The sequence below is a fragment of the Apodemus sylvaticus genome, chromosome 2 (genome assembly GCF_947179515.1).
Source record: "Apodemus sylvaticus chromosome 2, mApoSyl1.1, whole genome shotgun sequence".
Classification (NCBI taxonomy): Eukaryota; Metazoa; Chordata; class Mammalia; order Rodentia; family Muridae; genus Apodemus; species Apodemus sylvaticus.
In genome coordinates, this window is record NC_067473.1 from 154,085,353 (window position 1) to 154,229,531 (window position 144,179).

General features: G+C 44.0%; 3 protein-coding genes, 2 long non-coding RNA genes and 1 pseudogene across 11 annotated transcripts; 3 read left to right on the forward strand and 3 right to left on the reverse strand.

The window, feature by feature from the left end:
* Positions 1 to 13,652: 13,652 nt before the first annotated feature.
* M6pr (mannose-6-phosphate receptor, cation dependent) lies at positions 13,653 to 21,691 on the forward strand. Its single transcript, XM_052174778.1, has 7 exons — positions 13,653 to 13,957; positions 17,027 to 17,206; positions 17,856 to 18,022; positions 19,639 to 19,748; positions 19,885 to 20,015; positions 20,806 to 20,932; positions 21,058 to 21,691. The coding sequence occupies exons 2-7, from the start codon at positions 17,028 to 17,030 to the stop codon at positions 21,178 to 21,180; spliced, it is 837 nt and encodes a 278-aa protein (XP_052030738.1). The 5' UTR covers positions 13,653 to 13,957; position 17,027; the 3' UTR covers positions 21,181 to 21,691.
* Positions 21,692 to 22,511: 820 nt separating this feature from the next.
* Phc1 (polyhomeotic homolog 1) lies at positions 22,512 to 44,897 on the reverse strand. Of its 7 annotated transcripts, none has more exons than XM_052174775.1 (15): positions 44,609 to 44,897; positions 41,889 to 42,046; positions 40,576 to 40,686; positions 39,634 to 39,714; positions 38,841 to 38,990; positions 38,101 to 38,256; positions 30,248 to 30,740; positions 27,774 to 28,558; positions 27,065 to 27,212; positions 26,617 to 26,828; positions 25,682 to 25,796; positions 24,949 to 25,075; positions 24,650 to 24,800; positions 24,044 to 24,275; positions 22,512 to 23,402 (listed from the first exon to the last, which is right to left on the reverse strand). In XM_052174775.1, the coding sequence occupies exons 2-15, from the start codon at positions 42,000 to 42,002 to the stop codon at positions 23,248 to 23,250; spliced, it is 3,030 nt and encodes a 1,009-aa protein (XP_052030735.1). In that variant the 5' UTR covers positions 42,003 to 42,046; positions 44,609 to 44,897; the 3' UTR covers positions 22,512 to 23,247. The 7 variants fall into 7 exon arrangements, with proteins under 7 accessions (XP_052030735.1, XP_052030733.1, XP_052030731.1 ...); XM_052174773.1 differs by lacking the exon at positions 44,609 to 44,897 and adding an exon at positions 44,513 to 44,586 and having other exon boundaries at positions 38,101 to 38,232; XM_052174771.1 differs by lacking the exon at positions 44,609 to 44,897 and adding an exon at positions 44,513 to 44,586.
* A 56,046-nt stretch (positions 44,898 to 100,943) lies between these two features.
* Positions 100,944 to 103,811, reverse strand: LOC127677618 (uncharacterized). Its single transcript, XR_007976520.1, has 3 exons — positions 103,659 to 103,811; positions 103,417 to 103,539; positions 100,944 to 102,162 (listed from the first exon to the last, which is right to left on the reverse strand). It is a non-coding gene; the product is annotated as an uncharacterized LOC127677618 (long non-coding RNA).
* A 1,112-nt stretch (positions 103,812 to 104,923) lies between these two features.
* LOC127677619 (uncharacterized) lies at positions 104,924 to 106,420 on the reverse strand. Its single transcript, XR_007976521.1, has 3 exons — positions 106,323 to 106,420; positions 105,295 to 105,388; positions 104,924 to 105,002 (listed from the first exon to the last, which is right to left on the reverse strand). It is a non-coding gene; the product is annotated as an uncharacterized LOC127677619 (long non-coding RNA).
* A 10,000-nt stretch (positions 106,421 to 116,420) lies between these two features.
* On the forward strand, positions 116,421 to 118,462 carry LOC127678087 (speedy protein A-like; annotated as a pseudogene).
* Positions 118,463 to 132,021: 13,559 nt separating this feature from the next.
* LOC127677620 (alpha-ketoglutarate dehydrogenase component 4-like) lies at positions 132,022 to 132,320 on the forward strand. The gene is given in 2 exon segments (XM_052172659.1): positions 132,022 to 132,271; positions 132,274 to 132,320. Coding segments are annotated over 2 exon segments (297 nt in total).
* The last annotated feature ends 11,859 nt before the right edge of the window (positions 132,321 to 144,179 follow it).

Below are 144,179 nucleotides of genomic sequence, written 5' to 3' on the forward strand. Positions count from 1 at the left end.
CCCTCTTCTTGCATGCTCACCATCACTGACCGGGTAAGACTCTATTAGTAAAGACGCCTCACACTTAGTTTGCAAGATGCCAAGATCTTGAACTGAGCGTGCGCCCCCTACTGGCTAGCATTCACAGTGCTGGAAGGCTCGCTGCAGACTGCTGAGGGAAATTGATCATTGGTTTTTATCCAGCACTGGAACCTGCGTATTGATCTAGCAGGCAAGACGTACCAGCAGGTTCATGGAGAGTGACAGGCTTTTCTTGGGGAGTCACCAAACACATACGCATTGGCTCACCCCAGAAACGGAGCCTGTGGAAGACCAAAGTAACTACTGGCACTGAAGTCCAATATGGTGTACCAATGAGGATTTGTTTATTAGGGTTACTAACAGGAATGTGGGAGAGGGGTCCCTTACAGAGACTAGGGGTGATTCAAAGGCAGCCACGTCATCAGAAAGCGTCCCCCAGCATAGGTGATGATCTATCCTAAAATCTACAGCCCTGGAGCTCTCTACCTACTCAATCCAAAACGTCTCTTTCTGACCTTGGTTTGGGTGGTCAGAGTCTCCCTCTTCTTCACCGTTGACATGGGCCCTAAGGAATCTTCCAAGCCTGGGTTATTTAGTACCTGTGACCTTCTGCTCACCTCCTGAGGCCCTCTCTGTCTTCCTGTACCTCCTGGAGGAAGTGTTTCCATTTGAAGGAAAAGTTACAAATCGAAGGAACACACTATACAACAGCACACGAGTAGCAAAACTCTTGAACGGAGTAACAACCGCTCTCTTGACTGTATCTGAGGACTTCCTCCAGGAGGTTACTGATCTCTGGCATGGAAACTCAAAGCTGGGGGCAAGTGGGGGGCGGGGGGGGGGGGGAAGGGGGAGAAGTGGGTTGATATTGTTTTGCTAAATGATCTGAGCTGTTCTCAGAGTCAGTCAGAGAAGCTTCTTGTTGCAAGTGGTGTAGGTCGATGCAGAGAGACTCATAACTACTGCAAATGCCGAGACTGAATAAGTGACTGAATGCCCGGGAACAGGAGGACATCTTTGTCAACCTCTGCCTCACAGAACATTTCAGGAGACAGAGGTGGAAAGAAGAGGAGGAGTGTGGCTGTGTGTGATACACACCTTTAATCCCAGCACTTGGGAGGCAGAGGCAGGCTGTTACCTATGAGTTCCAGGCCAGCCTGATCTACAGAATGAGTTTCAGGACAGCAAAGGCTACACAGAGAAACCCTGTCTCAAAAAAAAAAAAAAAAAAAAAAACCAAAAACAAAAACAAAACCAGCAACAACAAAGAAATCAAAAAGGGGCAGAAGTGATATGAAATGCTGTCTTCTGGACATGACACAGCTGTTGCACATGAACTCACAGCAGCCATGGTCACCCACACAAAATCACGCCCAACTGAGGGCCTAGTGGCTGTTAGTGGCTTGTAGGAAAGAGAGAGTCATTTTTTCTCTCAGGGCAGGGGGCTACTGCTAGGTTGCCAGTGACCCTGCAAATGAATGCATCCCCATCTTCACATGCGTATGCCTAATTAAATTCAGAGGATTATTGGGGAGATTATTTAGATTGAGAGGGAGATATGTCGGGGCTTGTCCAAAAGGAAGATGGAGGGACTTAAAATACATTGTATACATATACAAAAAAATTTCAAAGATTTAAAAGAAAAAGAAAAAGTATCAGTTTTTGAATGGAAGTTCATTGTATCAAAAATTGTTCTGCACAGAGATTGTCAAAATGGGGCATATAGTAATTGCTCATTAAACATTTGCTGGGTGATTAGTTAAAGTTAGTCAGAAATAAGTTAAATAGCCAACATTTAATGGCATTGATTAAACAGTAATCTATAAAGCCAAATAACATGTAACTATTAAAAAGTTTATTTGTGAGCTGGAGAGGTGGCTCATCGACTAAGAGCACTGACTGCTCTTCCAGAGGTCCTGAGTTCAATTCCCAGCAACCCCATAGTGGCTCACAACCATCTGACGCCCTCTTCTGGTGTGTCTGAAGACAGCTAAGGTGTATTCCTACAAATAAAATAAATGACTTTTTAAAAAAGTTTGTGTGCCTGGGGATGTCTCTCAGCAGTAGAAGTATTTGTTTGACGTATGAGAGCCCAGAATATGTACCCCAAAATCAAAGAAAAAATGTATTTGTAGACTTAAATGATATAAGGAAATTTTTTTTAAAGAAATGACTTTATATTTGAAGGAAATATACAAATTTTTGGTCAGTTTTTGTGTAGTTGTTATTTTGTTTGCTCTACTTTTCAATATTAAACTATTTTTGTGAGGATTCTGTCTATGTCCCACCCCACAGTTACCTGGTAACAGCCAGGTAGGCCTGGCCCACTATAAAGGCCTTCTTGGCCCCTCCTCTCCTTCTTATTCTTGTCTTTCTCTCTTGTCTCTTGCCCCCTTGCTACCCCTCTCTCCCCATTCTCTTCCCCCCTCTCCACGTGGTCATGGCCGGCCTCTACTTCTCTTCTCTCTCCCTCTCTCTGCCTTTCTCTGCCTCTACCACCCCCTTAACTCCCCTCCCCATGCCCTGAATAAACTCTATTCTATACTATACCACCATGTGTCTGGTCCCTCAGGGGGAAGGGATACCTCAGCATGGGCCCGCTGGGGCACGCCCCTTCCCTCACACACCCATAGAACATATTCTTACACTGCTTTCTCTTTTTATGATCACAACAGTTTTTTATCACTACAAAATTCAGAGCTGTTTTCCACTTATCCACCCTCCCCTGAGAAGGTAAATATTCAATACCCACCTCATAAATCTGCAGAGCCTCAAATGAATGTATGAATGAACAATATGCGCTAACTCTGAGACGCATGCCTGTCATCTCTGCACTTGGAGAGGAAGGGAGATCTCGAACTCCCAGCCCCCAGAGCTTATCAAAATCCTATCTGAAGACAAGAACGCACAAAACCACTTTAATGTCATAAACGATAACAAATACTGATGCATACAAGTGCACATATGCGTACTAACCTCCATCCGTGTCAGTCCACATCTGGAGTTTGATTGTACTTATCCTGCCACTGCCTAGGTGGTGCTGAGTTTTAGGGAAGCATGGAGACACTGTTCCCCGGGTAGGAAAGCGCAGTCTGAGATGTAGAAAAGCAGGAGCTGGCGGGGGGGGGGGGGGGGGGGGGGGGTGTTCCCAGGCCTGCGATGAGGGTGGAGCCATGGGGTTCTCAGCCTCTTGGACATCCAGGCACAGGCACCTCTGGGAGTCACAGAAAACCCAAGAATGGAGTTGGGGGCCCATGGGCTGGAGAAAGTGTCTAGCCTGGGGCCTGGGGGAAAGGGAAACTCTAACTAGTACTAGCAGTGATTATCCTTAGCTTGGTGGAGGCAGGCTTGATGGCAGCTGTGTCTGGGAGCACAGAGAGGCCTTCTACAGGAGACCTGCAGGCAATGCCTTCTCCACGGCTCCCCACAGTGGATCTTGATGAAAGAGACAGCCCATGGTTCTAAAGTGTTTATTGACTGCTCATGGCGGAAAATAGATGCGTACTGTACCAACCCCACTTCTCAGGGTGGACCTGGGATTAAATACCTTTTGCAGGGAGGGATGTCTGGGAAGGAAGCTTATTGGCTAAGCCTTCTGGGCCTTGAGGTACCTCATTAGCATGGAGAACTCTGCTTTGGGCCTACATGACCATAGGACACGTTTCTTCTACACGAGGAGCATGGCTCATGTTCCAGGCCAGGAATCTGGCAGGGAATGGGGAGTCACCTAAGTCTCAGGCGTGTTCCTGAGTTTCCAGGTCTCAACCTACTCTGGCTTACCAGACTTCTGGCATGGTTTTATGTCCCACATATATCAGGCTTAACTTATGCATCTCTAAAAGCAGATACTTCCTCATAAGGTTGGTGTGAGGATTTAAGAATCCTGTAAGCACTTTTTATAAGTGTGGTGGGGAGGCAGAAGCAGGTGGGGTTCTATGATTTCAAGACCAGCCTGGTCTACATAGTGAGGTCCAGGCCAATCAGGTCTATACAGTAACCACACATCTATATATCTCAATGAATAAACAAACAAACCAACAACCAAACCACATGGCTTTGTTACACCGTTCCTTGGCACATGTCCAAACGGCTCAATACCCGACTCCACAGAGCCTTGCTCAGCCACGTTCATCGCCTCTCTGCTCACAACAGCCAGGAAGCAGAAACGACCTGCACATCCTTCAATGGGAGAATGGGTCACGGCAGGCAGTGTGGTACAGGTACACTAAGGAGTACTATTCAACTGTAGAGGAAAGGGGAACAGAAAGCTGAAGGGAAATGGATACATCTAGAAAGAATTATGTTGAGTGAAGCATAACCCAGACTCAGGAAGACAAACACTGCATTTCTCTTTCATCTGTGGTTCCTAGCTCCAAATCCTCAGGGGTGAGCATCTGCATGGCCAACAGCAGAATCCAGCAAACTCTAACAGGGCCATGTGGCGGGGAGGGGGGCGTGAGACTGGAATAGCAGGATGCAAGTGAGATGATGTGGGAAGCGGACAAATGTGACAGACGTTCCAACTGAGCAGAGGGACAGGAGGACAACACAGGAGGGGAAGAGACAAACAGTTTTTGATAAACCCTCATATAATCTCCTCCTCCTCCTCCTCCTCCTCCTCCTCCTCCTCCTCCTTCTTCTTTGGTTTTTTTTTTTTTTTTTTTTTTTTTTTTTTTTGGATTTGATTTTTTTCAAGACAGGGTTTTTCTGTGTAGCCCTGGCTGTCCTGGAACTCACTCTATAGACTAGGCTGGCCTTGAACTCAGAAATCTGCCTGCCTCTGCCTCCCAGAGTGCTGGGATTACATTCGTGTGCCACCACCACCCGTAATGTAATCTTATTATTTGATATTTACCTAAAATTATATACCATGCACACACATACACATATAACACACACACACATCATATTATATAAATGAAAGTTATGCCACTTGGGCTGCCCATGCTTCCCACAAGAACCACAGACTAATGAAACCCCCAGTGGAAAGCATGCGATGTCTCTCAAATGGTTGGTCAGGGCAGTGCAAGTGACTCTCAAAACAATGCAGACTATGGCTGTAGCCCTTGGTTGCCTCTCAGAGGTAGGTCAAAGGTCAGCTCTTCTTGCTGAAGACACAACACACTTAGGATACAGGGCTCAGACTCTATGAGCTGGTTCTAACCTGAAAGCCTCATCCTGCAGTCTAGCTTCCAAAGTTCCAGAAAATACTATACCAGGTGCCAGCAGAGGGGACAATTAATAGTCCTACCCAGCTGTGATACCTAAATCCATAAAGGTAAATGTTCCTCATTTGTTGGTGGTAACCAACGGCTGTCTGATTGGACTTAAGGCCCACTCAGCAGGAGGGAAATTATACCTGGTACTAGAAATCTAACTTCCGGGCGGCGGCGGCGGTGGCAGCAGCGGCAGCAGTGGCTGCTCCAGCTGAAGGGCCATCAGCAGTGGAACCAAGGCGTCACAGGGACCAGTTAGGCCCTGCGCCCACGACCACTGACCTTCGCTGACCAGCCGGACAGCAAGCAGCTGCAGTTGTGCGGCGCCTTTCCTGCACGGAGGCCACTTCAGAACTCGGCCTCCCACCAGTCAGGAGAGGAGCATCCATCTTGGTTCCATACTCCAGGAATCAGACAGACTGAGATCCAGATCAGTCTGGGCGGCAGCATTACATCTCCAAGTCCTGCAAGTGGCTAGCTGGGCTTCCGGGCGGCCAGCTGGGAGAAGTCAGTGTGCTCCAGTGAATCCAGCGGGCCCCAGCGGGAGCCTTCGGGTGCCTGCTTTGGGATCTGAACAGCCTGGGCAGCAGCACACTGTCTACAAGCAGTGCAGGAGGTAAGCTGTGCAGGAGGTAAGCTGTGCACCAGAGGCCAACTGGGAAGGGGCAGCTTGCACTGGTGAGTCCAGCACTGACAAGATAAACTAACACCAGTGAGATCTAGATGGCAAAAGGCAAACGCAGGAACGTCACTAACAGAAATCAAGGCAATATGGCAACATCTGAACCCAATTCTCCTCTACCAACATGTCCTGGATACCCCATCACACCAGTAAAACAAGATTTGGATTTAAAATCACTGGTCATGATGCTGGTACAGGAACACATGAAGGTCATACATAAAGAAATTCAGGAGACAATGGATCAAAAGTTAGAAGCCCTTGCAAGGGAAACACAAAAATCATTGAAAGAAATCCAGGAGAATACAAAAGCCAACAAGGAGGAAATGCAAAAAACACTTAAAGAAATACAGGAGAACTTTGCTCAACAGGCTGAGGTCATGAAAGACGAAACACAAAAATCTCTTAAAGAAATACAGGAGAACTTTGGTCAACAGGCTGAGCTCATGAAAGAGAAAACACAAAAATCTCTTAAAGAATTACAGGAAAACACAAACATGCAAGTGAAGGAGCTAAGCAAAACCATCCAGGATCTAAAATCAGAAGTAGAAACAACTAAGAAAACTCAAAGGGAGACAACTTTGGAGATAGAAAGCCTTGGGAAGAAATCAGGGGACAGAGATACAAATATCAACAACAGAATACAAGAGATAGAAGAAAGAATCTCAGATGCTGAAGATTCCATAGAAACCATGGACTCAACAGTTAAAGAAAATGCAAAATGCAAAAAGCTTGTAACCCAAAATATCCAGGAAATCCAGGACACAATGAGAAGACCAAACCTAAGGATTATAGGCATAGAGGAGAGTGAAGATTTACAACTTAAAGGGCCAGCAAATATCTTCAATAAAATTATGGAAGAAAACTTCCCTAACCTAAAGAGAAAGATGCCCATGAATATACAAGAAGCCTACAGAACTCCAAACAGACTGGACCAGAACAGAAATACTTCCCGTCACATAATAATCAAAACACCAAATGTTCTAAACAAAGAAAGAATACTAAAGGCAGTAAGAGAAAAAGGCCAAGTAACATATAAAGGAAGACCTATCAGAATCACAGCAGACTTTTCACCTGAGACTATGAAGGCTAGAAGGTCCTGGGCAGATCTCATGCAGACTCTAAGAGAAAACAAATGCCAACCAAAACTACTATATCCAGCAAAACTCTCAATCACCATAGAAGGAGAAACTAAGATATTTCATGACAAAACCAAGTTTACCCAATATCTATCCACAAACCCGGCCCTAAAAAGGATAATAGGAGGACAACACCAATACAAGGAGGGAAACTTCACCCTGGAAAAAGCAAGATAGTAACCTTTCATCAAACCCAAAAGAAGTTAAGCATTCAAATTTAAAAAATAACGTCAAAAATGATAGGAAGTAACAATCACTATTCCTTAATATCTCTTAACATCAATGGACTTAATGCCCCAATAAAAAGACACAGACTAACTGAATGGATACGTAAACAGGACCCTACATTTTGCTGCTTACAGGAAACACACCTCAGGGTCAAAGACAAACACTACCTTAGAGTAAAAGGCTGGAAGACAATTTTACAAGCAAATGGTCTCAGGAAACAAGCTGGAGTAGCCATTTTAATATCAGATAAAATTGATTTTCAACCCAAAGTCATCAAAAGAGACCCTGAGGGACACTTCTTGCTGGTCAAAGGAAAAATACAAAAAGAAGAACTGTCAATCCTGAACATCTATGCCCCAAATGCAAGGGCACCCTCTTTCGTAAAAGAAACTTTATTAAAACTAAAAGCACACATTGCACCTAACACAATAATTGTGGGTGACTTCAACACTGCACTTTCCTCAATGGACCGATCAGGAAAACAGAAACTAAACAGGGACACAATGAAACTAATTGAAGCTTTGGACCAATTAGATTTAACAGATATATATAGAACATTCTATCCTAAAACAAAAGAATATACCTTTTTCTCAGCACCTCATGGTACCTTCTCCAAAATCGACCATATAATTGGTCACAAGACAGACCTCAACAAATATAAGAAGATCGAACTAATCCCATGCCTCCTATCTGATCACTATGGAGTAAAAGTGGTCTTCAATAGCAACAGAAACAACAGAAAGCCCACATACACGTGGAAACTGAACAATACTCTACTCAATGATACCTTGGTCAAGGAAGAAATAGAGAAAGAAATTAAAGACTTTTTAGAACACAATGAAAATGAAAACACAACATACCCAAATCTATGGGACACAATGAAAGCAGTGCTAAGAGGAAAACTCATAGCCCTGAGTGCCTCCAAAAAGAAAATGGAGAGAGCATACATTACCAGCTTAATGACACACCTGAAAGCCCTGGAACAAACAGAAGCTATTTCGCCCAGGAGGAGTAGAAGGCAGGAAATCATCAAACTCAGGGCCGAAATCAATCAAGTAGAAACAAAGAGAACCATACAAAAAATCAACAATACCAGGAGCTGGTTCTTTGAGAAAATCAACAAGATAGATAAACCCTTAGCCAGAATGACCAAAGGGCACAGAGAAAGTATCCAAATTAACAAACTTAGAAATGAAAAGGGAGATATAACAACGGAAACTGAGGAAATCCAAAAAATCATCAGATCCTACTACAAGAGCCTATACTCAACACAACTGGAGAATCTGGAGGAAATGGACAATTTCCTTGACAGATACCAAATACCAAAATTAAATCAGGACCAACTAGACCATCTAAACAGTCCCATAATGCCTAAAGAAATAGAAGGAGTCATAGAAAGTCTTCCAACCAAAAAAAGCACAGGACCAGATGGCTTCAGTGCAGAATTCTACCAGACCTTCAAAGAAGAGTTAACACCAATACTCTTCAAACTATTCCACAAAATAGAAACAGAAGGAACACTACCCAATTCCTTCTACGAAGCCACAATTACGCTGATACCAAAGCCACACAAAGATCCAACAAAGAAAGAGAACTTCAGACCAATTTCCCTTATGAACATCGATGCAAAAATACTCAATAAAATTCTTGCCAACCGAATCCAAGAACACATCAAAACGATCATCCACCATGATCAAGTAGGCTTTATCCCGGGAATGCAGGGTTGGTTCAATATACGGAAATCCATCAATACAATCCACTACATAAACAAACTCAAAGAACAAAACCACATGGTCATTTCATTGGATGCTGAAAAAGCATTTGACAAAATTCAGCATCCCTTCATGCTTAAAGTCTTGGAGAGAACAGGAATTCAAGGCCCATACCTAAACATAGTAAAAGCAATATACAGCAAACCGGTAGCCAGCATCAAACTAAATGGAGAGAAACTTGAAGCAATCCCACTGAAATCAGGGACCAGACAAGGCTGCCCCCTTTCTCCTTATCTTTTCAATATTGTACTTGAGGTACTAGCTCGGGCAATTCGACAACATAAGGAGGTCAAAGGGATACAAATTGAAAAGGAAGAAGTCAAACTATCATTATTTGCAGACGACATGATCGTCTACCTAAGTGACCCAAAGAACTCCACTAGAGAGCTCCTACAGCTGATAAACAACTTCAGCAAAGTGGCAGGTTATAAAGTCAACTCAAGCAAATCAGTGGCCTTCCTATACTCAAAGGATAAGCAGGCTGAGAAAGAAATTAGGGAAATGACCCCCTTCACAATAGCCACAAACAGTATAAAGTATCTTGGGGTGACTCTTACCAAACATGTGAAAGATCTGTATGACAAGAACTTCAAGACTCTGAAGAAGGAAATGGAAGAAGACCTCAAAAAATGGGAAAACCTCCCATGCTCATGGATTGGCAGAATCAATATAGTTAAAATGGCCATTTTGCCTAAAGCACTATACAGATTCAATGCAATACCCATCAAAATCCCAACTCAATTCTTCACAGAGTTAGAAAGAGCAATTATCAAATTCATCTGGAACAACAAAAAACCCAGGATAGCTAAAACTATTCTCAGCAACAAAAGGAAATCTGGGGGAATCAGTATCCCTGACGTCAAGCAATACTACAGAGCAATAGTGTTAAAAACTGCATGGTATTGGTACAGTGACAGGCAGGAGGATCAATGGAACAGGATTGAAGATCCAGAAATGAACCCACACACCTATGGCCACTTGATCCTCGACAAAGAGGCTGAAAACATCCAATGGAAAAAAGATAGCCTTTTCAACAAATGGTGCTGGTTCAACTGGAGGTCAGCATGCAGAAGAATGCGAATTGATCCATCCTTGTCTCCTTGTACTAAGCTCAAATCCAAATGGATCAAGGACCTCCACATAAAGCCAGACACTCTGAAGCTAATAGAAAAAAAACTGGGGAAGACCCTTGAGGACATCGGTACAGGGAGAAAGTTTCTGAACAGAACACCAATAGCGTATGCTCTAAGAGCAAGAATTGACAAATGGGACCTCATAAAATTACAAAGTTTCTGTAAGGCAAAGGACACCATCAAGAGGACAAATCGGCAACCAACAAATTGGGAAAAGATCTTCACCAATCCTACATCAGATAGAGGGCTAATATCCAATATATATAAAGAACTCAAGAAGTTAGACTACAGAAAACCAAACAACCCTATTAAAAAATGGGGTACAGAGTTAAACAAAGAATTCTCACCTGAAGAACTTCGGATGGCGGAGAAGCATCTTAAAAAATGCTCAACTTCATTAGTCATTAGGGAAATGCAAATCAAAACAACCCTAAGATTTCATCTTACACCAGTCAGAATGGCTAAGATTAAAAATTCAGGAGACAGCAGGTGTTGGAGAGGATGTGGAGAAAGAGGAACACTCCTCCACTGCTGGTGGGGTTGCAAATTGGTACAACCACTCTGGAAATCAGTCTGGCGGTTCCTCCGAAAACTGGGCACCTTACTTCCAGAAGATCCTGCTATACCACTCCTGGGCATATACCCAGAAGACTCCCCACCATGTAATAAGGATACATGTTCTACTATGTTCATAGCAGCCCTATTTGTAATTGCCAGATGCTGGAAAGAACCCAGGTATCCCTCAACAGAAGAGTGGATGCAAAAAATGTGGTATATCTACACAATGGAGTACTATTCAGCCATTAGAAACAATGAATTCATGAAATTCTTAGGCAAATGGATGGAGCTAGAGAATATCATACTAAGTGAGGTAACCCAGACTCAAAAGGTGAATCATGGTATGCACTCACTAATAAGTGGATATTAACCTAGAAAACTGGAATACCCAAAACATAATCCACACATCAAATGAGGTACAAGAAGAAAGGAGGAGTGGCCCCTGGTTCTGGAATGACTCAGTGAAACAGTATTCAGCAAAACCAGAACGGGGAAGTGGGAAGGGGTGGGTGGGAGGACAGGGGAAGAGAAGGGGGCTTGCGGGACTTTCGGGGAGTGGGGGGGCTAGAAAAGGGGAAATCATTTGAAATGTAAATAAATTATATCGAATAATAATAATAAAAAAAAAGAAATCTAACTTCCAAGGGCTGGTAGAATTTTTGAAGGAAATTTACTACCAACTTAGCAAGGTCAGCATAATTTTTGTTTGTTTGTTTTTGTTTGTTTTTGTTTTTGTTTTTGTTTTTGTTTTGAGACAGGGTTTCTCTGTGTAGCCCTGGCTGTCCTGGAACTCACTCTGTAGACCAGGCTGGCTTCAAACTCAGAAATCTGCCTACCTCTGCCTCCCAAGTGCTGGGATTAAAGGCATGCACCACCACCACCCAGCTACAGCATAATTCCTAACTGCATTTTAAATCATATCCTTAGACCCACAGATAAGTGGGTCCATACATCAAATAAGCTTTTGTTTACAGCAAATGGAGACCAGTGTAGATGGTCTTTGCGACTTTGTGGGTTCTCCTTTCCTCCACACTTCTCTACCTCTCTTCCACTCCTTCAACCTCCTAATATAGACAGGAGAAAAAAAGGATAGAGGGGAGAGAGGAGAGGAAAGAGATCTCTGAAATCTAATTTCCCTTTTTTCTCGTTTCTTCTTTGAGCACAACTAGTAACAAACTGCAACCAACACCCCCCCCCCGAATATCCAACAATCAACCCTGCCTCTCTTCATATGCCCTCTGAAAAGTTCCCAGAATTCCAAACACCACTGCAGAAACTATCTGCAACTGGTAAAAATCACGCCCCTGCTAGAGCACAAGGCAAATCATAATCAGCTGCTGTGGACAATCTGAAGCAGCCTCAAATCCCATACGTGGGATTAAAATGAAAATACGTTCTTATAATTTTTCTATTTTTTTTTTTAAGAAACCAAAATTCCAAAATTCTCACTACAGACCATCACAGAAAACCATAACAGGCCACAGTGCAGAGATCAGCAAGTAGTTAGGGGGCCCAGCCACAATGGACACCGCTACATCACAGCTCCTGCATCTGTGACCCAGGGCACATAAAAAAGAGGGGGACTAGAAAAACTATAAAAGCTGGAATACCAGGAAGTCTGGTGTGAAACAGTCTATAGTAGAAATTGTCACATAAACCAGATCTAAACGATGGCATATCAATATGCTAACAGAGAAGGGGAGGAGTCTCACAGTTTCACCCCTAAACAAAGAACTATGGAGAATTAATGACTTCTAAAAGAAGAATTAACCTCTCCCCAGTATGAGCCCACTAAGTGGCTATCCCATACAAAGCGATCCTTGAAATCGTATACATACAAACATAAACATAGATTCAGCTGGTTGTAATGTATTTATGCAAATATGTAACAATAACAATTAGAGAAAAAGAGGCTATCAATCTGAGTGGGGGACATGGCAAGAGCTAGGCGAAGGGGTCTTTGGAGGAACTGGAAGAAGGAAAGAATCGGAGGAAAGGGAAGTAATTATATTTTAATTAAAATGTATTAAAACTTTTAAGTTAACTTTTTAAAAAAGTACAGGACACTAGGGTGTTAGCAGTTTCAAACACAGCGCTACCTCCGACACGAATCCCTGTTTAAGCAGAGTGAGGGAGGTGCATGCAAAAGCACACTAGAGTCAAAAGGGCATGACCAGCTAAAGCCAAAAGAAACTTCAGAGGAAGAAATGACTAACCCGGAGAGCGATTCTAGGAAGCATTAATAGTTTCAAACCAAGCTCTAAGAACAACTAAGGGCTTGAGACAGTGGATAATAAATCCAGAGTCTTAAAATGGCCTTACCAAAAAGGCACAAAGGCACCCGGCCCCCGCAAACAGTCGTACAGTCTAGAGGGCCGGCATACACAGAGCAGGCACCTTTGATAAACATAGCATGTTTATCAAGATGCCACAAGAGGTCAAATTCATTGCCGAGGTAACAGTAACAGTAGTTATGTCCTGAGAGAATTAGAAAATTCTGAACAAAGAAAATTAAGACATGCAGGACCTAACTAACATTCCACTGTCTGGGTGGCAGAGTCAACTGAAAACCAGAAGCTATCCAAGCCTACTGATGGCTAAACAGCGCCGCACAGAGGCCACCATAGAAGCAAAGGAGTCCTAGAAACTACAACTCCCAGAGAGCTCCGGGCGAGGGAACTACAAGTCCCAGCAAGCCCAGGGAGCGACACTTTCCGTAGTTCCGCAGATCGCCCTCTCGTACTGTCTTCAATCCGACCTATTGGGACGCCTGGCACATGACCGGAGCGTGAATGGGGAGCGCCTGCCCAGAGTCCTTGGAGGCGGAGCTCGAACTTCATTGGTAGAAAGGAGACCCGAAAAGAAGAAATAGATCTTGACGACCTCAGTCCGGGGGTTGATGGGACCGGGGAAAAGCGAACTAGACTGCTGACCAATCAGCGTTCAGAAGAAAGAACAGAGCGAAGGTTCCGCGGTCACATGCCGCGGAGTCCAGTGGGCGGAGCAGTTGCTCAGCAGGCTCTCGCTGCTTCCTGTTTCCGGCTTCTGGAGCGGGGCGCACCGCGGCGCCTAGGGGAGCGCTGGCTTCGGAGAGGAATCGAGGGACTGGGGTCTGCGCTCCCGCACCCCTGATCTCGGGCCGCGTCTCCCAACCCCAGAGACACATTCGTGGGGGCTTCTGAGCTTTGGTTGCTCTGTTTTCCCGTGACACGTGAGTGTTGGGGGCGTGGAGGAAGCGGGCTGGGGTCCTTGCGCACCTCTGCGCTGAAGGAGATGCAGACCAGGAGTCTTCGCTTGGCCGTGCTTCTAGCCGGAGATCCTGCTAGGAAGCCCTAGCCCTGGAGGCAGAAGGCATGAGAACGGAGAACGTCAGACTTCTAGGAGTGAGGAAGAAGAGTTCCAAGATCAGAGAGGGATTTAAGATGTTTTGAAGGTGGGAAAAAGAAAGTGCCCATGTGTAAAGTGCTACTGGGTGCTTGTAGAGAGAATTTTGACCTGTATCCTGGGAGTAAAGTGGCGTCATGGCGTCGTTTGGGGGTAAGGTATGACTTTGAGCAGATGGAAGGGCGAGAATTTCCAGAATCCTGGAAAAAGTTCGAGGAAGGTCTGTTAGCATGGTGTGGAAAAGAGTAACAGGGAGTATCTTTGTGTTTCTGTGGAGACTTTGAAGGATAGAACTACCTCCTTGAGGCACTTTAAACATCGGGCCTTTCTGCCAGTTGAGACATCTTAAAAGTGTTGGGCTGCCATCAACCAGGAGGAAGAAAATAAAGCCCTCCATTAGAAAATGGAAAATGGCCATGAGTGGGAAAAGGGCATGCAAGGCTGAGGTCAGCAGTTTCCCAACCCCTAACTTAGTCATGGGCCGTCCTGTAAAGAATGCTTCAGCACTGCCAATGGATCTGTCTCTATAGAATAGGAAAATGGAAGGGGAATTTCCAAGAGCATCGAGACAAACGCTTGCACTCAGAGGATCTCTTTGGACCATGTTTTTAAAAAAGGATTACCCCAGCTTCAGTTTCCTACTGCTCTCTCCTTGTGCCAGTGTTTATCAGAAGTTTGACCACAAATGCCTTCATGTCGTTAGTCATCAGGTTGATCCAGCAACTTCACCAATTTAATATTTGTGTAACCTAGGACAAGTAACTCACTAGGCAACCGTAGCATCAGACCTCCTCATCGTTTCCTAGGCTGTGTAACTAGCATAATGCAAGTATCGCATGTAAAAACATACACCACACTGAATCAAGAGAAGCAGCTCAAACTGAAGAGTCAGATCTTAAGCTGGGAAGAGTGTAAAATTATTCTTCTAACATTTTGAACACATAAGCAGCTGACAAGCAATTCCGCCCATCTAATGCCTGCCTACCATGGCTTGTTTTAATTCTCATCCTGTCCCAATTTTGTGAGATTCTTTGCCCTAGTTTGGGAAGAGAAAGCAGCAACAGGTAACAAATGAGGAAATAACTTTGAGGCCAGAGTGCACAGCATCCATTCTGTGAGAGCATCCCTGCAGAATATGGCCTGGGGAGCAAGTGCTTCAGAGCCCAGAGCGATAACATTTCAAATCAAATCCTGAGAGAACTTGAGGAGAATGGCACTGAGCAGGTTAACAGGAGCTCTAGGTGAGTCGACTGGTTGTGCAATAGCTGAGCTCAGGGACAGGGAGAGCTTAAATCTGAGCTCTTTGTTTCACTACAGTTAACTGTGGGAAGAGCTACTTCCCCTTCCTGCTCTGTTTTAAAAAGGAGAAAGGCAACTCTGCTTTGGCTCCCTGCTGGATAGTTGGCTCTGGAGCCGTCTACCTTGCTTACTCCATTAGCTGTGTCTGTTTGTCCTGTGGTTTTTATTTGTGAAATAGAGACAGTTAAGGTTAATGCATAAGGTTTGGGGAGGATTGACTAGTTGAGGTATGTTGGCATTTCAGGTAGTGCCTGACCTAAGGCTGTCACTCTGCTGCATATGGTCCTGTAGTGTCCTGTTTGAGATGTATTAGGAGTGCCTTTGACCTCTTGGCTACGTGTGATTACTGTGTGGAAATGCCTTGTATTAGTGAGTTGGTGTGTGGGGTATGGGTAAGTGTGTCGCCCTCCCTGCATATAGCAAATAGAAACTCAGATGTACCTTTCAGGGAAAACGGGAAATGAACTTAGAGCACAGGGTTAGAGCTTTCACTTGCTTGTTGCGGAGAATGTCTGAAAGAGTTAACTGTCAAAAAAAAAAAAAAATAGTGAAACCATTATAAAATTAACAATGCCAATAGCCTAAAGGGCTACTAATAGGTACTAATAGAAGTCCTGTGCCAGCATCAGTCACTGTGGCCTAACTATGAAGGTAACCAACTCTTCAACATTGAAATCGGATATTGTCATCCATGAATGTTGGGCTGCATTCACAGATGTCTGGGGATATGTGTGTCCCATGGGCCATGGTTTGGATGGGCCTATTAGAATAATACAAACAGAAAGTGAACTCAGAACTTGAGAGTGTGAAAAAGACAGCCAACTCCCTGAAAGTTTAGCTGGCCTTAAGATTTGTGGCTTAGAAGGGAGAAGGTAGATTTTGGAAGACGTCTAATAACTCGTTTTGACCCAGTGAGTTTTCGTCTGTGATTGGGTGGGTTTTCAGAGAAATGGCACATAAGTAATTGAGGAAGAGTTAAGGTCCTATGCCTGCTTCACCCACACTCCACATGCTTCCAGTGTGGAGAGGGATTGTTGGAGGCTCCCTACTGATGTGTTAGGGCCCAGCAAAGTCAATCTTCTCTCTCTACTTTACGTCTTTCATAATAATTTCAAGCTAGGATATATATAAATCACAATTGGGATGTCCCAGGGAAGGACACTGACTTAGGCTTTATTTATAAACTAGTATTTGACTTTGAAAATCGGGATAATACAACATAAATTTTCATCAGGCAATAACAATGCAAAGATGGGTGCACCCTGGCTATTATAATTATTTTCTTCCTCTTAACTCCCTCCCCCAACCCCGTTTGATTTGCTGGGGTTTTGGTTTTTAGAGGTTTTTTGAGACAGGGTATCTCATCAAGTGTCTTTTGCTGGCTTCAAATTCACAGAGGTCCATCTGCTTCTGCCTCCAAGTGTGGAGATTAAAGACATTTGACTCTACACTGAGATCCCACCCCTATCCCCAGTTTGTTTTGAAGCAGAGTCATGCTTTTTACATAATCAAAATGCCATTCCTTTTTGCACAGTTGTGTGACCTGTTTTCTTTCTCTCCTGATCCTGCCTTCACCTCCAACACACTCTTCCAAAAGGATGTTCCCCTTCTCTGGCTGCTGGAGGACTGAACTGTTGCTGTTGCTACTCCTGGCTGTAGCTGTGAGAGAATCCTGGCAGACAGAAGAAAAGACTTGCGACCTGGTAGGAGAGAAGGAGAAGGAGTCAAAGAATGAGGTGGCTCTCCTGGAAAGGTTACGGCCACTGTTTGACAAAAGGTAGAGGAGAACCTGAGAGGGAAGAAACGCTCTCCCAAGGGTCTTTTCTCTTTAATGAGTTTACTTTAGCTTTAATGTGGAAGGGGTGCGTGAATGATAACGGGTTCTAATGTGAACATTAGCAATTATTAATTTTATTTGGCTATAATACGTTCCTCTCTTTATTGACAAGTTCACAGCCATATTACTATGTATATTTTTCTTTTCTTTCACAGAAAAGTATCAGTTTCTAAAGACTGGGTCTAAAATGCCAGCTTGTAGAAATCGGAGCATTACTTGATAGCTTCATATAAGACTTTAGAAACATCACACACATTTAAACATATACATCTCTAAGTATGTCTTCATCTGTGTCAGGGAATCTTCTGATAAACATGAAAATGATCCTTAAACCTAGGACTGTCCCGTGAAATTAGTCTTGCTGTGGGGAAACAGCTAACATCTTTATGTAGCTAGAATGAATATTCTAGAATGTATTGCTATCTCGGATGGTATATTTGAACTTACTATCAACAAGTAGGACAGTTTTGGGGGCCACAAATAACGTGTGATTGTAACAGATGTTATGCTTTGATGGGAGGGGGAGTCTTTTGTCCTGAGCATGGAAACTAGTAATACTGTTCTTTCTCTTCTTTCTTTTCTTGTACAGTTTTGAGAGTACTGTGGGCCAGGGCCCAGACACATACAGCTACATATTCAGAGTATGCCGGGAAGCTGGCAACCACTCCTCTGGGGCAGGCCTAGTCCAGATCAACAAAAGTAATGAGAAGGAGACGGTGGTTGGCAGAATCAACGAGACTCACATCTTCAACGGAAGTAAGATATTGCCTGACTGGCTAATCCCAATAATCCTGTGTGTGTTGGCCTTCTCCAGCTTCTCAAGTATGTCACGTTATATAGAATTGGTCTAGACTAACTCACAGTGCCCAGTTCCAGAGCTGCTCAGGGCACCTCTGTGTTTGAAGACAGTGCAAAGCTTTCATAAAGAGAATATAAGATTGGGGATATACTTGAAGGTAGAGCATTTGCCCACATGTACAAAGTTCTGACTTTGATCCTTAATTCCACCAAAAAGGAAGATAGAAAAAGGGATGGAAAAAGCAAATATGAATGACTGAGAATGAAAGTGAATCTGAATCTACCAGAATACATAGCCTGGAGTCCCTTCTAGTCACCCAAATACGTAATCAGTTCCATACTGGCCACTGCCATGGCTTATCAAATTAACCAATATTGACTTTTAAGATAACTTTTTTTGTGCAAACCAGTAAGTCTATTTAAGGGGAAAATAATCTTCTGCCTCCTTGTGCTAACAGCTGTATTTTTCTAATGTCATGAAAGTATATGCTGGAGGGGGGCACCTGTGGTCTGAGTTCTTCCCATAACAGATAAATTATCCAGTGTAGATATTGACTATGTAAAGAATAAGACAAATTCTTTACCCAGCTCACTCTCCTAGTACGATGGTGTTTCACACACTGTTCTCTTGCTATAAACAGACACCATGGCCAAGGCAACTGTTTAAGAAAGCATTTAATTGGAGGCTTACATTTTCAGAGGTTAGTTCACTGTCACCACAGGGAGGAGCATGGCAGTACACAGGTGCACATGGTGCTAGAGAAGTAGCAGAGAGTTCTACATTCTGATCTAGGTAAAAAGATGGGGAAAGACTCTGGGCCAGGCATGGGTTTTCGAAACCTCAAAGTCCACCCCTAGTGACATACTTCCTCCAAAAGGCCACACCTCCTAGTCTTTATAATCCTTTCAAACAGTTCCACGCCTAGTCAGATATGAGCCTATAGGGGCCATTCTTATTCAGACCACCACAGATGGTTTTAAGACACCAGCTTACTGATTTTAAAATCTTGTTTTCTCATATGCAAAGTTGGAAGAATCCTTACTTGGTTCTCTGTCAATATTTTACAAAGAATGTTAAACATAGTAAATAAATTCTTTGACATCTCCCTGCTGCCTGGCAATCTTGTGGAATCTCCTCTGCTACATTGTGTTAAGAAAATGCACATCAGTGTTAAAAGCTTGGATAGAAACTATCTTTACAGTCTGTTGCCTACCTTTAATATAAAAAAATAAGATGAATCTTACATATCTGCTCTCTTAAAATAAGGGAACAAAAGTTTTCTCAAGAAACAAGTTTTAAGGCCAAGTGTGACCTTAAAATGCCTGTGACCTCAAAACTTGGGAGGCAGAGGTAGGAAGATCACAAGTTGGAGGCCAGCCAGAGCTACATAGCAAAACTCTTGTCTTTTACAAAAGGAAGATTTTAGTTTAGCATTCAGACAGACCAGATTGGTTCTCATTAACTAGAAAGTTCGGTAGCTAGAAAGTTACTCCACTGTCGTGCTGCCCATTGATTGCTGCCTTTGCTTCCCCGGCGCTCCACAGTTCCGTTCATTGTTCTTGTCCATCCTCAGGTAATTGGATCATGCTGATATATAAAGGCGGTGACGAGTATGACAACCACTGTGGCAGAGAGCAGCGTCGTGCAGTGGTGATGATCTCCTGCAATCGACACACACTAGCGGTACGGTGTCCAGGGACATCCTGAAACTAGGAGAGGAGCAGCAGATGTTTGGGGTTTATGTATTTATTGGGGGCAGTCTTATTTGTTGGATGCAAGTTGAAAGACGTATATAATTACTGTTTGGTCCTCTCGTCAGGATAATTTTAACCCAGTGTCTGAGGAGCGAGGCAAAGTCCATGATTGTTTCTACCTCTTTGAGATGGATAGCAGCCTGGCCTGTTCTCCAGAGGTCTCACACCTCAGTGTGGGCTCCATCTTACTTGTCATGTGAGTTCTTTGCTGCGTGTGTCGACGTATACTAAATTAGAGATGACTCGCTGATAGACTGTATATGTTCAAAGAAATTAAGCTGGGGAATAGAGCCTGGTGGCCAAGTGCTTGATCAGTATGCACCAGGTCCTATGCTCAGTCCCTGACTGACAGTAGTAAAAAATAAAATACAATTTGAAGACAGTCTTACTTTATAGCTATAACTAGCCTCAAACTCAGAATCTGTCTTCCTTGAGCTGGTATTAAAGATGTACCTGATCAGATCTGGCTTCTTAAAAATGGTTTAGTCCCAATAAATGATTTGCATTTGGAGATTGGTTTGTTTATGTGGACAGTGTCTCCCTGTGTAACTCTGGCTGGCCTGGCTATGAGACGTGGCTGGCCTCTGTCTCCCAAGTACAGGGACTAAAGGTGTTGGTTAGCTTCTCTCAGGACCGGCCTGGACATTACTCAGTACTGTTATTATATCAATAGAGCTTGTATGAAGAATCCTATTTAACAGTGATCCGTGACTACTTAAATCACAATACCAAGTATCCACCCTTCTTCTGGGTGCTTGACACAGCACTCCTAAGCAGTTTTTCTGGGGAGCTACCAGCCGTTTTAAGAGTACAGCTTAGGAAACAGCCAAAATTGAATATTCAGTCTAGCCTTGGCTTCTCAGTGCTACTTAGAAAACAGCTAATATTGACTATAATGTTTAGCCTTGGCCTTCTCAATGCCATTAGAGGTATGTGGCGCCACTTCAGGGTTTAAATAAGTTTTAAGTGTGTGTCTTCCTGTCTAGATTTGCATCGTTGGTTGCTGTCTATATCATTGGGGGTTTCTTATACCAGCGACTGGTAGTGGGGGCCAAGGGAATGGAGCAGTTTCCTCATCTGGCCTTCTGGCAGGATCTTGGCAACCTAGTAGCTGTAAGTAGCAAAGTTAATCTGGGCTAAGCCTTGGATTTTGGGTGTTCTTACTGTTGTGAGTTTGAAACCATATCATGTTTCACTGTAGATAATCTGATTATCTTTCCTTTGCTTTTTCCCTCCAGGATGGTTGTGACTTTGTGTGCCGCTCCAAACCCCGCAATGTGCCTGCAGCATATCGTGGAGTTGGGGATGACCAGCTGGGGGAAGAGTCGGAAGAAAGGGATGACCATTTGCTACCAATGTGATTGCACTTGTAATGTCTAGCCACCTCTTCAGTCCCCAAACCAAAGCAGACTCAGCCAGACTTGTCAAGCCTTTCTCCCACCTCTCACCTTGCCGTTAATATTCTTGCTTTCCAGCTGGCTTTTGATTTGACCCTAACCTGACTCCCTTTGCTCCTTCCTGTCGTTTTTTCCTCTGCCTGTACAGTGGAAGGCAGGCAGGCAGGCAGACAGACAGACGGCCTGTGGGGCAGACTCCTGCACCCCAGGAAGAGCAAGGACAGTTAAATAGGCAGAAAGCCACGAGCACCCTGGCTGTAAATTTTCCTAAGTTGAGACACTGGATCCTCTAATTAAACAAGCAAGGATTACTTGTACCTTTGGTTGCCTCATGTTATTCCTGTCCCTGCAGTAGTCCCATGAGGATCTGAGTGTCACAGAGTTGTTCTGCAGTGCTTGCCTGGCTGTAACCCAAATACTCCCATTTGCTTTGAGTGTGGAATCAGTCACCCAATTGTCCCTTGCGTGGGATTAGGACAGAGAAAAAAATGTGAAATTCCCGAGATTCTAAGGCGCCATCACATTGTTTATAGGTCTTTGAGTGGCTTGATAGTTTTAATTGGGCCCTGGGCTGTGGTTATAAATCCTTAGGTAACCGAAATGCCTAATCAAGTAGTCCTTTTCTAAAGTAAACAGACCCCTTTTTTGTCACCTTGCAGTAGTCTTGCCAGCCAGCCTCATCTCCCTCTAGTACTTGTAAACCTGGGTTGCACTTTTCTCACAGGTCTGTAGTTTGGTTTTTTTATACTTTCCTAATATTCAAGGAAGGGAATGGAAGCAGAAGTGGACATGGAGGCCCTGCAGGTCTCTGCTATGGGTGGGGACACTGCTGCACCTGTCTCTCCTGCTGGCTCAGGGAAGTGTCTGACCCACTTATATATGGGAAAAGGTTTGTAGTCCTCTCTTCCTGTTTAGGCCATCTGCCCAGAATTGCAGGCTGATCTTTCTATTATAGTGAACTCCTAGGCCACTAAGTCACAACACAGTTCATCTGAACATAGGAGATGTGGAGAAGGCAGGGCCATTTGTTACCTTTAGAGAAAATAAATGATGCCATTCCTACTTCTCAATACCCTTGCAATGGCAGTGGAAATTTTGTTTTCTTTCTATACAGGAAAAATAATGTTATTTTTTAAAAATGCTTCTCATTTGTTGTTTGCATCCTAACCCTTGTGTTTTAAATGAAAAATAATATACCACTTTTGTACAAAAATACAATAATTAAAAAACAAAAAAATCTGGCTTTGTCATTTGTGCTAAGGAGAAAGCAGCGGAATGCAGTAAGACAATGGAGACCAGTTTTCATCCTTTTACTGAGGAAAAAAAATATTTAATATTTTGTATAAGGAATAGTGGCCAAGGTACAATCCTGACCTCGGCCCCACACACTCCTGTTTTGTAAAGCTATAGGACAGAGCAGAGTTGGGATGGAAAAGAAAGGGTTGAAGATGGTAACAGTTGGGGGTCGGGGTGCGGAGAGAATGACAACAGCCACACGTGCCAGCCAAACACTTCGTCCCTGCAGCAAATGAAATAGCAACCAAGTGTGTGCGGTGGCTGTGACCCTGCCATAGATGCAGAAGAATATTCAGTACTAAGGGGAAAACGGTAACAGAAAGCTGAGCTATAGCCACAATGAGACGACCAGGTCCGCTCCTACCGTAAGCTAGGAAAGCTGGCCTCTCCCACTGGGGAGGCCAGCCTACATTTCACCCACTTCCTTGCCTTAACATACAAGAAGACAACTCCTTGGAGAAGTGAGACCCTGGCTGGTCACTCCACTCCAGGATAGGGCTGAGCAGTCCTAGCTTCCGCCTGCTTAAGAACTGGATTAGGGTAGGGTCAATAGTGAGACAGTTTTTAAGTGAAACCCAGAGAAAGTGTCAAAGCTGCCACCATGTAGCACCAGCAACCAATCCTTGCAGTTCTGCCTCCAAACCCCACAGGTCACACAAGAGGAATAGCTCTTCCCAGGTTAGAACCTGAACAGTCAGGGCATCTGCCTTAGTCTTGAGTTGTGCAGAGGGTCACTTAAGTCTCCTTGAGGACATTGATCTTGGCACAGATCTTGAGAGCAGGACCTAATTTGATGTTCATGGCACTCATAAGATGTTCTTCTTTAAGTAATAAAAGGGCCTGTCCATCAATCTCCTGGGAACGAAATTCTTCTGCAATCTCTTGGCAGCCTAAAAAGAAAAGGTAGGATGAGACATCTGGATGAAAACCTGGATGGTAGCATAAGAAGAAAGGAACTAAAACAAGCCCTGTGATGGCTAGTCTAACGTGCTGTCCTCAGCTCAGCAGGAGAAAGGGCTGAGGCAGCTCTGAAAGCCAGTGAATCTGAGCTGCCAGCTACTGCACACGGCACCAAGCAAGGAACAAGTTCATCAAAGAAATCACCCCAAGACTACAGAGATGAAGAAAAACTACACTCACAGTTTCTTTATCACTGACAAAAAGATTAACAGCTTTTCCAACATTTTCTGAGAGGGACAAATACCAAAGAGCATTGTGTTTAATGGGGGCAGTCCTGCCTTGAAAGTCAACAAAGGTCTTTGCTAATGGAATCCTCTGGAAGTCATGTGTGCTCAGTTACATCAAACAGAGACATTATCCAAAAACTCCAAGAGAGAAATATGGTTAATTCAAAGTAAAAACCAAAGACCTACGGACACTGATCAATGATGTCAGGTGGAGTATTAGTAAACCACACTATAGGACTGAGAAACTGCCAGACACAGCCCAGCAGCTTCTAAGTCAGCCTGGTGGGATGACCTAGAGAAAATGTGGACCTGCTCTGCTGAAGGGCCACCACCTCCCCTAGTACCTTGCAGAGAAGCAATAAACTCGTAGACCTCCTCGACGCTCCATTGGCTAGGATTACTGGACAAGAACACAGGATTGATGCCCTGTAACTCTGGTGTGGATGGTGTTGTAATGGTGTTTCCTAGATCACGTTCTCCATGCCCAGCTCTTACTGACAGTGGCCCAGGAGATGTTGGGGAGAGTGCTTCATCATAGCTGGAATTATCTGAGCCCCGGCTGGAGTCCTCTTGACCCTTGAGAGGCGATAGCAAAGCAGTGAAGCCAGTGAAAGCAGCACCATGAGTTCCTTCTCTTTCCAACTAGAGCAGACTAACTCAACAGGTGAACTGAAGCTAAACTTCACTTGCAGATGCACAACTACGCTAACACACCATTCAAGTGTGAACTCGCTGTGTTCCCTGAATTATTTCCCATGTAGTAAAGGACTCATGGATGCACAAACTTGTAGGCAGATGAAAAGAGACAGACAGAGTTTCATACACTATGGACCAATAAAGTCAGTGTCAAACAAGTTCTGAGAGTTCTGTATCCAGGGCTTTTACCTAAGGAAGGGAACTCTGGGGAAGGGGTCATTTTACATGCTAGCTAGCTCTGCAATACAGCTCACCCGATGGCGCTTGCCCTGGATCTTAGCACGAGCAATGTCAGAGGAGCTGCGGCGGGGTCCACGCCTCCTAACACGTGCATAGCTGGCTTCCTGAAACTCTTTCATTTTTTTCCTCTTCAAGCGGAACTGGTGGCTACAGCTCACATTGTACCTACAGATGAGGGACATACAAGACTGCTGTCACAGTGCTGTGGACATGACATACTAACTTGAGGAACAAAATGAAAAGCAAAAGGGGATAAAATATCAGCTATAAGAAGGAACAGCATTGAGTGGGACACGGCTGGTGGTCACAGTACCTCTTTGCACATGTCATGGAGCAGAACCTCTTAGAGCCTCGAAACTGCTCTGCTGGGGCATACTTCCCACAGTACTCACACTTGAGAAGATTTGCCTTCTTCTCTAACTCTGAAAAACAAAGGCATTCTTGACTCACCCATGTTTCTGCTGCCCTTCAGTTATTATTAGGCCCAGAGCTCGGTACTAATTTTTCCCAAGGTTTTCTACAAAGACCTACACAGTCTAACTGTAAATCCCTAACACCAAACACCCTAAAGGCTTGCCTCTTGTGAAATATATGGACTGGTTATACAAGTACAGGCCTATAACCCCAGCACACAGGAAATGGAGGCAGGAAGGAGAATATATTCTTAAATGGTATAAGCCAACCAGATCCTTCACCAGAAGGTTCCCTTATATAAAGTTCCCTTATAGTTCTTTTGTACGGTTCCACATACTCAGCAGAACTCATCTGTGCATAGACAGACCATACCTAAATTCTTCCTTTAAGTAAACAAGGACTGACTGGGTAGGTGTGGGTGTGTGGGGAGTAGTTGTGGTGGCCATTGTTATAATCCCCAGACTTCGGAGAGTCTGAAATTAAACCTCAGTTTGGACTATGTGGTGAGACCCTGTCTCTAAAGAATGCAATCTAGGGATGTTGTTCATTTGTAGAACTTTTGCATAATATGTGCTAGCCCTGGGCTCAATCCCCACATTCATCAAGCATCTCCATGAACATCCGAGACTTACCAACAGAGGGGCTGTCTCCTCCCAAAGGGCCACTTGACTGACTCTCACCCAGTCCTGCTGGCAGGCCAGCCTGCAGTGGCTTCTCAGTTTCTTTCAGGAACTGAGAACATCCCACCTGTCCCAGAGAAAGAGCAGTTAAGGCAGCCTAATCCCTTTCTGCCCTCTATAGCCTTTCCAAGGCCCCTTGTCACACTTGGATGAGCTCTGAATTGATGGCCAAATCTGCCTCTGAGGGAATCTCATTCTTTACTTTCTTAAGACTCATTTTTTGAGAGGGAGGTGTGGATAGGGAGCTGAGGCAAAGCCTAATTATATGAAAGTTGCTTTGTAGACCAGGCTGGCCTTGAATTCAGAGATCTATCTACTCTTCTGCAACCTAAGGGCTCAAATTAACAGTGTGTGTCATGCCTAGCCAGGTGTGCAGGCACACAGTCAGAGTCAGACTCATGTGCTGGAGTTGGTATAATTGGCGACATGGGTGCTGAGACCACAACTCAGGTCCTCTGAAAGAACAATATATTCATTTGACTCTGAGGCATCTCTCCAGCCCCGGAACGTTTCAAGATGGCAAACTGAGTTCCTCCACTTACTCTCTCATATCATGACCTTTCCTCCACAAAGCTGAAATGAATGCAAGAGTCAAGGTCACTGGGTTTTGTTCCTGGCTGCCTTCATTACCAAGCAACCTAATGTAATGTACTCAACCAAACACAACAGCTCAAAAGCCACCTTTCTTCTGTTCTTATATGTTATTTTCACTTTCTGGCCTACAAACTCCCCTGTGTCCCTCACCTTCTAACTAAGTAAACAGCATAATGAACCATTCTCTAATGATGAAATAGTTCTGCACTACCTTCTTTTAGAGCAATGTGAGGAAAAGAAATGAGATCACCTCTCCCTTCCCAGTCCCACTGTCAGGCAGGCCCTGCCCTCACCGGGAAAGGCTCTGCTCCTTCCTGGATAACAAAGCCTTCAATGATGTGTGTGAGAATCTGTGGCTTCACAATGGCCTGTGGGGGTTTGGAGTCACCCATCTGTCTGGACACCAAGGCCAGAGTAGGAGGTGGTACTGATGGGGTAGGGGCCAAGGCTACTAGATCACTGTTTGGAGGATTCGCACTCAAACTGGCCACTGGTTCAGCTTTCTCTGAAAAACAAACATACATTAAGGAGTGTGTAGATGACACAACTGACTTGACCAAGCCCGATCCTCCACAACACGCTCATCTCTGGTCATTCACCATGAAGCACAAGTGCCTGTATCTACTTATTGCCCACCAAGTTCTGGCCCATTTTCTACTAAATCAGATTTATCTTTTGGCTCACTGAAAACACTTCTTTTGTTCTCTGGCACCAGTAACATCTTAGAAGTTGGCTACTCACCTCCAAGACTGTTCTTCTCCTCCATTACCTTTGGGCTCTCCGCTGCTGGTGATGCCTTTGTAGGAAGCACAGAGGCCAATGTGGAGAGGTCATCTCTTTCCTCCTCGGACTCAGCTTTGCGTTTCACAGCCAAGGTCTGGGTTTTACCCTAGAAGGGGAATAAACAAGAAAGCAGCTAAGAATGAGGCGTGAAAGGAAAACTTTAACTCTATAGTCCTGAGAACATTCTCAGTTCCAGATGCCCAAATTTATTTACTTTCTTTGATACACTAAACTTCTTGGTCACCCCAATTTGTGTAACTTCTGCATTAGGACAAGAAAGACATCACTAAGTCCTGGATAGGGACAGAAAGACTCATTGCAGACCAACTAAGAACTGTTGGCTTTACAAGCACAGATCTGGTTAAGTAGCTCTTGATGGAATTAGCATATTATATATAAACACCCTAAGATAGGAACTTAGGAATTTGAAGTTTAAACATTTTGTGTATATGTATGTGTGTATATATATACACACATACACACACACATATATGTAAAGAACACATATAAACATAAATATATATAAACATCTCACTTTTTTAAAGAGAGAACCCATATATGCATTCACATTCCCAAGTCTTCATCTTCCTATTAAGTTCTCTTTCCCTCAGTCCCACTAGGATGTGGAGAAGTAGTAATACCTTCACACTGACCAAGCATCACTCACCGGCAGGTGCACCGACTGCATGTAGAAAGCAGCTGGGACCTGGGCCACAACAGGAGAGGAGGCTGTAGGCCCACCCTTTACCACATGTGCTGTTCCCTGCACAGGAGCAAGGGTCATCCCAGTGGCCAATGCAGGAGGACATTCTTGAAGTGTACCAGGAGGAGCCTGTGATGAAGGTGGCGAGGAGGCCAGATGGGCCTGGCCAGGCTGGACTGCCCCTGGTATTCCACGGGAAGTAGGTACAGCAGCTGCCAGCTGTGCTAATCCCAAAGCCTGTGCCTGGGCTGTACCCGGCTGCCGGGTACCAACAACTTGCACAGGGATATGTGGTGGTGGCTGCTGTGTAGCTGACATCTTAGCAGCTCCTAGTTGAGGAGGTTTGATAGGAGCTACAGGAGGTTTGGACTGAATGGGAATGGGTGGTTTGGGGGTTGGTTCAGGCGGAAGAGACAGGGGTGAAGACTGAAGCATGGGCTGGACCACCAGAGTCTGGGCTTGCTGTTGCGATTGGGAAGGTGGGACCTGCTGAGTAGGAGGGACCTGGGGTGGCTGAGGGGCAGTGAGGGTTGTTGCTTGCTGCTGCTGCTGTTGCTGCTGCTGCTGCTGCTGCTGCTGCTGGGCCAACTGGAGATGTGTAGCTGTGTGAAGCAACTGGGACTGGCGGTGCTGGAACTGCTGCTGGTGGTGGATGGCAATCTGCTGCTGGATCACCACTTGCTTCTGCTGGAGGTGGATCTGCTGCTGTTGCTGAATCAGTGAGTGGGGCTGGATCTGTGTGTATGTGGCTAGGTGTGAAGCAGCCAGAGTGGAAGGAAGAAGAAAAGGAGCAGACCATGACAATCCTTGTAAACGAAAACAAAAGCATCTTTCTAAGATATACCTAAGGTAGGGCTCAGTCCCTGGGAGTCAGACAGTGAGCAGCAGTCTAGCCTACACGGAGCTGTGGAGCTCAGACACCATTTCCTTCATCCCCCCCAGTCAAGCAGTGTGACTACCTCCAGGACCAAGATCTCAAGGCAAAGACGAAGGACCCAGCCTGGAAGCTCGAGTACTCAGGAGTCCTCAGGCAAGTTAAGGTCTGCCTAAGCGACTTAGTGAGCTGTTTCTCAAAATACAAAGTTAAAAAGAAAGTCAGGACTAGGTGTAGCTCTGCAAGAGAAACCCCAGGAGGGAGGGAGAGAGGGAGGGAGGGGGAGAAGAAGAGGGAGAGAGGGAAGGAGGGAGGGAAGGAGGGAGGGAGGGAGGAGGAAGGGAGGGGGAGAAGAAGAGGGAGGAAAGGAGGGAGGGAAGGAGGGAGGGAGGGAGGAAGGGAGGGGGAGAGAGAGAGAGAGAGAGAGAGAAGGAGGGAAAGTAAAGAAGAAAGGATAAAAAGGAAGGAAGGAAGAGATGAATGGAAGGGAGCCCCTTAAATAAGCAATAATCTTCAGTCTTTTCTGTTCTTTATTTTGCTACAGCCACCCTATCCTTCTACTCAGTACTGAAAAAGGTGACTCTCTCCTTCATTATCTCAAGGTTGAATCCATGTTTATTCGTTTTAACATCCTTAGAACTCATCCTGGTGTTTAATACATAAGATATATTTAATATTCACAACAGACTAAAGACCCAGAGTTAAAGGCATCACCATCCTCTATGAATGCCTCCATATAAGTATATTACATTAAGTCACCACCTAAAAGTCTTAAGACCAGACAGAGGCTCTGACCACTGTCTCCTGTGCCGCAAACTAGAGTTGACAGTCTCTGCCCTGCATGTTACCAGACTATCCAAAGAACACACAAACTATGCGCTCTGAACGCACTGTGGGGACAGAAAGCTAAGGTATGTAAGATCTAATATTGGTAATTTTTGTGATGAAATTATTCAATTATATCAATGATTAATTAGCATGATGGAAACAAACAAAAATCCAACATTACGAAGTACAGACATTGGCTATATTTGACCCAGTCTCAAAGCAAATACAAACTAAGGACGTTGTTAGTATCACTGCTAGTTTGTCCTTATTACTGATATAAACAGCCCTGAGTCAGCTACACATTGACCACAGCGCCACCTGCTGGTCTCAGGTTCTTAGGTGTTTAGACTACAGCTCCGTGAACCACCAACAGAAGAGAGAATCAATCTTTACCCAATACCATAAGTAAAACAAGACCAGGAAATTTGCCTTTCAAAGATGTTATCTCTAGCACATTTGTCAATTCCATTGAGTGAAGTGAACAAACTGAAAAGAAAAAGAAACCACACAAAGTACTTTATAAGTAGTTTGCTGCTTGGAGAAACTAAGATCTTCACCCGTTCACTATTCTGTCTCTCTGAGCTAGCAGGCAAGACTGACAAGATTCTCTTCTGCCATTTCATAACCTAGAGTTTTTTGGGTTTTTTTTTTTAAGTGTTTTTGGGGTGTGTGTGTGCTCTAAATATTTCCAGTTACTTCTGAGAAATTAATGACACAATGAGAGGTGACACCTTACCTGAGCTAATAAGCGTCTGGCTGGGGGCAGGTGTGGCTGTCCGAGTCAGGTTCACGCCCACACTCTGCTGGCCACTCCCATCTGCTTCTGCCTTCTTGGCCGCTGCACTTTCTGCCTCTGTTTGGCTTCCCTGGCTCACAGTCACTGTCTGAGCTGCAGGTAAGGGCTGCACCACTCCTGTGCCCTTCCGGGAACAGCTTCCACCAGCCAAGCCTGAAGAAGGCAACTGACCCAAACCCCCAGGCGCCTGGCCACCTCCACCTGGACCCATGGAGCCCGGGAGGCTATTCCCGCTGCCTCCACCAGCTTGACTAAGGTTGAGCGACTGGCCTGAGGCCCCAGAAGAAGCCTGTGCCACAGCTAGGGCCTGGCTAGAAGCCTGGGAGAGGCCAGAAACAGGAGAAGCTCCAGGAGGAATGGCCTTCTGAGTGGAGCCTGGCATTTGGGGTCCTTGAGCTGAGGCCTGTTGGTTCCTCACAGCCAAGTTCTGCACCTGGAAGATATAATACATACATGTGTGCGTGTGCGTGTGCATGTGTATGTATGTGTGTGTACATTCCTGTGACTGACTCATAAGCAGAAAACTTACACTGTAACATTACACAGCCCACCTAACTGAGCCCTGACTTCTACACTAATTATGCCCTTTCAGCCTCTCAAAGAGCTATCTTTGTAAACACACTGTCATATACTATCAAGTCTAACATCAAATTTCAACAAAACTCCTTCAAAATACATCTCTGACTTTCTCTTTCCTCATATTCACTCAGCATCTATTGAATACTACTACACTTCAGGTACAGGCTTGGAGAGTGTAAATGCGAGAGCTAAATGCTCCTGCTACATGGTTTGTTAGAGTAGAAAATCAGCAAGTACAACCTGACAATATACACATGAATATAAATCAACTTTACAGGAGAACATAAAATCAACTCTAACTGGAGACCAAAGTCTTCTAAAACAGATGATGTCTGTCCCGAGGCTCCGAGGGTGCACAGGGAAGGGGAAGACCAAAGGCACACAGAAGGCACAGAACCAAAACATAATGGCATGTTTTAATATAAACGTTTCATTGTGTTGAGTTACAGGGAACAGAAAAATAAGAAACAAGAAAGGTAGCTGGGGCTAGGGAGATAGAAAGGCACTCTGCTAGGTCACTAAGGGCCTAGAGTGCTAAAATAAACAGTCTGAATTATAACTTACAAACAGCAAATTTAATCTGTCTTGTTTATTAACAGTCCCAGAATATAACAGTACTGGTCATGAACACAAAGGGAGAGAAAAATAGCTACTTGGCTGATTCTATTAATCAGAATGCTATCACAATTAATTAATAATAATCAGAACACGATAAAATCTATAGCTGAGCCCATTTCTTAAAAATATTTTGAGGGAGAAATTGTCACCATATCCTAATAATGACTACTGTCACCATACCCTAATGATGACTGTCCACACATTTATACACCCACATACCCACACTAGCACTCACAAGAGACACTGCATATGGTGGATGGACTATGCAGAGTAACAACCCAAACCAATAGCCACAAAAGAGGACTATATTCAACAACAGAATATTACACAAAATTAAAATTATCAATAATGACTAGAAAACAAAAGTATCTTGACAATATGCTGTGAAGAAAGCATTCTCAGGCCAGGAGCAGAGCCACGCTGCTGCTGTCCATGTTACTGAGGCTGAAGGCAAGAGGAAAACAAGACCATTATTTAAGGCTAGTCCAACCAACAGCAAGATCCTGTCTCAAAACACAAATAAAACTGTATTCTCAAAAAGATTACATATAGCTAAATTTCCTATAAACTCAAATACAAATAAAACATATCATTTCAAAATACATAACAATATTTATATTACATACTGCTGTTTATATACTGTTATATATCATGTTATATATTACATGCATGTATGAATATAAACACATGGTATCTGCTTCAAATTAATCCACAGTCAGAGGGCAAGAGCCTATATGGAATGGTCGCCTACTGGTAAATATTGAAACTCAGTGGTAAAAACAGATTAAATGTCGTGTACACATTTGAATTTCCTGTTAAAATTAATTTTCAAAGTAAATTTTAGAAATACGTAAAGAGATAATAAAGCTATATTAAAGGGGATCAAGAGAAGGATGACTGTAGAAATTAACACATATACTCAATACCATGGATAAGGACAGACACAGTGAGAAAAAACGGTTCTTACATTGTTTTTGGTTTGCAGCACTGGGGATTCAACCAGGGCCTCTTTTACATACAAGGCCAGCCCTTCCCACTGAGCTCTACCCCAGCCTGCTTGCTACTTCTAGTCAGAAACAACTGAGTAAGTAAGGCTAGAGCTCAGGGCGAAGGGCACTTACCAAGGGTAGAGCGCCCACATCAGTTCCCAGAGCCTACACCTCCCAGTCATACATGCATGTGCTGCACATAAACTCATGCAGGCACACACATGCATAAAAATAAGTAATTTTTGTTAAAATTCATTTTTTAAGCAGTGATCCCTGAGAGGAACAATAATAAGCCGTAATAAACCGCATCACTAGAACCAATCAAACTCAGTATACTAGAGGTACAGGTTTTTTCAAAACTAAATAACAAAATACCTTTCTCGTTTTGTGTCTACATGAGTGTTCATGTGTATGCAGGTGCTCATGTATATGTGGGTACAGGTACACATGTGTACACATGCATATGTAGATCAAAAGATACCACTGTGCAATTCCTCAGGCACCACCTTTCTGAGACAAGGTTTCTCAGAACTGTCCTGGAACTTACACACCACATGGACTAGGCTAACTGGCCAGGGAGCCAAGGATCCACCTGCTTCTGTCTCAGCGTGGTTGGAACTGCAAGCAAGCACGGTTGGACCAAGCAAGCAGCACCATGACTGGGTGGTGTTTACTTTGTTTCTTAATGTGGGGTTGTGAATATGGAGCTCAGCGCCCCCCTTTCAGAACTTTACCTGAGCTATCCCTGGGTTTTTGTTTGTTTATTTGTGTTAAAGTTACCTTGAGAGAAACATGGAAGAAGACTCTAAGTAGTCCTGACTAAAGTCAGGAAGACCACTTAGAAAACCAGAAGAGTACAGGCAGGTGAGTAGGGACTTGAATCCAGAACAGTGGGAGAGAGAAGGCCAGCTTTGCAAAGGTGCCTGGAACTCTCTTCAGGGAGAACGAGACTGTTGGCCCGCTTCTCTTCTGCAAAGGCCATTCATTCCACGTTTCCACTCTGCCTACACTCAGCACCACCCTCTCTGCTCCCCTCCATCTCTGCAGACAGTGAAGACCCACCCTTCCTGCTTCTCTCACTCATTACCAGTCCTTCTCTCACTCCCCCTTCTTCCCACCAAGGGCAATCCTCGTCCTCTTGCTTTCAAGATTGTCATAACTCCCATTCTTTCAGCTGGGCATGGTGGTGCACGCCTGAAATCGCAGCACTTGGGAGGCAGAGGCAGGCGGATTTCTGAGTTCTAGGCCAGCCTGGTCTACAGAGTGAGTTCAGCCTCTCCTGGCTGTACCCTCTCCCTGCCTGTTCCCGGTCCCCAGCCTCATCCTCCTTTCCCGTGACTAAATTCTTATGCATCTACCATACTAAGTCACATTCTCCACACGTGCGTCAAATCCAATCTTTCTTTTCCTTTTTTTTTTTTTCTTTTTTTGGTTTTTCGAGACAAGGGTTTCTCTGTGTAGAGCTGGCTGTCCTGGCACTCACTCTGTAGACCAGGCTGGCCTCGAACTCAGAAATTCACCTGCCTCTGCCTCCCAAGTGCTGGGATTACAGGCATGCGCCACCACACCCAGCTCTATTTCTTTTTTAATTATAATTTTTTATTTTCTATATTCTATGTTTACATTCCAAATGATTTTCCCTTTCCTGGTTCTCCCCTCCCCAAAAGTTCCCTAAGCCCCCTTCCTTCCACCCATTCTCCTATCAACCCCCTCCTACTTCTCTGTCCTGGTGCTCCCCTACCATGCTGGAACAAGCCTTTTCAGGATCTGGGACCTCTCCTTCCTTCTTGGGAGTCATTTGATATTGAACTGTGTCTTGAGTATTCAGAGTTCCTGAACTAATATCCACTTCTCAGTGACTGTATTCCATGTGTGTTCTTTTGTGATTGGGTTACCTCACTTAGGATATTTTCCAGCTCCATCCATTTGTCTAAGAATTTCATGAATTCATTGTTTTTAATTGCTGAGTAGTATTCCATTGTGTAAATATACCACATTTTCTGTATCCATTCCTCCATTGAAGGACATCTGGGTTCTTTCCAGCTTCTAACTATTATAAATAGGGCTGCTACAAACATAGTGGAGCATGTGTCTTTATTGCATGCCGGGGAATCCTCTGGGTATATGCCCAATATTTCTTCAAGTTCAATCCCTTCCAACTCCTCTAAAGTAGCTCTCCCTCCAAACTAACAAACCCATTCTTGTTTTCCTTTTACACTGAAAAAAATGAGTGGCTCCCTCCCCTACACCCACACCCACACCAGTCTTATAAGATCCTGTTTCCTGTCTTCGTGTTACTACAGTCTAGACTCTTTCTTCTTTGTTGTTCTTTCCTGCTTCCCTAAGTCATCTCACCACCTCCAACCTTTCTAGGGGTTTATCCCAACCCTCTGAGCTCTACTACATGTTCTCGTCAGGCCATATGCTCCCCAGAACAATGTTTAATATTTCCTTAACTTCCGAAGATGTGTCATTCATGCCTACCTTTCACATTTAGCTCTCCTAAACTCAAGGATCACTCCCAAAGCTGCTGTTTCAACATCTCTAATTTGGCATGTCCAAAACTAAATGTCAACCTAACTCCTCTTCTTCAAGGTTCCTCCCATAAAGAGCACCAACTACTCTACAGTGCCATTTCAGGCCTCACACCTGCCACTACTTCAGTTCCTCAATCTCTGAACCAGTTTCCTCTACCTTCAATAATTCTTATTTCTCCCTCCATGGGCTCCCCATCTTCAGTGCTGTGTACCCAAACACATCTCTCCCCTAAATTACTCATTTCCCTAGTAACACATACAACGCAGCTCTCCCTGTTATTTTCATACTAAAGCCCTTTTATAGTGTTATACTTTTATAAAGCTTTTTAATTACCCTTGATATAAGGCCTAAAGTCCTAAACAAAGCCACGAAGCCCTGTGAGGTAAGGTTCTTTCCAATGATCTAGTCCTTCAAGAAAATAAGCCATCTTGTAATTCCTCAAGCAAACCAACTCTTCTTTAAGATCTTCAGAAATCATGTTCTCCAGGCATTCAACATCTCCTCATATCCATACATGGCTAACTTCTATAAAGCCCAGTTTAAATGTCACCTCCCTGGCTTCTAGCCCATCCCACCACTAAGTTCCCTTCTTTATTCTTAGAATACCTTATTCTTGGTAATGAAGCAGTAAGTATACCATGTTAGATAACTGCTTAATAGTACTTTAAAGGTCCATACTCTCCATAATAAATGTAGGTATCATAACTTTCCTAAGCATCCAAAACTACACAGTGATAATAGATAACTAATAACAGTTAACAATCTTAAATATTAAGTCCAGATATGATACAAGTACTTATAATCAATTCAATCAACCCTCACAACACATCATATATTAGGTATACTCTATCTATGAAGAGATCACAGTAGAAAGACTAATTTAGATCACTTGTCCAAGGTGATCTGAACTACACAGTTAAATGCAGAGCTGGGGCCTAACCCAGACACCAGGTGCATATTCTAGCCACTATGCTCATACTGAGTGTCAACGGATGGATGGATGGATGGATGGATGGATGGATGGATGGATGGATGGATGGATGGATGGGTGGATGGATGGATGGGTGGATGGATGGATGGATGGATGGATGGATGGATGGATGGGTGGATGGATGGGTGGGTGGATGGATGGATGGATGGATGGATGGGTGGGTGGATGGGTAGATGGGTAGATGGGTGGATGGATGGATGGATGGATGGATGGATGGGTGGGTGGACAGACGGGTGGGTGGACGGACGGATGGACATTCTAGCCACTATGCTCATACTATCAACTGATGGGTGGATGGATGGATGAATGGATGGATGGACATTCCAGCCACTATGCTCATACTGTCAACCGATGGATGGATGGATGGATGGATGGACGGACGGACGGACATTCTAGCAACTATGCTCATACTGATTGTTGAGTGTCAACTGATTGATTGATGGATGGATGGATGGATGGGCGGACAGACGGACATTCTAAGCCACTCTGTTCATACTGAGTGTCAACTGATGGATGGATGAATGGATGCATGCATGCATGGAGAGATGGACAGACATTCTAGCCACTATGTTCATATTGAATGTCAATTGATGGATGGATGGGTGACTGAATGGAAAAAGAACTGATAGGAAAATACAACCAGCCTCCTCTTTTGTCTTCTACTGTTTGAAGAACTTGCAAAGGTATTTTATAACTAGATGACCTCAAGAGTATTTTAACAGGCACATGTTCCTTGATTCTTTCTGAAGTATTTTTCCTATTCTGTTCATCTGTTATCCAACAGCCAATAATGGTCTGTCTCTGCTATCTATAAAGTTTGCTGGATTGGTGGGGGAGAGAGGATTGTTGTTTTGAGTTTTTTTGTTTGGTTTTTTTTGTTTTTTGTTTTTCTTGATTTTTCAAGACAGGGTTTCTGTGTAGCCCTAGCTCTCCTGAAACTCTCTTTGTAGACCAGACTGGCTTCAAACTCAGAAAAATCTGCCTGCCCCTGCCTCTAGAGTCCTGGGTACCACCACGACAGGCTGACTATAAAATTAACTCCAACCTCCTTTCCTTGACTTTTAGTCTCCTCCCACCATTAGACATCTTCCACCATTAGGTTCACTGTCTCTTTGCTTTGTTTTTGACAAAACTAGAGATCAACCCAATATGCATGACAGGCTCTAGTACAGAGCCACGTCAGAGCCCTGCTGCCCTTACTACGCAGCCTCCCCGGGTCTGGTTCCTGTAAATGAACGGGGCCTCACAGCTGCACACTGTCTTCTTCAGTTCTCCCCTCACTCCAAGTCAATCAGCGGATCTCTTAAGACTCCACTCAAGTATCCCGCAAAGTAACATAGCCAGTTCTGGAAACTTGGGGGTTACTTAGGGTTAGCAGCATTTAGGACAACAGTGCTGCCCCCTTAAGCTCTTTTAAGATAAGGCTCATCTCTCTTTAGTGCTCCAAAACTCTAAACACATATCCAAACATGATATATTACATAGTTTTTGACAGACTAGATGAATGAGAAAGCCATTATAAGGCCCCAGATTACATCTCATACATGTTTAAAATTAAAATATATGTATTTTGGGGGAAAGTCACAAAAAGCAATGGGAAGAAAGACTTTACTGAGGAAACATGAACAGGAATAGAAGACTGAAAGTTGAGAACTATAGTAAGTCAAGAGCAGAAGCCGCCAAACATCCTACCAGCAACTCAGCCAGGCCTACTTCACATCTAACTTACACAGAATTCCCTCCGACATCTCTATCGTCACATGACGTTTCTAGAAGGGAATTAAGAGACTCGATAAAACTAAGCTGCAGAGGACAAGGGATGCCCTGAAAATCAACGTGTACTGTAAGACGTCCAGATCCACAGGGACTATTTCAGGTGATTCTACTTCCTTCTTTAGCTCAAATCAACTCATATATTTTAAGGGAGTTTTTATTTATAGGAGTTGAGGAAAGGGAAGCTGAAACAGATACAAAATAAGAATTGTAAAAATCACTAAAGGGGCTAAGTGTGGGGGGACTGGCCTATGGTCATCCCCTCCATGCTCCCGGGCTTCTCCACAGTAAGTGGTGCCACTGACCTGGTCTGCATCTGCATGAACTCCAGGAGATTGAGCGGGCGGCACCTCCTGCTGGACCGCAGCCACTGCCCCATTAGGCATCAGGATGAGCTGGGAGGCTAGAGGCACATTCCGGCCCAAGGTCCGGTTAACCTGCAATAGGTTGCCCAGCTGTGGCTGGCGAGGAGAGGAGGAAGGAGAGTAAAAAGAAGAAAAGAGAAGACAGAAGAGATGGAAGGAAAGGACCACAAGACAAAAAACAGCAGGTATTAAACAGCTGAGCCTGCGCCTTTCCACACCAACCCAAGAACCTCTCCTTCTCCAAATGTGAGGAATCATCCAGAAGAAAACCTAGAATGTGCAGAAGACTACGAATGATAACAGAGTCACACATCAAAGACATTCAGACAGCGAGAATTTTAGAACACATAGTTCCTCACAGAAATAGACAAGCTGAAAGATACCTACAATTTGTGTACCAAGTCACACGTTTAAAGACTAGATTACACCTAACACTGATCTATCAAATATCAATGCCACATCTTCCAGCAGAGGATCTCAATGCTAGCTAAAAGCATCTTTTCTAACCTACAGACATGGGAAGTAGATCAGCTTGTCTTAAAATGTGGGTGATCAGAATTAAGTAACACAGCTTTCAGACTAAGCCCAGGGACTGAGCACTTGCCTAGTATGCATGAGGCCCTGGGTTCCCTCGATAGCACCAAAACAATAGGACAACGGTGGTTGTGGCTATGACTTACCCGCAGATACATCTGGGCCTGGGACTGGTTGAGAGGTGGGGAAGTGGTATTCCCTAGTAAGACTGACTGGGTCAGGGTGGTAGCACTGGGGGAGCTCACACTCTGGGATCTGCTGATGAGCTGAGCAGCTGATGTGGTCGCCAGATTGATCTGTACAGTACAGAAAGGAACTGGACTGAGGATTGAGGGGAAATCAAAGAAAACACACAGCTGACAACTTGAGAGTAACAATCAAGAACAGGATGTTACTTTCATGAAGTCAAGGGAAATAAATAGTAACTTCCATCCAAAACTTCATCCTAGCTACTTTGGAATATTACCAAAGCATATAAGACAATCAAAAAGAAAGCAAGCCCACAATCACCAGTTTTAACACTTGAGTTGGCAAAGGAAAGAAATGAAAGAGATTTTTTTTCCTATGGAAAAGCGACCTTTCATTTGCTATCTCTTCTCCAGGAGTTTCTCCGTGCTTCTTTACAATTGCCTATTTAAAGACTCCTGCATAATAGGTCATACCTAGTAGTGCAAGTCTGTAACACCAGCACTCAGGAGGCAGAGGCAGGAGGATCACTGTAAGTATGAGGCCAATATAGACCAGCTAGGGAAAGTCTGTCTGAAAACCAAGACTCCTACACAGATTCAAATAGGTTCCCTGGTCATTTCTTCGTTTGTTTGCTTTGTGCCAACCTCTACTGAAGAACGATAAATGCCCACTGCTGACACCATCTTCCTCCTAGACCAGCTGCAAAGACCAGTCCTGGAGAGACACTGCCCTCAGGGAGACAGCACTCACCGAGGCCTGGGTGGTGGCGGTCTGCTGCTGTGCAGTGCTGCTGTTTGGAGAGCTAGCCTGACGGCTGGCAGCGATCGTGGCCTGCTCAAGGGGAAGCATAAGAGAAACCATGAAAAGACTGTGTCTTCCCATCTTCTAATTCATGAACATTAATCCTTGTTCATTAATTCATGAACAAAACAGAAATCTGAGGTATGAACAGAGAGACTATATGTTGGAGTATGAAAAAAAAAACATCACTATTGGCGACATATCACATGACCACATAAGCCTGCCCAGAACATCAGGGCAGACAGGCAACCTGTACTTGGCTACTCCAGCTTCAACCCACATCACAAGTCACTAACAAATCTAATGCAGATTAGTCTAACACAACATCAAATGAGCCATTTTCTACTGCGTACACTTAAAATGTATTAAGTGGGATGATAAAAATTTCATTAACTTATTTAATACATACAAAATAAATAGTATCATTTAGGGGAGGGATGGCAGATGGGCCTGAAACCAGAGTTTACCCATTTAAGGTATACACTTTTACCTCCGAGATCCAACTCTGCCCCCAAATATCATCAGAGCAACGTTAAACTGACATAGATATTATTGGGATTTCTTACCTTCTTTTGTCAACTGATGTCTTCTAAAATCTCAGTATCACCTTAATTTGAACTAGCCACATTTCAAGTACCCAACAGCTACCTATGGCCAGTAGCTAGCATATTAGACAGAACAGGTCTACAACCCAGCCTGTCCACCTCTAAAGTGTCTCCCACAGTTCACACTGCAACCCCATAATCTAAGAACCATCCTTTTTACCAGAGTCCAGGTGGCAAAGGAAGGCTTTGGTGTGGGATATAGTTTGCCCCAAACTGCTCCCCTCCCCTAAACTCGCAGTGCCTCACCCCTCCCTCCTGTCCCGGATGGCTCTGACCTCTCTCTCACCTGCTGAACAGCTGCCAGGCTATGCAGCTGGGCATTACTGAGCTGCTGCTGGAGCATGAACTGGTGAAAATACTGAGCCGCATTAGGTTGCCGCTGCAGTGCTTGCAGAGCCTAGAAGACAGGATACAAGATTCAGAGCCATCACTCCTCTTACTTGAGTTACTGTTGAAAGGGGAGTCAGGAAGGAGAAGAACAACAGGAGACAAAGGATGAACATCACCAGCATCTGATTTGTCCTTACAAATAGAGATATAGATCCTTAAGTATTTCGAGACAAATGACAGAAATAGTCTGAACAATTCTACCAAGAAAAACAGTAGTGACTTCTGAACAATTCTACCAGGCAAAACTCTCAGTAATTGACATTTCCAAATATCTACTGTATAATGCCAATGGCTATTTAAAAAGATGGCAGCAGTGATCACTTTAGTGTCAACTGGATTTTGCTATGTTCTTATTCTTTAATAACTCCAACCATTCCACCAAAGTCTTTTAAGAAAAATGTTTCATTTCCAAACAGGATATTTAAGGTATTTAATTTGCTATTTGTCCAAAAGCAAATGTCTAAAAAGGTCATTGATACTTCTATTACTCAGAATAATTTATAAGGCCCAAAATTGAAAACTTGACAACTGAAGCAGGAAAGAGAGCTCTGTGGGAAAAGCACCTGTAGCACAACCCCAGGGACCTGAGTTCAAGTCTCAGAACAACTTAAAAGGCCAGGTGCATATCTGTAATCCAGCACTCTTTATGAGACGGCAGCTGGGAGTCAGGAGAAGTGACCCGAAGCTCAAGAGCCAACAGCACCTGTATATACTGCACAGCATAAACAAAACTCCTAAGTGTCCTCTGACCTCCACCTGCACAGACTATAGCACGCACACACACACACACACACACACACACGTAAATAGTAAGTAAATATTTTTTAAACAATGAAATGGTTAATTAAAACCTAATTACTACCCTGATGCTTATTTCTTATTTATTCATGTGTGAACTTTATAGTATTTTGTACTGAATCAATGAACTGCATCCTTCAGCTCTTTTCGTAGTTTTACTTCATTCAAGACAGGTTCTCACCGAGTTGCCCCAAACTAGCCATGAACTTGGTACACTGCTAAAAACAAAACGAAATGACCAAATTTCACCCTGAGTTTGCTTGTTCTAACTTTGTAAACGACTAAGGTTCTGAAGTGGAAGAAAGCTCTTTCTTTGTCTACTGGGAAAGAGTCTGAGGATGACGAGCTTCCGGTATCTTTGCCTAACCTAAGTCACTACTCACAGACCTCAGCCACTCAGCTGAGCCTCACCTGCACTGCTTGCCGCTCATACAGGGACATTTGTGCTATCTGGGGCCGAGAGCTGGCCCCTGAGCTGGAACTCCCATTGGTCGAACTAGAGTTCTGCTCACTCTCCGTTTCCATGATAGCGTTCCAGGGTCCCCAAGAATGGCGCTCTGACTCAAGCCCTAGACAGGAATCAGTAAAAGGTTAAAGTTATACCTTGAATGGAAAATGTCATTTCATGTCATTATTATTCAAAAATCACAGTAAGTCCACAAAGTATCTAAGAATCTTCCTCTGAGGTCTTAGGACTCCCATCTTTTCAAGATCGTCACTGTTTCAAAAGAAAAAACCCTTACCTATCCCTTCCAGGCTACCATTAAAGAAAACGGCCAGACTGTAACAAGCCGCCTCACACCCCTACAATTACTAAAGCCACCTTAGGTCCCCCAGCACTTTTCAACAGTTCAAAATGGAACCATTCAAAACCTGCTGTTATTTTTATCTCCATCAATCATTATCAGGCTAACAATGGACAGCATTTCTGGGGAAGCCTCTAGCTGCCTTCTTTCCTTGGCCCAGCACTTCTGCTACTTTTTACAGTGCTGTATGGTAAATACCATAGCCCTCATTTTATACTAGAGGGAACAAGGATCTTCTGTGAATAAAGTCAAACTACTTTTGTCTCTTCCCAGAACAAAAAAAGCAAACACCAACAACAGCAAATCTGTCATCAAAGCAGTGTCACTCGGTGTGAGCATTCCCCGGCATTTCACAGAGGAGAGCTCTGAGGTAGAGCGTGGACAGGTCATGGAAGTGCACAAATGTTGTGGGCAGGAGAGCCTACTGTCCACATATCCAAAGTAGCTGACTGGCTGCGTGCCAAGCTACTAATTAAAGCCTTGGGGCTGTTACTTCTCCTTATATAACATCAGTGTCCCTATTAGCAAATAAGGTAACAAAGTGAACACGTTACACACTCCCAAGTATCTAACAGTAAGCAGCATTCTAACTTAAAAGAAAAAGATTCAACTTTACTAAGGTGTAAGAATTTACTCTCTGGCAGGTATATTAAACCTAGCAAAAATAAATTTTAAAAAGTATATACATATCAAAAAAAGGAAAAGAAACAAGAGAAGCAAACAGAAACAATTCTAAAGCAGCATGAAATGACATCATTTTACTCCTTATTTTTCATTCTTTACTTAAACTTACACTGTATATTCTTTATTTCTGATACACTGGGCTACTAGAAATATCAGGTCATCCAAGCACTATTTGGCTTGGGAATCTAAACATCCGACCATAATTTCAGCTAGGGGCTATCTCTAGTTTCATTAGATTGAATGGATTTATCTCAGGATTGCATCCCAAACAAATAAACAAAGTCAAATTCTTAGCTTTGGCCATTAGAGTTGAGTTTTCTCCCGATTACCTTCCCAGGGCCACTACATCACATAACTGTCCCCAGAGAACTCTACTCATTTTAGGAACAAACAGATGCCACTCCACACACGGATAGAATGGAAGAGGTACAGAGAGGGTATCCTATCAACTTCAGTCTGCCTTTCTCCCCACATCTTTTGCCAAAATTATCAAAGCACTAAACAGATACAGACCCATGAGTCCTCAATATCAGCATGTGAAGGAAAAAAAGCGGGTAAGGATTAGAGGCAGCATGGCACAGTTGTACAGATTACTGGACTTATCTCACTGGGCTCAGAGATGGAAGACCCTGTTACTTGCAATAGAGGATTATATAAAAAATGCTCATCAATTCGATGACTCCTTCATTTCCCCCGGATCGTGAAACAGAGAAGGGCCAATTTAAAGTCTTTCCCCCAGGGAAACTGCCATCAAAAAACCTCGCAGGCACACAAATCTATGTCTTGAAATCCTCATTTTTTTTTTCAATTAATGTTGTGAGTTCCAGATTCAATACAGAAAGTGAAGATAGCACACCGTTTAGGTGGCAAACTCAATTAAAAATTAAAACTGAGAGAAGAGTGAAAGGCCATCCTAAACAGTACCATTGGGTGTGGGTGTGTAAGGATTCAACTAGGGAAGATGCACACCGATGGGCAGGGACTAGAAAGTAATTCTGAGGTGGACATACTACTGGGCCTATTGGGTCAGGTGTTGGAAGAAGTCAATACCCTTGAGTATAAAACTCTGTTGCAGTAAGAATGGAGTGAGAAGCAAGGATTGAGGGATGCCTCAGGGAGACTCCCAGGGGTTCTTGTTCTTCACAGAACCGTGATAAAAATGCAGTTCCAAAGAGAAAGCAAACACACCGGGAGAAGGGGGTGGATACAGTGCTGTGCCCGAAGCGAACGGACTTGGTAAGCGGGGAAATGTACATTCTAATAGTAGGGAGCCAAGCAGGGGGGCACAGAAGTCGAGGAACTGGGAGACTGGAGAGCCCGGCGGAGCGCGAGAAGCAGGGAGATAACCAGACAGCATGCTCGGATGGAAGGACCAAAGTCGGGGAAGGGAGAAATGAATGAGAAGACGAGCGGTCAGAGGCAACGAGGTGACGGACAGACAGCACCGAGCACAGCGAGCGCAAAGCACGGAGACCGGGACGCGCAGCACCGAAGCACCGCAAAGCGCAGCCGAGCGGGAGGCAGGAGCGCGGCTGGGGGAGGTACCTGGGCGTTGCACACGCCGAGGTGGCTGAGGAAACATCCCCGCGCCGCCGAGACCCCGGGATGCGGCCCCTCCCCGGCCCGCGGCCGCCCGGTTACCTTCGCGCCCGGCTCCGCACCGGAGTCCTCGCGGGGGGCGTCCACCTCAGGGGCGGGGGAGGGGGGGGTCGTTCGGCCTCGGCGGCGCACCGCCTCCTCCCCTTCCTGGAGGGGCGGGGGCCCAGGCGCGGTGGGAGGTGCCCGGCGCGGCCGCCGCTCCCCGCCCCTCCCGCCGTCCGGGTGCTGGCCGCGCCGCGGCTCCGCCAGGCCCAGGCCGGGGGCTCGCGCGGGCCTGTCACTTCCTGCCCCGCCGCGAGGGTGGGGGCCAAGGCCGGGGGGCCGCGGGCAGGCGGGGAGGGGGCTGCGGGGAGGTGCTTCCGGGGCAGCCGACCCCTCCCCCGGCCCGCCCCCTCCCCGCGCCCGCCCTCGCGCGGGTCCCTCGCTTCCTGTCGGCGCCCGTTGCCATGGCGACGCTGCTCCCCGGTCTCCTCGCTCTAGGCCCGAGTGTTTCCCCCCCCCTTGGCTCTGGTTCTCTTTCTCCTCCTTTCTTCCCCCCTTCTTTCTCTTCGAATTCCGCTCGCCGTCTGAAAGCACGAAGCTAAGAAAGCGCTGTCCTCTAGAGGGGGACTCACCTCGGAGGAGAGAGGGAGAGGGGAGGGAAGTGACGTGAAAGGGGGGGAAAAAAAGAAGGTATTTTCTGCAGCTTCTGGGAATAGGGGCTCGAAAGAAAGGATCAAAGGGACCAGCAGGCAGAGAGGGAGGAAACGGAGTAAAGACCCTTGAGAAACGATGGTCTGTGAAAGGAAATAGAGCAAAGGAAGGAAAGAGGAGAAAAGAAAAACTTTTGAGATTGAGGGAACGGGCGAAGAGAATGCTGATTGTTTAATGCCTCGTCTCAACTCCAAGAAGGCGGGAAACAACGCCGCACCGAAACTGAACCCGTTAGAAGCAGCTCGCAATTCATTTAAAAAGCAGGACCCAGATGGAACTTGCTTTGAATAATATTTAAGTCTGTGATTTCAGAGTTGATTGTCTGCTTCTGAATCCCTTAAGTCACGCGCACATGTGAAAGAATCAGAACGCCCAAAACAATGGAAAAGGCGGGGTGTAAAGAGATGAACAATGGTGCTGCCTTTGGGAAGGCTGAGCATCTGTGGGGGAGGGCTCGTTTTATTTGCAACACAAATTTAACCGGATTTAGTTATCCTCAGTCACCCGGTGCTCTTGGAACACCTACTGTGTGCGGGCCACTCTTGGAAGCTTGATTTTTTTTTTTTTCTAACCAGTGCACAGATAGCAAAGACAACTCCTCTCTTTAACCTTTTACCTACCGTAGGGTGTTACCTGGTGATAATAGCTAGGGCTTGTGCTTTATCCGTAGTCTTTTGCTAACCTCAGCCATAATTGTTTTCTCGAGCCCGGTCTTCATTGAAAACCCATGTGTAATTAATTTGTATTTAAAGAAAAAAAATGACACATTCTCATTATAAATTAGATGCATTTGTGTTTGTTTCAACTCCCTCTCTTAATTGGTATAGCGAGATCTCCGCAAAGATCTTTAGGAGGCTTCTAGGAACCTGTTAAACAAGTATGCAAACCCAAAGGGCAGCCAAAGGACTGGAGAGGCAGTAACATGGGTGTGGAGAGGTGAGAGGGTTTGCTGCCAGGCCAAGGATGATAGGTGTTGGCTGGGGATGAATGGAAACTCTGGCAAGGAGATCTCGTGGTTAAAAACCAGGTAGAGCACTACCCACTTAATTCAAACCTAAAACTCTGGCAGGTAAAGAAGGTTAAAGCTTTCTTGTGGCTTATAAATGGCTTATTGAGCCTCAACAGTATTTAATATCAAAGAACAATCTAAAGATGATTTTCAGATTTATATACCCTGCCAGGATAAGAAACAGAGTTCCTATAGGAAAACTATCAGCACCAATGAGTCTGGATGTTATCAGTAATGCAAAAGAAAGAATCCAGATGCCAGAGGTTATGTCCTTATTTCCCCAATAACCTATAGGGTTTGTTTAGATTACCCTTTCCCACTGTGCTCCCGCTCCCTTAGCAATGAAGAATTGCTACTGTTTCATAGAGCTACATTCTACCTCAAGATTTTTGGGTTTTGCTTTTGTTTTGTTCTTTCAACCCAGTATTGGTGGTTTCTTTATCTACTGAATGATAGTAGGGGATTGAAAAGTGGCATAATATTTTCAGCTTCTGATCTGGCATTAGCCTAGGAACAACCCATTGTGGCACAAGCTGTGTTGATCCTGGGCCAAAAGTTCACTTTTCATGTAAGGATCTCCAAAGCTCGTAGGTTTTCTGGGTCATAGGTCTAAGTAATTTCCACCAAAATAAATTTAACTTAGTTTAAAAAAAAAAAAGTACCAGCCGGGCAGTGGTGGCTCAGGCCTTTGATCCCAGCACCTGGGAGGCAGAAGTAGGCGGGGCAGGGGGGGATTTCTGAGTTCAAGGCCAGCCTGGTCTACAGAGTGAGTTCCAGGACAGCCAGGGCTACACAGAGAAACCCTGTCTCGGGGGATAAAAAAAAAGTACCAACAACAAATTAAATTTACAGGGATACCTCCATCCACAAGAAAACTTGAGAACAGTTCACCTCCACCTAAAGAAAGTGAAACAATTTTTTCCCTGATGGATCTTAAGCTCTCTCTCTCTCTCTCTCTCTCTCTCTCTCTCTCTCTCTCTCTCTCTCTCTTCCATCCTCCCTTCCCCCTCCCTCCCTGCCTCCCCCTCTTTGTCAAACTCTCTCATTTTCATTTAATGATTCTTCTGGAAATAGTCTTTTCTCTTTCAAAACAAACGACTCTATTGAGGGGTGGCTAGGTAACTTTGCTCTACGTGACACTGAAGGTCATTAGCCTCAGCAGGTGTGAAGGAAATGCATTCGACCTGTTTTGCAGAGAGTTGAGCCCTCCTGCAACTCTTAGCTCCCTCTAGAAGGACTGGGATTTGGAAGGGGACTTGGCTGCAACCAAAGCAAACAGAAGGTAAGGGAAAGGAATCTGGGCCATCCACTGACCCCCCGCTTCCGCCCCCCAGCAACGCTCTTCAAGCTGATCTGTGAAGAGATAACTCCTACGTGATAGGCGACAGTTATGGAAGTGAAAATGAGCACATGTGTATGCAAATATGGGAAGAATGTGATAGGAAAACAAGACAGTGACTGCGGGTCTTCTAAGCTACACCTCATCACCTGCATTCCACATCCCACCCCATCTTGTGGCAGCTGCACTTAAGGTCTAGCTGGAAGAGAAGATGGACATTAAGAGCATTTGGAGACTCAGCCCTTTAGAGCCAAGTGCTGTCCAAGTCCCTTGGTTTGCATTTCAGGGCTAGAGCTAACCCAATAGATATGTGTCATTCTCCGGTTTATCTAAACCGTTCTTTGTGGTTTATTTAGCTTATACCACTAAATTAGTCATATTTTAGTGACGCTTATGCATCAATGAGTTTAATTAATGAGCTTATTATTTATATGACAAGAGCATTCTTTGGGCAGTACATTTACTTTGATAAGGTTTCAAGTGTGCTCTTCTGGTCAGTATTTTAGAAGTTAGAATACAGATTCATGATGATATCCAACACCAGGATCTGGGAACATGTCTAAGGGGGGAAAACAATATACCCTGAGCCTCTGCTGCAGCTTCAGAGACCTCCTGGAGTTCAGCCCTCCAGACAACTGTTTTGGGTCAATTATAATGTTTACAGATGAAGAACTTAAAGCTCAGGGAAGTTAAATTGTTTCAGAGTTTGTTCCTGCAGACTTAAGCTTTGGAGTAAGAATTTTAAATTAAGTCTGTGTGCTGGGACAGCTCAGAACCACCTCCAGCCACGGCGTGAAAGAGAGATGTGAAATTTCCACTCAGGGGCTCAGCTCTGAATGTTTGTAGAGAAGCTTGGTATTTGCCATTTAAAAGTGCCTGCAGCAGACGATCCACTCTGACTCAGTATCTCCAGTTATCGATACAAAAAGACATTGTGCGGGTAAGACCCAGGGGAATGCCTTAGCAAACAAGAAAGAGAAATAACGTATACCCAGTTTCCCTAAATGTTGTTTCTGGTACATGTTGTTTCTTGTAAGCTGGGATAAGAATAATGGACCCAGGCTGGAGAGACGGCTCAGAGTTCAAGTCCTAGCTGCCATAGTGGCTCACAACCATCTATAATGGGGCCTGATACCGTCTTCTGTGTGTGTGTGTGTGTGTGTGTGTGAAGACAGCAGAGTGTACTCCTATAAATAAAAATAAATAAATCTTTAAGAGAGAGAGAGAGAGAAGAATGGAGCCTAATTTTTTCCAGTCTGTGAGTATACTCCGAGGCACAGCAAAGGGGAAGTAATGCAGTTTATCAGCTTCCCTTTAAACAACAGGAGATTCCGGAGCGTTACCAGAGCTGCTCCGGGGTGATAGGGAGATAAGTGAGAGTGGAGATAGGAAGCAGAGGATGAGTGGTTGGCATGGCCTGAGGTACTCAACGGGTTCTTGCTGACTTTAAAACAGCAGGCAGCAATGAATGAAGCAATGTGGGAAGCCTCTAGAAGAACCGCTCTCGACCTGTAGGTCTCGACTCCACAGGGGTCACACGTCACATATTCTGCGTGTCAAATATTTATATTATGATTTATAACAGTAAGATTACAGTTATGAAGTAAGAGTAAATAATTTTATGGTTTGGGGGGTCACCACAATATGAGGAACTGTATTAAAGGGTCCTAGCGTTAGGAAGGTTGAGAACCACTCTTCTAAAAACTTGAAAAACAATTAACTAAATGAATCTTCCTCTGAGCTGTGACAAAAGGAAATGGAGCCTTTTTTTTTCCCCGAGACAGGGTTTCTCTGTGTAGCTCTGGCTGTCCCAGAACTCACTCTGTAGACCAGGCTGGCCTCGAACTCAGAAATATGCCTGCCTCTGCCTCCCAAGTGCTGGGATTAAAGCCGTGCACCACCACCACCACCTGGCCCGAACACAGCCTTTCTAACACACACATGACTTTCACCCAATGAAATGCATGTCAAATCTCTAACCTACCAAGCTGTAAAGTAATACATGTGTCAATTTAAGGCAGGAAATCTGTAACAGAAGTTTTCAGTAGCTATAATACAGCAGTAACCCATGTTCAAAACTGTATAATAGAAGAGTGTATTCCACACATAATACACAAGCTTTCAGTTGTGCCACGTTCTGAGTAGCATGACGCAGTCTTGCACCACGGGCCCCCTTGTTTCTTCCCACCCTGGCTGTGTATCACCCCTCAAGGTACCACCACATATTGCCACCAGTCAGTCACCTAGCCCAACTTGCTTAGCAAATTGACTCCAGGTCATGGTTTTATCAAGTTTTCCAGGGTCCCCTTTCATGAGTTATTAGTCTCTATAATGATAATGATAATAATAATAATTATTATTATTATTATAAATATAATAATAATAATTAAACCCTCTCAAAAGGAAACTGAATGGCCATTTTAATAGAGCTTAAAAGAAAAACAAGACAAGCAAGCTATAAATCTCTGTGGCTGCTGAGTGGAAGAAGAGGGAGAAGAGGAGTAACCCAGGCTTTCGAATCCAGATTAAAAAGGTCGGCATGTTCAGTGGAGGTCAGTAAGCAGCTGCTCACTGGAGGGGGAGAGTGGGGAGGGCCAGAGACCAGGCAAGAAGCCTAGAATGGGGGGGGGGGGGGGAGACAGGAAAGGTACTTAGGCTTTTAGAAAAGGAGCGAGGGGAAAAAAAGGCTTCTCAAATTTAGAACTCAAGAACTTGGCAGGCAGAGAGGCAGGTGGATCCCTGTGAGTTCCAAGACTGTCAGGGCTACACAGAGAAACTCTGTCTCAGAACTACACACAAATATAAAGACTGCCAGGCTTAGCAGTGGAGATCCATCCAAAAAGTGCTGCTTTGGTTGGGGCTAAATATCTCTTTAAGAGGATAATTCTTCTTTCTGGGCTTCAGATGCATCTTCATGTGAGTCAGCTTTCCTGGGGGTTAAACTTTTGGTCAGGTGATTGACAGGTCCTGCTGGATTAACATTTTTGTTGTTCTAATTAAGTAACCCTGGCCTAGAACTCAGTTCCTGCTTCTGCCTCCAGAGTGCTGGGATTAAAAATGTGAACAACCGTGCTGGGATGCACGTGTCCAGCAAGCTGAATTAACTCGTAAGGGAAGAGAAAATAGTATGTGTTTTAATTTTTTAATCTTTGGAGCAGATTTGGGGACAGTTGTGATGCTCTTTCTACTGTTACTAGAGAAGTGGAAGGAGGGGCGCAAAGCTGGGCCTGAGGGAGGTCGTATCCCCATGACCTTCAAGGTATTAATCCCTAGCTACATACCCGGCATTCCTCCCGCAAGAGCTGGGACCCTAAAATCATCTCAGAGATAGGCCGATATAATAGGGGAATAAATATAACTAATTTCACCTTGAAAATCCAGAGCTCCAATCTCAAAGCTGTCACAAAGGGATAGTCGCGTCTGAGGGCGAGCCAGCCTCACCATGGCTTCCAGGCAGCTCTGTTGTCTGAGAGTGATAAGAAGCCAGAACTCCTTCTGGTATTCTTATCTCCGGCCAGGACAGGCCAGAGGGCATTTCCAGCTTCTGGACAAGGATAAAAACCGGACCTGCCTAAGCAGTATCACTGTCCTCAACTCTGGTTACAGTACCTGTCTTCAAGAAAGCCTTACATAGCAACCTAACACAACACAAAGCCGAGGTCTTACGTCAGTCCATCTCATTTATTGTCTCATGTCATCCGAAACAGGTAGTAAAGTAAGACTTGTCAGACTACATTTGTATGACCTTTCTTGAAGTATGTGATTATGATTGGCCTGTTTTATAATGATTAATCTCTTACTGGATCAGTAAGTGGCACTATCATGTTAGGTATGTAATGGGAAAAAAAAAACCAGTGTATATAGGGTTCTGAATTATCTGTGGTTTGTTTCAAGCAAGTATGAGATGTCAGAGAACATGGCCCCTACGGATTAGAGAGCAAGACTTTATTTTTTAAGGCAACAGGGCTAGTAGATGTGAAATAGCGTAAGTCTGTGCTAATAAGTGAGCACACAGGGATCCTCTTCTGGGCAGCTTTCAGCACTGAGAAAAATGATTCTAAGGTATTATTTTCAAAAAGGTAGACTCTTGAGTCATGAAAATTTACAGTGAAGGTCAAAGACTCTCTATTGATGCAGGAAGCAGTATTGAAGTCAGCCCACGTGCATTTGAGAAGCTTCTGTGTTTCCAGAGAATTTAGTAAGAATGACAGAGGCAGGTGGCCTGTCTGAATGCAATCCGTTAGTGACCCACATGAATCACAACCTTCAGGATTATCTTTTCACACTAGATGGGAATTTGAAACACCTGTCTCAACAACAACAAAAGAAACACTTGTACCCATAAATTAATCTATACCCCGCTCTAAGTTATAAAGGAACTGAGTCAATAGGAAGTAAGTCAGAGCTGAAGCCCAGACAGAGCCAATGGAGAGTGACTCCTGCCTTCTAGTTCCAACTTTCAGGTAATTGTTTTAGCAAGTAAAAATCCAGGTAACTGTTGGAGTTGCTGGAATGAGAGAGAATAAGTAGGTGCAACCGCAGCAATGCTGTCTCCTGGCTAAGCTCAGGGGTGTTTCCAGCCGACTTGCACACAAGGCAGAAACCCTGGGACTCTAATCCCCTAGATGTGGACGTCATCCAGTCCATCCTTTTATTCAACATCAGCAAGACTATGTTGCAGATTTCGTAAGAGACAGCCGCGTCTGTGTGGATGTCCATCAAGGCAGATGAGACACAGAGCTTCCTCCCCTCCTGGAGTTTGTATTACAGTGAAGTAGGAGTGGCAGGAAGTGCCTACTGCCTGTCAGATGATGAACAATACAACGCTCAGGCCTACTGCCTTTTAGATGATGACCAGTGCAACATTCAGGTGTACTGCCTGTCAGATGAAGACCAACGCAACAAGAGAAAACGTTAAGGGCCGTTGTTGAGAGAATTGAAGGCTAAGTCTTAGTGTTTAAGAGGAGTGACCAAGGAAGAAGAAGACCTTACAGAGAAAGCAGCATCTGAGAAAAGACATGACAAGAAGCAAGACACACTGACTGTTGAGCAGTTGAGAGTATTTGCTTTTCCAGAGGACCCCAGTTTGATTCCCAGCATCCATATGATGACTCAAAACCATCTGTACCTCCAGTTCCAGGGGATCCAGGGCCGCCTTCTGACTTCTTTTGTTTGTTTGTTTGGTTGGTTTTTGGGTTTGTTTTTTTTTTGTTTTTGTTTTTTTTTTTGAGACAGGGTTTCTCTGTTTAGCCCTGGCTGTCCTGGAACTCACTCTGTAGACCAGGCTGGCCTCGAACTCAGAAATCCGCCTGCCTCTGCCTCCCAGAGTGGCCTTCTGACTTCTGAGGGTACCAGGTATACACATGGTGCACAGGCATATATGCAGATAAAACACTCATACACATAAAAATACATATCTAAAAATCACTTTTTAAAGAAAAAACCATGGCAAGGCTGGGAGGGAGGCCTGTGTATCTGCCCCAGGCAGAGGGACATATTCAGTTGGGCTAAAAGAACAAAAATCAATGTGACCATACCATACCAAGTGCTCCAGGAAGGCCTGGAAAGGAGGTCAGAGCCAGAGGAAAATAAAGATGAGACCAAGGATCATGAGCTAACTCCATGTTTCAAGAAGGGCTTGAGCCTAGACACTCACAGGACAAAGGAAGAGCGCAAGGGGTGATACTGAGAGAAGCACAGAGATGTCCCAGAGGTGACCCGACCTAAGGGACAGGATGAGCTCTGAAATGACCAAGTGTCCTTGCTGTAGGTCATCCCCCACAACCCCTCACCCCATTTCTCCATTAACCTCATGTCTAAAATGGGATGATGTTTTAGGATATTAACAAGTGACCTCAGACTGGTAGCTCTTCGAATAAAGTGCACCCTGGAGATGCAATTCATATGCTGGAGACATGGCTCAGTGGTTAAGGGCACTAGGCGTTATTCCAGAGGACCCAAGTTCAATTCCCAGCACCCACTATTCATTGACCCCTGATAAGTGCAACAGGTGTCCCTTAAAGTCCTAGGGAGTGTACAGTCTGTACCCTAATGAACAGTTCTGGTAGCCCTGCTCAGAAAAATGTACTGACCCTAGTATACACAGGTAGTGTGGTTTATTTGTTGTTTGAAACAGGGTCTGAGCTAGTCTTGAACTTTATAGCCTATGCTAACTTTGATCTCCTGATCCTCCTGCCTCCCTATCACAGGCAAGCATCAACATGCCCAGCTCCCCCACGTGCGTGCGTGTGTGTGTGTGTGTGTGTGTGTGTGTGTGTGTTGTGTCTATGTACATTCATGTGTATGCACATGTGTGCATGGGGAGACCAGAGGTTGACTCTGAGTGACTTCCTTTATCTCTGTCCATCTTATTTTTTTGAGGCAGAGTCTCTCTCTCAGCCTGGCACACTAATTAGTTAGACCAGCTGGCCAGCAAGATCCAGGAATCCTCCTGTCATCTACTCCCTCGTCCCCATACAAATGTTGACTTCTGCAGTCATTTATATTAAATAACTCAGCTAGCAGATTTTCTTTTTTTTTTTTTTAATCCATTTAACTTTCTTTTATGTCCTGAGAGCTCATTGTTTCAGTACCTTCTTTAGCTTTGGAGTTTGCTAATGAGCCTGCACTGAGTGTCTTCTAAGATGCCTGTCAATAAATTCTTAAAAGAAGCCAAATCCAGAGAGGAAACATGTAAAAAGGCCCTCGAAAGTCACTGGCTCTCCCCCTTTAGCTCAATCATATTAGTGACTTTTTGGGTGATGAATGCCTAAGGTTGTTTGAGTAAAAATTGATCATTGCCTGCCATGTAAATTATTAGTTAAGATCATAAAGCCAACCTGATTTCAACCCATTGGGAAATGAGCGTAGCCCGTGTGTCACATAACACCATGACACCAAAACTATAAAATGATCACTTGGAAACAAGCTAGAGGTTCTAGGAAAGAAGACTGAAATTTATCAAAATCTTCAGTTTAGGTTTAACCTAGCCCGCTGAGGAGTAAAATAATTTTCAGGAGAAAATAATCAATATATGTCTTTAGCATACATAGTTTTCAATGTAGTAGGCTGGTGGGGAAAGTAGAGAACATTGCCCCTATCTTGCAAAAGCTTGCACTATAGTAAGGTAGTTGCTACCATAAACCATAGCAGTCAAATCAGCGTGAACATTATGGTCCTGAATATAGTAAAACCGTGATACAGTATCACTGGGTGGTAAATGGAAGCAAAAAGAAGTTTGCACTGGGCTGGTTGATTCTATTAGTGCTGTTCCTCTTCTCAAGCTTTCTCAGAAAGCACTGCTTTCTCCTTTTCAAAAATGAAGGCCCCGAGTCACATTAGAACAAAGAACACAGTTCTTCTGAGCACATTCTAAATCTCTTGTGCCTTTGCTATATTGAGGAGGGCTTCAAAGTTTGTCACAAATGTCCCTTCTGGGCACATGGTGGGATTATACTTCCCTACCTCCCTGAACTCCAATCCATCCATGTGTGAGTAAGCACAAGGCACGCCTCTTCCGGCAGAAGCATCAAGAGCCAGTGCATGGCACTCGCTTGCTGTCTCCCGACACAGCACATGTCATGTGAAGTATGATGTATTCCCGTGAGGGTGCCTGTCCAGTCCACCTTCCACTCTCAGACAGGAACAAGACAAGTCACAGCCTCCATCCAAACTCAATAAAACTGTAGAAGAGTAAAATGTTTGTATACAAGCTCTAAGGGTTATTATGGCTTGGATTTTAAATGTCCCACAAGACTTGCATGTTGAATCAAAGCTTAGTATTCAGCCTGGCCATTATGAGAAGCATACCTTCCCGGAACCTTTGGGAACTGGGACTTACTAGAGGACAGCAGTGTCTCTGAGTGTGGGTCCTGACCGCAGGTCCTGGTAGGTAACACCAGGATCTGGGCTTTTCCTCTCTGTTTCCTGGGCCAAGACAAGGTGAACATTTTTGCTCCAAGGCAGGTTGCTCCCTACCACACCCTCATTGCCACAGACCAGAAAACAACAGAGATCAAGCATGAATCCAAATAAATCTTCCGTCCTCCAAAGCTGAGCTTATCAGCTATGGTTGTCATGACAACGGAAACCCAACATGCTAAGGCTTGAGATTATTTACTCTGGTTTTTGCTTGTTTGTTTTATTAGTTTTTTGGGTGGGATCTCCCTATGGAATCTAGGTTGGCCTTTGATGACGTAAAGCTCAGAGTGGCCATGAACTGGCAGTCCTCTCATCTCAGCTCCATGAGTTCTGGGATTACTTGCATGACAACTAAACCCTATTTATTTTAACAATTTAATCCAAACAACCTTGACTAGTTGGGACCTGACTAGCTGACACTTGTGTTGGCTTAGTTGTTTTGTTGTTGTTTATTCATTTATCAACTTGACATAAGCTAGAATCATTTGAGAGAAAGGTTCCTTAGTAGAGAAAATAAATAAATAAATGCCTCTGGGGCTGGAGAGATGGCTCAGTGGTTAAGAGCACTAACTGCTCTTCCAGAGAATCTGAGTTCAATTCCCAGCAACCACATGGTGGTTCTCAAGCATCTATAAAGGGATCCGATGCCCTCTTGTCACTGACAAGAGTGACAGTGTACTCACATACATAAAATAAATAAATAAATGAATGAATGAATAAATAAATAAATCTAAAAAAATGCCTCTGTAAGATTGAGCTGTGAGCAAGCCAATGAGGTTTCTTTTTTTTGTTTGTTTTTTTTTTCTTTTCTCTTATGTTTTTAACTTAATCACTTTGTAACCCGCTCACTGCTCCCTCCTAGTCACTTCCTCCCACAATCCTTCCCCCTCCCTCTTATCCTCTGAGTGGGTGGGGGCCCCGTAGATATCCCCCAACCCTAGTGCATCAAGTTTCTGTGAAGCTAGGTGCATTCTCTCCCACTGAGGCCTGACAAGTCAGCCCAACAGGAAGAACATATCCCACAGACAGGAAACAGCTTTTGGGACAGCCCCAGCTCCAGCTGTTCGGACACCACATAAAGACCAAGCTTCATATCTGCAACCTATGTGCAAGGAGGCCTAAGTCCAGCCTTTACATGTTCTTTGGTTGGTGGTTCAGACTCTGAGAGCCCCAAGGGTCCAGGTTAGTTGACTGTTGGTCTTCCTGTAGAGTTCCTATCCTGGGCACCACCACCACCACCACCACCGCCCCTTCAATTTTTCCACCTATTTTTCCACAAGAGTCCCCAACCCATGCACTGTTTGGCTGTGGGTGTCTGCATCTGTCTGAGTCATCTGCTATATGGAGCTTCTCAGAGTACAGCTTTCATAGACTCCTGTCTACAAACACAACAGAATATCATTAATAGTGTCAAGGATTGGTGCTTGCCCATGGGATGGATCTCAAGTTGGGCTGGTTATTGGTTGACTATTGCTTCAGTCTCTGCTCCATCCCCTGTCCCTGCATTTCCTGTAGACAGGATGCATTTTGGGTCAAAGGCTTGTGGGTATGTTGGTGTCCCTATTGCTCCACTGAGGTTCCTGCCTGGCTATAGGAGATGGCTTCTTCGGGTTCTGTATCCCCAATGTTGTAAGTCACAGGTAAGGTCACCCCCACTGATTCTTGGGGGGAAGTTTCTTGATTAAAGATTGATGTGGGCCCAGACCATTGCAGCTGGTGCTACCCCTAGGCAATGTTAGGTCTCAGGCTAAGACCAGACATACGTATCTTATAGTCCCAGGGTCTATAAGACAATAAACTGAGCATGGCAGGAGGAGCAACCCAGTAAGCAGCACTCCTCCATAGAGTCTGCTTCAGCTCCTGTCTTGAGTTCTTGATAGACTGTGATGGGGATAATGTTTGGTGAAGCAAACCCTTCCCTGCCTAAATTTTTTTTTAATTTTTTTTTTTTAATCACAGCAATGGGAACTCTAACAAAGACATTTAGAGCACAGAATCGTTCTTTAAAATGTCTCAGTGTAGACCTTCCAGAGTTCTTAGGCCTTAAGTGCCTGCAATAAAAGTCAGAAGTAAGTGTTAGCTAAGGATCAGTTAGTGAGCAACTAGAAAGCTTCCTGGAGACTAAAAGTCTGGGGAGGATGTCTTATGCCTGTAAGGTAGCTATTGTACTTTATGGTCTTACAACTCTAGAGAAAGGAAAGAAGCATGCGTTTAGGCTCATGTGGCTACAAGGAAGAAAGGGCCTTAGTGAAAGCTAGCTTGGATTTTTTTTTTTTAATTTACTTATTATATGTAAGTACGCTGAGGCTGTCTTCAGACACCAGAAGAAGGCATCAGATCTCTTTAAGGATGGTTGTTAGCCACCCTGTGGTTACTGGCATTTGAACTTATGACCTTCGGAAGAGCAGTCAGTGCTCTTACCCGGTGCTCTTACCCGCTGAGCCATCTCTCCAGCCCCCGGCTTTGATTTTTTTCAAGATAAGATCTCATGGCCTCACATTCATGATCCCTCTGCCTCTATCTCTCTAGCACTAGTATTACAAAGTTGTATGGCACCATGCTGTCTGGCAGATGAGTTTTAATGGGAACAAAAGCAGATTAAGGTCATAAGTAGAGAGAATACCTTGTGTATTGTGTGGATGCATCACCTGTTAATTAAAAAGCCTATGACCTGTGACTTAGGCAGGAAATAGAAGGTGGGACATGCTAGAGGAGAAAGGATTCTGAAAGAGAGCCAGGTGCAGGAAGCTTTGCCCTGGATGATATGAGGAGACTGACAAATGGTACCTGAGTACAGCTAACCAGGATGGGGCAGAATATAGCTTAAAACAAATGGGTCATAATAAGTTAGGATCTAGTCAGAGGGGAACCTAGAAACATGGCCAAGGTATCTGTAAATATATTTTGAGTCTGAGTCTGATTTCTGGAAGCATGGGGCTGGGAGGAGGAACCTGGCCTAACTTCTACAATCATGTATTTGGAGACTTACAGGCAATTTGGTAGAGTAGGACTTGAAGAATAAAGTCTAATTAGACTGCGGCTTTGTGGTAAGATCAAATCAAAGCGCAATCGTTGGACGTTCGGAATGGGTTTGCATATTACTCAACAGATCCTTTCACTGAGATACTTAGACAAAATGGCTCAAGGTAGAGCTCTGTCAAGCAGCTTAACCAGCCTGGCAGGCCCGTAGTTAAAGTGAGAAAGAGCTAAGAGATGAAAGAAATATACAGGCAACTATTGGCACACAGACCTAAGGAGAATAAAATAGTCTAGAGTCTAACTATATTTTGAAACTGAGGGCCTAGATTAAGAATTTTAAGGCTGGGCTGGAGACATGGCTCAGTGGTTAAGAGCACTGACTGTTCTTCCAAGGTTATGAGTTCAATTCCCAGCCACTACATGGTGTCTCACAACCATCTGTAACTGGATCTGATGCCCTCTTCTAGTGTGTCTGAAGACAGTGACAGTGTACTCATATATACATAAAATAAATAAATCTTTTAAAAATTATTTTAAAAAGAATTGTAAGGCTAAAATAATGGCTGTTGCATTTTTAACCTTCCATACTATAAAAACTGTTCAGTAACCAAGTAGCCAGTCAGCATGACACCCTAAAATATGCCACTCTGGCACAAGGGTTATTTTGAGCTGAAGGCAGTTGAGGCAAAACAAGCCAAGGACCACCTCTCCTTCCTTCCCCACTCCAAGAAAACAGGGCTTCAGTTCCTGAGAAGGCTTTCCTTTTTCTATAGCAGAATAACCCTATCACCAGAGGGCATGGCAGATGAGTCTACATAAGACTCCCAAATTACCAAGGTGCTACAAGAAAGAGCTATGAAAGAAAGAAAGAAAGAAAGAAAGAAAGAAAGAAAGAAAGAAAGAAAGAAAGAAAGAAAGAAAGAAAGAAAGAAAGAAAGAAAGAAAGAAAGAAAAGAAAAAGGAAGGAAGAAAAGAAGGAAGAAGGAAGGAAGGAAGGAGGAAGGAAGGAAGAAAAGAAGAAAGCATAAAATACATCTAGTCATAGAAGCTGCAGCTTTGGATCTGCAGAACCAGCCCTTTCACTTGCTCCAGCTGTTGATAAATGAGGTAGATTTGGGGTTGGGCCCACTCAAAGCCCCGGAGATCTGTGCCTGGGTGGAGGCTGAGTTGGTCAACCTGCCAGCTTTCCTGCACCTGCACCTGCACCTGCCCCACCATGGAGCATGCTCCAGGACTACGAGGATGCTCATCCAGTGCTGCAGCCACCAAGGGGTGGGACAGCACTCCTCCTCTAACAGGCCCAGGGATGGCTCCCCGGCTCCTATGCCCTCAGGGCTAACTCTACTGCATTTCTGAGGTGAGGTACAGGGCCAGGTTTCCTGGATGCTGCAACTGGCTAGGGACAGAATCAGATCTGCTCTCACTACTTCAGGGTGAGCACTTCTGACTACCTTGGGTGACAAGGATGAGGAGGGCTTCTATCCATGTCTACCTCATGGCACCGGAGTGGCAAGACCAGCTCTCCCAAGGTTACGTCCTTGAGGCTGGCTCACCTGCGTCTTTGCCATCCGGGCCAGCTCTGCCGTGCTGCCCAGGTGAAGTGCAGGGCTCATTCTCTTCTGAATGCTGAGAGCTATAGCAAGTGAGGATTAGAGCCAGCTCTCCAGCTCTCCTGAGCCCAAAACCAGCTCTCCAGACTGCCGCAGGTGGTCTCGGGGAGGGGAGGGAGGGAGGGAGGGGTTTTTATGGATGTGAGATACATAGGGATGGGCCACCTGGCCTATCTATGGATATAAGGAGTGGTTTTGCTACTGTTCTCTTTACATTGCCAAGTCAATGCTCAGGCACTCTTCTTTGGTAAAAGTAAACTTGCCACACCAGCATTAGAACCCTGGTCATAAGTAATCTGCTCACTACTCACATTTGTGGCAAAGGCTAGTAAGTCTCTGGGCATTTTTAAGATCACAATAAGAAGGGAAAGAGGAAACCAAATATATTGTCAGCTGTTTGTATGCTATCTTTCTATTTTAAGGTGAAGTTTTTTTGGTTTGTAACCCATTTCTCTTAAGGGAAGTGTCTTAGCTAGGGGTTTATTGCTATGAAGAGACACCATGTCCAAGGCATTTTTTTTTTAATTAGATATATTCTTTATTTACATTTCAAATGTCCCATTTCTTGCGCCCCCCCCCCCCCCAAGGCAGTTCTTATAAAGTAAAATCTTTGATTGGGCCTGGCTTACAGTTTCCCAAGCTTGGTAGTCTATTATCATCACGGTAGGAAGCATGGCAGTGTGCAGGCGGACATGGTGCTGGAGAGGAAGGCAACTGAGGCAGCAGAAGGGGACTGTGTCTCACACTGGGCATAGCCTGAGCAGAGGAGACCTCAAAGCCCAACCCACAGCAATACACTTCCTCTAATAAGACCACACCTACTCCAACAAGGCAACAACAAATGTTAGTCCTCATAGGCCAAGATCCAAACATATACACATCCAAATCACCACATTCCACTCCCTGCCCCCCCTAGGCCTGTAGTCATAGCATAATGCAGAATGCTTTTAGTCCAACTTCAAAAGTCCTCATGTCTATCATAGTCTCAACAGTGTTTAAAAGTCAAAAGTTCAAAGTCTCTTCTAGGATTTATGCAATCTCTTAACTGTAATCTCCTATAAAATAAAATGATGATGAAGAAGAAGATGATGATAATAATACAGATCCCATACTTCCAACATGTAATGACATAGGGTATACATGACCATCCCAAAATGAAGGGAAGGGAGCATGGTAAGGAAATACTAGACCAAAGTAAGAGCAAAACCAGCTGGGCAAATTCCAAACTCTGATGTCACAAAATGCCCTGCAGATCTCCAACTCCTTTCATCTTTGTTGACTGCAACACACTTCTTTCCCTTGAGCTGGTTTCACTCCCTGTTAGCAGCTTTCCTCAGCTTTCCTCAAGGCTCTGGCATCTCTAATCTCTTGGGATCTCCAAGGCAATCCAGTCTTTATCTTCACAGTTTCACACAATGGCCCCTCTGGGCCTCCATACTGGGACAACCCTGCCACATATTTGGACTCAGCTGCTTTCCTTAAGTCCCAGAGGGAGAGTCTATAACCCCTGTCTTTATTCTGTCCTTGACTCTAAAGACAGAGCCACATGACTTAAGCTGCCAAATTTTGCTGCTTGCAGGGGCTGGAACATGGCCCCCTCATTTAATTACATGTTAACCAGCTTTCCATTTTCAGTGGTTTCCTTCACTGGCTAAGCTTGGCTGTTCTGGAACTTGCTCTGTAGACCAGGCTGACCTTTAACTCAGAGATCTGCAAGCCTCTGCCTTCTGAGTGCTGGGATTAAAGGTGTGCACCACCACACCTGGACCTAAGCTTTTCTTTAATTCCTTGATCTTGCACCAAGGTCACTACTCCCTTGATTCCATTTTTTTTTTGTTTTTTTTTTGTTTTTTGTTTTTTGGATGTGTCTTTTTTTCCGAGACAGGGTTTCTCTATATAGCCCTGGCTGTCCTGGAACTCACTCGGTAGACCAGGCTGGCCTTGAACTCAGAAATCCGCCTGCCTCTGCCTCCCAGAGTGCTGGGATTAAAGGTGTGCACCACGACACCTGGACCTAAGCTTTTCTTTAATTCCTTGATCTTGCATCAAGGTCACTACTCCCTTGATTCCATTTATTTATTTATTTATTTATTTATTTATTTATTTGGTTTTTTGGATGTGTCTTTTTTTCCGAGACAGGGTTTCTCTGTATAGCCCTGGCTGTCCTGGAACTCACTCGGTAGACCAGGCTGGCCTTGAACTCAGAAATCCGCCTGCCTCTGCCTCCCAGAGTGCTGGGATTACAGGCATGCGCCACCACCGCCCGGCTTCCATTTAATATTTTTAATCTATCTATCTCATAGAACACAGGATTTAGCTCTAATCCACTTGGTACCCCATTAATCCTTGAACCATACATTTTATATATTTTCTTTCTCAGTGTGCTCCTTTTTATCAAAACACTCTTCATATAAGAGTGAACCACAGGACAGAGTCTATATTAAGTTGTTTTGAGGTTTCTTTGCCAATGTAATTAATCTGAATCTCTTCGTCTTAACCTCGGGCAAATTCTTTGGACAAGGGCAAAAAGCAGCCAAATTCATCACTGAAACATTATAAAAATGATCTCTAGGTAACATATTAAAATTCTCCTCTGAAGTCTCTTGAGTCAAGCCACTATTTCACCCTCAGCACCACTGTCTTCCATACTTCTACTAGAATGGCACATTAAGCCCCACTTAAAACATTCCACTGCTTTCCTAATCCAGAATTCTAAAATCCACATTCCTCTAAACAAAAGCACGGTCAGGCCTATCACAGTAATACCCCAATTCCTAGTACCAACTTCTGTCTTAGTTAGGGTTTTAATGCTATGAATACAGAACATGACCACAGCAACTATTATAAAGGAAAACATTTAACTGGGGCTGGTTTAGTCCATTATCATCATGGTGGGAAGCATGGCAGTGTAGAGGCAGACATGGTTCAAAAGAAGGAGCCGTGAGTTCTAAATCTTGATCCACAGGCAGCAGGAGGAAATTGTGTGCTACACTGAGCATAGGAGACCTCAAAGCCCACCACAACAGTGAAACACTTCCTCCAATAGGGACACACCCACTCTAACAAGGCCACACCTAATAGTGCCAAGAATCCAAACTCATGAATCTATGGGGGCATACCTTTTCAAACTACCACAGAAAGTAATCTTAACATAAGAACTGAGAGAAAACATGAAAATGACCTTGGGGTGGTTAGGGAGGCAAATTGAGACAGGCTTTCATCGCGCAGTCCAACCTGGCCTCAAATTCATGACTTTTTCTGACTCAGACTTCCAAGGAATGAACTAGGAATGAACTCAGGGTCTCACCCATGTAAGCACAAGCTTTTACACTGAGCTGTATCCCAGTCCTTCGTGAAAATGCTTTTACTAGTAAATTTTTATATCATGTTTCCTTGTTCTGATATTTACATTTCACTTCCTTCCACTAGGAATGGAAGGTATTTTATACAGTTACGAGAAATTACTTAATTCTCACATGCCATTTGTGTGGGAGTCATATCTGAACAGAGAAGGGAGCATCTCAGGATCTTGTTGAAAAGTAGGTTTTGTAGCATCCACTTTCTTTCCTGAGGTTGGTTCTTTGGGGTAAGGCCCGGGAGTCATCAGAAGTTACACTCTAGATGTTTGTGTGAGATATCACCACAGGTAATTAGCGTAAGGTTCCAAGTGGTCAGGTCAGAGTGTTAGAGTGTGAGAATTTTGGCTCTTTTGGGTCTTCTCTACCTTCTCTGACACATCAGCAAAGACAAGTCACCAACAAGGAGCAAGCATCATCTTCTGGAGTTTCTTAAGAGCCGAAAGGAGACATAAGAGGAAGTAGTGACATTGCTGATTTATCATAGTGTTGTAGGATAATAAAGTACAAAAGTTTCCAGTGGCATTTTGGAGAGTGTAGAGAATGGTTATCATAAGAGGTTCAAGACCAGATTGTGACATCACTTGGAGGTTAAGAAGTCTATCTTAATTACTGTTCTATTGCTATGAGAAGACATCATGAGCGAGGAAATTTATAAGAGAAAGCATTTAATTGGAATTCTGCTTACAATGTCAGAGGCTTAGTTCGTGATCATCATGGCAGAACCATGGTGGCAGGCATAGTACTGGAGCAATAGCTGAGAACTCACATCTGGTCTGAAAGTTGCAGGTAGAGAAAGAGGGGGAGGAACTGAACCTGCTTGGCATATGCCTTTGAAATCTCAAAGCCAATCCCCAGTGATACTTTTCTTTTAACAAGAGTATACCTCTTAACCCTTTAAACACCGGGAACTAAACATTCAAGTATATGAGCCTGTTATAGAGAGCCCGTCAGAGAGGGCTGCTCATACACACTTTGTAGCCGATTGAAAGTCTTTATTCTAGTCAACTGTAACTACACTCAGGTATGCAGGACCCAAATGTAGTCTGGAATGTTTAGAGTAAGAAATTTTTAAAAGGCAAAAACCATATCCTCCTTCTTTAGTGAGCAGTTGCAAGGGGAGGTTTTGTACAAGCAAGCAGTTTCACAGAAGCTAAGAGATAGGTTATCTGGGCATCTTGACTTCAGGATCCTAGAATAGAGTTAGGTAATTTTCCATGGGATTCTCCATCAAGATCAAGCTCAGTTAAACCCATAGTGACCTCAGCAAGAATATAAGATGAAGGAGCCTCTGAACTATCTTTTTCTGTCACAAGGCTAAGGGAGTCATTCTAATTCAAACCACCGCAAGGCCCTTGGTGGTAGGAGACAGGTGCCAATATCAATGGAAACAGTTGACACTACCTGGAGCTCTGTAGTCTACAGTCAGGAAGATGCAAACTATATGAGAAGAGTAAATTCTCAGGGCTGAAAGAAGGAGAATTAAGCCAACAGATAGATCAAGAGAGTCAGTAACCACAAAAGCAAGCTTCCTATATGTCCTTCCTGAGGAGTCATTCCTCAGAGATACTTTGTCTTAAATCAGATATATCTTCTGCTAGTCTTTTAATTGCATCTCATGTATCCCCAACAGACAGTCACAGACACAGCCTTCTCCCAGGGTCAATCAGTTATCCCCCAGCCTCTGTCAGTATGTGAAGATCACGGCAGCTTGGGAGTACTAGTGAGGCTTGGAAAGTAATCCTTAAGGACCTCAAAGGCCACTGTAGGCTAATTTGGCCTACAAGTTACAATGAGCGTAAAAAGCCACTGTGTGCCACTATTCTCAGGGGGAGACAATGAACAAATGTCTAATTATTCCAGATAGGAAACCAACAGTCTACCAAAGTATGGACACCACCAAAGTCCAATGTGATGAACCAATGAGCTTTACTGGGGTTATTACAGGAATATGGGAGAGGGGATACTTACAGTTGCAGAAGTGACATATACAGCTGTATCACCAAGGCCGACCCAAGCATCTGGAGCATGCTGTACAACTGTGGGGTCTACCCTGTTGCTGGGCACGGGTTCTTGGGAAGGCTGAATGCAGAGTGTTTAACTGTACTTATTCCACCTCAGGCAGGTGCTACGCTGGGGGTGGGAAAGTGCAGTCTGAGATGTAAGAAAGCTGTGGAGCTGCTCTTTTATTTGTTTTTGTTTTGTCTTTTTTTTTTTTTTCAAGACAGGATTTCTCTGTCCTGGAACTCACTCTATAGACCAGGCTGGCCTTGAACTCAGAAATCCGCCTGCCTCTGCTTCCCAAGGGCTGGGATTAAAGGCGTGTGCCACCACCGCCCCACCAGAGCTGCCATTTTAATTACTGCTTCTATGTCTTTAGATTTTATAGATTCACTCCATCTCCCTTTAACTTTGATGAGACATTTGCATCTAGAAGTTCACTTGTTTCTCTTAGAAAATAAAATTTAAAGCATGTCCTCATGAGGTTCTACATTTCTGTGGCGTCTATTATAATGTCTCCTTTTCATTGTTATTTTTATAAATTCGGGCCCATGCCCTCCTTTTTTGGCTGATTTAGCTAAAGGTTTGTCAGTTTATGTTCATCTAAGAACTCAGTCTTTGTTTCACTGATTCTTTGTATCGTTTCTTTGTTTTCCCTATTAGTGTCTGTCTGCTCTGAACATCATAATTTCTCTCCATATTCTCCATATTCTGTTTGGGGGAATTGGCTTGTTTTTGTTTTCCACTGCTTTAAGGTTGCTCATCAGGCTGTTTATTTGAGATGTGTCTGACTTAGGACTTCATTGAACCTTACAGCTTTAGCTAGGCTTTGTATTCGTCTTCACTTAATTATAAGAACTTTTACATTTTCTTTCTTTCTTTCTTTCTTTCTTTCTTTCTTTCTTTCTTTCTTTCTTTCTTTCTTTCTTTCTTTCTTTCTTTCTTTGTTTTTGTTTTTTGTTTTTTGTTTTTTGGATTTGGTTTTTTCAAGTCAGGGTTTCTCTGTGTAGCCCTGGCTGTCCTGGAGCTCACTCTATAGACCAGGATGGCCTCGAACTCAGAAATTCGCCTGCCTGCTGGGATTAAAGGCGTGCGCCACCAACGCCCGGCTAAAATTTCTTTCTTGATTCCTTTAATGACTCATTCATCAGTAGGGTGGGCTTTTGTTTTGTTTTCAGGGTATTTTTTGTTTGTTTTGTTATTTGTTTTGTTTTTAACAAGGTCTTTCCATATAGCCCAGGCGGTCCTGACACTCACTATACAGACCAGACTGGCCTGTAACTTAGAGATCATGGCCTCTACCTCCTGAGTGCGTAAATTAAAGGCATGTGCCACCATGCTCAGCTAATGGGGCATTGCTTAACCTGTATGCATCTGCATGTTTTCTGTAGATTCCCTTGTTGATTTCTAGCTTTACCCCCTTATGATCAGACAGGATAAAGAATATTATTTAAAATTCCCTCTTCTGTTCTCTCTCTCTCTCTCTCTCTCTCTCTCTCTCTCTCTCTCTCTCTCTGTGTGTGTGTGTGTGTGTGTGTCTTTCCTTTCTTTCCTTCCCCCCCCCCCCTTTCTTTCTTTCTTTCTTTTTCCAAGACAGGGTTTCTCTGTATAGCCCTGTCTGTTCTGGAACTTCTTCTGTAGACCAGGCTGGCCTCAAACACAGAGATTTGCCTGCCTCTGCCTCCTGAGTGCTGGGATTAAAGGTGTGTGCCACCACTGCCTGCTTATTCTTTGATGTTTTGTCAGAACTGTAGGTGTCAGTTAAGTCCATTTGATTTATGTTATCATTTAATTCCAGTGTTTCCTTATTTGTTTTTAATACAACTGCTCTGTTTAATGATGACAGTGTAGTATTGAAGTCACCAACTATTCCTGGGTTGGCAGTTGGCGGTTTTTTAAAAAGATTTATTTGTTTGTTTGTTTGTTTGTTTATTGCTATATGTAAGTACACTGTAGCTGTCTTCAGACATACCAGAACACCAGAAGAGGGCATCTGATCTCATTACGGATGGTTGTGACGACCATGTGGTTGCTAAGATTTGAACTCAGGACCTTTGGAAGAGCAGTCAGTGCTCTTAACTGCTGAGCAATCTCTCCAGCCCCCTGTGTTGGTGTTAATGTGTGATTTTAAACCTAGTAGTGATTGCCTTATGAAGTTATATGAGCCTATATTCCAATCATATGTATTTAGAATTGTGATTTATTTGTGATGGCTTTTCCCTTGATTAGTATGAAATAACCTTCTTTTCCTATTTTGCCAGATATTAGAATTGTTGTTTTTTTTTCCATGCAGGTTGCCTGTCTGCCTGCTGCGTGGGCCGCGGGGATACAGTGGAGATGTGGGCCACAATGAGATACACCAGGCCAAACAGTTCCACGTGGGACTTTATTTAAGATGGGGAGAGGGGTAGCGGGCGGGAAGAAGGAAGGAAAAGAAAGAGAGGGAGAAACGCTACTGAATTATATACAGGTGATGACGTAAATTACAGGTAAAGGTGGGCCATTGAATTCTGGGTATATGATGGCAGTTGCCTTGGCACTAGGCCTATAGTTACACTGTTCTAATTGTTGCCCATATGATGTCACAGGCCTCGCGGGTCTCGGTTCCCACCCTTTCACCTCTACGTGATGTTTATCTGTGATGTATTTCTTGAGGCAGCAAAAGAAGAGATTCTGTTTTTTAAACCAATCTATTAGCCTGTGTCTTTTGATGGGTAAATTGAAAACATTTTTAAAAAAGATTTATTTCATGTGTGTACACTGTCGGTGTCTTCAGACACACCAGAAGAGGGCACAGATCCCCATTATAGATGGTTGTAAGCCACTATGTGGTTGCTGGGAATTGAACTCAGGACCTCTGGAAGAGCAGTCAGTGCTCTTAACCACTGAGCCATCTCTCCAGTCCAATTGAGAATATTTATTTATTTATTTATTTTTGATTTGGCTTTTTTTTTTTTTTTTTTTTTTTGAGACAGGGCTTCTCTGTGTAGCCCTGGCTGTCCTGGAACTCACTCTGTAGACCAGGCTGGCCTCAAACTCAGAAATCCGCCTGCCTCTGCCTCCCAGAGTGCTGGGATTACAGGCATGTGCCACGACTGCCGCCGGACTTGAGAGCATTTATACTCATGGTTATTTTTGAAAAGTGTGCATTGCTCCCTGTCATGTTGTTCATTTTGTAGTGTTTGGGACTTTCTTAGTACTCATTCGTTTAATCAGTGTCTTTAGATCATTTGGGGGTTTCCTGCTGTTTTCTCTTGAGTGTTTCTCTTAAGACTGTAGTATTCCAGCCGGGCGGTGGTGGCACATGGCTGTAATCCCAGCAATCTGGGAGGCAGAGGCAGGCAGATTTCTGAGTTCAAGGCCAGCCTGGTTTACAGAGTGAGTTCCAGGACAGCCAGGAAAACAAACAAACAAACAAAAAAAAAAACAACAAAAAAAGACTGCAGTATTCCTTCCAATACCCTCTGTAGGGATGGCTTGGTGGTTATAAATTCCATTAGCCTGAATTTATCATGCAAAGTTTTCCATTCACTTTCAGATTATGACAGATCGTTTTACTGGGTATAAATGACAGTTTTGGCAATTGTGATTTTTCTAGAGTTTGAAAGACATCAGCCCAAGACTTTCCTGTTTATGTGGTTTAAAATAAAAAGTCATCAATTATTCTGATGGACGCATCTGTCTCCAACTTGGTCCTTCTTTTTTTCAACTTCAATATACTTTCTTTGTACATTTTTCCGTACATTTAGTGTTTTAAGAATAATATGACATAAGGGTTTTCTATTTTGGTTCTGTCTGTTTGTTGTTCTGTATGTTTCTTATATCTGGATGAGCTTCTCTTTCTCTATAGTTTGGAAATTTTCTATTATGATTTTATTAAAAATATTTTCCATGTCTTTTGTATGAAATTCTTCTTGTTGTATATCTATAATTAATGTCCTGCTTTTTTATAGGGTCCCAAAGGTCTTGGATGTTCCACTCATCCATTTTTAAAATGTTATGATTGACTCTGACTGAGTCATCCAATTCTGTGTCTTCATACACTGATATTCTTTCTTCCACATAATAGGCTCTACTGAGGAGGCTTCCCACTGAATATTGACGTATTGTGTTTTGTTTTTCTCTCATAATTTTGGTTTGGGTTTTCTTCAGTTGCCTTCTTCAAGCCTGCATGCCTTGGTCTTAGAATCCTGACTAGAGGCATCAAAGGAATAAAGAAAGGACAGACACATTTATAGAAAGGTTGGGATCAGGTGGATTGTGCACACTCCATTGGAGTGGCACTTAAACTACCACAACTCACAAGCTCAGTGTGTTTATTGTGTATAGCACAGAGGAAGGTCTCCGTAGGAGGTGTCTGTGGGCCAGTATTCTCAGGCTATAAACATCCTGGACAAGGAAGTTTCCGTTGCTAGTTTCTGTACGCACTAGTCACTTGTTCATGCCCGAGAAAAGCTTGTCCATTACTCAGAGCCTTACTTGGGGAAGCCTGCGTGACTCCCATGCTGCTGAGGTCCTGACACTGGGGTTCTTGATATGACCATGTCAGAGTTACAAATCCCTCCAGGACGTAACTCATTCAGGGGTTCCTCCTCTCCCTATACTTAGTCTTCTATTTCATTTTCGTATTGCAGTCTTCTGAGTTTCATTTTCATATTGCAGACTAACGTTGATATTTCATTCAGCTGTCTGTTTTCTCTTGGAAAATAGTCATGTCTTTTGGGGGGTTGTTTGATCATATTTATAGTCATTCTTTTGAATTCTGCATCTGGAATTTTGTCTTGGTTGTTTTCATTGAGGATTCTTACTGTGGGATTGGTAATTTGTGGAGGAGAAAAACTGTCTTGATTCTTTGAGCTACTTTTGTATGAACAGGGACCTGCCTGCCTCGGGTGAGGTAATCGGTTAAGATAATCGGGGCTCGTTGTTGTTTTCTGATTTTGCTTCCCCTTCTATTCAGGTTGGCCATGTTTGTGGTGTTCAGAATAGATGAGGTTGCAGTAATATTTTCATCTGTTATATTGATGTTCCAGGCACTAACTCCAGTTTGTTGCTGTGGGTTGAGTACCATCTGCAGCAGCAGTGACTGTCCCTCAGTAAGCCATTTTGATAATAGATGGTAGGCGACTACTGTTAGTGAGGGGGGCATAAAAAGAGAGAGAGGGGTTTAGGGAATGTGGCGTGGCGCTGTGGGGGAAGGGGGTGCCTAGGCGGGCCCATGCCCAGGCACCTCTTCCCCCTGAGGGACCACACGCACACAAGACATAGTATAGAATAGAGTTTATTCAGGGCAGAGGATGAGTGTTAATGGTATAGTGGAGGCAGAGAAAGGCAGAGAGAGAGAGTGTGTGTAGAAAGTAGAGAAGTGGAGGCCGGCCATGTCCATGTGGAAAGAGGGGGGGAGGGGAGGAGAGCCGAAGAGGAGCAGAGAGGTGAGAGGGCCACAAAGAGCAGAGAGAGAGAGGAGGGGCAAGTAGCCCCTTTTATAGTGGGCCAGGTCTATGGGGCGGGGCATACCTGGCTGTTGCCAGGTAAGTGTGGGGTGGAGCTTAGACAGAATACCAACAGTTAGAAATAGTCTTGGTGTCACACAATGGACCACCCAAACACAATGGAAATATCTCAGCAAGACAAAGCTTTACTCTTGGTCAGGAAGGGTGCAGGCAGGAAGTGTGCTTGGTTCTTATTCTAATGGAGGTTCTTTTCCTTCTTGGCTGTGATCTGACCTCACTGTCTTTCATGACTGGCTAGTTCAAAAACAATCTGTTCAAAGGAATGGGGGAAACTGGGAAGGGGGTTGTCACTGAAGTTCTGAGAAAGCAGCAGGGCCTTTGTGTAAGCAAAAGCTTTACAGGGTGGAGGGGGTGCTAAAACATTTGCATAAAGGCTTTATGAGAGGGGTAAATGCCTTCTCTCAAACCAAAGTTTTACAGTGCTTGACAGAAAAGACAGATATTTAATGTTTCTTACACCACGAAACAGATGCTTGTCAAGTACCAATTGTTTTAGAGAGGAAAAGGACTCTGGTAGTACTGTGCATTTGAACACGTTAGTGTGAGTGGGAGGGAAAGCAAGTGAGCGGCCCTGGTAAGAACAGAAGTATTAGGTTGTTAGATGGGAAGTAGTGGAGAAGGATGCACAAGGGAGGGGGAAACTGAGGCAAGGGGAAGACATATGGTGTGTGTGGGAGGTAAACATATGGACTCAGATTTCATATAATAGGTCGACTTCTGGGCTTTGGGATTGACAGTGTGAGGAATGGGGCATGAGGAAGAGAAAGAAAGCAAAGAAAAAGGGGAGGGGAGAAAACATGAGGAGTTGGGAACGCCTGCTGCACTGACCTACTGCACTCTATGGGGAGAAATAGCTGCAGGAGAGGAAGGAGAGCCGGTGGGATCCAAGGTGATGGGTGACTGGCTTGACCATTCTTGATCTGGGCTGCACTCAATGCTGATATTTTACTAATCCTGTTGAGGGGGGGGGCAGCTTCCATTGTGTATAGACTGTTTCCTATATGGTGGCTAGCTGAGGAAAACGTCATCCCTGCCACAAGTACTGTACTCACACGGGGTCCGTAGTACTCAAACTGGTTAGTTTCTGCTCAGCTCCCACAGCATCTCCCTTCTCTGCCGGGATGCTGATGCCACGTGTGGTGTGTTAATCCCACCAGCTGAGAGTAAGACCACGACCACAGTTTTTGAGTCAAATCTGAAGCAAGCTTTATTAAATGCTGGGCAGAACAATGGACACTAGCTGGGTCCATGCCCCAAGTATGGCACCAAATTACCTTAGTCAGATGGTTATAAAGGCAAACTCCACAAGGCTACATACTCCCTTTGTCTAGTTAGGGGCAAGCATACATTCTGACATGTTTCCTGCATATATACCTACCACCTACCTCTACTTACATGTGTTTAAGCACATCATATGTAGTTGACAAAACTAAGCATGTTTACACAAGCAAAACACATGGCTTGTTATCTTACAGGAACAACAACAGTTTCCAGAATTCCAGGAAGTTATCTGTCCTGGGGTAAGTAAAGCTCACAGGTTACAGGCACTTTTGTTTTATAGATCTCTTATGCACAGTTTAAACTTAAAACATAACTTTAACCATCACAGTAGAAGTCTCTGGCAATCCCTTCTAGGAAATCTCTGCTAGTATAACTCTTGTAGATTTCCTGGTAGGAGTCTTTTTGCCAGTTTGGTTGTGATTGCTGAAGGAAGACCAGTGTGACGGTGGAGAAAGTTTTTGAGTCTGATGGTAGAGGGGTTTTGGAGACTGGAGAAGTAGTTGCTGGAGTGGCAAAATATTCCAGCTCCGTATGTTTACCAGACTGTAATCTAATATAGTCACTTGTTCTAATATGGCTCCTAGTCTCTCTCTACCCTCAACTGACCTGGAACTCACTACGTACTCCAGGCTGGCCTTAAACTCCTGGCCCAACTTCTACTCTCTGCATCCCAAACATGCCACTGGCTCTTACATACATAATTTCGCCTCATTCTTAGCTCTTTGAGGTAAGTATTATTTCTCCTGTTTTACAAAGGAGGAATTGGGCTGGAGGTAGGTTAGACACTTTACTTAAAATTCCTTTGCCATGTACAAAAATGAGATATTTGTACATAGGCACATGTGGGGGAAAAAGCATGGATGGTGTGTATTGGTACCAAGACCTGAGAGGCCTATGACGTCATATAGGCGCCAATTAGAACTATAGGCCTGTTGCCAAGGCAACAGCCGCCATATACCCAGAATCCAATGGCCCACCTTTACCTGTAATTTATGTAGTCACCCATGTATAACTGGGTAGCGTTTCTCCCCTGCCCTCTTTCTCTTTCTTTCCTTCCTTCTTCCTGACCGCTACCCCTTTCCCCATCTTAAATAAAGTCCCACATGGAACTGTTTGGCCTGGTGTATCTCATTGTGGCCCTCGTCTCTGAAAGGATAGAAAATAATACTGCCTAACTCTAATGACCCCAAGAAGTCAGAAGTTCAAAATGCTATCTCGCTTTGTTAGAAACTAGGTAAAAGGTCACATTCCAGAGCTGCCCTTTGTTTAGACCTAGCAGAAAGGCCTTGAATAGGTGACCCTGGCCCCACAAGGTAACTGGAAATGAGCTAAGCTTATCTTGCTTCTGTAAACTGCTTACGCCATTACCCCTATGCAGGAGTTCACGCAGCTATAGACATTCAAGAAAATAGGAAACTAATTGGTCCACTGAGCACGGGCTCCGATAATTTAAACTGATTGTCCTAAAAACTATGGAGTGGTACAAATTAATTGGCTCGCATTTCGCAGGCTCTCCATGCTAAGAAATGATTGGTTTGTGATTTGCGGGCTTTGTCATAAACGTAAAAAAGCTGTCGTAATTCGGCACTCGTGGTCCTCAGTCCTCTACCCCTGCGCGCTGTGTATGGATGTGGAGCCCAGAATTCTGGAATAAAGAAATCCTTGTGCTATTGCATCGAGACCATTTCTCGTGAGTGATTTGGGTGTCGCCTTCCGAGGCGTGGGGTGCTGGGGCACCCTCGGTTTGGGGGGGTCTTACATCTCCCACGCGGCCCACTTGGCGGGCAGACAGGTGACTGTGCTGCGGTGTAGGCAGACGGACCTGCGTAGAAAAACCAACAGTGTGGAGTCTGCATATGAGAACTCTGGCAGGCAGAGCCCACAAAAAGGCATAGGGGGACACTGGCAGGCACCGCACTGGGGTAGGGAGAGCGGGCGCCCCACCCGAATACCTGTGGAGCAAGAAGCTGCAGGGCAAGCAGGGAAGGGGGTCCTTGCTCAGAAGGCAGTGCCTGGCATGGGCCTCCCAGGTACCTGTGGAGGAGGCTTGCCTGAGAGGAGGAGGCTGGGTCCTTCCCTGGTGGCTGAAAACGCTAAGGCCTGCTCCGTGTTTCTATGTGGCTGGTTTTAATAAGAAGAGACAGTTCATAGTTTCAATGTTTTATTATAGAAAGATAGAAAGAGAAAAGGAGATAGAAAAGTAAAGAGAGAAAGAGAAGATAGAGGGACAAGGGATGGCCATGACCATGTGGAAAGAAGGGAAAAAACAGAAAAAGAGGGACAAGAGAGGGCAGAGAGAGATAAGAAAGGCCAGAGAATGCGAGGAGGGGCAGGAAGCCTTCTTTTATAGTAGGCTGGGTTACCTGGCACCAGGTAACCCAGGGGTGGGGAAAGCCTGCCTGTAGCCAGGTGACTGTAGGCTTGGAGTCCAGCCAGAACGCTAGGGGCTGGGACATGGCCTTACGTGACTGTGACTGATGGCCACAGGATTATGGAGTTGAGGAGTCAGCAGTCTGGGAGCACAGCTCAAGGTTGCGTCCCTTGTAGAGTGTTCTACTGGGTCTCCAGAGTGGCCTTGCTCAACCAGGATACAGACTGTCTCACACCACGGTCCCACAGACAGATTGTGATTTGAATGTGAAATATCCCCATAGGCTCATGTGTTTAAATATTTGGTCTCCTGTCGGTGGTTCTGGGTGTGACTCTTTAGGACATGGAAGGAACCTCACAGGAGAATGTGGCTCCCTGTGGAGAGGGCATGGCATGTGGGTGCCAGGGAGGAGGCTGGGGTTTCATAGCCAGGCACATTCCCTCTTCACCTCTGTGCTTTCTGAGCATAGACACTGAGCTACATACCTAATCGAGTTTTAATTTTTTATTTTGAGATGAGGTCTCATGCAGTTGCGCAGGCTGGTCTTTGAACTTTCTAGGTAAGCCTCTGATTTGCCATCATCCTGGCTCAACCTCCTGAGCTGCTGAGGTTAGCACCTGTGACACTGCATTGGCTGGGAACATCCTTCTCTAGCTTCAACTGAAGCCTGCTAGAGCTTCATCCAGTATTCATCCTGCTGCTCTGACATACACAGTGTCCTCTGGCTCAGATTCCTTAACGTGAGTCCCCTCTGAGCCTTTGAGCCCTCTCTCAGTTATCTGCCATAGCGCTGTCTGTCACTTCTGCTTTTAGTGAGACACACAGTGACCAGTGGAAGAATAGGGGGCTATGCTTGAGAGACCATGTGCTTTCTTGAGGTAGAAGACATGCTGCCTGGAGTCACCCTGAGGAGAAGCTGGCTACTCACAAATATTGAATGTATCTTGGGTCTCAAAGTTTCATTCCTCCCAGCCTGACCCTGGGTCTACCATATGGCTGGATGCTGGAAAGCCAACTTCACTGTTCTTAGGATGAAAACTTGAATGTGGTCTTCAGCTTTTCTAACACCCTGGCTACAGAAGTTGACTGTTTCTTCCAGGAAGTGTTTGGCTTTCATATATAACAAGGCTCCTATTTAAGTATCCATCCACCCACAGTGATGAGGGCCAGGTCCTCTTTAACACCTGGTCAGTTGGTAACATAGCCCCCAAAGCAGTTTGGCTGCTTTCTTGAATCGCTCCTGCCTGTACAGTTCCTGATCAGGTTGTTAAGGGAACAGAGAGATACAGATTTGGATACAGCCAGTGTATTTTCGCAGATCAGACTGACAGAGAAAATGAAGAAAGCAGATTTGGCGAGAGAGATACATACAACCACATATAACAAATAATGTAAAGGGTCTGCGAGCTCAGACGTTTGTTAACAACGGTGCCAAATTGAAGCAAGAAGGTGGAGACTTATCTCCTACGTTAATCAGTTGATGATTTTGAGCTGTCCCTGGCAAGTGGGCACAATAGCTAGCAGAGAATCTATGACAACTTATCACCTTTTTTTTTTTTCCCGTTTTTTGAGACAGGGTTTCTCTGTGTAGTCCTGGCTGTCCTGGAATTCACTCTGTAGACCAGGCTGGCCTCGAACTCAGAAATCCACCTGCCTCTGCCTCCCAAGTGCTGGGATTACAGGTGTGCGCCACCACACCCGGCTAACTTATCACCTATTAAGACGCCCTGCAACAGAAAGATTCTGTACTTCTGTTCTGAGAAGGAGTAGTTCTGGAGGGTGTGTCACAGAGCACTCTGCATTTCCATTATTCAAGGACCATAGCACTGGAGACAAAGATGATATGAAAGAACTTAAGGGAAAACCAGCACAGCAAGTGAATTTGGCAAGGCTGATGAATTTAGGATCCAAATATCAAACAAATGTAGGAATAAATATGACAGTACTGAAGTGCACAAACACAGGGAACTTTAGTGTAAGATGCATGACACTGTGACACTGAAACCTGCAAATATTACTGAAATAAACTGAGGCTTGCCTTAACACACTAATTAGTGAGATGAAAATTTTAATATTGTAAAGATGTCAGTCATTTTCAGATCTGTACCTTGAAAGTTATCCTCCAAATTCCCATCAGGGTTTTTTTTTTGGGGGGGGGTGTTTTTGTTTTTGTTTTGTTTTGTTTTTAAAGAAATTAAATCAAATCAAATTCATATGGAAATTTAAGCCGTCAGAATTTAGCCAGGCTATCTTTTGTTTGTTTGTTTGTTTGTTTTTGTTTTTTTATTTTGTTTTTTCGAGACAGGGTTTCTCTGTGTAGCCTTGGCTGTCCTAGAACTCACTCTGTAGACCAGGCTGGCCTCGAACGCAGAAATCCACCTGCCTCTGCCTCCCAAGTGCTGGGATTAAAGGTGTGCGCCACCACCGCCCGGCTTAGCCAGGCTATCTTAAAGAAAAATCAAACAATTTGGGCAGGCAAGGAGGTTCAGCAGGCAAGTGCCCTTGCCACCAACCCTGAAGGCCTGAGTTCAATCCTTGAGACCCACCTAGTAGAAGGAAAGAATTCACTCTTACAAATTGTCCTATGACTCCCACTTATATTACAGCATTCACGTGTGTGTACGTGTGTGTGTCACACACACACGTACACACACATGATTAAAAACTACAATAAGCTTATATTTTTGTGTTTATGTTTGTATTGTTGTTGTGAATCAATGCAAAACACTAAAATCAATCAAAAACATTCTTACGAGATTCCCCTATTTGTTATGAAAGTAGCACACTTGTGGACTAGGAAAAGGATGGTATTGAGGCTCAGTCACTTGGATAGTCACACAGGAAAACAAGGCAGCAGCATAAGCCTAACAACAAACATGTAAAACTCAATTTTAGACTGTCTATCTAAACATGGAAATCAACACACAGATGTAAAAGCAATTCTGAGAGGGTTTTCTATGCCCCTTTTGCTCTCAAATAACTGTAGTGTTTCTGCTCTAGCCCTTTCAGCTCCCAAATAAAGACACAGAGGCCTGGTATTTTTATTAAAAGGCTGCTAGCATGAAGCACTGGGCAGATCGTGGTCTATGCTAACCTGATGAGGCCTCTGCTCTGGTCCATGTGTCCTCATGACTGTTTTCTGCTTTTCCACTGAGTTCTCCTTTGGGAATCCTCCAGTCTCTCCACCTTCCTCACCCCCTGCGGTTCTTTTCTGCTCTCCCATCTCCTTTGGCATCCCCTGACTAGGCTTGAAAGTCCTGCCCTATCTCTTCTGCCCAGCTAACTGGCTGATCAGCTCTATTAACCAGTCCGAGGGGATGGAAGACAATTTTTGCATGACATTGAGACCAGAAATGCTTGACTGAACCAACATCCAGACTGCACCCAGATATCTGGGCATAGAAATCACCATCTGAATACACAGTGCACAAAGCCATCCTCCCGCACACAGAGCAGATCCTTTCTTCATTCACATCTCTATTTCATACACTTGACAACTGTCTATAGAAGAACATTCCTCTTCTCCAATCAAAAAATGGGCTGGAGAGATGGCTCAGCAGTTAAGAGCACTGAGTGCTCTTCCAAAGGTCCTGAGTTTAAATCCCAGCAACCACATGATGGCTCACAACCATCTGTAATGAGATCTGACGCCCTCTCCTGGAGTATCTGAAGACAGCTACAGTGTACTCACAATAAATAAATCTTAAAAGAGAGAGAGAGAGAGAGAGAGAGAGAGAGAGAGAGAAAAGAAAGAAAGAAAGAAAGAAGGAAGGAAGGAAGGAAAGAAAGAAAGAAAGAAAGAAAGAAAGAAAGAAAGAAAGAAAGAAAGAAAGAAAGAAAGAAAGAAAGAAAGAAAGAAAGAAAGAAAGAAAAAGAAACTCAATCAAAAAATGTAAGAAAAAGGAGGTTTTATAACTATTTAAAATGGATGGGATTCTGGTTATCTGTGATACTGAACATCTTTAATTCCAGCATTTGGGAGACAGAAGCAAGTGACTCAAAGCCAGTTTCATCTACAGAGAGTACTCGGTCAGCCAGTACTACATGGTGAAACTTAGTCTCAACAAATTAAAATAAAATAAATTCTGCAAGTGCATATGTGTGTGCCTTTATGCCCTGGGGTGGGGTGTGGAATATGGGTGGGAGACTGTTTTCGGGTAGGCGGGTGGGTGGTACTGAGGTGTTTGTGGATAGGCAGGTGGATGGTACTAGACATAGAAAGCAGGGTTTCAGGCTTGCTAAAGAGCATTTTGCTAACACGGAGTGCTCTCCTAAGACCTAGGACCCACACTGTCAGCTTCTCAGCCTCACTCCCATTCACTCTTTTACTTTGTTCTCTTTGTCTGCCTCACATTTTCATTTTAGTGTTTTTATACAATGAAGACATATTATGAAAAACAGGAAAAATCTAACTATTTTCAAACATTTTTTATATTTCCTTTGTGTGTGTGTGTGTTGCCTTCACACACACCAGAAGAGCAAATCAGAGTCACCATGTGGGTGCTGGGAATTGAGATAGAACAATCAGTGTTCTTAACCACCGAGCCATCTCTCTAGCCCCTCCTTTTTTAAACTAATAGGAACATTATTGTTTTTAAAAATCACACAGGAGGGCTCTCCAAAGGTGACTTTCACATCTATATTACATACCCACAGTGATAGTTAATGTTTCCTTTGCTGTTCATTGTTAAACCAATAAAGTCTTGGGATCCTAAAGAGAAAATAATCATGTAAGAGGCTGTAAGGATGGTTCTGTCAGCGAAGTACTTGCCTTCTAGATGTAAGGAACTGAGTTCATTCCCCATTAACTCATAAGAAACTAATCCAGATCAGTGCTGCACACTTGCACTACCAGTGATGGGAAGGTGGAGACAAGAGGGTCCCTGGGCTCACTGGCCAGCCAACCTAACCTCTTAGTGAGCTTCAGGCCAACGACAGACCATGTCTAAAATATAAGGTAGAAGGTTGTTGTCTACTCCCTCCCCCTCCCATGGAGTGGGGTATACACACAGACAAACAGACACACGTACCCATACACACCCTCCAATACACTCATAATCCCATAGAAACCATCACACAAATGCCACTACTAGGTTTTTTTCTGATGTGAACTGTGGCAATAACATGCAAGAGTGCATGATTTCACAGTGTAGCACTTAGGAAACTGAGGCAGGAGGTTCTCAAGTTCAAGGCCAGCCTGAGCCACATAGCAAGACCCCCACGGAAGCATTTTCTCTCTCTCTCTCTCTCTCTCTCTCTTTTGGTTTTTCTGACAGGGTTTCTCTGTGTAGCCCTGGCTGTCCTGGAACTCACTCTGTAGACCAGGCTGGCCTCGAACTCAGAAATCAGCCTGCCTCTGCCTCCCAAGTGCTGGGATTAAAGGCGTGTGCCACCACTGCCTGGCAAAAGCACACTTTTATGAACCAAAGGTTTACAAACCCAGTAACAGTATCTCAAAGGAGCATTCTCTCCCCCAGGAACTCCCCTCCAAAAAGTCCCTTCTCTCTGAATGGTACTACTCGACCCCAAACTCCTCTCTCTGTCTGTTCCTCTGTGAAATGAATTGACAGGTTATTCTTGGGGGATTTCAGAAGATCTCATTCAGGGGAAAATGCTGCTTTAGCCATTTTTAGATGACTCCATGTGTCTCGAGCACATTAGAGTTACAGGAACTTTCTGTCACCAGCATGTGTGTTTCAGAAAATTATTAATGGCATCAAAAACATCATCGATCATCAGCTCTATGAAAACAATGGTTTTCTTTGTTCTAAAGACCACACTGAAGTGGGGCTGGAGAGATGGCTCACCGTTTGGAAGCACTGACTGCTCTTCCAGAAGACCTGGGTCCAATTCCCAGCACCTACGTGGCAGCTCACAACTGCCTATAACTACAGTTTCAAGGTATCCAACACCCTTACCCAGAAACATATACAAGCAAAACACCAATGTAAAAATAAATAAGCCAGGGTGGGGGGGGGGAAGGGGAAAGGAAAGAAAGAAAGCAACAAACAAACACAGTGAAAAGGAGACAGCTTGCTGATTGCCTGGGAGGCCTTGGGTGTGACCCTCTGCATTGCAAGCAAACAAACCGTTCTGGAAGATGCACGGGCCAGGCAAAGGCTTGGAAATGGAACATGGATATTCATAGTAAAAGTAAATTTTACTTTGGTACATTCTTGTCTGTTGGCTATAAAATAAGGGTGACTTTATTCCCTGTGTGGAACAACATTTGATGAAAATTAGAATTGTATCCAATTTTAGACTGTTACTAGGTCCTTGAGAACATCTAATTTTACTGAAATGAAAACTAGTTGGATTAAAACTAGTCTTAGCATTACCATAAAAGAATCTGGACATAACCACATGCATTGAGGCTTATTTTGTATGAGGAACACTTTTAAATATTTTTATAGTCTTAAATCACTTAATCCTCTTGCTAGCACTTCAGGCTTAACATGTAGTTCATGGGTAGAGCTCTGGGTTCAATCCTCAGCACTGAAAACAAACAAACAAACAAACAAACAAACAATCAAGTATTAAATGGTTCTAGGCCAGATAACTATTTTTACCAATAATTCTTTCCACAGTTAAGAAATCAGAGACTTTCAATGTCTGCTCAAAGCTCCACAACCAACAGCTAAAACCCAGCGTTTGGTATATCAGTTTGATAAAGGTTTTGCTGTTAATTGAGTATCGTGGTCTAGACTTACAGTGATGCTCGTGGCTTCTGGGACTGGCCAGACAAAATGGAGACAGGCTGATGGTAAAACCCACGCTAGAATCCAAAGGTACAAAAACAGAATGCACATATGCAGGCACTCATTAATACATATCTCAATTCGTATATGATAAAATTCAAATATCTGGGGGGAGGTATAAAGTTATAAACATTTTCTTGGGACAAGTCTCACCAGGCTAGCCTCCAGTGTATGGAGCGCCACCACAGCCAGCTACAGTTTCCTCAATCGTATCTACCAGGTCCAATTCCTAGCACTCTACTACTGAGCTACCCAGCCCACAGCACTGCAGAAATAATTAAGTGTTTTAATATTGTAAAATTATTTTAGAACTGTTGCCAGTGAGAAGTGAGACCTCAATACATATATACGTTTATATTATCTATTGTGCTACCAAGTGTAATTTAAATCAACATGGTGTGTTTGATTTGTCGTTTCCACATAGGATTAGTGACATTCTACTGGTACAATGCAAATTCTCTTCATATTCTGTTCTCTTTCTTGAATGTGGCCATTAGACATCTCAAACAGTGAAAACAACTCAGGGTTATCTGTCTGTGGGAGGATATTCGTCTGCAGGAGTGGCTCCTGCTCCATGGTGCGCCATGATGGAACAGACCCCCTCGTAGTCTGTGCAATCCCAGGTTCTGCAGGTCTGTGAGGGCGATACTAGGACATGCAGATTTGAAAGGAAGCCAGAGGGTACAAACACAGTCCAGCTCTTTGGTTAGTTCTGAACACCTACCTCTACCAAGTAAATGTTAAGTGTGTGTTCTCCAGACTCAACCTTCTTCTTCCTCAGGGGTTGCTGCAGAAGCTAGATCTTAAGAGGAGGAAACAGAAATAGAACCTGAGCTAGAACCAGAGTCTTTACTTTCCCCGGGGTAAAATATGTTATTCTGTTTTAAACTTCCAATATTTCAGTTTTATCATGAGATATATTTTTGCACCACACCTTTGAATCCCAGTGTGTTTTACATACTGTTGCGCACGGCCAACACGACTGCTCATTCTCAGCTGCTCACTCTGGCCACTTGCAAGTGCTCCAGAATAAAAAAGGAAGAAAGAAAGTGAGGCACATAGGCTAGGTGTACAGCATTTGCCTAGCATGTGTGAGGTCCTGGGTTCCATTCCCAGCACAGGATAAGAAAAAGGAACCAAGACTAGTACTGCTTCCACATCATATATTTGATATACATCAGCAGCCTGCTCAAATGCTCCAAGCTTGAATTGTAAATGTGTGTACATGTGTAAAAGATATATAGAACAGTGCCTACTTCACCAGATTTTGTTTCATCAGTATCAGGTCCCCCAAGAGATAGTTAAATGGGAAAACAAAACAAAACAAAAGCAAAAACAAACAAACAAAAACTGCAGAAGCTACCGACTAACTGGTCGGTGCCCTCCATAGACTGAACTCAGAAGCTTTCACTTTCACAGCGGCCATGTTGGATGAGCTAGGACTCCCCACATAACCGAGGGCAGGAAGAAGTAGACTCTGCATCTTTACACACACATGTGGGCATATGCACACCCCCAACTTCCCCCTCCACACACAAATTCAGTTCCCAAAACCCAGGTGCCGCCAGCTTTCCTTGCCTGGTATGAATAGTAAGAGTCAAAGACCGAGGGGAAGCGAATTGTTCACAGCTTGTTTTCCCCATTCCCACCTGATGGCTAAAGTTCTCCATAATTTTAGAAGGGAAAATGTGGTATCTCAAAACCGTCTGATAGAAAGAGATAGATAAACAAATCAGAGTGAGGAAGGGTTTCAAATTCGTACACCTCAGACTACTTTCCTAGAGAGAGATGGGGGGAGGGGAAGGAGAAGGGAAGGGAAGAAAGATGCCAAAGGAGGGGGAGGGGAGGGGAGGGATAAAGAGGAGAGGGAGGGAGGGGGTAGCGAGACTTTGTGTTTGAAGGGAGAATGTACTGACACGCCTTTTCCTTGTACTTCATCCTCACAGTTCTCTGCTTGCCTGCACATAGACACAACCCTGGCCTGAGACCTCCACAGTGCATGCGCCAGGGATGCTGAGCAGCACTTCCTGCCGCAGAGCCAGTCAGCAGGCCAACTCTACGCTGACAGTGGATTGAAATTTTTCAGTAGATTTTATAACCACGCTGACTTCCTCAGATGGTAATGCAGGCAATTGCAGGATACCTGGCAGTGCTTGGAGGGTAACCATAGTATCCCGAAGTAAAGCAAGTATATGCTAACTGTTTTGTGAGCCAGGAAAGGTAACCTGAGGGACCCTGCAAATGCAGGCCTGGTGGCTGAAGCAGACTTGGGTGACAGCACTCCTAAGTACATTGAGAATTATATTCACCTCTTCTACGGAAGCTGTTACAAGAACCCAGACAACTTGCACATATAGAAAAGCATCATTAGCATGTTGTTATTGAACAGCGTTAGGTCATCTGGCCCTTCTGGTAAATTCATGCTTAGAAATAGAACATAGCTTCAAAGGGGTTATTTCTAGAATCAAGAGGGTAATGTCTCACTGTATGTGTTATAGCCCTCTTGTTGGAGCAGGAACCAGCAATGACTTGAGAGTCCTAGAAAATTCATACTTCTGCAGTTATTTATTCTGTATTCACCTGTGTGATGGCGTCTGACTGGCTGGTGGGAGCACCAGAACCCTTAGACAATCCTTCCTTTCAGTCCAAGGCTGCTTAGCTATTGGAATACATGACAATCCGTTTAAACAATTTTTATTTTATTTATATGAGTACACTGTAGCTGTCTTCAGGTCCCATTACAGATGGTTGTCAGCCACCATGTATGTGCTTGCCGGGAATTGAACTCAGGACCTCTGGAAGAGCAGTCAGGGCTCTTAACCACTGAGCCATCTCTCCAGCCCCAATAATCTTTTTCTTTATCTGTGAAGGAGACAGACCATTACTAAGAGTATATCATAGTATATATAGCTTGAAGCTTTCCATTTCAAAAACACAATAAAGAGGAAGAGAATGGGGTGCTAGATGAAACTTGTTACATTCTACTCTCTACTGTGAGAATTTCTACGTGCTTGACACCATAAAATATGTATTACAGACTAAAGAACTTCACTTTTCATATCCTCAAAAGACCAAACATATTTAGACAGCATTACTGCCCTGTGAAGTAGGAAGGTGGGGCTGCCCTGTGGAGGCAGCAAACAAGCTTCACCTGTAAAGCTGTCTACCCATTCATGAGCAGAAGCCAGGGGAGCATTATTGTTTCAACTTCCCAAAGCAAGTCAACAGAAGGGCCTTCCTACTGGCTGAAGATTCAGGGTCTGTGTGAGTGTGTGTGTGTGTTTGTGAAGAGACAGACAGACACACACACAACAGAGAGAGAGAGAGAGAGAGAGATGAGACACAGATAGACATGCACACACATACTCACAGAGAGTCGGAGAGAGACAGAGAGAGGGAGACACACACACACAGAGAGACAAACACACACACAGAGACGAACAAACATACACACAGAGATACACAGAGATTTCTTATAATTGCTAAGGATTTTAGTAAAAAGCAATTCTGATAGGCATGTGTCACTGAGAGTTCTAAAGATTTCTACTACCGATTGGCAAAATATTCACACACACACACACACACACACACACACACACACACACACACACACACACACACACACACGGCTAGGCAACTGTAGCTGCCAGCAGCTACTGCGAACTGGGTTCCTGGAAGAGAAGGTGGGGAATAGATGGGGCCACAGCGAAAAGAACGGAGGCCAGGACAATAGTTGCAGATCGAGGAGTTTACTGGAGGTCTGACAATTAAGAGTCTGGGCGCGCCCCTCCTCCCAGGCTCCAGGTGAGTTCAGGGAAGTGGTCTGGCGGTTTGTTGACTCCTCTGCTCAGGCAGCTGGGCCGGTCACCTGTTTAATTTAGGAATTCTTAGGTCAGGCAGCTCAGCAGACTTCAGGCTCCACCCCAGGCTATCTCCAGGTGCGGGCTAGCCCCGGCTCCCAGGTGGAAAAACAGGAAGCTGTATTGTTCTATTAAGAACAAAGGGCCAGGAACTTCACAGACTGAGAACTAGTGATTAAGGCAAAGGTTCAAAACCTAGCGCAAGTGCTGGGGGAGGATACAGGCAACAGTCATCTTTCCTGATCAAAAATGTCCCTGAGAGCCTGGGGTATAGTCAACAGACTGTGTATTTAGCAGGTATAAGGCCCAGGTTTCAATCCCCAACAGCAAAAATTGAAAATAAATAAAAACTTTTTCAATTCCCTAAGGAAAAACAACAAAAGAAATTCCCTGAAATAACAGGCATAGAACTATATCTTTCCCCCCCTTTTTTATTAAAAAAAAAAAAAAAGACGGTTAAATTGGCTGGGTGTGGCGGTTCACACCTAAAATGCCAGAACTAGGAGGTAGAGGCAGGAGTTCAAGGCCAGCTTGGTCTACATAAAAAGTTTCTGGACAGCCAGGCGGTGGTGGCGCAGGCCTGTGATCCCAGCACTCTGGGAGGCAGAGGCAGGCGGATTTCTGAGTTCCAGGCCAGCCTGGTCTACAGAGTGAGTTCCAGGACAGCCAGGGCTATACAGAGAAACCCTGTCTCGAAAAAACCAAATCCAAAAAACCAAAAAAACCCCCAAAAAAACAAAAAAACAAAACCAACAACAACAAAAACCCAACCCAAAGCAAACAAAAAGACTGCTGTTATCATATTTAAACTCTTTTATATAAATATACATATATATATGCATATTTCTTTATCTCTATAAACACTTTCATCTGTTTAGCTTACTCTTCCACCTAGGTCTCCTTTACATGTTAAACATTACTACTACTGACACTAATTTCAATAAATCAATTTATAATTTCCACAAGGACAGGGATACATTTTCTTCTTCATGCAAGTAATTTTTACATGTTAGATATTTAATTAATATTCAGGATAATGTACTGATGATTACTCTGTTATGATAAACTGCACATGTGTGTGTGTGTACTGCTCTGTTATGATAAGCTGCACATGTGTGTGTACTTGTGTGTATAAGAAATGAGTATTCTGTAGATCAAACCTGTAAAGGAATTTTAATTCAGCAACATGGCTGCTTTGGTAAGGGATCACGTCCAAAAACTTTCTAGGTCTATATGATCTAGCTAGAATGCAAACATGCCCTGAATTACAGTATGATGTGACTGGAATGTAGACATGCCCTTAAAACATACTTTTAATCCCTAACAATGAAGGCAAGGCTAGTTTGTAGAAGGAAACAGCCTTTATTGAAAATGACTTCTTAATTGAGGGGCAGACAAAGTGACGAATAAGAGAAAGATTTGACAGAATTAGTCAGAGATAGGATACATCCAGCTCACACGAGAACAGCATAGAAAAGAAAGGTTACTTGAGAGAGATGGGGGGGAGGGAGAGAGAGAGAAATGAAGGGATAGAGACAGAGACAGAGAGATAGAGACAGTGACAGAGAGACAGGCATAACATGAGGCCAGGTAGAGCAATTCAATCGGAAGCCAAGAGAAGCCAGACTGAATCAGTCAGCTTAAAAAGGAGTTTGTGCCAGAATAGCTAAGTTGAACCAGCCAGCTAGAGTTCAGAAAGAGCTAGAAAGGGTGAGCTTATTCAGCAGTAAGCCTCCAGAGAATAAAAGTTACATTTACACAAACTCAAGGCCTTGCTCAGGCTAGGCAAGTGCCTTGCCACTGAGTTATTCTGAGCACTAAGATTGTTTGGGTTTGTTTGTCTGTTTGTTTGTTTGTTTGTTTTTGAGCCTGGGGTTTCTCTGTGTAGGCTGGATTGTCCTAGAACATTCTCTGTAGACCAGGCCTCAAATTCAGAAACATGCCTGCCTCTAACTCTCAAGTCCTGGGATTAAAGATATATATCATCATTGCCAGGTTTCTAATATAATTTTTGATACACTCAAATTTATCATAAATTCTACCTTTCTTCTTTATCACCTCCTGCTACTCTCCTAGTTCTATGCAACAGTCTCCTGGTCTCTCTCAAGTCCTGGGTCTCCCTCCTCTACTACCTCACATAACAAACAATAGGTGGAAACCATAACCAGCCACCACGAGCCTCTTGGAATTATATAATGAGGGGCCAGACCAACTCCATCTTGGGTTCAGGCTCCATCTTAAAGAACTTGACTTAAGGTTGAACTGGAGTTAACCACCAGGCCTGCACCTAGCACTGGTCTCCGGGTCGGTCCCTAACAACTGCCAATCAGGAAGAAAGCAGAAGTTACAGTTGTACCTAGAGATAGTTACTTTTGAGAGCTTATGGTTTGGCTCCCAGCACTAACCAATCATTTTAAAAGGCAACAAATTCCATAATAGCTCCTCAATCTGATGTGTGCTAAGCTGGAAACTCCGTTGCTTGTTTGCTTGCCTCTATAAATGCTTGCTTGCAACTGGGCTCAGGGCTTCATACTTCCATCCTGCTGTGTCAGTGGTGATAGTGTGAGCAATAAAGACCCTTGTGTATATTGCATTGGAGTTGGCTCCTCAGTGGTCCATGGGGGCTCACAAAATGGGCACAGCAGTACCTGCCTGCCGTCTAAGGCCCTTCATAATATGAGCTTCATTGGTTTCCAGCTGACTTATGTTCCATTGGTTCCAAGGAAACCAGTTTTCCCAGTATCCAATCTACAGTTTTACAAGTTGGTGTCTCTGTTCACTTCATTTTCCTTTCCTTTCATAGTTGCCTACCAAAGTTTTATATGTCCATTTAATCACTCTCCTTTAACCACTTGTGAAATGTTTTTGGTTTTGTTTTTTGGTGTTTTGGTTTTGTTTGTTTTTTATTCTATCCTGGGCATGTAGCTTGATGGCAGTATGTTTGATCCAACCCCCCCCCCCCCAGAGCACTCTTATCCTTCAAGCTGATGATGTGAGTGCGCACTCACACTCTCTGACCATTCAATTTGATATAGTTTGCACCTTTATGAAGTTAGGTTCCAGATCCTCTTTGATTTATATATTTTGTGACAGGGTTTGCCTGCCTCTGTCTCCACAGTGCTAGTATTAAAGGTATGCACCATGAAGCCTGGCTCTTTCCTTTATATGAAATGTGACCTAGCTTTCCATCTATACTGTGAACATTTGGAGTGAAGATCTTATTAACTTTCCAGTACCTGCAATAGTAGAAGAGGATGTGCCTATGAACCCTCGATTTTTATATGTACAGATCCCTTAATAGGCTTTATAATTTGTTAATATATAAATGTTGCCATAATTATGGGCATCCTATTTACATGTTGTCCTGGTTTGGTTCCTATTGCCATGATAAACACCATGATCAAAAACAATTTGAGGAGGAAAGAGTCTATTTGGTCTACATGACTCAATTTCAGTGCATCATTGAGGTCAATTAAGGCAAGAACTCAAACAGGACAGGGACTCAGAGGCAGGCACTGAAGCAGAGACCAAGGAGGAATGATGCTTATTAGCTTGCTCAACCTGCTTTCTTATACCACATCAGACCACCTGCTCAGGGATAGCACTGCCCACAGGGCGCTGGGGCAGTAAACATCATTAAACAAGTAAATAAATGTACTACAGACTTGCCTACAGGCCAACCTGATGGAGGCATTCTCTCAGTTGAGGATCCCTCTTCCTTATGACTCTAGCTTGTGTCAAATTGACAATTATTTATCAGAACACATATAAAAGCACTCTATAACAGTGGTTCTCAACCTGTGAGTCGTGACTCCTTGGTGGTGTGTGTGTGTGTGTGTGTGTGTGTGAAATGACCTTTCACAAGGGTGGCATATCAGCTATCCTGCGTATGATATTTATATTACAATTCACAACGGTAGCAAGATTACTGTAATGAAGTAGCAACGAAATAATTTTATGGTTGGGGGTGACCATAACTTGTGGAAGTGTATTAGAAAGCTTGAGAATCATTGCTCTAAATGGAAAACCAAATTCATCTGGTACTACTCACATTGTAACAGGCCAGCAGACCTTAGCATAACTGACATCATGTTAGAGACACCATTCTGACCCTAAATCCCAGCATGTAGGTCCCCAGTACCTGCCAAAATAAAAACACAGACTCAATCAATCGAAGACTTAGTCCATAGTTCCAGGAGAGTCCCTATGTGCTTTGCTTTTTGGCTTCTGTAGTTCTGCTTCTTGCTGGCTGAAATGCGACAACCATTATGTGGCTTTTGTGCATAAAAGACAAACGGCTGTAAGGCTTAAAGATACAGGATTTAGGCAAGTTCCCCATAGAGCTGCCAGCCAGAAATAGTCTTTTCTGCTCTAAGAGTGCCTATGTGGTAGTCTCTGGTGGACTTACCTTAAAACAGCATGTTCACATGGCTTGATTTTATTAACCCTTTCATACACTTTTCATAGGCCTTTTTGCCCTTTCTATAAGATTATAAGGGGGCAAGGGAGATATTTCCCCATCTCCACAGATGTAAGCCTACCTGACGGTGGCAGGAAAGTAGGCTGTTCCCTGAGTGGAAGAGAAGCCCCCATATGCATTGCATTGCTTGGCCAACCAAGCCACTGGGCTAGTGGCCTTGGCTGCTTCCTCCTGAGTCAGGCTGTCCTTGGTGACCTGGGCTGACATTACATAGGCTATAAGTTGCACATCCAGAGCCTTAGGCTCAGATCAAGGACTAGCATCTGAACCAGCAGGTTTCTGGCTCCAGGGAACAAACGCTCTTACAGAGCAAAGAGCACCACTGCAAAGGCCTCTCTCATTTTCACTTAGTAAACATCACACCGTAGAGTAGAGAAGTGTCAGCCAAGTATCAACCAGGGGTTAGAAAATACTTTTCAGAATCAGCTGATTCAATTAGCCCTGAGTATATATGTTATATGTGTATGCACACACACATGAATACAACCACACATAACTCCCTAAGGTGAAGCTAGAGGGTCAGTAAATGTTTCAGATGCAGAAATATGTGAGAACCATTCTTGTTAGATTATAAGTTCCGAGACTAATGCAAACAAGTAGGCAAAAACTTCTCATAAGAGTTTTATGTGCTTGGGGCATTTGTAGTTGTTACCGAACAAGATTTCAGTAATTTTTTTACCATCTACTTCATTTAGACAAAGGCTGTCCATCTTAAAAACAAAAATGGTAAGATATTCATATAAATGTTAAGAAAAAAATAGAAGAAAACAAGTTAATGAGGGCAAGCAAATAAAATATACTAATAGGGCAGTCAGGTAGAACATAGAGCATAGTCAGGTAGAACATGGGGCACATTCAGGTAGAACATGGAGCACATTCAGGTAGAACATGGAGCACAGTTAGGTAGAACATGGAGTGTAGCCGCCCGCAGCCACATGTAAACTGGGTTACCTGTTGAGAGAATTTTGGGGTCATAGGGAAGAGCGGCGAAAAGAAAGTACGGCTAAGTCAATGTTCACTGATCAAAGCCGTAAACTTTAATGGCGCCAGACCTTATAACAGTTCGGGCAAACCCTTCCCCCCAGACTCCAGGCTGAGTTCCGGTGGAAGTTGTCTAGCTTCTCTTGGAGGTCTTCGTCTTGACTGCTCCGGCAGCTGGGTGGGTCACCTGTTTAATTCAGGACTCCCTATACCTGGAGGAACAATGAACTTGACCTTTACTACGTGCACTCCACCCTAGGTGGAGCAGGATCCTGGCTAACTGGGAGAAGTTAACCTTGACCAAAGTCAAACTCTGACCAAGTGCAAGACTGCCCCAATATGGCTCTGTACATGTCCTCCCTTTTTTTAATTTGAACACGAGGAGGTAGAAAACAAGTGGATAAATATCCTTCATAAGAAGGCGGGCCTTAACCAGGAGGGGAAGCATTGACCGTAATTCCTCTTAAATATTGTATAACGTCTTTTTCAGAGGAGGGGTAATAGGCTCCCTTATTATTTTAAGGACAGCCTCTCGACGTTAACCCCTATGCAATTAGGTGTACTTCCTGGGGACTCAGAAGCAGAAATTCACCTCCCCATGCAGTGCTTTGCCTCGCACGTCTCGCTGGTACCCATGTTTGTTCAAAAACAAACACACATAGATCTGAGTTCTATGTGGCTCCCTCTTTGGAGATCCACTTGTGTAAGTTTTGAAGCCAGGGGGGTCTGCAAGTGTCTTTAACAGACATGTAATCTCTCCATCCAGGTGAGCCTGGGTGGAGACAGCCAGTCTGCTTAACAGACAAGGTCAAGAGTTAAAGGTGGAATAGGATTAACTTGTCCCAGAAGTATCCAATTCAGTTGTAAATTAACAACTTTAAGGATCCAAAGCTTGGCCTCTGAGGTGGGAGAGGTAGCCTTGTGAATCAAGAATTAAGCTGTTACTTCTCAGGAAAAGTGGAGACTATATGTTAAATTAACACAGCTGGCTGAAGATTGTTAGCCATCTTCAAAATTGGAATCTTCAATATTGGAATTATTTCTAGACCAGTCTATGGTTGAGTCAGCTGAGCACAATAAGGAGAAGAGTCATTTTAACTCTTCTTAATTAATTTTTCCTAAGCTAGCATAACAGTCTCCATGTTCTGTCCCACAAAGTCTAAAAGCTTGAAGCTAGGCAATTTATCTAACCTGGGACATTTAACAATTGAGGTAAGTCAAGAACATATATCCAATATAGCTCTTATGTTACCATGGTCTGGGCATTCAGCAAGCACACAGTCAGCATATCTTCTGCAGCATTCTGTGGAAAAAACAGAGGACATGCCTTCTCCCCCAATATTAAATCAGGATCATGGCATATGTTAGTAAGTGAATTCCTTCATTTCACCTAGATATCAATATGCCTAATTACAAGATGTCATATACATTTAGCAAGGAGTTTCTTGGCATCTAAATTTTAAAATTTTCTTAAAAACATGCAAGCATAATATAAATGAGATGTACAGGGACACGATTTCCCCTCTCTTCTTTCTTCCAAGATATTGTTTTATTAATTGAAGTTGGAACACAAAGTATAAACCATAACATAGGCAATAACTATGTAATTATATAAAATATAGTTGCTTTTTCTGTTAGAGCAGTTGCAACTAGACAGCCTAAAAATGAATCATTAGTCACATGTACATATTTTTTTTATCTTTTAAATTAGAAATATGAATATCATTTATCTGTAATAACTAAGTCCTCTAGGATTAACACCATTACGTGGTAGAGGTAGAAATTGAGGACATCAAGAACAAATCTTTATAATTTGATGTGCACAAAATATAAAATTATTTCAAATACCTAAAGGACAGTCATTTAGAGAACATATCCTTTGTTCTTAGAAATTTGAATCACATTTGTATAAACTGTAGAAATTAAGAATTAGCAGTATTAAAAATGGACCAATTTTAAGCAATTATAAACCATGAGCTATGTATATCTACTATTATTAAAAGCTTGACCTTTAACATCTTAAAAATAGCTGCTATAGCACCCAATTCAGGTATCTGTGTTGAAGCAGGGAGAAACTTAAAGGAATAAACATGTGATCTGATAGTACAAATTATCTTTTGGATAACAATTATTAATTTTGCCTAAAAATGCTTGCCATGTAATAGACCAACCATTAATAATAAATTTGATTGTTGCTTGAAGCAAGGAACAAACGTTTCCTACCTTGAAAACAGAGGTTTAAGACCTTCTGTGGCAAGCTTAAAATGAGGTAAATAAGATAAAGCCAATTAATATATCCTAACAACTTTTGAAAGCCATTTACCTAAAAATTCTAAAAGTCTATAGGAGCAAGGGCCTGTAACAAACATTCTATGAACATTATACACTGAAAATTTTAAGATCTTAACTTCTAGTATAAAAACAGAGACAAAACACTTTTTTTCTCACAAGACATAAGGCTGTTAGCCATTCCTTGAGGCAAAACTTTCTAATGAAATTGTTTTGTTGTCTCTTTAAAATTAGAAGCAAATGCTTTTATAATTATCAGAATGTAAAGCAAAAAACCAACCCTTTAAATTTACAATAATTTTATAGGGAGTAGACAGGCCAAATGTTAATGCTTTTATAGCCTCCTTGACCTTTCATAGATTTGAACTGCATTTTAACCCACACCTGGATAAGTCAAAAACCTTTTTTTTTTTTTTTTTTTTAAAGCCAAACACTCCCTATGTGGGGCCGGTAAGGCAGAAACAATTTCTCCAAACTTCCTCACTAGCTTCCCCTGAGGCAGCTCTAAGCTTTGCATTAACTCAAATGTAAATTTTTTTATCTGCCCTAGGATCCACCTTGAGTCCTTGGCAAGGACATTGTATGAGATTCCTCAAATGTAAATATCTTCTAATCTGAGCCTTTTATCTAAGACCAGACCCAAACCTACAAGGACAATTTAAGGATTAAACAAAAGAAACCTGTAATTTCATGGTCAAAGGAACCTACTTGATATCAAATACATTTCTACAGAGATATCCTTTTTAATCTTGGAGGGTTAAATTTTGCTCCTACCATTGTAGCCTATAAACTTGTGGAAAAGAGGCAATGGGCCTCTAAAACCCATAGCTGTATCACTCTCAAAATTATCTTAATTACAAAATGTTAATTACGAGCCTGCAAACTGAAAACTGTAGCCAATGACACACTGATTTTTATTGTAACTCAATGTTTTCTTGCAATATTAGAGCACAATTGTAATTTTGGAAGCAAATCTCAATTTTAAACAATCTATTTTCTTTAAAATCAATGGCAAACACATATTTACAGCACAAGGTTTGTCTGCCAGTTCTTATGTTCAAGTGTATAACAGTGTAACTTATTAAAGAGACAATATTTTAAATCTTAATCTTCATTAAGTCTAATCTCCAGGCCAAGATTCACATGAAACACCATGCCAATTTAGGAGCGTCCCAAAGGCCTGTATTTCCTGGATTGCGTCATGCCATGTGGTGTTCAAAATGGCGACTACCCTAAACTACCAGCCTTAATCGTCATGCCACGTGTTCAAAATGGCGACTACCCTAAACTACCAGCCTTAACCATCATGCCACGTGTTCAAAATGGCGACTACCCTAAACTACCAGCCTTAACCTGACTTTTGTTAATAACATTATACCTTTTAAATCATGTGCAGTGACTTAAGCCAATACTCTATAGTCAAGACATGCAAAATATACCTTTAAATCCAATTATAAACAAGAACAAAGCATGAGTGGCGTTAGGCCACGTGTAGTTAGTTAAGATGGCTCTAACACTGAATTACCAGTTTTAAACTAACCTTTTCTTAATAACACTATACCTTTTACATAATAACCAATTAATTTATAACTCTTTAGTCAAGAAATGTAAAGCCTTATATCATTAAAACCAATTAAAAACAAGTATAAAGCGACTACATGAATTTCACAAGCCAAACCAAAGTCTTCCCAAATCTCGAGGTTTCTGGGCTTTTAAGAGCGGCTTTTTCCCCAGCCATGTTTCTGTCTTGGGTGAGTGAGCTACGCTGCCGCGGCGTGGCTTTGAATCAATCCCCACACAAACTGTGGCTAGCTCAAGAGGTTACCAGCAGATGTAATCTTTACCAATTTTTTCTTTTTAACATGAAACAGTCATTCACACAAAGACACAGAGAGGACATAAACATACACATAGACAGTCGGTCGGTCGGTGCACCGGGACAAACACGGAAAGATACACAGAAAGTTAAGCGTGCTTGTTAAGCAATTGCATCCATTTTCCTCTTTAAACAGCTCTTAGAAGCTGTGGACATATGCCTATTTTTAAAAACCCCTTTCTTTTCGCCGAAATCAGCTCTTACGAGCTTTGGGCAAATGCCTACCAAATTCCTTCCCCATATTTCCCTATCTTATCAACCCAAGCAGTCCTGCGCTGGGTCCACGCAGTATGCTTGAAAAACTGTATCCATTCCTGCACTCACAACCATAGACACGAATTCACTAGCGCTAGTTTTGCCCTCTATGTTGCTTACCGTGCGGACACCATTAATTTTCACCTTTTCCACGAAGCTTCGCTGGATAGGGCTACCTCAAGAAATTCTCTCGTGCCAGGTCTTCCCACGTTCAGGCGCCACTATGTAGCCGCCCGCAGCCACATGTAAACTGGGTTACCTGTTGAGAGAATTTTGGGGTCATAGGGAAGAGCGGCGAAAAGAAAGTACGGCTAAGTCAATGTTCACTGATCAAAGCCGTAAACTTTAATGGCGCCAGACCTTATAACAGTTCGGGCAAACCCTTCCCCCCAGACTCCAGGCTGAGTTCCGGTGGAAGTTGTCTAGCTTCTCTTGGAGGTCTTCGTCTTGACTGCTCCGGCAGCTGGGTGGGTCACCTGTTTAATTCAGGACTCCCTATACCTGGAGGAACAATGAACTTGACCTTTACTACGTGCACTCCACCCTAGGTGGAGCAGGATCCTGGCTAACTGGGAGAAGTTAACCTTGACCAAAGTCAAACTCTGACCAAGTGCAAGACTGCCCCAATATGGCTCTGTACAATGGAGCATAGTCAGGTAGAATGTAGAGCACAGTCAGGTAGAACATGGAGCACAGTCAGGTAGAACATGGAGCACATTCAGGTAGAACATGGAGCACATTCAGGTAGAACATGGAGCACAGTCAGGTAAGAACATGGAGCATAGTCAGGTAGAATGTAGAGCACATTCAGGTAGAACATGGAGCACATTCAGGTAGAACATGGAGCACAGTCAGGTAAGAACATGGAGCATAGTCAGGTAGAATGTAGAGCACAGTCAGGTAGAACATGGAGCACAGTCAGGTAGAACATGGAGCACTGTCAGGTAGAACATGGAGCACAGTCAGGTAGAACATGGAGCACATTCAGGTAGAACATAGAGCACAGTCAAGTAGAACATGGAGCACAGTCAGGTAAAACATAGATCACATTCAGGTAGAACATGGAGCACAGTCAGGTAAAACATGGAGCACATTCAGGTAGAACATGGAGCAGTAGTAAACCATGACAATGGACAACCTTTGTGAACAATGTGAAAAAAAGAACACATGGGAATAAGAAGAGTAGAAGACAACTATGTAAAAAGAAGTTGAGGTAATAAATAACCCAATGAGGTAATCTAACTGGAAGAACAAAACAGCATACATGTGACTTACAATTCAAGGTAAAGCAAAGGAGACAAGCACAATAAATCATTCTTATGGGGAATGGGTATGTGACACCCACTCTCAGCAAGAGCCGTGTACACACAAGACAAAAGCTATCCTGCGTTCTTATGAGAGGACAATGTGGTAGGGCTGCTCACAGAGATGGAAACTGAGATAAAATGTCTACCTGGAAATATAATTTCATGTACACAGATAAAGAAAATGCACTTGTGTTTCACTTAGGACTCTGTTGTTTCTTCTAATATTATTCTAAATATACCCAAATTGATCTTGGGCCAAAGATCTCCAAAACAGTGATTCTACACCACTAGTAAGTCTGACCAGCTTCAACAAATGCATTCCCCATGTTCAGGATATATGATGATGTCTTTTGAGGGTTTAAATGGGTTTTTTTCTCAAAACTTCCAATGATGAGCTTATGACTCAACTTCTACCAAAATAATCCCTAAATCTGAATATATGTGAGGCAGAGGATGATACAGAAAATGGTGGCTAACTCACAGCATACCTTCACAATTCGAAAGAATGGCCAGCATGACCAACACACCAGAGACAATGGATCTAACCTGCAAAGAAGGGCACATCTGGTTTCCATTTCTCCAGTCAGAGAGAAGTTGTAAACAAGCAGGGCCTTGTGAAGAGGGTGCCAGAGGAAGTCTTTCTGAAATGGTAGACCTTGTCCCACCATGGGGTCCTAAAAGGTCAAGATGAACAACTGAATTCATAAAGCATTGCTCATAAAATGGGAAGTAATAAGGAAGCCATCACATTTTCATTGACTTCAACATTGTAAGGAGTGGCCCAGGTGGTTCCATGAATAGAGTTGCTTGCCACCAAGCCTGTTGATCTGAGTTGAATATCCAGAGTCCATGTGGTGGAAAGAAACACTCAACTCCTGTGAATTGTCTTTTAATCTACACACATACAACATAAAGACATAGATGATATAGATAATATAGGTTATATAGATGATATAGATGATACAGATGATATAGATGATATGATATAGTTATACAACAAGGTTACTTGGGACAAAGATGAATAAATGTCTCTAGGAACAGGCAAGACAAGGACTTAGGAAACTAACATTGAAACCTCATCATTAATGCCACCCAGCAGGGAACAGGGAGATGGGACATCAGAACAGCAGTCAACACCTCTGAGAATAATATGCAGATTTCAAGAAATAACCATCTCCATTGGAGCTTTCTGCAGCCCTGAGTGCCCAGGACACACAATGAAGTAGGATGGACTTTAACGGAAGCTGTAGAAGAAATAAATGCTGTCATAAAAAAGAAATCAAGGAGTAGCCAGAAGCTGGAAAGAACCCAGGTGTCCCTCAACGGAGGAATGGATACCAAAAAATGTGGTATATTTACGCAATGGAGTACTATTCAGCCATTAGAAACAATGAATTCATGAAATTCTTAGACAAATGGATGGAGCTGGAGAACATCATCCTAAGTGAGGTAACCCAGTCTCAAAAGATCAATCATGGTATGCACTCACTAATAAGTGGATATTAGCCTAGAACCTTGGAATACCCAAGACATAATCCACATATTAAATGATGTCCAAAAAGAACGGAGGAGTGGCCCCTAGTTCTAGAAAGACTCAGTGCAACAGTATAGGGGAATACCAGAACAGGGAAGTGGGAAGGAGTAGATGGAGGAACAGGGGGAGGGAGAGGGCTTATGGGACTTGCGGGGAGTGGGGACCCAGAAAAGGGGAAATCACTTGAAATGTAAATAAAGAATACATCGAATAAAAAAAAAAAAAAACAAGGAATTCTTAAGAGGAGTTACTTTTTTTTTATTAACACATATTAGCTATGATTTAGTGAGTTATCGCTGTGTGTCCTGGGGAGAAACAATAAGTTTGACATCTTAACTATCTTTAAAGTGTCAGGAGCTAGAAAGATGGCTCAGTGGTTCAGAGCTCTGACTGCAGAGGACCTGAGTTCAGTTCCCAGCACCTGTATGGTGGCTCACAACGATCTGTAGTTTCAGTTCCAGGAGATCTGATGCCCTCTTTCTAACTTCTGTGGGCACCAGACAACATGCATACATACATACATGCAGACAAAACACTCCTACCCATACACCAAACCAAACCAACCAAACAGACAAACAAAAAGGGGGTTCACAGTCAGAAGAACAAGCATTAGGTAAGAGTTATGTTTCTTACAGGCAAGTCTAATACAGGTCTCTAACACTGGGTCTGTACAAGATGTGGGAGCTTGAGAAAGCACGCAGGCTGTCTAAAGGGAATAGCGATGTTTTTAAGCGCGCATGTTGCTGGAGGTCACAAGTGGCCTAACTAAACTGCCACACTTAATAATTAAGCTCAACTGCATGTAAATTTACCCTCCAATAAGCTCATTTCCCTAGACACCCAAAGTGCTAATACTTTCTCCAAGTTATACCTACTGACCCAGCACACAGCCCATACGCCAGCTAGCCAGACGCTGTGACTCATTCGTGTTCCAGACATTAGGTTCACTTCAGATCTACGAACATGTACTTGGTATCAACTGTCTTAAAGGAATTTGGCAGAGACCTGAAGCAAAAAGACATGACCCATGTTTTCAGAGTGACGACCAATGTCATGAGCTTATTATACACAGGAGAGAAATGACTGCAGTGTCAGAGCTTCTGATACGTCACTGTCACAACAGAGAAAGTGACTGTAAGGAATTAGAGAATAAAGAAAATATTGAACAGTCGACTGGATCTAGCCAGGGGTGAGATGTTATGGTGACAACTCTGCATAGCATAGTCTAGTCGGCAGTCAGTCACGAGAGATGGTTACAATGTTTCACAGAAGGACCAGAAGGCTGGGGTTATCTATGAACTTGTTCAGTGGCGGGATGGATACATCAAACTCTGTGTCTACTCCCACTGTTCTCCCAAAGGAGTGAAGTACACTATTTGTATGACTACAGTTATTACCTTAATACTTCGTAATTGAATGACTGCAGCAAACATTTTGTCTTTTTTCTACCCAGTTTATAGATAACTTAAACCCAAATAAATATCAAATATCTCTAACACTGAGCTTCCTCCTGCCCCAACTCCTTCATTTAAAAAGACATATTTTATTTGTGTGTGTGTGTGTGTGTTTGTGTGTTGGGGGGTGGGCATGTGCGCACGCACGCACGCACATGCAGCTATCCTCAAAGGCCAGAATAACATGCTAGAGTCCCTGGATCTACACTTACAAGCAATTTTGAGCCACCTGACATGGTTGCTGGGGACTAACCTCTGGTCCCCTGGAAGAGCAGAATGTGTTCTTAACCCGCAGCCCCAAATCATGCCTTTATCTCCAGCTGGGTTTGCAGTCCCTTCTGCGGCACTGTTATTGCACAGGATTTGAGGGATACTTTGTGCCCAGGTGCTGCCTCACTGCACCTCTGCAGCCTCTATCCCACATCTTCCTTTCTGAGAAAGCATACCACTGCTTACGCAGAGCAGTGAGTACGGCCCGGTGGAGTCAGGAACAACACCCACAGGGAGCTCCAGGAAGACATTCTGAAGCTGTCTCTCCTGTGACCACAGACGAAACGTGAAATAGGTGGTGAAAGGGGTGGGATACTGAATTGGGCTCTGGAATCTAGGTTTCCCTATACCCAGTGCTTTCCAGTATTTTCTACCAGGTGGCATGCAGAGGTGCTGAAGCCAATTCATAGTGAGTTTTGCTGAAAATAAATGTCAAGGAATCGTAAATATGCTCTTTAGAATTTTACTTTTTTTCTTTCCTCTTTCTCCTCCTCCTCTTCTTCTCTTATTTCTGTCCTCGCCCTTCAGTTCCTTGATCCTATTGGGAGTTATAACCCAGAACCACCATCCCTTCTAGTCCTACACATTTCTCTGCTTGGTTTGTTTATTGGTTGATTAATTGGTTTGGTTTGGTTTGGTGACAAGATCTCTCCCTGACTAGAAGACTCAGTTTGGACCAAGTTGACCTCAAACGTGTGGTGATCCTCCTGCTTCTGCACTTAGCAGGATTACAGGTTGCACTGTCCCATCCAACACAATCATCCTTTTGTCTATGAAAATCCCATTGCCCAAGGGACATCTTCCCTGGCATGCTCTTGGGTCCACCTGCCTTTTGGGCTGTGAGTATTCTCTGTAAGACTTCTTTGGGCTGCGTGATGCAATGGGGTGAGCATAAGATGACAATGGGGTGAGCATCAGATGAACAGCATGAGGGGAACAGAGCAGGGAGGATGGGGAAAAGCCTCCCCTGTGTTCCAATTGGCTTCCCTCAGAATCTAAGAGAGGGGAGATTTTCTTCAAAGCATAGAAGGACTTTGTTTCAATCCAGGGATGGGCTCTTTCTATAAATTTCTTTCTAGACACAGCCTACATCTAGGGGCAACTTTAGAAAAAATTTCAGAGGCTTGACAATGGTGTTTATAATGGATTAAAACAGCAACTGGTGAGGTTATGATTTTTTTTTTTTTTTTTTTTTTTTTGGTTTCTCGAGACAGGGTTTCTCTGTGTGGTCCTGGCTGTCCTAGAACTCACTCTGTAGACCAGGCTGGCCTTGAACTCAGAAATCCGCCTGCCTCTGCCTCCGAAGTGCTGGGATTACAGGCGTGCACCACCACACCCGGCCAAGGTCATGAATTTTAAGAAGGGAAGCTAAGACTCATTTAGGTATTCTTCACACTAATACTTTCAGTGGGTCGGGATTAGGCAAAAGGCTAAAACAGAGGGCCAAGGGAGGATAACACAGAAGTTTCCAGATGGAGGTGGAGTATGTGGGCTGTCAAACTGACCAGCAGGGTAGGGCACTGAGCATCCTGTGTGGTTGTCTTCTCCACCTCTGACATCACGCCTGAAAGACACTTACTTGGCAAGGACTGACTTGATGAGAAAGTCACTCCAGCCTCTGTTAAGGACAACTCCCTTCCGGCCACAGAGTTCATTGCTTTCTATAGTCTTTGTAATATTAGTGAAGTTAACATGGCCTGAGGGGAGATAAGGAAGGGGAAGTATCAGCCACAATAATCAGAGGGACCAGTGAGGTCTCTTCTCCTTTAGAATCTCAGACTGGCCTGGCCTGGGATCTTGTCACAGTGCAAACTCAGAGTCCTGAATTCTGCATTTCGCAGACAGTCCTGGGTGATGCCAGGGAGGAGGTCACCGTGTGAAAGGTGACTGCCTGGAGTGCATTTTGATGGCTACCTGCTTTGAGGTGAGAGATGCACTGAGCAGGGTAAAGTGTTTGCTTTTATGCTATTGTTTTGGTGCTGAGGATGGAACTAGGGGCCTTGTAACACATCCTAGGCCACCACTTTACCACTGAAGTGAAGAGGCAGAGCAGAAGTAATGGGTTTTCTCTTCTTACCATTGTACAAAGACTGCAGGTACTCTCTAGGGTGCAGGCTGGCCAGCTCTGTAGAAAGACAGCTGCTTTGTGGTAAATCAGCCCAGAGAAGACTCATGTGGTGAGCTGTGGAAGAGAGCTCCAACTGACAGCTGAAGCCAAACACTGTAGAATTCAGTCTGTGTGTCTGTCAGAAACGGAGGCTTTGAAGTCAGCTTGAAAGCAAATCTTCTCCTCTCGAAGAGTCTTCAGGTGAGACCATAGCTAGATGGCTTCATGGGAGACCTGGATGCCATACAGACCAGGTGTGATAGCATATGCACAAAATCCCAGCACTTGGATGCTGGGGGCTTGGATTGGAAGTTCAAGGCCATCCTCAGCTACAAAGCCAATTAGAGGCCAACCTGGAATATATGTGAATGTGCATGAATAAATAAATGTTTGTTCTTCCAAGCCACTAAATTTTACAGTGGTTTATAACTAATACATCAAAGGCCATATTTTGATTGTAGGTATTTACTCCAGGACAACAGTCAGTTGGTTGGTATGAAGATTAAATGAGTTGGTATAGCGGCTAGAAGGATGGCTCAGAGGTTAAGATCACTGGCTGTTCTTGTTGAGTACCCTGGTTCAATTTCCAATAAGGGCATGGTGGCTCAAAACCACCTATAAATGCAGTTCCGGAGATCTGATGTCGTCATTTGACCTCCACAGGATCCTGCATGTACGTGGCACATGGACACACACTCAGGCATGTACACATCATACATAAAATAAAAAATAAATACTCTTACAGGATATTTGATCACACTGTGAACCCTTAGATTGGGTTATTTGCTGAAAAAGCTGGTTCTAGTTGTGGTGTGGCTCAGTCTTAGCGCACATTTCATCCTTCTGGGTGGAATTCAGACACGCCCTTAGTACACACCTATAATCCTAAACAATGAAGGTAGTTTGTAGAGGGGAGTGTTCATGAAAGTGACGCCTACTTGCATGGCAGACCAAGTGACAAATTAGAGAAAGCTTTGACAGAATAGGATTTGCCCAACTCTCAGGAAAACAGATGGAAAGAGAGGGGCTACTTAAGAGAGAAGAAGAAGGAGGAGGAGGAGGAGGAGGAGGAGGGGAGGAGGAGGAGGAGGGGAGGAGGAGGAGGAGGGGAGGAGGAGGAGGAGGAGGAGGAGGGGAGGAGGAGGAGGAGGAGGAGGAGGGGAGGAGGAGGAGGAGGAGGGGGGGAGGAGGAGGAGGAGGAGGAGGAGGAGGGGAGGAGGAGGAGGAGGGGGAGGAGGGGGAGGAGGAGGAGGAGTTTTACAGAAACAGGTTAAAGAGAGAATAAGCTAGATACAGGTGAAGATAGAACAAGCCAGAGAACGAGAAGAACACATTGTTGGTTTTGAGGTCAAGCAGAGCAATTCAGCTAACTCAATAGAGATCAGAAAGAACTAGAAAGGGTGAGCTTATTCAGCAGCAAGTCTTAGAGGCAGAAAACATTCTGGGCCTAGATTAGATTGTACTGAGGCTAGAAGCTTCCAGGACTAGACCTAGGTTAGCAGACAGAGGCAGTAAGCCTTGGAGATGACAATTACCACAGGAGAATAAAAGATACTGTTACAAAATATTTCTAAGAACTGGGTAAACACATTAAAGCAGAATAGTACCTGTCCTATGGGGGTCCTCGTCCTAAGTACCCAAAACTTCCGTTTCACACTCAGAATATTCCAGATTGGATGGATTTGTTTGGACATCTTTTTGAGTCTTCGCTTATTGATTTACCACATGGCCTCAGAAGGAAAGAATAGAGGCAGATAAAAGGGAGGAAAGCAGAAATGAGCAACTGTAGCAGGAAACGCGGATTTCTCCAAACCCCGCCTGCTTCCCTGCCCATCCAGGCCTCACTTACCCAGTTTGACAGGCAGGTCTTTGCTTCATCAGCTCACGGGCAGCTGGAGGCCAGATAACCTGTCCATGATTCTCCATGGCACTCCTCTGATGGGGTCACGTGAGTCTGAACTGAACGATTTAGAGACAAAGGATAGGAAAGTGGAACATGACAGTGCGGGCTTTGGAAACTCAAGTCCAAATCACATCTGTGCTACAGATCAAGCTCAAGGCCAGTGGAAGCAACTTTGTGGAGACCCTATCTCAAAATAAAAAGCAGGCTGGGAGATGGGGGTGGGATGAGAGAGGATAACGGGAGGTAGGAACGATAAAAATGTATTCACGTATGGAACTGTCAAAGAATAATATAAACAAAAATACTCAGTGGTAGAGCATTTGGTTCAAGGGAGCGTGAAGCCATGCGCTCAATTTACATACTCAACTTACAAATGAAGGAAGGAAAGAAGGGAGCTGGATGGGGGCAGGGGTGGGGAATGAAGGGTGGCTATAAGCATATAAGATAGTGCTAGGGGAAAATCGGGGCCTAAGACACCAACATGGCCTCTCCCAGGGAAATCTGGTACGCTTCCAACTTAGGGTCAAACTTGTGGTGTAAGAATAAGACTCCAGGGCTGCACTGCTTCCGGAATCCCCACTCCCACCCTGATGCAGTCCTTTAGATAACTGAAGACAGTGGTAGTAAGGCGGAAGGATTTCCCACGAATGACTGAGTAAAAGCAGAGTCAAGTCAACAGAGAATGGCGGGGAAGCAGCCCAGCTGAAGCCTCTGGCATGGGAGGTGTAGACTGTCACAGCCTTCCACTCAGTGATGGCCCCCGTGGAACTGTGGTCTGGACCAGCTTGATCCCCAAGAACACACAAGAACCTAAGTGAGGTTTGCTGGGGAAGAGGGGAAGCGGGAGCGCCTTCAAGAGAACTGATCTGCAAAAGGAGAAGTAGGGGCGAACGCACCACGTGAGTCCTCGCATAAGGGAGATGTTCAGACACGAGAGACGGGGTAACATGATTATGTGGTTTGTGGCTTGTCAAAACGGGAACGTAGTCAGTGTTTTTAAGCATCGGTGTGGACTTCTGGTGAGCATGCAGTCTGCGTGGGAGGAGAGGACGAATCTGTTGGGGGGGGGGGCAGGGAGGAGCTTCTGACACTGAGATTTTCCAAATGACGATTTTGAGTTTTCTGCCGACTGTATCCCATGGCCAATCATTTACATGAAACTTACAGGAAACAGTTCCCACAGCCAGGTCTCTGGGAAGTACTGGGAGCCCTCTGCCTGCAGGCAATGGTGATGCTAATCCAGCCTTCAGGGCAATACCGCCATCTGCTGACGAGGCCAAGAGGAAAATACTGGAAAACAAAAGACGCCCGTTATGAGTCTTCTGGGAGGCTAGTAAGAATTTCAGAGCCAACCAGAGAACTCACACAAAGTATAGGGCCGCCACGGAGAGGAGAGGTCAGAAAGGCCACTGGGAAAATACCGACAAAGAACTGTGGCCGGAGACTGAACAGATACGGGTTCCAGGCTTCAAAGGCTCTTCCTGGAGAGACATTCTGGAAATGTTCTGCATCTACAACGCAGGACCAATCTGAGGTGGCAGACACCGTCTGAGTTTTCAGGGTCCCGGGCCCCACAGCTTACCTGCCTGAATGGTCTTGCTGTAGTGTGAAGAGTGGCAACTGCCATCTCCTGGCTTCTTGACTTCGGCATCTAATAAAGTTTCCAAGCGCATGTCCTGATCATCACCAAAGAGACCAACAAATGAAGTGTCAAGGTGTCTTTACCTTACTACCAGACCAAGAGCCAAGGAGTTCCGTCCTTAAAGGTTTGAACCAAAATATCCTTTTTTTATTGATGGTGACACTAGTGATTATTACCCAGCATTCCCTTGGAGACCAGGACGCTTACTAGGTCACTTGAGGTTTGGTGAGCAGCGACAGAAAGCATGCGTGAGTTCCATCCCCCAAACCACAAGGAGAAGAAGATGACATTGCATGAGACTTCAGTGTGACTAATGAGGTCTGACTAGCTCAGCCACAAATTCATTAAAAATAAAGATGTTTATGCTCTCTACAAGCATCAGTCACCGTGTCCGCAGAACTTGACTTCTGAGAGCAGAGAGCTCACTTTAAAGTGCTCCTGAACTCACAATCATCTTACCCACCTCCAGCTCTGGCACGACTTTAGGAGGGGTTGAGAGGAGGGTGAAGAGGAAAAGGAGAAGGAAGAGGAGGAGGGGGAGCAGGAGGGGGGAGACCAGGAGGAGGATGGGGGTGGTGGACAAAGAGATTTCAGCCTAGATCTAAACACTAAAGATTTTCTACATGACAGGAACAGTGTGACAACCGATTTCCATATTCTCTTCGTCGAACTGGGCTGAACTTGCTTTGTCTCCAACTCCATAACCCACAAGATCTTTCTCTTTGCCCAACTCCTTTCCTTCCTTCCTCCCTCCCTTCCTCCACTTCCTCCTCCTCCTCGACAGGGTTTTTCTTTGTAATCCTGGCCATCCCGAAGCTTGCTTGTTCTTTTGCTCTGTAGTCCAGGGCGGCATATAACTCAGAGATCCGCTCACTTCCGCCCCAGCTCGAATGCTGGGTCCAAAGGCAGGCGCCACCGCAGCAGCTCAGCCCAACTCATTTCTTTACTCTTTCCTACTGCCCTCTCACCTGGTTGCCAGAGCTCATCTCCACGAAGAACTGCATTTCGTCAGCTGTGACAGCTCTGCTGGGAAATGTGAGGTGGATGAGGAGGAGGGGGGTGGGGCCAGTCTGGAGGTGAAGGGCAATGAGAACAGGAGCCTTTCAGGCCGGAAATAGAAGAGGGACAGAGGAAGCAAGAGCCGCATGCTCACCTACACGAGCCATCCTACACTCATCTCTGCTCTGCTCCAATGTCTGGCGAGGCCTCGCGGGGTCCACACTGCCTCGCAGTCTCTGGTTAGCGTCAGCGTTCACTTCCAGTTGCCTCTGTGCGTAGGAACTATTCTCTAGGTCTCTTTCCCAGGACCATATGCACTCACCTTTCCCTTTAACCCTCAGGTGGTTCTGCCCCTCCATCTGGGAACACCCTTTCCCTGATGACTAATGAAGAGAGAAAAACCTAAAGCTCAGAAGTCAGTTTCTTTCCTCTGGGGCCTCCCTAGGGGTCATGTCTGTCTCTCTCCATAAACACCAGCCCTTCTCACACTTCCGGAGCCTGTACGTTACCTCACCTAGCAGCCCTCTGCCTCTCAGAGGCCAGGTGCTGCCCGCAGGGCGAGATGATGGCTGGTCTCCAAGTGGAGGCTTGGCTAAGAACCAGAATGGAGGTTGGACAGAAACAAAGGACAAGGGAGCATAAAAGTGATCCCCCACGGCAGGCCATTCTCCAGAACTTGCCTAGCATCTCCAAATTTTATCATTTTACAACCCTTGTAGCATAAGTCAGCTAAAATCCATCCTCCCAATCATTTTTTATGCGGAGGTTCAATGCGGTGGTTCTATGCCGTGGCTCTGTGTGGTGGTTCTATGCAGAGGTTCTATGCAGTGACTCTGTGCAGTGGTTCTATGCGGTGGCTCTGTGCGGAGGTTCAATGCGGTGGTTCTATGCGGTGGTTCTATATGGAGGTTCTATGCGGTGGTTCTATGAGGTGGAAATGGATCTTAGGCTGTCCAGAGCTGACCTGGCATCTGGCTCTCAGGAGAAGTTACTTTCTACACACATCCTGTGTGCTCTCACCTCAACTAGAACCCTGTGGCTTCTGTCTCAGCAGGCTAGCAGTCTTGATTCCACCCAGCGCCCACTGCCAGTTCTCAGCTGCCCGCCTGACTCTCAGAACTCCTCAGGCCCCGCCCCCACCCTATTACCCCTACCCCTCCGGCCCCTGTTCTCAGGACCCTGTCTGTAACCACACTGTGACTTGTTATTTTCTGTACACCTCTCCTCATTCTGTTGGGTCAAGAGATTTGTTTTTAGCTTGCTGGAGTCGGGAAAAAGACAGAAGCAACTGGAATGATTCTGAAGAGAGAACACCATAGAAATTGAGAAGATAAGGAAACAGAATGACTCCGGTCACCCCTCCAAAGGCTTATTTGAGTCTAGTTGCTTCTGTCACCATGAGTGGCCAGTAATCTGCTTATCTTTAACACACTGATTTCTGTCTCCCAGCTTGGGGTTGTGCTTCTCGAACAAGGCTGCTGTGGATGTCAGATTTCAGTTTGCTTTAGGAATACAGTCCAGAAGCCAGGCAGTAGGAATGCGTGCCTTTAACCCGCATTCGGGAGGCAGAGGCAGGTGGATCTCTGATGTCAAGACCAGCCTGGTCTATAGAACCAATTTCAGGACAGTCAGGGCTACACAGAGCAACCCTGACTCAGACAAACAGACAGACAGACAGACAAACAAACAAATAGAATATGGTCCAGGGCTGGAAGGCCCCAGAACTCACAAAATGGTAGAAGTTGAAAACCAATTCACAGTCCTCTGGTCTCTATATGCTCACCAAACACACCCACAGACACATAGACACACACACACACACACACACACACACACATAAACACATAGAAGACAGAGAGACAGAGAAACAGAGAGACCGAGAGACAGAGACAGAGAGATTGCACTATGTGTGCTTGTGTATATACACGGCAGTGAAGGCTTGGGAGTACAGTTCAGGAGTAGAGTACTTGCTGAGTTCAACCCTCAGCACTAGCAATTATCAAATCAAATTAAAAGCTGAGTGATGGAATACACACGCAGAATGAAACTGTTTCTGAGTCCCACAGTCGCTCTCCCTCCCCTCTCTTCACCCTCCTCCCTTCAGCCCTGGCCAGCAACATTTTCTTGGTTAACTTCTCATTTTGTTTTCCTACAGAGTTACCCAGGGTTTCTGTTCAAAATCCTCTGTCTTCAGTACCTCCCCCATCCCATCCCTTGTTTCATTTCAAGATGGTGCAATTCAGTTGCCAGTAGGATGTGCAAACACTGACCACATCACAGCATCTAGTCTTTTTTTTTTTTTTAAGATTTATTTACTGTCATATGTAAGTACACTGTAACTGTCTTCAGACACACCAGAAGAAGGCGTCAGATCCCATTATAGATGTCTGTGAGCCACCATGCAGTTGATGGGAATTGAACTCAGGACCTCTGGAAGAACAGTCAGTGCTCTTAACCGCTGAGCCATCTCTCCAGCCCATGAATCCAGTCTTCATGTTTCCTGAGGTACAGTGAATTGTAACTGAGGTACGTGTTAAGGACTAAATGTGTACTGCATGAAAAAACTTAGTTGAAAAAAAAAAGATTAAATATCTTTTATTCTTTGGGCTTTTTGAGACTGAATGTTGCTGCAGAGGTCAGTCTGACCTTGAATTTATAATCGACCCTTCTGCCTCTGCCTTCTTAATACTGAAATTGCAGGCAGGGACCACATGTCTAGATGGGTTTCATTGTTTGTTGAGATGGTATTTGTGTAGCCCAGGCTATCCTTGAGCTTCCTATGTAGCCAAGAATGACCTTTGTCTTAGAGTTCTCATGGCTGTGAAGGGACACCATGACCAAGACAACTCTTTTTGCCCCCCAAGTTAGGGTTTCTCTGTGCTGGAACTCACTCTGTATACCAAGGCTGGCCTCGAATTCAGAAATCTGCCTGCCTCTGCCTCCCAGAGTGCTGGAATTACAGGCGTGCGCTGCCACTGCCAAGAGACCAAGACAACTCTTACAAAGGCAAACATTTATTTGGGGCTGGCTTACAGATTCAGGGGCTTGGTCCATTATCGTCATAGCAGGCATAGCAGGAAGCATGGCAGCAGGCAGGCAGACATGGTGCTGGAGAAGGAGCTGAGACTTCTATATTTTGATCTGAAGTCAACCAGGAGAGACTGGCATTCTTAGGCCACTAGGAAGAATCTCTCTTCTGCAATGGGTGGAACCTGAGCATAGGAGGAGACCTCCAAAGACATCTCCACAGTGATACACTTCCTCCAAGGCCAAACCTCCTAACAGTACCACTCCCTGTGGGACAAACATATTCAAGCCACTATATTCTACTCCCTGGCCCCCCACAGGCTTGTTCAAACACAAGTCTTTGGGGACCACAGCTATCCAAACTACCCCAACCTTGAACTTCTGATCTCCTGCTTCTGCATCCTGAGTGTGGGGATTTTAGGTCTACACTACCATACTCAGCTTTCCAAAGTCTTAACTTCTTAAACATGACTGTAAAATTATGCAATTATACACATATCACATGTCACATGTCCTGCACTTCGTCTCCATCCAGGCTCTGTCTCTCAGATCTGACTGACCTCCCTCTCAATATCCTTTCACAATCCCTTATTTTCCAACTCACATAGTAGGAGAAGGTGATTTCTTGGTCAGGGCTTGCATCCTTTGGACCGATGGAATTGTCCACTAGTGGCTCCTGGGTCTGGGCACATCTCACCAGGTCACTTGGCTACTGGATGCCTAGGAAGCTTCGGGTGGTGTTGTAGGAGGGATGTAGGTACAGATGGGCATTTTGGTAGCAATGATGAAGGGGCAGAGAGAGAGGAGAGAGGAAATACAGAGGGAGGGAGGGAGGGAGGGAGGGAGGGAGGGAGAGAGAGAGAGAGAGAGAGAGAGAGAGAGAGAGAGAGAGAGAGAGCCAAAATGTCTGGATTACATATTGAAGAACTCCTGGAGGAAGGCCAGCCTCCCTGGGCTGGAGAGTTCAGGGTAGAGGTGTGGCATGCCAGCCATACCTTGTAACAGGTAGGGACCAAGGGATGCTGGGAGAACCTAGAGGTCCGGTCCACTTTGGTATATAAACTGGGTACCTCAGCTGCTTGTCCTGGGTCTGAATCTCAACACTCTGGATCATATACCAAAATTTTCAGTTGGAACTTGCCCTGAAAGGAAGAGAAGGAAAGAGTAAGGGAGGAGAGAGGGAGAGCAGAGGAGAGGAGGAGAAAGAGAGATGTATGCTCTTTTTTTAAATGACTTATTTATTTTATTTATATGGGTACCCTGTAGCTGTCTTCAGACACACCAGAAGAGGGCATCAGATCTCATTACAGATGGTTGTGAGCCACCATGTGGTTGCTGGGAATCAAACTCAGGACCTCTGGAAGAACACTCAGTGCTCTTAACCGCTGAGCCATCTTCTCTCCAGCCTGAGATATGTGCTCTTAATCCCAGAGATCTTCAGTTCTTTCCAATTGTTACTTCCCGAGAATGACAGATGACAACTGGACATTTCACTGGAGGCCTGGCCATGATCAGGTGAAGAATTCATGAATGTGGGCAGTAACATTGTCATAAGGAGGTCGGGGCTGAGAGGGCTGCACTCTAGTTGTCAAGTAATGGGTAATTGTGAAAGATCTACCTTCATAAGACTGGTGCCAGCTGGGAAGATAAGCATGGCCAAGGGTGTATTTTAGGGATAGGAAAACTAAGTATAGAGTATGTGGATGTTGAAAAATAGTTATTTCTGAATGCAATGATTGAGCCTAGAATAAAGACTAGCTACAGGACAAATTGTACGTGCTTGCCTAAACACCATAGTGGAACGACTGCCACAGCAGTTCTCCTTTATCAAATTCCTGCACTACTATTTTTTACCAGGTAATTCTAGAGCATCCTCTCTGCCTGACTATGTGCCTGCTACATCACTCGTTGATGGCTACAGGAAGTTAGCTCATGCTGATCTGAGGCTCAGGAAACTCCTGGTGGGTCAGCTCTGGTCCTTGTACGTCATCACTGCTGTAAGCATATGCATGGGCTAGCAGGTTGGGTATGAGAGACAGGTGGAACATCAGCTTTCAACCAGCAGCTCACAGACATACACCCAAGTCCACTAAGATCGTCTGCCCGCTGACCACTGTGGACGGACAAGCATCGAGTACTTTCTGTTCTGTAGCGGTGACTGAGTGCTTCACGGCTTCCACTGCACAGCTGTCCCCCTAGTAACTGACATAACCAGCCTTCCTTGCTAATCATATAAAATCCGCAGGTCTCTTGGTGCTTGGATCATGAATGTCCCCCAAAGGTCACACATGGAGGGCTTGGTTTCCAGCCTGTGGCCCTACTGGGAGGTGGAATAGCCTTTAGGAAATAGAACCTGATGACAGGAAGTGAGGTCATGAGGGAAGGGATATTGACCCTACACACGCATGCATGCACACACACACACACACACACACACATGCATGCACGCACGCACTCACAGAGTTTCTATCCATCATAGGTGCCCTGCCACCACAGATACAAAGCAACAGGACCATGTTTCCATAGACTAAAAACCTTGAAACCATGAACCAAACTAAATGTTTCCTCTTTAAAAGTCTGTTAATTTAGGTGTTTTGTCAGAACAGTAGAAAACTGACCAACGAGAGCCATTTTTACGTGTACGAGGGAAAGGAAGGAGGAAGGCTTCAGTCGGATCCACTGCGCTCCCTGCTCAGACCTCATATACAACATCACTCAGAAATGAGGATGGACTCATTTTTGTTTGTTTGTTTGTTTGTTTCTGTTTTTTGAAACAAGATCTCTCTGAGTAATCACAGCTTTCCTGGAACTTAATCTATAGAGCCCACTAGCCTCAAACTCAGAGATCTGCCTGCCTCCGTTGGGATTAAAAGTGTGCGCCACCACAAGTATCAGAGTAGTGTGTAGGGATTCAGATATGAGGATTTTCATTCCATTAATACTAAAAATAGGGGAGGATGGGGCGCCCGGGAAGAGGAAGGAGGACAGGCGTGGGGCCTGAGAGGAAGAAAGGAGCAAGAAGGACTCAGCGAAACACTTCACAGCCATGATCATTAGAGACCTGTTCTGTACCCCATGACTCAAAAGGCTGGACCTGACGTCTCCCTTCCTCTGCTAACAACAAAGAACTCACGCTGAATTCCTCTCTGAAGAGCTTATTGTCATCAGCCATTTTCCAGTTAATCTCCTCTTCCAGCTTGTCCACAGGCAGTGATGTTCCCCAGGTCTTACCCACATCCTCCGTGCGGCCATTTGACAGGCAGAAAGAACTGGAATGACTCCCAGCATGCTTGTATTTCTTAAACCTAGTGAGGACATATTTGTAATGAAAAACTAGACACAGAGGTTAAAAAAATACTAAAAATAGGAAGACTCTAAGGAAAACCTTCTGTGGAACCATCAAATGAATGTTTTGGAGTTACATGCCAAGGGAGAATTATAAAGAAAAATCTTGAGCCTTTCCTCTGGCATGCTACCCCTAGCCTTCTGGGATTGGGAAGTGAAGGGGGAGCGTAACTCCAGGGAACTGTGGAATACCACATAACTGTATCCAGTGTGAAGGGAGCAAGGCCATTATGGTCAACAGCTGGGCTCTGCTTAGTGGGTCCATTTACGCTGTAGATCACCAGGAATACTGGATGGTTCTTGATGAGTCATTGTGGCTTCTAACTTTGACCTGAGGGGTGAAAGTGCTGGGGTTTCACAGTCAGGTCAGGAGGAGATGGGGTATGTATCAGGCAAAGCAAAGTGATAACAGAAACTCCAAGAACACATTCTGGGGGAAAAGCCCTAGGAAAAGGTAGATGTGATTCAAGCTTGGAGAAACACACAAAAGTTGTTGGTTTTGGTTGGCTTTAGGAGTTCTTATGAAGGCAAAGGACACTGTCAATAGGACAAAATGGCAACCAACAGATTGAGAGAAGATCTTTACAATCCTACATCTGATAGAAGGCTAATATCCAATGTATACAAAGAACTCAAGAAGTTAGACTCCAGCCTGGCAGTGGTGGCACACGCCTTCAATCCCAGCACTCCTTCAATCCCAGCACTTGGGAGGCGGAGGCAGGCGGAGGCAGGCGGATCTCTGAGTCTGAGGCCAACCTGGTCTACAGAGTGAGTTCCAGGACAGCCAGGGCTACACAGAGAAACCCTGTTTTGAAAAACCAAAAAGAAGAAGAAGAAGGAGAAGGAGGAGGAGAAGGAGGAGGAGGAGGAGGAGGAGGAGGAGGAGGAGGAGGAGGAGGAGGAGGAGGAGGAGGAGGAGAAGAAGAAGAAGAAGAAGAAGAAGAAGAAGAAGAAGAAGAAGAAGAAGAAGAAGAAGAAGAAGAAGAAGAAGAAGAAAGACTCCAGAGAATCAAATAACCCTATTAAAAAACGGGGGTACAGGGCTAAACAGAGAATTCTCAGTTGAGGAAACTTGAATGGCTGCAAAGAACCTAAAGAAATGTTCAATAGACTTAGTTATCAGGGAAATGAAAACCAAAACAACCCTGAGATTCCACCTCATACCAGTCAGAGTGGCTAAGATGAAAATTTCAGGTGACAGCAGACACTGGTGAGGATGTGGAGAAAGAAGAACACTCCTCCATTGCTGGTGGGATTGTGAGCTGGTACAACCATTCTGAAAATCAGTTTGGTGGTTCCTCAGAAAATTAGACCTGAGGACCCAGCTATATCACTCCTAGGCATATAACCAGAAGATGCTCCAACATGTAATAAGGACACATGCTCCATTTTGTTCATAGCAACCTTATTTATAATAGCCAGAAACTAGAAAGAACCCAGATATCCTTCAACAGAGGAATGGATACAGAAAATGTAGTACATTTACACAATGGAGTACTACTATTAAAAACAATGAATTCATGAAATTCTTAGGCAGATGGATGGAACTAGAAAATATCATCCTTAGTGAGTGAACCCAATCACAAAAGAACATACATGGTATGCACTCACTGATAAGTGGATATTAGCCCAAAAGCTCAGAATAAACAAGATACAATTCACAGACTACATGAAGCTCAAGAAGAAGGAAGACCAAAGTGTGGGTGCTTCAGTTTTTCTGAGAAAGGCAACAAAATACTCACAGGAGCAATTATGGAAATAAGGTGTGGAGAAGAGACTGAAGAAAAGGCCACTCAGAGGATTCATCCTACCTGGGGATTCATCCTATAAACAGTCACCAAACCCCGATGCTATTGTGGATGATAAAAAGTGCTTGCTGAAAGGAGCCTGTTATGGGTCTCCTGTGGGTCTCTGCCAGAGCCTTACAGATACAGAGGCAGATGCTATCAGCCAACCATTGGACTTAGCACGGGGTCCCCAATGGAGGAGTTGGAGGGACAACTGGAGGAGCTGAAGGGGTTTGCAGCCTCATGGGAAGAGTGATGTCAGCCAACCAGATCCCCCAGGGCTCCCAGGAACTACGCCATCAACCAAGGGGTACACATGGCTCCAGCTGCATTTTTGGCGTAGGAGTGCCTTGTCGGGCATTGGTGGGAGGGGAGGTCCTTTTTCCTATGAAGGCTAGATAGATACCCCAGTGTGGGGAATTTGAGGGGGGTAAGTGGGAGTGGGTTGAGTGGAGGGGCACCCTCATGGAAGCAGGGAGAGGGATGATGGGTTGGGGGTTTTCTGGGAGTGTGGGAAACCAGGAAAGGGAATAACATTTGAAATATAAATGAAGAATATATATATATATGTGTGTGTATATATAATATATAAATAATAAATATAAGTATAAATATATAAATATATATGTTATTTATATATAATATATTTATATATCTATATGTCTATCTATCTATCTATCTATCTATATATATATCTATATATATATATATTTTTTTTTTTTTAAGGAGTTCTTATGGAGCCCAGGCTGGCCTTGAATTCATCACAGAGCCAAGAATAACCTGAACTTCAGTTTCTCCTGCGTCTGCTTTCCAAGTGCTCTCCCCTCCTCTCCTCCCCTCCCCTCCTTACCTCCTCTCTTCCCATCCCCTCTCCCCTCCTCTCCTCTCTTTCTTGCCTCTCTTCCTCTCCTCTCCTCTATTCTCCTCCCCTCCCTCCCTCTCCCTCTCTTCTTCCTTCCTTCCTTCCTTCCTTCCTTCCTTCCTTCCTTCCTTCCTTCCGTCCTTCCGTCCTTCCTTCCTTCCTGACCAGGCTGGCCTCAAACTCACAGAGATATTACTGCCTCTACCCACCCGAGTGCTGGGATTAAAGGTGTGTGCCCCCTCTGGGCTCTTCTTTATGTCATTGCTTTATGAGTCAAGGAGCACCCCTCCTACCTGTCCCTTCCTCCACCACCAAAGCCACAATATTAATCCAGTGAGGTCCTGGGCCTTAAAATTTCTCCACAGCCCTGAAAGACCTTGAGTTTCCAATCCTTCTGCCTCAGCCTCCAGAGCTATTGGGAAGACTGGTCTGCACCACCAGACCCAAGGTTCCTTTCATTCATTTCCCCAGGGACATCAATGTTGCACTCCATGCAGAGTAGAAATTAAATCCATAATCCTAAATTAATAACAGAGAATGAGAGCACTTGGGTGGTTATAAACTTCCTCTATGACTCATGTCTCCAAGCAGCATCAGATCGCCGGTATAACCCCTCCCCACCCCCACTTCCCCCGAATCTCCCCCCTACCCCCCAGGCCTCTGTCGATAAAGCTTTCATCTTCATCAGCACCAAAGCTCTGGATCTTTCCCGCAACATATTTTTTCAAAGAAGAATTCCTCTATGGTCAGTAATTGCTTTAGTTCCAACACCTCTACCTTGAACATAGATAACAATAGGAAAAACAGGAAGAAGCACGTGAGGTCCTGGCATAGCTAGTTAATCAAGGAGTATAGAAACAGTGATAATTCAAGTAGCCAGTTAATTAATGGAGTGTAGTTTAAATAGTGTTCCTGAAGCTGGACTCAGCACTAATTCAAAACATGAACGAACAATCCCTTCCCCTTGATACTTTTGCTGATTTTGTATCAAGATCGTGTCTAAGGCTTTGACTTGTTAGTTCCCCCACCTACCATATTCCTCCACAATGAAGGTGTCAACGGCCTGGCCCTTGGCCACTGTCACTGTGCCCAGCGTTGCCTCTGGTGCCAGTGGAAAGGGCAAGTCTACAGTGCCTTTCTGGGGTGTCTCTCCCAGCTACTGGGCAATCCAGTTGTTTGCGTGCTGTGTCCAATAAAGAGAAAGCACACAATGTGGCTGGCTGTTTGGCTTCCCTCTCTGCGTGGCAAAAAGCAGGGAACTAATACTACCCATTCTTACTCAGACTTGGATTCAAGAAAAAGAGGTAGGGTTTGGAGAGATGGCTCGGCAGCTAAAATCACCAGTTACTCTCCCAGAGGACCTGGGTTCAATTCCCAATACCCACAAGGTGACTCACAACCATCTTTAACTCCATTTCCAGGCGATCCAATGTCCACCTCTGGCCTTTGAGAACAATAAAATAATAAAGATTATTTATAAGAAAATAGCTCCCTGTGTGATTCATGATTTTATTATTGTAAATTCAGCCTCATTCAAGACAAAGCAGGTCTTTGAGTTCTTGCACGTATTATCACTGGCTTCAGAAAGCAGGCAGGCCTGAAGATCCTACTTTTCAGTCCTTTGTGAAAAACAAGGCTGAGGGAATTGGTTGTAAATTGCCTAAAATATGGGTAATTCTGCTAAAAAAAAAAAAGTTGATGAGGTACAGTGGACTCAAGTTTCCAGACATTTCTCAAAGGGATTTCTATGATGAAAGGGATTATTTTGCCCAACACAGACAACATGTCTAGGTAAGTGGACAGTGCACAGACACGTCAACAGAACTAGACATGAATACAATCATAGCAGGGCCTGGTGTCCTTATCTACAGAGGTTTCCATCACAGTGGACATAAGACCGTGGGAACAGCGTGTGTGGGTTAGCACCCAGGACTACTACACTTTAGAGCTCCTCTTGGGAACAAATCACCCCTTGACACTTTATTTTGGCACCTAGAAACCTGCGCACAGGAGTGATCTTACTTTCACTGATACTAAAATATATTTTTTTTAGGTTTAAAAGTGAGCCACTAAATGAATCCTGACACCGTATGTTTGAAGTTACAGGCTCAGAGAAAGTACAGTCATTCAAAAGAGGAAACTAGGTGAGTGACCAGCACACAACTGCCTGAGGTGGGTCGCTGGGGCGGAGGCTGCAGGCCGCTCGCTCTTCGCCGGCCTGCACAGATGATGACTTAATTCAAGATTTCTTGTGGATAGACTGTGGTGCAAAATTGCAGACAAGTATCTTTTGACTATGACCTTTGTTTATTTCAAGAGAGCTAAATTTACTATAAATGAGCATACCAGGATAAATTTCTTTATTGCTCTGTATCTGGCTAATACAGTTGAAGAAGATGAAGAAGAAGCCAAGTATGAGCCAAATTTTTCCATGGGCTTTAGGGAAAAACTGGAGAAAATTGTTGCCTAATTTCTTTTTTTCTTTTTTTTTTCTTTTCTTTTTTTTGTTTTGTTTTGTTTGTTTTTGTTTTTTGTTTTTTGTTTTTGGATTTGGTTTTTCCGAGACAGGGTTTCTCTGTATAGCCCTGACTGTCCTGGAGCTCACTCTGTAGACCAGGCTGACTTCGGACTCAGAAATCTGCCTGCCTCTGACTCCCAGAGTGCTGGAATTACAAGTGTGCGCCACCACCGCCTTTTGTTGCTTAATTTCTTAAAGTTAACGGACCAGCTCTGGGACAGGGAGGACTATAAGGCTATTGTAAGCAGGCAATGCTGTGAGGAAGTTATGGCCATTGCACCAACCTGTTACATCTGGCAATGTGGTCTGGGCATCACAGTGGAGCTGTTAAGGAACTACAACAGAGACGAAGTTTATCTGCCCCACGGACCTAGGGCCACGCCGGTGGATTGCTCACTGTGTGGTAAAAAAGGAAGACACGTGAGACTGGGACTGTCTTCATCGCCATCTTCACCCAGTGACACAGTAGAGCTAATGGAAAAACGTTCTCAGGAATTACACAATTCGTTATCAATGGACATGGCAGGTGACCCTTCTCAAGCTAACACCCATTCTCAAGGTATGATTTAATGGTAACGTAGACTAATGCATGTTCTTTATCTAGTCAGATTTACAGGCAAGAATGCTTAATTTACATCACTAAGTTACATTTGTATTGAAAGTTTTCCCCCTTCAAGTTACCACTTTTTATCCTGTCCATACCCATTTTGTGGTAGCCCACACACACTATAAAGGCTCTTAACATATCCTAAACTGAACTTCACTGTGCTATGAGGTCCAGCTATTAATATTAAGGCTTGAAGGGGTTCTATGACATGTTTATTTTATTTAAAAACATTTTCAAGAAAATAAATTTACTTCTAATACACACACACAAAGAGGAAACTAGTTTGCTTCTAACTCCCCAAAATGGGGTGAAATCAAGACAGTGCACACCTTTGATTGGGTTGGGGAAACCACGTAATTCTAACATTCCCAAAGACATGAACGCAAATGACATAAGGTAGGGATGGTAGCAAGTCTTCAAGAGCCAAAAAAGGGCCAGCAGGGTGACTGAGTAAAGGCATTTGTCACGAGCCTCGGCCCTGAGCTCCATCCCTAGCACCTGCAAGGTGCAAGGAAAGAACTGACTCCCGAAGATTGTCCTCTGACCTCCACATGTGTGTCATGGCTTTCATGTGTGTACACCTAAAAATGTAATTTAAATAAAAAATTAAGGGCCAAAACCTAAGATCCAAGTGACATAAGTTTCCCACAGACCTGAAGATATTTAGACAGCCAGGAGACAAATACCACTTTTATTAATATGCAAAGCCACAGGGTCTAAACAAAGACAATCAGAAAACAAAGTGCTTTCTTAACGCGGTGGTCAAGGGTCAGCAAAGAGGCCAGTTAGCTGGAAGTGTCTGGGAGGAGCTGAACGGAGCATCATCAATTCATCTTGGCTATATTTTATCATATTTACTTATTTATAGTGTGTGTGGTACATGTGTGTATATATGTGTGTGTGCTTGTATATGTCATGTGTATGTGCATGTATTATGTGTGCTTATATGTGTGTGTACTTTGTGTGTATGTGTTTGTGTGTGTTCATGTGTGTGTATGTATGTGTGAATGTGTATAGTATGAATGCGGTATTTGTGCATGCACTTGTGTGTGTGTGTGTGGTATACATATAGCATGTGTGTGGTGTACATAGAGTATACATGTGGTGTGTATGTACTGTGTGTGTGCATGTGTGTGTGTGTATAGTGTGTGTGGTATACGTATAGCATGTGTGAGGTGTACATATAGTATACATGTGGTGTGTATGTAGTGTTTGTGTGAGTGTGTATAGTGTGTGTGGTATATGTATAGCATGTGTGTGGTGTATGTGTAGTATACATGTGGTGTGTATGTAGTGTGTGTGTGTGTGTAGGTCAGAAGACAGCTTTCAGAAATTGGTTCTCTCCTTTCACCACGTGTGCCCCATGGACTGAAGAACTTGGATCATTAGGCTCCGCACGCAGCAAGCTCCTTTACTTACTGAGCCATCTCACTGGCCCATTTCTGCTGTATTTTATGTCTGAGTCTAAAATACTGTGTTCTTTATTTAATTGAAGGCAGCATTGCTCGCACCTGGGGCTGGTCTTCAACTCAGTAGAGAGCCTTGAACGTCTCATTCTCCTGTCTCATCCCAAGTATGAAATTACCATGTTCTTTAAACTTGCCATTTCTTCCTTTGGCTTCTTGGTAAATTTCCTTTTTTAAATGTCAGTTCTAGACCTATGTAGATGGAATATGGAGGGGGAAATCCTTTTAGAAGAGAAATCAAGCCTTATAACAAAGCCACAACCTTTTAAACAACCTGAGCAGAGCAAAGTCTAACAGAGGTAGCTAATGATCAGCCTCCAGGGGGCAGTAGAGTCTAAGCACTGGCTGAGACTGCCCCTGTGGTTTTGACAATAGGATACCAAACCGCTGAAGAAGAGATACAGGTGATGGGAAAGAGAAGCTAAAAGACTCTAAGTCGGAAGCAATGTAATTATGACTGCCAATCAGTAACAAGTACACAGGGAAAGAAGCTCTGGAGCCATGGAGACAGAAAACAGGAAATAAAAGGCCCTTCCTATGGTTAAGTTCTACTCTAACAAACCAGAAGGGGCATCCAATAGGTAAGGATCAAAGCATGTAAAATCCACAACTTGCCCAGAATAAGATCAAACCCATTATAAAATGTTACAATCAGCATGTGGCTCTGGGGGAGTGCTTGCCTGTCATGGGTCAACCTTGGTTCCATCTCCAGCAGCATGAAAAATAGAGATTTGAGGAAAAGACACAATGTTAAGGACTGAGTTGGAGGAATATTGAAGTATATTTGCCTAGTTACCATACTTTTAATTTTCCACATTTAATGTTGCCAGAAGAAAGCTGACTATAAATCACCTTATTATCTTGCCTCTTAATTTTTGTTTATTTTGTTTGTTTGTTTGTTTTTCAAAACAGGGTTTTTCTGTGTAGCTCTGGCTGTCCTGGAACTCAATATGAAGATCAGGCTGGCCAAGAGCTCAGATATCTGCCTGCCTATGTCTCCTGAGTGCTGCTATTAAAGGCATTTACAACCTTTAAGTAAGAGTCATTGCCTCTTAATTTTTATAAGATAGTGGAATTGCATAGTCTTATTTTTTCCTTTTAATAAGTAACCCCTGTTCTCTCTCTCCCAACCACTGAACTGCATGCCTTAATATCTTTTTTTAAGGATTTGTTTATTATATGTAAGTACACTGTAGCTGTCTTCAGACACACCAGAAGAGGGCATCAGATCCCATTACAGATGATTGTGAGCCACCATGTAGTTGCTGGGATTTGAACTCAAGACCTTCAGAAGAGCAGTCAGTACTCTTAACCACTGAGCAATTTCTCCAGCCCATGTCTTAATATTTGGACTGCAAAGCCATTTGGAATCATTCCCGAAGAGAAAGTCTTTAGATTTTTTTTTGTTTAGATTTATTTATTATTAATCATTCCATTTGTTTACATCTCAAATGATATCCCTCTTCCTGGTTACCCCTCCATAAATCCCCCATCCCACATCTGCCCATCCCACATCCCCTTTGCCTCTGCCTGGGTGCTCTCCCTCCCCACTGCTCCAGCATCCTCCTATGCTGGAGTATCAAACCTCCACAGACCAAGGGCCTCTCCTCCCATTGATGTCAGACATGATGTCAGACAAAGCCACCCTCTGCTACCTATGTATCTGGAGCCATGGATCCCTCCCTGTACACTCTCTGGTTGGTGGTCTAGTCCCTGGGAACAGTGGATGGTCTGGCCAGCCAACATTATTCTTCCTATGGGATTTCAATCCCTCTCCACTCCTCCAGTCCTTCCACCAGCTCCATCACAAAGTTCCCCAAGTTCAGTCTGATGGTTGGCTCCAAGCACCCATATCTGTATTGGTCAGTGGCTGGCAGAACCTCCCAAGGAACAGCTACATTGGGCTCCTGTCAGCAAGTGCCTCTTGGCAAAAGCAACAGTGTTGGGGTTTGGTGTCTGCAGACAAGATGGACCTCCAGGTGGGGCGATCCCTGGATGGCCCTTCCTTCAGTCTCTGCTCCATTTTTGTCCCTGTTGTTCCTTTGGACAGGAACATTTCTGGGTTGAAAACTTTGAGATAGGTGGGTGGCACCATCCCTCAACTGGGGGCCGAGCCTATCTACTGGAGGTGGTCTCTCAGGTTCTAGCTCCCCTTCGCTGTGCATTTCAGCTAAAGTCAAGTCATCCCTGTTGGGTACTCGGAGCCTCTAGATTCCCTGGTGTCTGGGACCCTCCAGTGGCTACCCTCATTTCTTCATTCCCCACTGCTACATATTTTTATTCAATTTCCTGACCATCTGTACCTCTCTTGTCCCCTCCAGTACCTGATCTGTACCTCTCTTGTCCCCTCCAGTACCTGATTCTGCCCCTCTTATTCCCCCCTCCTCTCTCCCTCCCAGATCCTTCCCTCCCTTTACCTCCCATGATCATCCTGTTCCCCTCTCACACCAGTCAGAATGCCTAAGATCAAAAACTCAGGGGACAGTAGGTGCTGGTGAGGATGTGGAGAAAGAGGAACACTCCTCCATTGCTGGTGGGATTGCAAGCTGGTACAACCACTTTGGAAATCAATCTGGCAGTTCCTGAGAAAATTAGATTTATTTATTTTATGTGTATGAAATTTTGCCTATATATACATATGTATATGTGTGTATGTGTGTGTACACACACACACACAGACACATACACAGACACACACATATCACTCAAGAATCATTTCCACGCAGTGCCTGCTGAGGTCAGAAGAGTGTGTCGAAGTTACAGATGACTGTGAGCTGCCAGGTGAATGGTGGGAATCGAACCCTGGTCTCCTGGAACAGCAATAATGCCTCTTAGCCACTGAGCCGTCTCTCAGCCCAATAGGTCTTTGTAAGCATAAGCAAATGCAGCCATCTCTTGGGAATGTTATCCTAACTGATTTGTGGATATAAGGCTGAAACCTGGCTTCCCGCCTACGAGGCTTCCCACACAGTCATGGCTTTGTGTATGTGGTGTGGTGCCCGAGGCTAGCACGCCTTCCTGCATGTGGTCTACAGCCACAACCTGGCATCCCCTTCTCATCATTCTCTTAGAGCGCCTTTCCCTCTTCTGGGCTAAATTCTTACCTTGCCCTTCACTGGAACCAGGTTACTGCCCATGGTGACAGTTCTGAAAAACACTAGAAAAGAAGTGGGCATCTTTAGCAACTAGGGTTTCCCCTCCCAGAATCTCCCCTCTGCCTGTTTTATTTCCTCACACATACTTCTAAGTCAGGAAAACCCCCATTAGGTTGTGGAGAGCGGAGGATGTTTAATTTATTTATTTATTTTTAGTGTGAGAGAAAAGTGAAGCCCACAGCTTTTCAGTTTCTCTCCAGGGCTCCTGAGTGTGAGACCTCAAAGTGGAATGCCTCTCAAAATAAAAATGAATAAAAGAATGAACGGGGTTCTAGCCAAGCACTAGACACACACACACACACACACACACACACACACACACACACACACACATGCATGCCTTACCTTACTGGCCTGGGTGTAGACTAATTCGTCAGTCTGCACAAATGTGCTGTTCCCTTTTCCTCCTCCTTGAAGCTGAGGTTGTTTCCAACTCCGGACACACAGATAACACATTTTCCATGGCATCAGCAAGTGGGAGGACCTGGACAGGAGAGGGGAACCATGGGTGAGGAGTAGGAGTACTAGGGCAGCATAATCAATAGTCTTGACCCAGCAGTGGGAAAACTAATGGGTAAAAACTAAGTCAAGCAAAGGTAGAAAGAGTATAAAGACATGGTCTTGATCTTAGTGCCTGAGCTGTTGGTGTTCTGTTCAGGAAGTTGTTCCCTATGTGTTCACGGCTATTCCCTACTTTCTTTATTAGATGAAGTGTGTCCATTTTCATGTTGGTGTCTTTGATCCACTTGGACTTCAGTTTTGTACAGGGTGATAAATATGGATCTATTTGCACTCTCCTGCGTGCAGACATCCAGTTAGAACAGGCACCATTTGCTGAAGATGCTTTCTTTTTCCCATTGTATGTTTTTAACTTCTTTGTCAAAAATCAAGTGTCTGTAGTCTTCTGGGTCTTCAATTCTATTCCACTGATTAACCTGTCTGTTGTTATGCCAATGCCATATTTTGTGTTTGGTTGTTCTTGATATTATTGTTGTTTTTATCATTATTGTTTTGTAGCACAGCTTGGGATCAGGGATGGTGATAACTCCAGAACTTCTTTTATCATTCAGGATTGTTTTAACTATCCTGGGCTTTTTGTTTTTTCCATGTGAACTTAGGAATTGCTTCTTCAAGGTCTGTAAGAATTGTGTTGGAATTTTGATGGAGATTGTATTGAATCTGTAGATTACTTTTGGTAAAATGGTCATTTTTACTATGTGAATCCTACCTATCCATGAGCAGGGAAGATTTATTCCATCTTCTGATATCTTCTTCAGTTTCTTTCTTGAAAGTCTTGAAGTTCTTGTCATACATGTCTTTCACTTGTTTGGTTACAGTTACTTGAAGATATTTTATATTTTTGTGGCTATTGTGAAGAGTGTTGTTTTCCTAATTTCATTCTCAGACCATTTATCATTTGTATAAAGGAGAGCCAATGATTTTTGAGTTAAATTTTGCATCCAGCCCTTTTATTGAAGGTGTTTTATCAGCAGTAGACGTTCTCTGTAGAATTTTGGAGATTATATATATATATGAATATGTATATTGTGATGGTTCGTATGTGATTGGCCCAGGAAGTGACCTTATTAGGTGGTGTGGCCTTGTTAGAGTAGGTGTGTCACTGTGGGTGTGGGCTTAAGACCCTCATCCTAGTTGTCTAGAAGTCAGTCTTCTACTAGTAGCCTTCAGATGAAGATGTAGAACTCTCAGCTCTTCCTGCACCATATCTGCCTGGATACTGCCATGTTTCTGTCTTGATGACAATGGACTGAACCTCTGAGCCTGTAAGCCAGACCCAACTAAATGTTGTCTTTTATAGAACTTGCATTAGTCATGGTGTCTGTTCACAGCAGTAAAACCCTAACTAAGACAGAATTTGGTACCAGGAGTGGGGTTGTAATGCTGCAGCTGTACTTGGTAATGTGTAAGAATCATCCAGATGGTACTGGTTTTGAAGGCATGAAGGCATCATGAAGAACAGCTGAGGTTTGGCACTGTGAGAGGCCATGGAAGGCCATTGGTGAAAGTGCAGCCTCAGTTGTAATTGACAGCCCAGGACTGAAGGGGTCACACAAAGGAGTTGAGGCTTGGTACCATGAAGAGAGCCTCTGAGAGGCTTTGGTGAAGCATAGTTGCAGTGGAAGACCCTAGCATATTGGAGATGCCAGTACCATGGAATGACTACCAAGAACAGCAGTGACAGCAGAGTGGATCAACCTGAACTTAGAGTGCTACATAAGGCAGAGCAGGAAAAGTGACACCAGCTCTTTGGAGATGCACAGAAGATCATATATGGATCTCGGATATTGGAACAAGAAGCTGTGAAGCTGAAATTGACTTGGGGACCCCAAGATGTTAAAGATGCCAGAGCCACAGGATGCCTGTCAAGGAAAGCTGATAACAGGGAGTGGAACAAGCCCAGGAGACAGAACCTTGCTGCAGTCAACAAAGATGAAAAAGGAGTTGGAGATCTGAAAACTGCTTTGCCATCTGACATGGAGATGCAGAGTTTGAACTTTGCCCAGCTGGTTTCCTGTCTTGTTTGGGGGATTACAGCTAAGTGATTGAATGACTCTCAGAAGAGACCTTGAACTTTGGACTTTTAACACTGTTGAGACTGGTATAGACTACAGGGACTTTTGAAATTGGACTAAAATGTATTTTGCATTATACTATGTTTAAGTATGGCCCCCAGAGACTCATGCTTGAACAAGCCTATGGGGGCTAGGGAGTGGAATGTGATGGTTCGTATGTGATTGGCCCAGGAAGTGACCCTATTAGGAGGTGTGGCCTTGTTGGAGTAGGTGTGCCACTGGGGTGTGGGCTTAAGACACTCATCCTAGTTGCCTGGAAGTTAGTCTTCTACTTGCAGCCTTCAGATGAAGATGTAGAACTCTCAGCTCTTCCTGCACCATATCTGCCTGGATACTGCCATGTTTCTGCCTGGATGACAATGGACTGAACCACTGAGCCTGTAAGTCAGACCCAATTAAATGTTGTCTTTTATAGAACTTGCATTGGTCATGGTGTCTGTTCACAGCAGTAAATCCCTAACTAAGACACACACACACACACACACACACACACACATCACATCATCTGTGAATAATTATAGGCAAAGGGATGAAACTAGAATATGTCATCTTGAGTGACATATTCTAGTAATATGTCAATTCTGAGTAATCCATACCCAGAAAGACATGAATGGTATGTAATAATTTATAAGTGGATATTAGCTATAAAGTACAAGGATATCCATGCTACAATCCACAGACCAAAAGAAGGTAAGTAACAAGGAAGACCTAAGGGAGGATGCTTGAATCTTACTCAGAAGGGGAAACAAAATAGATATCAGAAGTGGATGGATAGAGGGAACTGGGGGCGGGGGTGAAAGGTAGGAGGGGAATTGGGGTGAGGATCAGGTATGGGGAGAGATGGGAGAGAGAATGGAAATCAGTGTGTGTGGGGGAGTATCTCTGGGACAAGTCAGACACCTGGGACAGGGGAGGCTCCTGGGAGATGTGGGGGTGACCCTATCTGAGACTCCTAGCAGCAGGTGGCTTGAAGTGGCCACCTCCTGAAGTCAGGCAGGACTTCCAGAAGAGGGAGGGACACCAACACACCCACAAAACCTTTGACCCAGAATTTGTCCTCCCTACAGGATTTTCAGGGATAAAGATGGAGCAGGGATTGAGGGATCAGCCAACCAATGACTGGCCCAACTTGAGTCCCACCCATGGGAGAGAGCCAACTCTTCACACTATTAATGATACTCTGCCATGCTTACAGACAAGACCCTAGCACTACTGTCTTCTGAGAGGCTTCATTCAGCAGCTGATAGAAACCAATGCAGAGAGCCATTGCCAAACAACAGACAGGATCTCAGAGAGTCTTGTGAAAGATAAGGGAAGGATTAAGGGAGCTGGAGGGGTCAAGAGTACCACAAGAAAGCCTACAGAGTAAACTAACCTGGACCCATGGGGCTTGAAGAGACTGAACCACCAACCAAAGAGCACGCATGGGCTGGACCTAGGCTCCCTATTCATATGTAGTAGATGCACAGTTTGCTCTTCATGTGGGTCCCCTAACAGAGGGGTGTGTTCTGCCTTTGGATTCCTTTTCCCTATCTAGGCTGTCTTCTCTGGGAGAGACTAGACTGTCTTGTTCAGTGGGAGAGGATGTGTTTAGTCCTGCTAAGACTTGATATGCTAGGGTGGATTGGTACCCATGGGGCACCGCCACTTCTCTAAGAAGAAGAAGAAGAGGTGGGTGAAGGAGGGAATGTGAGGGTGTAACTGGGAGAAGAGAAGGGAGGAGTTCTGCTATCAGGATGTAAAGTGAATAAACAAAGGAGTAGGAAAAAAAGACAACACTTGAAAAAGAGAGAAGCAGTATTATCTGAAGTTAAGGATGAAGTAAAAACGATGTGAGGGCAAGGGAATTGTGGGTAAGCTCCCACCTGGAACTGAAGTTTAAGGGAGACAAAATTAGAAACCCAGTCAAAACTCTATAGCAGGAACCATATTTGAAGTCAGACTATGGAGCAGCCTGGGAGGAGACCCGGAAGGAGACCCGGAAGCGAGGGAGGAGACCCGGAAGTGAGGGATTAGCTTTCTGTTCTACTCTTACTTCTTTCACTTACAAATATGAAGTTCGGAGGAAGTTCTTCTTCAGTCCAAACTGTTCTAGCAATTTCTGTATCTTCTGATCTCCAGGGTAATAGTGAGTTTTATATCACAGTTCCCACGGCTCAGATCCAAACAAACCTTCTGAATAGAGCGGAAGGCAAGCTGGGCTGGTATTGTTACCAACCAAGTACTTTTTTTACTAAGAGAGAAATAATTATTCAACGCAGCAGTGATTCATTCACCAATGAAAAGCTAATCTCTTCCTTTAGCAGCATCCAGGGTTGAGCTAGGCTGAGTACACCCCTGCCTTCATGAACCTTATTTTTTATAATAAAGAAGAAAGAGACACACAGCTCAGATCTCAGTGCCTTGCTCTAAACCTCCCCACTTCCCCAGCGGCCATCACTAAAAGAAAGCCCAAGCCTGACTGGAGCATCGAGGACGAAATTAGTTCTGTCACAGAGAACAGGACACAAAGAGCCCACACATTTTCATGCTTTAATAGAGTCTTCTGTTGTTAAAACTCAAGTTTAGTGTTTCAGCTTTTCATTGTAGGAAAAGAATAAAGGCAAAAGAAGAAACAGACAGTGAAGTAAACCATGGGTTTGTCTTCCCTTGTTTACACATAAGAAAGACCACCTTCCCCCCCCCAAAAAAAATCCATTGGCCTCCGATCAGCTCCGACACCCATAACTCACAGAAAGGGCCTCCTGCCAATACTACTAGACCAGCGTTTCCAGTAGAAGTGGGGCCTGCATCTCTGTGAGTAAGCCAGAGTTCCCAGGATTAGCAACTAGGAATTCCGATTTTCCCCCAACTTAAATCCTAACACCCAGGCTGGTAGAGCAGGGTAGAATCATTGATTCTTCTCCTGACTCTTTTTAGAATATTCCTAGTGATCCAACCAGTCCTTAGCACTAGTTTTGGAAGAGGCTGAGAATTCCCTGAAGACAAGCTCCAGAACACATGCTATACTATTCCTTTAATTTCTGGGTTCAGTTCACATTCTCCCTTGATCTCTTTCCCCTCTGCATCATTCTGGTCAGCACGCTGGGGAATACAGACACCCCACAGGGTGTCAAACGCAGCCCTGGGTAGTGGCTCATGCCACAAAGCCCAGCACTTGGAAGGACAGGTGGGGAATCAGAAATTTAAAGCTAACCTTAACTGAATTTTAAATTTGAAACCACGGGCTACATGAGATCCTGCCTTTTAAAAAAAGAAAGAAAAAAAAGGAAAAGAAAGAAAGGGAGAGACAGGGAGGTATTAAGGAAGACAGGGAAGGAGAGTGGGAAGCAATGCATGAGCTTCTGTTTTTCTTTCACCGTGCCGGGTTTATGTGTTTCTAGGCATCCAACCCAGGGCTCTGTGCACATTAAGCAAGCAGGCCATCCACCAAGCTAGCTCCAGCCCCAACCTCTAATTTAGAGTTTCTAAAGTTTCACTGCTACCAATTATCCGTGTGACTGTGTGGAGATAGGGACAGGCAAAGGTCTGGAGAAGAGAATGCATCATATAGACTGCAGCACATGCAGCAAAAGTCTTTAAGACACACATGTTCCTTACGTCTGCATCTCCTAGTCTGGGAACACGTCTTACCGGGGGAGGAGATGCAGCCTCTTCATTTCCTCTGTGTTCTTTATGATACAGGTTGTATGGGCTATGTAAATCAGTGAGGATGCTCCTGGACCAATGACTATATAAATCAGTGAGGATGCTCCTGGACCAATGGCTATGACTATATAAATCAGTGAGGATGCTCCTGGACCAATGGCTATGACTATATAAATCAGTGAGGATGCTCCTGGACCAATGGCTATGACTATATAAATCAGTGAGGATGCTCCTGGACCAATGACTATGCAAATCAGTGAGGATGCTCCTGGACCAATGACTATGCAAATCAGTGAGGATGCTCCTGGACCAATGACTATGTAAATCAGTGAGGATGCTCCTGGACCAATGACTGAGCCATAGCAAAGCAACTTAAACTAAAAAGGCTTCTGGAAACTGGGCACTTTGGACATGAAGGAAGAATGCAAAGAACCAGATCAGAGGAAGACTATTTATGATCTGGGCTTAGGCTGTCGGGACTCATCTCTCCAGGAGTCCCCAACTCTCAAGCCAGACTCTGCTACACACTCAGCCTTGCCTTCAAGGGGTCAAGAAGATGGCTGCTTGGACCTCCAGGCACGCTCTTCCAGTTCTGTGGCTGCAAAGGACAGAAGCTTTGCTCCTCCATCCACTTGCTTCGCTTCCAATCAGTTTGAATGCCAGCATTCACACGGTGGCTCACAACCATCACAATGAGATGTGCGTCTCGACAGCCGAGGTGCTGTGCTGAGCAGGGCCTGTGCCTCCTGCTCACTCCAAGGCCCGGCTTATCGATAGGGCACCAGGACAGACAACCTAGCTAGATGCCCATGGAGCTAGCAAGGGAAACTCCCCTAAGAAAGCAGAGACCATTACCCGGAGGAGGCAAGTCAGAGTGAGAAGCCTGGAAAACACGAGGTTCAGTCTACACAGTGTCCGATAATACAGGTTGAGTTGAATAAACTGCCATTTTAACATAAAGCTGTACTATGCAAGCATCAAATCAAATCAAATAAATGCTCCTTGGGCTGGGGAGACAGCTCAGCAGATACGGGAGCTTGCCATCAAGCCTAATGGCCTCAGTTTAATCCCCAGAACCCATATTGTGGAGGGAGAGGAACAACTCCCAACACTTCTCCTCTGGCCTCCATATTTGCACCTTTGCATATGTGCATATGTGCACGCACACACAATAAATAAGTAAATGTAAAATAAAAACCTTCTTTTTAACAATAATTTTAAAAATGCTTCTAAGGACAACTATGGTGGCCATATATATTATCCCAGCATTCAGAAGGCTAAGGGGAAAGGATTTCAAACTTAAGGTCAGCTTGGGTTACATACTAAGACTCTATCTCAAACATTAAAAGAAAAATTAAAGTCAGAAATACTGTTTTATAGGGCTGGGGAGCTGGTTCAGCCATTAAGAGCACTGGATGCTCTTCCAGAGGACCAGAGTTTGATTTCCAGCACCCATACAGTGGATACTGCAGAAGTGGAGTTACACGCAGTTGAGAGCCAATGCCCTCTTCTGGCCTCTGCTCTGCTCCCTTCACCCTAGTGAAAATAGCAATCGTCAAAGTACTAGCTGTGTGCCTCTTACTGACCGAGAGGCGGGAACATGGAGAGAGGTTCCCGTGGTTTACATCCATGTGTACATGGGAAGCCTCGACTCAATGGAACAGGAGTATTGAGAAACCCACAGGCTACACACAAGGCTTGGTAAGGGAACTGGTGGGTAGTGGTTCAGTGGAGGCAATCCTGGCCAAATCTCATTCCAACACACCTTTTAATGAGAGGGACTCAGTCTACTGCACTGTGTACCTGTAGAGAGACATGTTCATTTCCAGGAGCAAGCACTATTTTCTTAATTTTGTTTTATTTCACATAAAAAATGGTGCTGGGTATTCAATCAAAAAATATAGCATCTGCAGGCTTGGCTCAGTGACAGAATGCTGGCTTCACATGTAGAATGTCCAAGATTCAACCCCAGTGCTGGAAAAAAATTATGAAATGTGCTTGGTGTGGTGACAACTACCCTGGAGGTTAAGGCAGGACAACGTGAGGTCTCAGGCTATTCTATATATAGCCTGGACTATATAGTGAGGGCCTGCCTCAAGGTAACTTATTTATTTATATTTATTTATCTCTTTGGTGGGGAGCTGGTGTAGGGAACACAACTTTCAGGAGTCCGTTCTCTCCTTCCACCATGTTGTTCTAGAGACTGAATTCAGGTCATCGGGCCTGGCAATTAGCATTCTTGCTCTCTGAGCCTTTCCACCTCCCCTCGAATACAATTTTCAAATGGGGGGGTGGGGGTTGATGATGATGTCCCTGAGTGGTAAACAGCTTACCTCATATGTACAGCTATAGGTTGATCTCCATACCTCTATTTTCTTTTTTTTAATTAAACTATAAAATTCTTCCTATTTATTTATTTATTTTTATTGAAAAGGGAAGTAAGCTGGGCAGTGGTGGCACACGCCTTTAATACCAGCACTTGGTAGGCAGAGGCAGGCAAATTTCGAGCCGGAGTTCCAGGCCAACCTGGTCTACAGAGTGAGTTTCAGGGCAGCCAGGGCTACACAGAGAAACCCTGTCTTGAAAAAAACCAAAAAAAAAAAAAAAAAAAAAAAAAAAAAAAAAGAATTGAACTGAAGCTATGGCCTCAGGCATCAGGATGGGCAGCAAGATGGGTTCTACCAGCAGGGCTAAGCAGATAGAGAAGCCTCGTGCTCCATTAATAAGGTTCCCTAACAGAAGGGGTCACAGTGTCTCAGGAACTTTGGGATCTGCTGCGCTGCCCTCCCATGTCTCAGTAATTTCACAGCATTCAAAAGGAAGCGTGTTCTCAGACTTGCAACTGCATCAGGGGCCATCAGACACTGCAGAAATAACAAAAACATTACCTTAGAAATACAGAAGGAAGCCTTGTCTCAAGAAAAAATGGAATTTATCCAGCATGGAGGTCCAGAGTGATCGTCAGGGCTGCTGTTCATCAGCAGATAGGATTATCTTTACAATAAAGGACTTCCAAAATGTCAAATGAAAAGTCACATACTGGCTGGTTTTGTGTGTCAACTCGATACAAGCTGGAGTTATCACTGAGAAAGGAGCTTCAGGTGAGAAAATGCCTCCATAAGATTCAGCTGTAAGACATTTTCTCATTTAGGGATGGGGGTGGAGAAGGCCCCTTGTGGGTGGTGCCATCTCTGGGCTGGTATTCTTTGGTTCTATAAGAGAACAGGCTGAGCAAGCCAGGGGAAGCAAGCCAGTGAGAAACATCCCTCCATGGCCTCTGCATCAACTCCTGCTTCCTGACCTGCTGGAATTCCAGTCCTGACTTCCTTTGGTGGTAAACAGCAATATGAATGTATAAACTGAATAAACCCTTTCCTCCCCAACTTGCTTCTTGGTTTGTGCAGGAATAGAAACCCTGACCAAGTCATATATTGAACAATCTTAATAAATATCTGTAAGTGTAATGAAGTGTAGAAACCCCATGTGGTCACTTGTATCTCCTATGTTGTATATCTTGGTCAACTTCCCCACAATCTGACCTATACACTTATTAAAGTCTACATTTTTAAATGCTAACCTGTGTTAACTTATTCTTGATTATGTAGTGTTACCAGTGATGAGCTATTAAATATTAAATATTAAAAACACATAATATAAAAAAAAAGAATTTAAGCTACCTCATGTGGCTGACTAGCCCATATTACCATTTCCCTGAGAAACAACAGAAGCCAGAAAAACACATTTATAACATTAAAATGATAAAAAAAAAAAGAGAAACTTGGAAATTCAAAATTCTGTGTATCTTCCTACTATGAGAGGAAAAAAATATTTTTGTATGTGTATAGATGTTTTGCCTGTCAGTATGTTTCTATAGTACATGTGTACCTGTGTGGCACATGGAGACCAGAAGAGGGCGTCAGATGCTCTGGAACTGCAGTTACAGATGCTGGTGAGCCACCATGTGGGTGCTGGGAATGGAACCCAGGTCCTGTTGAGGGAGAAGGGTGTTCTTAATCCTTGAGCCATCGCTCCAGCCCAGAAAAACATTTTTTAAGACAGGAAAAAAAAAGAAAAAGGAGGAGGAGGAAGAGGAAGAAGAGGAGGAAAAGGGAAGGGAAGGGAAGGGAAGGGAAGGAAAGGAAAGGAAAAAAGGAATTTATTGCCAACAGTAATATTGAAAGAAACATTTAAGAGAGCAATATGCAGCCACATGGTGGCTCATAACCATCTGTAGTGGGATCTATATGCTCTTCTGGTGTGTCTGAAGACAGCTAAAGTGTACTTATATAAATATAATAAATCTTGGAGAGAGAGAGAGAGAGAGAGAGAGAGCGCACTATGCAGGTTTTGGGCTAATTGTGGCCCAAAGATCAAACATGGCCTGCTGTCTATTTTGTAGTAACGTTTTGATGGAACCAGTAAGAATAACTCATCTGTCTATTACCTGTGGCTTCTCTGTACACCACACTAGACTTGAGGGGTGAGAAGTGGCTATGCAGGCGTATGCCACCACACCTGACCCTAACTCAAACCACTACCATCTACTGCTGTTGGGAGAGCTAATTCCTCCTGTGTCTGTGACCCCAAACTTCAGTACCTTGTGGGCCTGACACAGCATTAATCATTTTTCTTGTCACCTGTCATGAGCATTACTCTTTCTGCACTCACACAATGAAGCCCTTCAGAGTGACAACCACTGTTTTTCCATGTTTTCCACCTTAAGGACTCATCATTTCTAGATGGAGATCATGGGGTATGGCTGGTGGTGTGTGTGTGTGCGCATGTGTGTTTCTGTGTGTAGCTCTCTGTGTGAGTGTGCATGTGTCTGTGTGTCTGTATGTGTGTGTCCTACTTTCTGTCTGCCTTTCTGTGTCTTTCACAGTTATTCCTTCTATCTACTTCTGCTCCCACAGACCCTCTCCATAGCCTGTGTGTTTAGAGCTCTTGATTGCTGGTGACTTTATGACTGCTAGCATTATAACTGTTCGTTCTGATAGCTAACATTAGATACTGCCTTAGTTAGGGTTCCAATTGCTGGGAAGAGACACCATAACCAAGACAGCTCTTATAAAAGGTAACATTTTATTGCAGCTGGCTTACTGATTTAGAGATTCAGTCTATTATCATCACCGCATGGCAGCATCCAGGCAGGCATGCACTGGAAGAGCTGAGAGTTCTACATCTTGTTCCAAAGGCAAACAGAAGACAGGCTACCAACCATCTAGGAGGAGGTCTCATTGCTCACTCCAACAGTGACACACTCCCTCCAGCAAGGCCACACCTACTCCAACAAGGCCACACCTCCAATAGTGCCACTCCCTGGGCCAAGCATACTCAAACCGCCACAGATATTTTAGACTAGAATGTGGGGGGAATGCAGCTTTTGTCTCAGTTAACTTATTAGTAGTGGAAATACAGCACAATGGTAAAACACATTTTCCTGGGTCCCAGTCCCATGGTCTGTGATCCATTGCTCTAAGAATTTAGATTATTGCACAAATCAGATTCTCAGGTGGAACTTGTGTTGCTGGTCCATGGATGGCGCTTTGAGAACCACTGCTGGAATGCTGAGAGTAAGAGGGAGCAGTGGCCAGGAGGGCCTCTTGGTGTTTAGAGCGGAAGTCTTCAGAAAGCCAACCTCTCCCTCTCCAACAACGGCCAACAGAGAGAGGCCAGGAAACTGTTTTCCCCCAGGACGTCTCTGAGCTTATTATCCTTATTATCAGCAATTTTAGATTGGGACTCTGCTCCCCAGAGGGAAATGAAAATAGTAACCATGTGGGGTGGAAGAAACAAGGTGCCAGAATTAATGAGCCCTCCGTGGAATGAATCCAGATGTATTTTCCTTTCATGGAAAATAGAGTTACTTCGAAACTAGGAGGGGTGGTTTCAAGGTCTTACTGTGTGCAATTTTCTTCTGAAACACATCCACGTAAGCAGTGATGCACAGTAAAACAATGAATGCTAAATTTAATCCACACCTTAGGGTCTTTGGTTCACCTCCGAAGACCCAGAATTTGACTCAAATCTACACTTTGCAAAGCTCTCCCCTGGGCAATGTTTGGAGCCCAGGCAGACTGTGTTTGGCTAATTCTGTCTCCCAAGAATTGTAATTGTATAGTTCTTGGCACCTGGAAACTTTCAATTAATATTGGTACAACTGTACACACTTGTATACACACTCGCGCGCGCGCGCGCACACACACACACACACGTATGTGTGTACGTTCATGTATAAGACTGGTTATGCATGACATAATTTTCCCTTCAGAGCCTCATTAGGCAAACCCCGGGGAACTTGTTTCCACAGTCCAAGAGAGCCCCTTGGTATTTCTCCTAAGTCCCCTACCACACATACACAGCAAGCAGAACAGACTTGTTGTTCACAGTAGCATTCATTGCTTACTAAACACAGAGCCAGCACAATTCTCCCCGGAGGCTTTGATTGATTTGTGCACCAGGGGAAACTATCACATCCAATTAATGCTTTTCTATACACCAAGTAAATCCTCAAACAAACACTTGCCTACTACAAATAATCTTCCTTGTAATCTTATATGAGGGTTTAAAAAACATGAAATTGAATGGTGTTTTTGTTTTTGTTTTCTTTTTCTTTCCTAGAATGTATTCCAGAGTTTCTTGGTTTGGATTTTTGTGGTGCTATGATCAAGCCTGGCACATACTAGACAAGTCTACTACCATAAGGCCACCAGCCCCTCTTTCCAAATACACCCTTCCATCCTATACTGTTCTGGTTCTGATTCTAACGGCGCCCCAGCAAAAACCTAGGGGAACCTTCAGGGGGTGTGGCTTACTGAAAGGAAGAGAAGTTATGTGATTTGGGAGCATGCTCTTGGAAGCAATTATGACCTAATCTTTTCTCTGCCTCTGTTTTCTGACCACCATGGTGTAAGGCTCAGTGCTTGACCACAGGCTCCTCACAGCAATATGCTGCTTACCACCAGGTTCAAAAACCATGGACTGAAACCTCTGAGACCATGAATCAAAATTAATTTTTCCTCTGTATAATTTGTTTTTCCCAGGGATTTTGTTACAGCAAGTGAAAGCTTGACGATCACTGACACATATAGAAAGTATTTTTTTTTCTTCTCAGCCCTTCCTGGGGTGTCCATGAAAGACGGATGTTCTCACAGCTTTTAACTGCTGAGAGGGCCAATCTTGCTTCTCAGGAGCTTCAAATACGCTTCAATAGTCACGTGCTACATTGCGTTAATTCAGCTCAGCTCTTTCCAATCTACTATATTTACTATCTAATTAGTACCTGTGTTGGATTCAAATCAGAGAATCCCTCCACATCTGCTTCAAACCGCAGCTGAAATCAACTTCAGAATATGGCAGCTTCCGAGAGCCCAGGAAAAAGGTTCAGTCACAACACCAGCATGTGATAGAAACACATGCATAATCACTAGGTGAGTCTTGATTTTCTCTGTTCCACCACTCTGCCTGGGGAAGCTCCCAGGCCCATGACTGTCATCTCCACTGTAGGAGACCAAGTGGCCTCCTCGGGAGCTGTCATCCACTCCACCACTTACACCAGGCAATTGGTCCCCCAATTGTGTTTAATCTCTTCTGATCTACTCTAAAATCTCTCTTTAAGGGCACTTATCAGACGAATTATCTGCCTGGAATTTGGTGGGGGTAAAATGTCTAGTTAAGGGGCAGGGGAGATAGTTCAGCAGTTAAGAGCACTGACTGATCTTCCAGAGGTCTTGAGTTCAGTTCCTAGCAACCACATGGTGACTCACAACCCTCTGTAGTGGGATCTGATGCCCTCTGCTGGTGTGTCAAAAGAGAGTGATCAGTGTACTCACACACAATAAATAAATAATTTTTTAAAAAAGTCTAGTTAAGCAATTGCAAGTGAGTGCCCTCTTCCTGGCACATTACACGGTGAGAGACCTTTGCACACTGTCGGTGAGAGTGGAAATTAGTACAGCCATTGTGGGAAACGGGACCAAAGCCTGGAAAAATTAAGAACTTAGTTTTTAAAATGAAACGGCCATGTGACCTAGAAAGCTTATTACAGAGGAAATGAAGCTATTACGCCAAAGAGATCACACTGCCTCGTTCCTCGGCAACACTCAAGACTCACAACAGCTACAAAAGGAAGTTTTGGAAGTGTCACCTGGAACATCAGTAAGGACAGTGTGCTCTCTGCAGCACACACTGGAGAGCGTTGCCTTAAGTGAATTAAGGGACACACAGAAAGACAAGAGACACACGATCTCACCCACACTTGAACTCTGGGATGTCTTAGAGTTGGGAGTAGAGTGATGCTCACTTTCCTTTGCACAGTAGTGGGGCTGCTCTGTCACAGGAGGTTCCAGGGGTTTTGAGGAACTTCCATGATGTTTTCCACAATGGTTGTGCTAGTCTGCATTCTCAGTGAACAGGGGACGAGGCAGGGAGCAGGACAAAGGAGAGTACATTAGTGACTACGAAATTACAGTTAGACCGGACCGTGGAGCTCTGCAGCTCTGTGATGCTGCTCTTGGCTGTCAAAATTTGGATTTAATTAAAACTCAAGCAGCTAGGTACTCCTGTGAGAAAGGGATTTTTTTCTTTGTTATTTTGTTGTTTTGTTTTTGTTTTTTAAATGCATCTGAACTGGGAAGACCCACTTTTATTCTAGATCTTTGATCAGGAAGATCTGTCTTTTTTTTTTTTTTTTTTTTTTTTTTTTTTTTTGAGACAGGGTTTCTCTGTGTAGCTCTGGCTGTCCCAGAACTCACTCTGTAGACCAGGCCAGCCCCGAACTCAGAAATCTGCCTGCCTCTGCCTCCCAAGTGCTGGGATTAAAGCCCTGTGCCACCACCGCCCCACCCCAGGAAGATCTATCTTTAATCTGGCCCACAACTTCTGCTGGCAGCCTATTTAAATGACACTGAAGAAGAAGTTCTCTTAACCTGCTTTCCCTCATTCTCACCAGCAAGTCCATTTCTTCACTGGGATTGTAGCCTACTTCTTCAGGATTCTTCAGTATACTGAAGACTAGCCCAGGCATCCAACCTCATGGACTGAACAACTATGGATTCTTAGACCTTCCATTTGTGGACAACTATTGTTGGACTAATTGGACCATACCCTGTAAGCCATTCTGTATGTATGAATGTATGTGTGTGTGTATGTATACATCTATATAGATTTATATATGTATATGTATGTATGAGGGTTTATTCACATGTATTCACATGAACAAACACACACACACAAACACACAGTCTGTCAATTTTGGTCCTCTAGAGAACCCTCTATTCAATGATAGAGTGTCTCAGATGACAAAAAGAAAAAGGTAGAAGTTTCCTACAGTTCCACTATTAAAGAAATCAAATGTTCTAAGAGACAGATGTGTCTGAGATAAGTATTTCAGAATGTAGAATAGTTTGTATAGTTTTATCTATCAGTTTTACTTTTGAATGAAATACTGAGCGATGTCAAGAGATATTCTACAATGAAGTAGGTTTATATGGTTTTGTTCTGGGTATCAGAATTCTGGATTCAGCTGGGGGTGGAGGGAGCATGGCACAGGCACACACCTTTAATTGAAGCACCAGGGAGGCAGAGGCAGAAGGATCTTTGTGAGGATGGGATTAGTCTGGTCTACAGAGTGAGTTTCAGGACAGCCAGAGCTACAGAGAAATCCTGTCTCAAAAAAACCAAAACAGAAACAAAAAACAAAAACAAAAAGTGATAGGAAAGATAGATAGATAGATAGATAGATAGATAGGACAACAGAATTCTGGCTTTAGAGTTTTATCATATTTAGACATATCATATTATCTAGAAGGGCCTTTCTACTGGGACTTTTTTTGTAAAAAATATATTTATAGAGCAAGAATTACATCAGATCTGTGTTATTGTAATAGCATATTGTCTTATGCTATGGTTTGTGTGAGTCAGTGTATATTACATACTTTTCTTGTTGCTGAAACTAAAGCAACTTAAGGAAGGAGGCTGGGAGTACCAGGGTATAGTTCATCACAGCAGGGAAGTCATGGTAGCTGCAAAATGCAGCAACTGGTCACATTGTATCTGCAAATAGGAGACAGGGATGGGGAGGGAGAAGGAGGGAGAAGGGTCATAAATGCTGGTGCTCAATTTACCTTCTATTTTTTATGTAGTCCAATCTCCCAGCTCAAGGAATGATGTCATTCCTTATATAGCATGAGCCTTTCTTCCACCATTCACCCAATTACAAATTCACTCACAGAGTAAGGCAAAAGATTTGTTTCTAAGATGACTCTAGATCCTGTCAAGTTAAAAAGCATTATGAACCATTAAGTTCCCTATTATGTTTAAAGGTGACTTTATTGAGAGGTGGCAAAACTTTCTGGAAGTGGGTCTGAGTGGGAGGTTCTTAAGTCACTGTGGCATGTGCTCTTGAAGATGTCTGTAGGGCCTATTCCAACAGGCCCACCAGATGCCCAAAGAATAGGACTTCCCAGACAGGACAGTCTTGGACAGGAAGCTCTGAAACTATCAACAAAATTGAAAAATTTCTTTTTACACATCAACTATCTCAGATATTGTATTATATTTGTTATATGGACAGAATACTAACATACAGTGTATATTGACTTAGGTATAACTGTTGTATATATTCAATCTGTAATTGTTATTCAGATGTACTATTATACATTTCTGATTCATTCTTAGTGGTGCTGAGCATTTGGGATTTCTGGAATAAAACAATAGATTAGAAGATGCCTTCAGCTGGGCGGTGGTGGCGCATGCCTTTAATCCCAGCACCTGGGAGGCAGAGGCAGGTGGATTTCTGAGTTCAAGGCCAGCCTGGTCTACAGAGTGAGTTCCAGGACAGCCAGAGCTACACAGAGAAACCCTGTCTCAAAAAAAAAAAAAAAAAAAAAACCCAATAAACAAAAAAAGAAGATGCCGTCATATAACATGCTGGTTGAAAGGAATCAGGTTGCTGGACGTGGCAGTGCGCACCTTTAATCTGAGCACTCTGGAGGTAGAGGCAAACAGATCTCTAGCCCACAAAGCGCTTTTCAGGACAGCCAGAGCAACATAGAGAAACCTTGTTTCGAAAGAAAGGAAAGGGAGAGAGAGAGAGAGAGAGAGAGAGAGAGAGAGAGAGAGAGAGAGAGAGAGAGAAGGAAGAAGTCAGGACAACAATGAATAATGAATAGATCATGTGTTTTCTAAATGGATGTGAAGATGGAGAGATAGCTCAGCAGTTACCACTGGCTGCTTTCTCAGAGGACCCATATTCAATTTCCAGTATCTATATAGAAACTCGTAACTGTATGTAACTCCAGATCTAGGGTATCCAAAACCCTCTACTGGCCTCCACAGGCATCTAGCACACTTGTAGTAGACAGGCATACATGCAGGAAAAATCATCCATACAGAAAATAAAATATATAAAGTATGATCACAATTTTCAAAATCTCTGGGACATAATTAAGAGATAAAATATTGTATCCCTAGAAGAATGACTTAAACTAAACTAAAAATCATAGAAAATCTATTCAACAAAATTATACTGAACATTTTTCTAAGTCTAGAAAAAGATATCAACATTCAAACTTAAGAATTATATTTTTTAACAGTAAAATTCCCACATCAGATTTTATTATTACCAAAGGAAATGAGAAAATGCATTCTCTCAAAGACAACAGGATCTTTTCATAACATTAATTTATATAGCCCAGTCTCTAATATATTCAGTTTCATTAAACTCTTTGCTGTGAGGTACCATGTGTGGTGGTTTGAATATTCTTGGCCCAGGGAATGACACTATTAGGAGGTATAGCCTTGTTGGAGTTGTTTGGCCTTGTTAGAGGAAGTGTGACAATGTTGGGATGGACTCTGAGACCCTCCTCCCTACTGCCTGGAAGAGACAATCTTCTGCTTCCTTCCAGAACAAGATAAAAAACTCTCAGCTCCTTCTCCAGCGCCATTCCTGCCTGTATGCGGCCCTGCTTCCTGCCTTGATGATAAGGGACTGAACCTCTGAACCTGCAAACCAGTCCCAATTAAATGTTGTCTTTTATAAAAGTTGCCTTGGTCATGGTGTCTCTTCACAGCCATGGAAATTCTAAGATGCTATGTGTGTTTCATGGGGACTGGGAACTGGACTCTCACTATCCCTTTGCACTCTGTGTGTGCACTTTGCTTGATGGGAGGACCCATCCATCCAGCTCACGGGAAAAGAAACAGGAGACAAGGGAAAACAAAACAAAAAACTAGGATGTGTTTCAAAATAGACTTCTCCAGTTGCATTTTAAAATAGCTAACGATTGTTCCTAACCCTTATCTGTTTTCTTCTCTCTGGCGCTCTCTTGAGACTTTTTGAAACACAGCATAAGACATTATATCCCCAAAGGGAAAAGTGTTAGTTAACCTTCTGCTGTTCATTCTGAATGCAACAGACAGATCATTAAGCCTTTTTATTATTCATGTTATGAATTAAGGGGAATTTAAATCAAACTAGCAGGTTGAAAATAATGAAAACACACAAAAACCCCTGTAGATAATAAGTATCACTAATCTACCCATTTCAGCCAAGCCCAGTTTTAGTTCCTCTTAATAACTGTTCAGGCCATTTTTCCCTTCTGCACCGATCCTTCTTTGTGTAGCTGCTGATCATGTTCTCTCACTTCCTGTCAGCTGTTCTTTTGGAAAAATCCACATTGAAATTGATTATCAAGAAGCCCCTTAGGTCAGTGTTGGGAAACCCTTCCCCTTAATAGAGGAATTTTAATCCAGCAGCATGGCTGCTCTGATCATAGCCAGAGATTTTCTAGGCCTGCATGATCTGGCTAGAATGCAGACATACCCTTAGTACACACCTTTAATTGCCCTGGCTGGAATCCCTCAGTACGTACCTTTAATCCCAAACAATGACGTCTAATTGAGGGGCAGATAAAACAACAACTCAAAGAAAGATTTGACAGAATAAATCAGAGATAGGACATGCTCAGCTCTCAGGAGAAAAGCTACTTAAGAGAAACTCGGGAAGAAAGACAGTTCAGTTCTGTCAGTTGAGTTCAGGGAAGTGGAGCTGAGTTTGTTCATGGGTTCATGCAATTCAATGCAGGTCAGCAGAGTTAGTTGAAGCCAGAGAACAAGAAGGAGCCAGAAGATTAGAACAAATGCCAGAGTTAGTTTGAGGCCAAGCAGAACAATTCAGTGAAAAGTTGAGAGAAGCCAGATTGAATAGGTCGGCTTGGAGAGGAGTTTGAGCCAGAACATCTGAGTTGAACCAGCCAGCCAAAGTTCAGAAAGAACTAGAAAGAGTGACTAATAAGACAACAATTATATTAAGCGAATAAAAATTCCTTTTACATCTGGCGCCTTACTTGATCAGAGAAGAAGAAAGCCCCACCAACATTGTAGAAAGCTGAGAACATCTGACAGAAATATCACAGAGGACAGGAGATATCTGACAGAAAGACACAGAGGACAAATTCACCTAGGACCATCTCTAAAGAAGCATCAGATTTTCAAGTTTGGCTGGACTCCCAGAGAGAATCCAGATACTCTGAAGCAATCGGCACAGCTTTGGAGACAGTGAATCATAGTACACCACCCAAAAAGACAATTTTAATTATATAGACAGACTTTTCCTGCAATAAAACTCCAATTCATATTCCTTAACACCAAAGGTAGGAGTTAAGGGAATAGAAAGGTTATTTGGAAAGTGAAAGGCCAATGCACCAATGAAGGGGGCTTAAGAAGAGAGAATGGGGCTTAGGGAGTGTGGCATGGTCATGTGGGGGAAAGGGAGTGCCCAGGCGGGCCCGTGCCCAAGTACCTCTTCCCCCTGAGGGACTGTAAGACCCCCCAAAACCGAGGGTGCCCCAGCACCCCATGCTCCGGAAGGCGACACCCAAATCACTCACGAGAAATGGTCTCGATGCAATAACATGAGGATTTCTTTATTCCAGCATTCTGGGCTCCACAGACGTACACCGCACAGGGCTAGAGGACTGTGGACCCCGAGTGCTGAATTGCAACAGCTTTTATAAGTTTACAACAAAGCCCTCGAATCACAAACCAATAATTTCTTAGCATGGAGAACCTGCGAAATGTGAGCCAATTGATTTGTACCACTCCATAGTTTTTAGGCCAATCAGTTTAAATTATCAGAGCCCACGCTTAGTGGACCAATTAGTTTCCTATTTTCTTCAATGTCTATAACTGTGTGAACTCCTGCATAGGGGTAATGGTGTAAGCAGTTTACAGAAGCAAGATAAGCTTAGCCCATTTCCAGTTACCTTGTGGAGCCAAGATCACCTATTCAAGGCCTTTCTGCTAGGTCTAAACAAAGGGTGGGCTCTGGAATGTGACCTTTTACCTAGTTTCTAACAAAGCAAGATAGCATTTTAAACTTCTGACTTCTTGGGGTCATTAGAGTTAGGCTGTATTATTTTCTATCCTTTCACTCCCCAGTTCTTCTCTTGTTAATAGTTCTAAGATTAGAACTATAGAGCTAAATCTCTGACGCTATATATTCTGGATTGTCCTGCCCTAAATCTCTGATATCGTTGGCATAGTGTAAGAATCTGCATAGCACTTATTCGTTCCCTAATAAAAACTATTAACCAGTTAATCACACAGGTTCCAATTGTAAGCAAAAGGAGTAAAATTACAAGGGGTCTCATCAAAGCAGAAAGCAGGGTGATCAAGAGTACAAGATAAGGGCCTTTCCATCAAGTCTCAAGGTATTCTGCGCAGTGGTGTCTAACATAGACCGGACCTCCAACTTGGAAACGACTTGCAAGTCTCTTTCTCCTGAGTAGGCCTTCCATGCTTTGCTGCCTCACCCAC

Bases quoted from the DNA above. Each gene is read 5' to 3' on its own strand.
- M6pr (XM_052174778.1), top strand. From the start codon at position 17,028: ATGTTCCCCTTCTCTGGCTGCTGGAGGACTGAACTGTTGCTGTTGCTA. The intron at 17,207-17,855 runs GTAGAGGAGAAC...TTTCTTGTACAG, and splicing joins CGGCCACTGTTTGACAAAAG to TTTTGAGAGTACTGTGGGCC. The intron at 20,933-21,057 runs GTAAGTAGCAAA...TTTTCCCTCCAG, and splicing joins ATCTTGGCAACCTAGTAGCT to GATGGTTGTGACTTTGTGTG.
- Phc1 (XM_052174771.1), bottom strand. From the start codon at position 44,549: ATGTTTCCTCAGCCACCTCGGCGTGTGCAACGCCCAG. The intron at 40,687-41,888 runs GTGAGGCTCAGC...CCTGTCTTCTAG, and splicing joins ATGAGCGGCAAGCAGTGCAG to GCTCTGCAAGCACTGCAGCG. The intron at 24,801-24,948 runs GTACTGTGACCA...CCTCATCTGTAG, and splicing joins TCCATGACATGTGCAAAGAG to GTACAATGTGAGCTGTAGCC.